The 144,179-nt window shown below is 36.9% G+C and overlaps 2 protein-coding genes and 2 non-coding genes across 22 annotated transcripts; 1 reads left to right on the forward strand and 3 right to left on the reverse strand.

Annotated features, from left to right (window-relative positions):
• Nucleotides 1-7,758: 7,758 nt before the first annotated feature.
• On the reverse strand, nt 7,759-7,830 carry TRNAG-UCC (transfer RNA glycine (anticodon UCC)). The gene has a single exon. It is a non-coding gene; the product is annotated as a tRNA-Gly (tRNA).
• Nucleotides 7,831-16,460: 8,630 nt separating this feature from the next.
• Nucleotides 16,461-49,129, reverse strand: LOC18425103 (uncharacterized). 11 transcript variants are annotated; one of them, XM_088865230.1, is made up of 13 exons: nt 48,824-49,129; nt 48,298-48,663; nt 44,953-48,009; nt 43,856-44,430; nt 43,479-43,552; nt 43,010-43,094; nt 31,943-32,029; nt 31,658-31,730; nt 25,037-25,080; nt 21,319-21,447; nt 21,125-21,223; nt 20,421-20,574; nt 16,461-16,765 (listed from the first exon to the last, which is right to left on the reverse strand). In XM_088865230.1, exons 3-12 carry the CDS (start codon nt 47,996-47,998, stop codon nt 20,518-20,520), a joined length of 4,269 nt encoding a protein of 1,422 aa, XP_088721356.1. In that variant the 5' UTR covers nt 47,999-48,009; nt 48,298-48,663; nt 48,824-49,129; the 3' UTR covers nt 16,461-16,765; nt 20,421-20,517. The 11 variants fall into 11 exon arrangements, with proteins under 11 accessions (XP_088721356.1, XP_088721355.1, XP_088721359.1 ...); XM_088865229.1 differs by having other exon boundaries at nt 48,298-48,699; nt 48,824-49,128; XM_088865233.1 differs by having other exon boundaries at nt 44,953-47,988; nt 48,824-49,031.
• On the reverse strand, nt 37,879-38,075 carry LOC148782447 (U2 spliceosomal RNA). Its single transcript, XR_016055179.1, has one exon. It is a non-coding gene; the product is annotated as a U2 spliceosomal RNA (small nuclear RNA).
• An 8,067-nt stretch (nt 49,130-57,196) lies between the features above and the next one.
• RAD54 (DNA repair/recombination protein) lies at nt 57,197-117,591 on the forward strand. 9 transcript variants are annotated; one of them, XR_016054483.1, is made up of 22 exons: nt 57,197-57,691; nt 58,007-58,384; nt 58,955-59,041; nt 59,186-59,426; nt 59,555-59,680; nt 59,787-59,843; nt 59,923-60,009; nt 60,247-60,342; nt 60,604-60,654; nt 77,097-77,171; nt 77,340-77,426; nt 88,006-88,097; nt 88,175-88,307; nt 89,192-89,311; nt 89,430-89,543; nt 89,627-89,710; nt 89,804-89,881; nt 89,967-90,025; nt 114,226-114,305; nt 114,388-114,486; nt 115,529-115,665; nt 117,085-117,591. XR_016054483.1 is itself a non-coding variant. In XM_020661886.2 (22 exons), the coding sequence occupies exons 1-22, from the start codon at nt 57,246-57,248 to the stop codon at nt 117,086-117,088; spliced, it is 2,856 nt and encodes a 951-aa protein (XP_020517545.2). In that variant the 5' UTR covers nt 57,197-57,245; the 3' UTR covers nt 117,089-117,591. The 9 variants fall into 9 exon arrangements, 7 of the variants coding, with proteins under 7 accessions (XP_020517545.2, XP_006829734.2, XP_088721367.1 ...); XM_020661886.2 differs by having other exon boundaries at nt 114,101-114,305; XR_016054482.1 differs by lacking the exon at nt 115,529-115,665.
• Nucleotides 117,592-144,179: the final 26,588 nt, after the last annotated feature.

The raw sequence follows: 144,179 nt of genomic DNA on the forward strand, positions 1-144,179 counted from the left end.
TATCTTCTCTAGAAAGGAGTCTGAAGAAGAACACATCTTTGTACCACTTATAATGGGATAGTATTGGGCATCTGAGATTAGAACAAAGGTCTTCTGATCTGGTATCGAGTAGTGTCGTACTTCCCACAAAGTGGAGAGTAATAGTATATATTAGAGTATTGACTGCATCACTCTCATTATTTATTATATTTTGCCTAAACTCATTTTTAATCGCCCACTGTTTGCTGGCAGTTAATATCTCATTTTTTGTATTTTCTTCTATATGGAAATCCCACCATCCCCTTAACCATCTTGTCTGACATAGTCTTATGCTTCATTCGATCCAGAATCTAATTTTCTGACATCCCATCAATATTCCAATTTACAATGGATGTTCCCGAATAAGATATAGAGCTCGTGATTAAATCTTCTTCAGACTGGAGATCTACAGGAGTAGGCCTAGGATAGTACATTCTTGTCGGATAAGTAAGCTTGAATTTTATCCCATAATCTATTTTATTTATTTCAAGGCTTTCTGTTTTGAAAGCTTGTTCTATTTCATTGAGCTCGTTATTGGAGAAGGATTCTTCTTGAAAAATCATAGCTCCTTGAGTAGAACTAGTCTTGAAAGTTACTCCCTTTTCTTTTATATTTAACTTTGCTAATTTTTTTACTAGCTCATCCACCAATTCTTTATTGTCATCTTTCTTCTTTATTCCTTGAAGACTAAACTGCTCTTCATTGATAGTTGGAGGAGGTTTGAACAGTAAAGATTTCTTTCCTTCAGAGTTATGATCCGTTTTTTTATCCTGAGGTTTATTCGTCATATTTTCAATCCTGGTAGTCTGTCTTCCAATAGTTTGTAAACAGAGATTAGTATAATTATTTTTTCAATTATATTCGGGACTGCATCTATTTTATGGGTATGATGATCATTGCTTTTTGGGGTAATTTTATAAAGTGAAGCTTTAGCCTCAGGTTTATCTTCTGATTTTCCTTTCATCTGAAAACTTTTTTCAAGGGGATGAATGGAGTTCAGTTCTTCCCCTTGCGTAGTATAAAAGGTTTGATACTGACTCTCAACAATATTGAAATCAAACTCTATCTGGTAGTGTATCCAGCCAACCAAATCAAATTATAGAGTTAGTCTCTAACCCTATAGAGCCCAAAAAATAGAGTACAAATTAATATATATATATATATATATATATATATATATATATATATATATATATATATATATATATATATATATATATATATATATATATATATATATATATATATAAGGTTAGGTATCTAGAAAATAAAGGCCAAGTTACTTGGTCATCAAGTTATCATACCATAATTATCTCCTCTACTTGTGTGAATGTCCTCTATATATAGAGGAACTTATTAATGTAAAACATTCATCTAAAATAGTAAATATGTAGCCAATTGGGCTTTGGATCTGTGGACGTAAGGCTTCGGCCTGAACCACATAAATATTGTGCTCTATCTTTTCTCTCTGTTCTCTATTCAATATTTGTGCATGTATGTTCTCACGAATTCTAACAAAAGCCGCCCAAACCGTATCAGTATTTAAATCACTCATAATTTAAAATAAGACAACAAACGCAATTTATTTGACTATTTTTTAACTATATTATTCAGAAATAATCATATGATTGGTTTTTCTTTTTGTTTTTATTATTCTTTGTTTTTCTATCTCTTTCTACCTTAAACTTATGTAAGTTCACTAATATAAAAGGGAAATGATCCAATACAATGGTTGTATAGTAGTATAATGTAACCACACATCTAAAAAACCATATTTTTGGCATTTGTATGACCCCAAATTTTGCACACACATTCTCTTCATCTTCATAATCAATCCTACGAAAAACAATTTCAATTTGCACCCTAGATATGGTCAAAATTAGTCTGCATCCAACAATGAATCTCTACCATCCATTTGGTGAATTTCAAGATCTAGGCCTTAACAAATTCAAAATCACTTTTTTATTTTTTAGCATTATTAATCTAATGATGATAACGCTATATAAATATTTTGGGAATAAAAAAATACTTCTGGGGCCTATATCTAACCATCTCAATAAAATGGACGGCTTATATTAATTGGGCTAGAATTAAAACTTGCTAGAGCATTTTTTCAGAATTTTCTTTTTTATGATTGTTCTTCAGAATAAAAAGAGAGTACATTTAAAAATTCGTATGAAATAAATGTCACTAATATAGTTTTTGAAGATGGTTGCATTATACTACTATACAACCCTTTGCACGAAATCATTCCCCCATATGTTCCCCCCTTTTATGGAAAGCTATACGAACCTCTTTACGACTAAGAAAATTGTGCGGCCACTTCCAAATAAGCATCAAGGAATCAAGTATGGCTTCTTGCAATGAAGATGGGGAATCAGGGGTGAAAATTAACCTGGTCAAGGCCAGTCCAGCTTTTGGCTGGCCTTGTCTCCATAGTGCTGCCCAGGCTCGGCCCGGCCCTACAATGCTAGGATTGGGCAGAATTGGGCTGGCACTCGCCGTAACTCGGCCGTCAGGCCACAATTTGTGGCCTTGGCCCCATTTTTAGGGCCGGGCCGCCCAGCCTATTGCCAGCCCTAATGTTCTCTCCCTCCAGAAAAACGTGTGTACATGGATATGCGATGGAGAAGCAGCATTTCTAGTTGCAGGTCCAAGAGAACAATGTGAGACCATATTCCAACACCTAACACTATTCAATGCAATTCATATCAGTGTTTGAAAAAACGACCGGGTTACTTGGGTTCGGGCAGGAGCCGAGTTCGAGTTGTCCCAAGTTGGGGTTCCAACTCGGGGATATTAAAAAAAAATAAAAAATCATTAGATTTATAAAAATTTCAATAAATAAGAAATATTTTTACAATATGGTTTTTTTATGTTTTCTATCATTTTGGTAAAGACCATAAAGTATTTTGGTCATGCTTATTTTTATATTTTTCCCATCATTTTTTAAATAAAAATTTGAAAATACCTCCAGTAACAAACTGAATTTTCAAATTCTATTTTACACTACTTTTTTAACCACATTTAGATGTATGTAGTTTAATTATACTTTAAATCTATTTTCCTATCTTTAAATTTCTATTTTTTTTATTTTTTTAACAACTTTTTGCTACAACAGTACTCAACCTTACTTGGACAGAGTACTTGGTGTGGGCATGGGCCGAGTACTCGGCCCGAGCTGTGGTTTTGTACATTAATTCATATCAAGTTTCTAAACAAGAATCACAACAAGCTAACCACGATCTCAAAGAAGTGGGTGTCTCATTCTATCTAAGCTTGCCATACACGCTCCTCTCTCTCCTTCTCTCTTTCTCTCTCTCTCTGAGTCCACTAGGCAGTAGTGGATGGTGATAATTATGCCAATCCAGAATCATGATAGAAATAAGCAACGATATAGGATTCTCTCTCTCTGAGTCCACTAGGCATTAGTGGATGGTGATAACTATGCCAATCTGCCTAATGGATGGTGATAACTATGCTAATCCAGAATCATGATAGAAATAAGCAATGGTATAGGATTCTCTCTCTCTCTGAGTCCACTAGGCGATGGTGATAACCATGCCAATCCAGAATCATGATAGAAATAAGCATGGTATAGGATCAGAATATATGATAAGGGCGTTAGAATTATTAAGGGTATGTCTTGATATGATTCTCGATAAGAATGAATAAATAAGTCAAAATCAAAACATTGTATGAATGAGATTGTATGTTATCATAACATTTATTTTTAATACATAGTCACAATCATTTTTAGCTATTGGATGTGAAATCTAATAGATGAAAATATAAAACAATATTCGAGAAACTTTCTTTTAGACTTTGTGCCTAAACAACGGCACATCCTCAACCACTCATCTCATAGCTGTCAATAATGATTGTGACGTCCTTGTATCAAAAGTAAATGGTCTTAGCATATACATTTCCCATACAAATATAACCCAGCCCAAGGAAAGTTGTACATACACCAGCGGCTCATTGTATGTAGTGTAACACCAAAACATGTCATGTCTTGTCCGTTTAGTTCTGATGTTCAATAGTGGAGATCAATCACAGTTCCTTACGACAAAAAGCCAATTAGGCATAATTGTATGTCATGATGACATTTGACTATAGATTAATCATGAGAGTAACATATGCACCATGCACCATTAGGGTACCACGTATTTCTCATCATCAATGGGATTTGAAGTGCAGTTTTACTTTTTGTCTCCACGCTTAGGCCTTGAGTAAACTTTTTTCGCACTATAAATCACATAATATTCAGAGCAATCTGTATTTTTGGGCAATATGTGCGTGTGTAAAGAGAAGGAGAGCCATGCCTAAGCCACTCCCACCGAACCCGCGCTATGACTTGAGGTCCAAAGAGGACTTCAAGTTATGGTTGAAGAAATATGACAGATGGAGATAATCGCATTAGCAGGGTGGAGTTGGTGGAGTTGGTGCGCACTCTGAGGTCATGGTTCCCTCTGTGGAGAGCCCACAAGGCCTTGGCAGTTGCTGACTCCAACGGGGATGGTGTCATAGACAAAAATGAGATGGATGAGCTCGTAAAAGCCCTTCAAAAATGGCTAGGAATAAATATCAGTATTTCCTTATTAATGGTTGTTAACACTGTCCTTGTTTTGTAAGCTTTTCTAAAGGAACCTATATAACGTGAGGCCCATGTATCCATGGTCTTTGGCATGTATTAACACATTAAGGACACATCAGTATTTAATAAACTTGGACACATCATAAACTTTTTCCTGTGAAATATCAGCATCGAAGTCCTTAAGTGTCTCCTAGCATCATGCCTCATTGCTTCTCTGAAAATTGCAGGGACGTATTGTGTTTACAAGTCCAATTCTAAGATCGATATTTCCAACATGTACATCCATGCTAGATACCGACAAAATCTATATCTTCGTATCGATAATCTTGACTTCAGCATTATGATTGTGAAAAAAAAAAAAAAGATTTCAAGCTCTAAAAATATTATATATTGTAAAAAATTATCTAGACCGTTAGTGTTCAGAGATCCGTAAGATCTATATCTTTTTTGAGTTTCGAATTTCATTATCAATGTTGGAAATTGATTTTAGAACTATCATGGAGAAATCTGTTACCAAAAGTACCTTCTAGATAAGGATTTGAGGTGAGGCTTTATTTTGTTTTCATAAAACGTAAGCTTTATAAAAACCTCATCCAATATAGAAAGGGACTCTTATTGAGGCAAATTCCATTAGAAGGATCTCGGTTGGAGCATTATTATTATGTAGGCTTGTGATGGGCAATGGAGATTATGGTAGGAGTAATTGCATGGCATTCGGACTATGGCAGAAGGTGCCGCAAAGGAGCAGTCATTGTTCCCTTACGATGACGGACCATGGATGCATAATGTACCAGTTTGAATTCTGTTTTCTCTATCTCTATTATCCGAATGAATAGGAAATGCCGCTTGGTATTGAGGTGTACCAACTTCACAGGTATACCAACATCACTATATTATGGCATAACTTTTAGTGAAAACCTAAATTCAAGTACAAGACATTCAGAAATTTATGTTAAAATCTCTCTTATTTTTCTAATTTGAAAATCTCGCATGTTCTACTTTACTTCTTCTTTTGCTTTTTTTTCTTTTTTTTGCATTTTTAATTTTAGAAGGAGAAACAAAAAAAAAATTTCTTTTCTTTTTTAATAAATAGGGGTTACCTAAAACAACTGGTAACAGAGAGATAAAATAAATGAAAAACTTGATAAAGAAAGGTGAGTACTATGCTCAACCAGCAACAGTCTTCCGAAATATCTTTTTTTTTTTTTGCATTTTTAATTTTGTACATTAATTATTGTTTAGATATTGAATGTCATTAATCTCAACTGAAAAAGCAGTTTGGGTATTGGAAGTCCAAACCATCTTTTCGCAAAAAATAATGAGAAGTGGCAGGAGTTCAGGTTTTGTGGCCTTGAAAAGCCATCAACACACTTGTTTTTGTACTATTAAAGTTCAATTTGTATTGCCCATTTTTACCACATTCCTAGTTTGAGTGGAGTGTTAGAGTCACATGGATGAAACATACCATTACAACTGGTTGGAGATGTAGTGAGCAGCATCACTCTTGCCTTGTGTATGACAAAGAAACATGGACATGGACTCACACCCTGGACTGGATTGGCTTAGTCCTTATGATGAACGGTTACCTTGTCAAGGTTGGTATTAGTTCATGGTGGCTGATGAAACATGTTCTCGTGTGCTCCAGGCCTTTCGATTTCCTTCATCTTCTTTTACTTCATGATGTGGTGCAATTGTCTTACTGTAGGGTTATAAAATAGTGGGATGTAATTTTTTCTATCTTGGATTATTGAAAACCGGTTCTTTGTCTCCGCAACCGATTTCTCTTGCCTTAAAGGAAAACTAGACACTCCGATTCGGTTCTTTGTCTGGGCTACTGAAAAACGTCTCATTGGGGCGGTATGTACATCGAATCTATTGATTCAGACAGTCAGATGGCCAATGACCCGGCGTGCGTTGTTGGGCTCCATCGATGCACCCTGCATTGTATTTGCTTAATTAAAGGATTTGCTGCCACTTTTGGATCTGTACTAACTTCGGTGCTCTGATTTTAAAATTTTTCTCTCGTTTCACACATAGGACCTGGTGATATTATCTTAAAATAGGTTATTTGAAATATTTGGGGAATATTCTAACGCTAACTATGGTTCAATGTGGACTCCAATTACTGTGTCCTATGATCTAGTATGCTAGTGCGCTTCAGGGTTTAGGGATTCTAGAATAAATCTAATTTTGGAAATGGTGTGTACACACCCTATGAAACCTAGTCATAGCTTCCCACATTAGTATCAAGGTTCCTTGTTTATTTTTTTTGAGAAATTATTAGATATATCCCTCAAAGATGCTTAAATTTCAAAGTTATCTTCATTTTATGTTTAATACATCTATATCCCCGTTTTAGCTTCTTTTTCTTCTTTTTTCATTCTAACCCCGTCATGGCTATGTCAAATCCATGGTGACCAAAACCGTCATAGCTCTACAAAAACCGTGGCGGTCATCATGGACTTGACATAGCCGTGGTGCTAGGCCAGGGTTTTCTCCCATGTTTTCGTCCCATTTTTTTTGCACCGAATGGACGTAGGGCATAGGGTTTTGGTGAAGAGATCGTCTGTGTGGGCATAGGGCTTCGGCTGGGCAGCAGAAAGGGAGAGGAAGAGGCGTAGGGGCTGGGCAACAGAAGGGAGATGGAGAGGAGTAGGGCTGGGGCAGCAGAAGGGAGAGGGAGAAACGAAATGGAGGCGGAGAGAACAAGATTGGGGCAAGTTTAAAAGGCATCACGGTTTTGGTCACCACGAACTCGACACAGTCATGACTATTTTGATCGCCACGGACTTGACATAGCCGTGACGGGGTTAAAATGGGAATAAACAAAAAGCTAAAACAAAGATATAGATGTATTAAACGTAAAATAAAAGTAATTTTGAAATTTAGAGATATTTGTTAATTTTTCACTTTTTTTACCAGTATTTTATTTTTTATTTTTTTTTGAACGGGAAAGGCTCTTAAAAATCGAGCTTAAAAAATTAAGCATGTAAATTAAGAATGGCCATAGAGAATATCGGCTTGTAAATTAAGAATGGCAACAGAGAATATCGTTCGAACCCGGGCCAATATTTTCAAAAGGAAACACAAAAGGGTGGCCCTTGCTCATCAATAAACAATAAGTGAGTGAGGGCTCAAAATAATGCGTCTGCCGGGAGTCGAACCCGGGTCTATTGCTTGGAAGGCAATTATCCTAACCGTTGGACTACAAACGCTTCATGCACCCTCCGTCTCGCCCAAATAATACTAGTTACTGTAAAGAACGGTGTTGACAAGCCAAGTGTGGTAAATGTGACCTTACTCCTCTGTCAGCGAACGTGAAACCCACGCCTTCCGTGCTTGCTCACATATACTTCAAAACTAGGCTTAATTCTTGAAATTGTATGAGGATTTTTTCGGTCCAAAATTTTGAGAACCACAAAAGTGGGGGTGGGAATGGTTCAGGTTGACTCCGACCTGACTAGTTATACGTTGGACAAGGACTCGAGTCAGATCAAGTCAATTGGAGTCAGACCCAACCCACCAGTAAGGGGTCAGGTCGGCTCTAAAAATAAAAATATGGTATTTGTTTTATATTATATATCTAATATCATTAATATGAATTTAATTATTTATACCAATTCGGTTTGACCCGAACCAACATGATCTAAGCTAGACTTGAGCTTGGACCTGACCGGGGTTGGATCATGGCAAATGGACTCAGATCGGATTTATCGGGCCTAAAATCTGGGTTCAAAGCCAGATTTAGTGGGCTCGACCCAACCTAAATCCCACTCCTACACCAAAGAATTACTAGATGATTATTTTCAAAAGAAAAAATTGAATTTTGAGTTTTTTGACACTTAAATCTTGCCCTTCAAAGATTAGATGGTCTCTATTCAATTTTGAGAAATTATTTTTTTCTAGTACATATAAAGTTGAATTTGAAAATATTTTTTAGTGAGGTTACTTCATGGGTTGAAGAGATTACATCCCAAAATTTGGAGTCCTATAATTACTCCTATTATGGGTTTTACCCCAAGGAGTAAATGGATAGTATACACTCCTAGGAGTATAAATTATTTTTTCCTTTATAACTGAAAAAAGTATTTTCGATGTTAAGCAGCCCTTGTAAAGAAGAAATAAGTATTTTCGATGTTAAGCAACCTTGTAAAGAAGACAAAACTACATGGTATAATGAAGCGCCTATACTCTTGAGTCGAGTGAGCAAGCAACGGTTCAGCATTAATCATGCCATACGTTATCCCTAGGGATTAAATTGTACATATGGACTCATATGCAACACGCATGGCTAGGGGGAGTTTTACGGCTTGAAGACCTTCATAATTAATTATTTTTTGACAATATTTCTTAATTTTATTGAGAATAAAGGATGATTATAAGAATATCAAGATAACACAGTTAAAAAAACTGCAAAGAAACACCTCACTAGGCTGAGTCATCCGCAACATAGCCTCTTTGTAAAAATGTCTAAAAGAAACCTCCGTACTATTGGAAATGTCCATGATTTGCATCCAAATCGATCTAAATCATCCAAGGTGGTATGAACTCTTTATTAAACTAATTAATTACATTAAGAGAATCCCTAACTACTAAACAAAATCATCCAATATGTCTATCCAATAAAACCTCAAGTCCTTGTAGCCGAGCACTAAGCTCCGCTCAATTTGGTGTAGCCCAACTACAAGGACCAACAAAACAAAAGATTTCGACACCTTCAGAGTTTCAAACTTTTCCACCAATTCCAGCAAAGTCTCAGGTTCCCAAAGAGCTTCCATCAAAATTTAGGTTCATACCTCTTTTGTTAGGGGTTCCGACCTCCCTTTTAGTCACACCTTTGTTGGGTTTGGTGATAGCTAAATCACTACACCTATATTTTCTTCTAAGGATTAAAGGTATTATGGGAAATAGAAAATAGACTTTCTTGATAAACAAGAAAGTGATATCTTTATAAGAGTGTGAAGGAGAACAGATATCTTTATAAAAGAGTGCAGGAGGACATAATACCCATCCTTTTGGAGGTCACCCTTTTGGGGGTTATACGAATGGATCTCCAATATGGAGATGGGTCTCCAAGAGAGAGAGACATGGCCTCCGAGAGAGAGACGGAATTCCCATGAGTTTGATTTGGTTAACTTCCACTTCTAAAGAGAAAAAATCTCTATATTGCTCTATTTCAGGTAGCAGCATTGTGGTAGAAAAGAGCTTGAACGACGGTATTGCTCGGTCAGGAGAGCGGGTTTAGAAAGAAAGATCGGTGATGGGTTTTTACCAATGTTTAGAGATGAATATTATCTCTTGTAACTCAAAGCTATAATCTTCATTGTGATCGTGGATTTTTAGTTGTCGAGGCCTGAGTTTTGATTTGGTTAACTTCCACTTCTAAAGAGAAAAAATCTCTATATTGCTCTCTTTCCGGTAGCGGCATTGTGGTGGAAAAGAGCTTCATCGACGGTGTTGCTCGGTCAGGAGAGCGGGTTTAGAAAGGAAGATCGGTGATGGGTTTTTACCAATGTTTAGAGATAAGTATTATCTCTTGTAACTCAAAACTGTAATATTCATTGTAATAGTAGATTTCTAGTTGTCGAGGCCGTGGATGTAGCCCTACGGGGTGAGCCCCGTAAATCGTTTGTTGTTGTGGTGTGTTTTTTATGTTTGCTTTATTTCTCGCACTCGATTTATAGTTGTATTCATCTACTTCGCATTTAGTCAATCATGTATACGATCTTGGGCAGAATCTCGATGTTTGGGATCCTTGGTTTCGTAAGCTAGGGGTTCCCGAGAACCCTACAACCTTAACATAACTTTGATTAATCAAATCAACCAAATTTAGAGCTACATCTGCCTTAGACACCCCCATGCTTCCTTAGTAGCTGAAAACCAGCTCCAAAGAGTATGTAAAATCTTGTTTTTTATATTAAATACAAACCCCTTTAAATGTTCTCCTATCCTTTCATATTTGCCACAAAATTGCTGTCCGAAATATATTCCCAATCATTTTCCCAACCTTTCGGTAAACCATAAAGATTCAACTACTTCAAAATCTCCTTATGACTTCATGGTAACAACATCAATATTCCCATGTTTTGAAATGCCCAACTCCAAATACGGTAGGTAAATGAGTAGTGTAGAAACAAATGATCAACATTTTCTTCATTCCTCTTTACATAATAAACAAATAACCATAATTGTGCCCCTCTTCTTAAGATTTTCCTTGTTACAATCTTATCTTGTATAAGAACCCACATGAAAGCTGGCACCTTATGGGGAATTGGCCGCTTCCGACTTTTATTCAACAATGGTTGTGTCCACCTTTGTCGTTCATGAAATAGAAGCCAATAGGCTAAGTTAACTGAAAAATTGTCATCACTTTCAATCTCCCGTCATCACTTTCAATCTCCCTGACCACCTCGTCTTCAGTATTATGCAGTGTTGGAAAGTCAACTCGGGCCGAATACTCCGCCCATGCCCCCAACCGAGTACTCACCCGAGTCCGAGTAACTTGCCCAAATAAGGCCAAGTACTATAGAACCTGAATATTTATTAAAAAATTAAATATTGTACAAAACAAATCCCAAAAAATAGAAAAAACATATTCAAAGTAAAATTCAACAAAACACAATCAAATGTTTACCGTTATATTGTGATTCATAAATAGTTATTAAAATTAAAAAATCAATACTGAGCTAGACTATAAAAGAATAACTCCACATTGGAGAGTTATTGTAGCTCGTAGAGGATTGTTTAAGGAATGTGAGATCTTTTGTATAAAAGTGGATTGGGATAGGCCGTCAAAGTAAGAGAAAATTACAAAAAATCTCAAGACTACACTTTCTATGCAAAATACATTTTTATGCAAATACCTCCCAACTTAATTTTTTTTCTTACTTTTTTCCCCAAAATACATTTTTTATGCAAATACCTCCCAACCAAATAAAAAATAAAAAATGCCTAAATAATCCTCTCTTACTTTTTTACCTTACTTGCGCCTCTTTCTCCTCTATCCCACCAAAATAAGAGCTTCGGTACTGTGTAAGTGTGGTCCGGCAGTAGGGCTCCAGCACGGTGTAAAGTGCAGTCCGGCGGTAGGGCTCCGGTACTGTGTAAAGTGCGGTCCGGCAGTTGCAAAGGGTGCGGTCCGGCAGTTGCAAAGGGTGGTCTGGTAGTAGATGTTACTGGATTCCAGGGCTCCGACATTATGTAAAGGGTGGTCCGGCATACTCAATTTTGGTCTGATAGTTGCCTTAGGGCGGTGTGACACTTGTGCGCTCCGACAATGTGCTACTGGGGTCCAAAAGTCAACATCAAATCTGGCCAAGATGAATTTTGTGTATAATGCAGGTATTTCTGTCTAAAAAAATAAACTTTTTCCCTTGGGGGATATTTGCATAGAAAGTTTGTTTTGAAGAAACGATTCAGTTGGGGGTAAGTTCAATAGAAAGTGCGATCTTGGGAAATTTTTTGTAATTTTTCCTTAAAATTACTTGGACCTCACCTTTTCAAAAGGTGGGCTCAAACAACCTCTGCTAGTCAAATTTTTTAGGTGGGCTCTAATTTGATTGTTTAGAGCCTCGCTCTATATAAATTTTTTCGTTTCCAGAAACTAGTTTCAAAGAATGCTAAAGTAGCAGACGTGGCAGAAGGCACAGGAAACATAATAAAGTAGAGGATCAATTGCAGGCACAATAGACAACTTCAAGTAGTACTAAATGAATATATGGAGTCTAAAGCAGCTGGAAACCCATTACCCTTGCCCGAGCAATATGAGACTTTGAAGCCAATGGGAAATTTAGTTTAAAATCAATATATGTTGAGGTGTAATGACAAAATGAGAGTGATGAAAGTCTCTCAAGGGCATGGAAACTTCCTGTGCCATTTAAAATGCAATGCTTCATATTGATTTTGATTTTAGGAGGATTATTAACAATAGATATCCTACAAGACATGGTAAAAGACCTACCAATATATGTAGCTTGTGCAAAAATGATGGGAAAACAGGGGATCACATACTCTACAGTGTGAATACAGTAGAAAAGTATGGGAGTGGATGTTGCAGGAAATGGATCTCCAAATGCGTTTGTGCACACACTATTATGCAAATGAGAGTGGGTAATGCATCCAAGATAGCTTGTATTTTGTGGATGATAATGAAGCAGTGTTTCTAGAATCGGTCGAGGTGACTCGGACTTGGCCGAGTTACTCCGCCTCGGCCTAAGGGCTTCTGTACGTAAAGAATTTTGGGGGGTTTAGAGATATCAGTTGATGTATAATATTAAAGACATTTTGAGTATGAAGGGAACTAAAAAAGATACAAGTGGGAATATGGGAACCACCAAGAGAAGGGCTCAACGAACTAAATTTTGATGGGAGCTCTTTTGAGAATAAAGGAAGGGATCAACAAATTAAATTTTGATGGGAGCTCTTTCGAGAACACAGGTAGAGCAAGGGTGGAAGGCATTATACGATATCACAGAGGAAAATTTTTGATGAAATTTTGTAGACATACTAGAATACTAATTGCCAATGAATCATAATTGAGAGATTTGAGGCAAGTATTGAAGATTGCTAGAGCCGAAGATCATTGCGGAAGGAGACTCGATGAATGATAATATCGAGTAAAAGAGAGGTAGAGGTACCATGGGCTCTCGAGTTGATATGAAGAGAAATTCAAGATATGGGTAGGGATTCAAGATAATTTTCAAGCATGTATATAGGGAATAAGGAGGCAGATCTTTTGGCAAAAAGAGGAGTGCACAGCATGAATGTAATTAGTGAGTGAAATTTTGTGTGTGATATGTTTTGAGTGTATGTATTTGTAAATTTGAAATGAGATATTATTTTGTAGGAAGATATGAACCAGTGGGGCTATATTTTTTAGGACTCACAAATTCTCCAACACATCATTGTAGATTCATGTTGGGATCATTTAATAATTCTACAAAAAAAATATTAAAGCTTGAGCTGTTAAAATTGTAGACTCCAACAAATTGATTGTATTTGGGCTTCTGTCAATGCCATAGAGAAGGACAGAGTTTGGACCTTTATCTAGAGCTCGAGTTTATGCAATGTCTATGAGAGAGAGCCCTGTGTGGTACACAATTTAAATATAAGGTGCCGTGTTCTTGTCTTTCTTATTTATGGCGGGTGCAGCCTCCGTCTAATCACCGGCATGTAGACCAGATGAGGCTCTGGGATGCCTTTGTTTTGCTATTTCTTTTGGAATAGTTATGCAGTAGGATTCGAACTTCGGAATAATTGCAACATGGGTAATGGTAGTGTGTTCTGGCGGAGCCAACAGAACTGGTGGTCCGCCAAACGGGAAAACCAGATTTGGGGAGTGGTGGAGAACAAATATTTTCAGAAAACTTTCTCCGACCAAAACATATTCATGAAAAGAAATGGATTTCGAGCCCCATGAATGCCTCTCTACAATGACTCTAATATCAGATATTGACCATCCATTTCAGCGGACTATAGATCAAGTTGAATTGAATGTTATTGGAGCACCAAAGTAAGTCAAAGTTAAACAGGGACATTTGATAAGTTTTTTGAAGCCTCTGTTCAAAAATGTGATTTTCCTTAATAAATACGACTGTTTTTTTTTCCTCTGATTTATCAAGAATCTCTTTCCTAAAAATTCTCTCTTAATTGGTATACCTAATTATAATTGTTATATCTAATTATAAGTTTTCTTTAAAAAAACTCATATGTACTACCACTTTGGAAAATTCTCTTATTTGTTATTTAAATTTATTCTAACAAACTAAATAACTAAAAATAAATAGGAAAATAAATCTACAAATAAGTAAATTCTAGAAGGAAGATTTTATATTTTATCCAATTAAATAAGCTCCACCAAGACTATCAAGGTCAAATAGGAAACCCAATCATAGGTATCCCTATCAAAAGCGTTACCTTAGAATTTGCACAAAATATAGTGTCGATTTCAACATTCATTTAAAAAAGTGTGAAACAGTTGGAATCTAAACCGTAAAGTTAAGTGTAAGAAATTGAAGAAAATTAGATGAAAATTCAATAGTTATAAAAGAAATGTTGAATTGCTCAAAAAATAAATAAATAAGTAATATATAAATAAAAAAATTATATTTGTTGTCATCAAAATATAGAAAAAATTATAGCCATCAGCTAGTCTATAGATTTGAGTACTACTTCTAGAAAACTATACGAAAATCAGTCATACTATCTCATATGTATCAAAAACGGCCCTACCCATCAATTACACCAAAGTCGGCAAATTATATCGTATCAATTAAAAGGTCAAATTACCTTACAAAATCATCAAAGGTATTAAAAAAGAGTGCCAAAATCTTTAAAAGTGTCAAAACATCGTAGTTAACATTAAGAGTATTATTTAACATTAGGAGTGTTGCTTTTTAAGTTTCATTTCATTCAAATTAACTCTTAAAGTACCGTACAAAATAATCAAATTGCCCATGTTCAATATTGTAACCTAAACAAGCTGAGACATTTTAATAATTTAGTCCAACTTAAGTGGCACAAGCCAGAAGATAAAAATACCCGTTTGTCCCAGTTAGCAACAAGAATCTCCAAAGTAACAAAACTACCCTTAAATTGTTTAAGGTCAGCGACAAAGTCACTTCTTTTCATCGATTTGCTAACCCAAAACAAATAGGGATATTTTTGTCATTTCTTGGGTGGGCAATTTGATTCTTTTTTACTATATATATTTAAGGAGTTCATGTGTGAAAGCAACCCTCCTGATGATAAATTTGCCACCTTTAAGAATTTCATAACATGGTTTGATCCTTTAATTGATATTTTCCCTTTATGCAAAGGTTCTGCACATATCAAACAATTATGTATAGAAAGTTAGCACCATGTCAGGGTCCTCACAAATTATGGGCATCAGCTATTACACTTGTCCAAGCCATTGGATTTTCAACCTGAATTTTACAGCTGCATGAGAAGATCTTGGATTAAAACTACCAGAAATTCCATCCAGCATTCACGTATATCAAACCCTTCACAACTTTATTTTGAAGTTATAAACCTTCTAAAGATGTTTCTTACTCCAATTTAATGAATGCCAAAAAAAATTTGTTGTATTTCTACAGAAACCAACTTAAAACTGATGGAAAAGATGCTTTCATGGACGAAGTGGTCAATGTTACTTTTTAGACCTCAAATCCTGATTCATCCTGAAAGAAATGAATTTGTGCTCCGAATACACTAGATCTTATCATCCAACAAACGATGAGCTAAAGTCAAGATTAGAGCAGTAATTGATCTGAAGCAGTTTCTAAGCTCCAAGTCAATTTTTTTTAGACTAATCTCAGAGATGAATAAACATTGTTTTGAGAGTTTTGGGGCCATTCTAATCCCCTAACATGGTTTTTCTAGGGAAAAGTTTGAGGGTGAGGGCCTAAACAATCAAATTAAGACGCACCTCAAAAATTCACCAAAAGAGATTATTTTGATGCACAAAAATCCTCAAACCAATCATCTGAACCTCAAGATATATGGACATGATAAAAAAGGATTTCAAGTCTTGGAGATAGTGCATCTTGTACTGCATTTTTTGAACCATCAATTTTTAAGACTTTCAAATGTTCATAGATCTACTCGATCTATATACTAATTTTGAAACTTTAAATTTAATAATTAGAGATAAAATTGAATTTTAAGGACGTCACTAAAGATTTCCAGTACTGAAACAATATCTTTCGATATTTGAAGGTGCTTTGATTGTTTAGGGCCTCAGCCTTATAAAAACCACACCCTTATAGAGTGGTGAATGTGCACAGTATTGACCACATGGTCCACAAGAAGATTTCCCTCATTTTAGAGTAGAGCAGGCAAACAATACTCACAAGGACGACTGATTTTTTATTCAAAATATAGAAATATTTTCAAAATACATGGAAAAATACAACAGTGCCCATGACTTTTTGAGCATACTATACAAATCATAGATAATATATAAATTACCAAACGTTCATCTGTACAGAGGCTCACCTCATCATCTCATTGCCTTATCCAAACTATTTGGGGTTGGTGTACAAAGGCTCTCGTGCTTCCACGAAATAACGCACTGAAGAGCAGGAAAGTCCCACCAAATGGTGTGGGAAACAATAGTTATATCTTTGTATCCCCTTCATGCAGGGTTATCTGTGGAATCAATCAGAAAAAAATTCAGTGCCACTGGGAATATTCCACATAAAGCAGGCAGTTTTGCAATATCTTTTGATAGATACTCAGACAAATGTGATACAAAGGTTCGAGCACTGCCCAGGAACGGTATGCAGAAAGGCTAAATTTTTCTGTTTTCAAAATGGGTCTGCCAAATCTTGGATGTTGAACCAGAAGAGCAGTAAAAAATTGGATGTTTATGTGTACTCAAATTTCAATAGGGGCGCATCACGTGAAAGATAATAACAGTGAAAAAAGTTTTGTTCCCAATTACTTGTCAATATTGGCTGGAATTAAGATCGAGTTTCCAGCCATGTCAGTTAAACCCAAGGTCTTGCAAACATCTATTGATGCCAACTACTGTCAGCCAAAACTGAAACTATGACTTTTGTAACTAAGGTCCCATCGAACAATTCCAACATAGGAGTTATTCATAAATTGGGGAACATGTTAGTTTTTCTTTTGTAGTGTCATGGACATCTAGGCGCTGCTCTTTTGACAAGCAGGGTCATAGTTACCACGATTAGGATCTAATCAGATCCAGGATAGCGATTGGGATTGCAAGATCATGACAAGCCGGAACCGTCCTATGGGGTAAGGATTGTGACCTGCACACCCTAGAGATCTCCATCCCAATATGTGGGGGAGCTCGATCCAAGCTTATTCGGGATCGGATGATAATTATACATGATCAAGCTCCTTCTAGTTAAAAATCGAGGCCAAAGAGAGCACTTAACTAGTATTAGCTATGTACCGCTATACTATGCCACATAAGACACCGCTATACTCTCTCTCTGTCTTTCTCTCTCTCTCTCTCTCTCTCTCTCTCTCTCTCTCTCTCTATATATATATATATATATATATGGAAGATACTACAAAATGACTATAGGCGAAAATGAACAATGATTTCGCCTACCTTCATCACCATCCAAACTTCATCACACGGTCACAGTTGTCTGGTAGTATTTCAATTTTCTTTTTCTTTTTTTTACTAATCGAAATGATCTGAAATTTAAAACGTGTGTACATCTTAGTAAGGCGCACCTAATAAAAATATGAAAAAAATAATTCACAAAATATAAATTGACCCAAATACCCCCGTAAATTTTTGAGAGTATTTTGGTCATTTTATATTTTACGAATTATGTTTTTCACATTTTTATTATGTGCGCCTCACTAAGATGTACATATACTCCAAATTTCAAATAATTTGGATTTGTAGAAAAATAATGAAAATTGAAACACTACAGGACAACTGTGCTCGTACGATGAAGTTTGGATGGTAATGAGGATAGGAGAAATCACTGTTCATTTTCGCCTATAAGCATTGGGAAGAGTTTTCCTATATATATATATATATATATATATAGGAAGATACTATAAATCACCAATAGGTAAAAATGAACAGTGATTTCACCTACCCTCATCACTATCCAAACTTCATCGTACAGTCACCGTTGTGCGGTAGTGTTTCGATTTTCATTTTTTTTTTTTACTATTCCGAATGATCTGAAATTTGGAGCATGTGTACATCTTAGTGAAGTGCACCTAATAAAAATATGAAAAAATAATTTACAAAATATAAATTGACCAAAATACCCTCATAAATTTTGAAGTATTTTGGTCAATTTATATTTTGTGAATTATGTTTTTCGTATTTTTATTAGGTGCACCTCACTAAAATATACACACGCTCCAAATTTCAAGTAATTTGAATTTGTAGAAAAAAAATGAAAATTGAAACACTATCGGACTACCGTGACCGTGCGATGAAGTTTGGATGGTGATGAGGGTAGGAGAAATCATTGTTCAATTTTCTCCTATAGGCATTGGGAAGAGTTTTCCATGTGGGAAACTACTACGCAACACATATGGGCGAAAATGAACAATGTTTTCGCCCAAAGGCTCGATGCCATCCAATTTTTTTAAACGGCATGGATTAAAAGACCACAACAGACATAATAAGTCCATTGCGGTCAAAAAATACATGGAAACCGCCACGGACCACGCGCCATCCGTTGCGGCTCCGCTCAATAAACCGCCACGGACATAGCTTGTCCATAGCGAGGCGAAATCCTATTCAAAATCGCCTATAGGCATTTTTAAGAGTTTATATATATATATATATATATATATATATATATATATATATATATATATAGAGAGAGAGAGAGAGAGAGAGTTTGTCTAGAGTTAACAACCCCTCAAAATACAAAGGTTCAAGTTAGAAGGGGTTGTGATGGGTCTATTTATCAAAACAATGATTACTTTTTTATTAAAAAATTATTTAAATAGGTAACTTTACCATTAAACAATGGCAAATTTGAAGTTTTCACAAAAATGTAATGGCATTTTGGAAGCTAGTGTCCTGAAATTTTATTCGTAGAGTGCCCTTGTCCTTTAGTTAAAATTTCAACGTTACCCCTTATGGAGATGACAAAAATACCCTTTGTAGTAATATTTACATAATCGCCCCACAAAAGTAACTTTTTTAAAAAAATAGACTACAAAATTAATAAATCCACCCTTCACAACTCTCTCTAACTTGAACTTTTGTAATTTGAAGTGTTGTGAAGTTTAGATCATCTCATATATATATATATATATATATATATATATATATATATATAACGAAGGCAGTTTCTATAAAGCCTAGGCCTTATGGAAAAAAAAAAGTAAAGCCTCACCTCGAAATCCTGTCCGAAAAATATTCCGGGCACAGGAAATCCCAAAGATGGCTCTAAAATTTGTTTCCACTAGTGATTATGAAATTTGTAGCTCAAAAAATGATACAGATCTTATGGATCTGTGAACACTTGAAAATGAACGGTCTAGATAACGTGTTATAATATGTGATATTTTTAGGCTTGAAATCCTTTTTTTTTCACAACCATGATGATCAAGTTGAGAAGATTGATTTGACAGTTTTCTCAATGTAGGAACTATAATTTTCGATGAGTTTTGAGGTGAGGCTTCACTTTTGCCCATAAAGCCTTGGCCTAATATCCAATGAATTTTGAGGAGAGGATGCTGCTAAACTTTACAGCTATACTATAATACAATGATAAGGAATTTGGATCTCCTATAACTCAAAATCTCGATCTCTAGTAACGAGGATCGAGATTCCAAAGTTCAAAAACTGTGGAAGAGCAAGATTTCCTTCCCTGGACCGTAGGAGTGAGATTCCGCTCGGAGCATAATCAACCCCTTAATTGGAAGATCCCAGTAACTATGAGCAGGGTTATAAGGATCCATGACATTGAATATAGGGAGCAGACCAAGAAGGGTTATTTTTTACTACGAAATGGATGGGGGAAAGAAAATGGCCCTGTTCCCAAAAATTACTATGTCCAAATCGAAGCATAATTTTTTTTTGTAAATTTTGACAGCAACAAAAACAAAAGTATAGATGATGACCATTACCACTATTTTGATCACCATGAATAGTTGAAACGGTATCCAATGGAAATGATGATACATGGCATCTAATCATGAGTCCATATGAAAAATGAGGCACTTCGTTTATCTTCCAAATACAACCTCGGGGAAAAAGGACAACTTTCTTTTCATCAATGTTACTAATCAGGGATATCACAAAGAAAATGCATGAGAGACAGGACTTAAGAAAGCAAACCTCAAGAATAGCAGAAAGCAAGTGTGCTTTTATCCTTCTGCCTCCTGTTGCAATGGATTTGTCATACACTTTCGAGGAATTAATTACAAGGTTGACCTTAAATATCGATATCAGGAAGAGGCATTTTCCAGTAGTTCCACGAATTAAAATCCTCCTGAAGCAGGGCATCCAATGGAAATATGAAACACAGTACCAAATTTATACAATATTAATGAATTCAATCATAACCTAAAGGTAAAAGATTCTATAATCCAGTGAACATGAACAACTTAACCAATTGGGGTCATCATTACGAAATGAACTGATGGAAGATGGTGGAGAGGGAGTGGATCCACCATACGGTCATGTCATGATACGGTGGGTAGGGCTGGCAATGGGCTGGGCCAGCCTAGCCCGACCTCGAGTCTAACCCTATTCCCCTGAAGGCCGGCCCAAGCCCAATCGGGGCCAAGCCAGGTAAAATTAAAGGAAAACAAAGCAAAAGGGATGAAAACATAAATGCCGGGCCTATCTTGGCCTGGCCCAGCCCTAGTTTTTTAGGGCCAGGCTGGCCAGGCCAGGCCATTGCCACCCCTAATGGCGGGTCCCACTCTCTCCCCATCTCCATCCATTTCCATGACAAAGATGATCCTAGAGCTATGGTTTTCCATAGTCCATTGGATTATAGTTCACTTTTTCAATTAGAATAGGCAGTAGAGGAATACCTGTTCAACTGATGACATGGCCGGAAACATGCCATTGACAAGTGAATGAAGTGATGTGTAGGATTTGTTATCCACACGTCGGTTCACTGCCACCTCACCCTGTTTGCACAAGCAACAAATAGGAAATGAATCAAAATGATTTATAGCAAATATCCACCCCCTTGTTAAGAAACATTAGGGACATTTTACAATACCTTGGGATTAATGATGAAGATTTTACTCTTTGGAATCCCAACCTTTAGATAACTAATCTCATCAGTGTCTCTGTTGCCAAAGCCCGCATAGAAGGGGTTTGTATCAGGAGGGAATAATGCTCTGATATCCTGTTAATCAGCAGAAAATAGGTTCGTATTACCTCCATTATGACTACATGAGAAATGCATGGACATGGACAGTGGACATGGACATGGTCTGTTTCTTCATTCTTTTTTTTGGGTTGAAAGTCAACTGTAAAAAGGAAAAAAGAAAAGGCCTCTTTCAGGTTCACACACATGCACATGCACACAAATATCCATGGAAGTCTACAACACATGTATACAGTTTACATACCATACAATATACAGTGTACACTGTCTATTCTCAGTGACAGACAGTGAAGATGAACCTTTGCTCTGCCTTTGCCCGTTATCATGGAGGCACAGTTCATAACCACCAACCATCATGCACGTGGAAAGTAGTGATTATGTGTCATACAAATGGTTTACTACATGTAAAATGGTTTGCAGGACCACACACACACAAACACGTACTGATGGGTATTTGTCAATGTTGACTTGTGCCTCATTGCACCTCTGATATGTAATTTCCAAGGGTAACAGGTATACTAGTTATTGGTGAATGGAGCCCTATGTCCACTTACTCCATCCTAATCCCAATTTCTCTCTTTCGTCTTTCCCTTCTCAGGGCCTACTTTATGCATTTCCCTAATTCTTAACCCGAAATCAAAGAAAGATTGTTTTCATGTCTGGACCCTTCTCCTATAAAGAGAAGACTTTGAAACCTACAGACCTAATCGCCTTCCATCCTTTTTTTTTTGAGAGAAATCGGAGAAATCAAACCTCCTTTGGATCTTAGAGCTAGGACAACATATAAGAGATCAAAAGATATTATTTTGAAAATATCAAAAGGTATGCATTTATTGCTTTCAGCTGCTCCACAAATGTCAAAGAATGCTAGCAAGGGAGCACAGGCCAAAACTAATGCCTCATTAAGTTCGGCCTCAAATGTTTCCTGGGTATGGAGATACCTAGGGCAGCCAACCTGGAAGGCCGGTACACAGACTTCCAGGCAGGGCCTGCTTTCGGGATGTCATTTTAGGTTCATGAGCAATCTTGAGCCAGCTAGGCAGTACAAATTTGGGTAATAGGCCAGGCTATACAAATTTTGGGCCAGGCCCAGACCAAACTTGGCCATGCCTGAACGTGGTCAATGGCAGCCCTCTGTAAAGGAGCCAATCAGGCCAAGTAAGCCTGCAGGCTATTGAGCCAGCCTGGTTGTGGACAGGGCTAAGGCTACCATTTTTGGCTTGAGGGCTGGGCTTGAGGCAGGACCTAACTATATAACTTTCAGGCCTGGGCCTGGGCCTGGCCAGGAAAATTTATGCTGGGTCTGGGCTAATCCCAGCCAACAGCACTAACAGAAACATCCAGCTCTCTTTTGGTTGAGCTTAAGCCCTATTTTCTCAAATTTTTGTGCGAGACCATATACATCTTAGAGCATATTGGACCTGATTCAACAGCATCTAAATTCGTTCCTGGACAAAGTTTGAAGCAAACTCAATAAAATGTTGAAGAAATCTGGCTTTTCTTCCTAGATGTAGTGCATCCTAAATCAAATGGAACTTCAGGTTTACAACTAACAACAATTAATTGTGTGAGGTAACTACCTACATAGGCCCATTTTGCAACTACATCCTCTAAAGGAAAATACAAATTTGAAATAATGTTGAATAAAAAATTGAGCAACCAGATCTAACAGACCCAAAAATATTCAGAGTGGTCTGCAAACATCTCCATGTTGTGGTTGCTAAACTCAATGAAGTAAGATGTATGTAATGGGCCACTTTTCTTCTCAAGGACAGTGATTTGGAATATGGTAGACGGGCAATATAAAAGGAAGACAATATCGCACTGCATCTTTGAACTACTCTTAGATATTATAAATTTACAAGGGAATAATATTTGGTAAGCACTGTGGTACATTAAGAGGGACTCAGAACAAAATTAGCCAACAGTGTTGGCCTACTAAAACTCCACCTCAGAGAACACAAAAAAAAAAAAAATGGTTATTGAACCCCAGAATCAGAACCCGTACTTCTTCCAGAGAGTCTCCTAATTGTTCCAAGCAACTAGAAAGAGATTCTTTAAGCAGAAAGAACTCAATTCAGGTGGAGGATAACCATCTAGAAGTTTTCACAACTCCATCATGTATGATGGAATCATCAAAGATTTAATCTTTTCGAAATCTGTATGTAACGCACTAGAGACTTGAGAAACAAAGAAAAGATGTGTACGAACGAGATATCTAGTAACAAGAAGAAGGAAAGGGCAAATAAAAAAACTCTCGAGCATTTGGTGATCTCAGATGTGTCCATATCAATCGATTGGGTAACTCATTATTTCGATGAATCGTTTCTTCGGGCACAAGAATATTCTGCAAACATTTACACAAATGCCCAGAACATTATGCCTTTCATGCGGGTCGGAACTTACCTGATACGGATTTTTATTTTTCTTTGCGAAAAAGGTTAAGGAATTTCGCTACCTTAGGACCATTATAGTTACAGCCATCGTTCAGCAGAGCTTCGGTTGTTGGCTCCCCCATCATCAGGTCACCAACTTCCTTGAGCTTCCCGCATTGGGCTGGTGTCAGCGCTCACACATGGTCTCACAACTTTGCAGAGAGACCTGTGTTTTAGGTAAACAGTCACCTGAGCCTGGTCAATGCGATCCCCTTTGTGAGAAGGCACCCCTTCTCCGGAAGTTACATGGCTATTTTGCCAAGTTCCTTAGAGAGAGTTGTCTCATGCCCCTTGGTATTCTCTACCTACCCACCTTTGTTGGTTTAGGTATCGGTACTCTTTTGTTGAGGGTCGTTCCAGCTTTTCCTAAGAGTAGGGTATAAATTACTTCAGCACCGTAGAGCCTAGTACTTGAACATTGGCTCGAGGCATTTCCTCTACCCCTTCTTACTATTAAAAAAAAAAGCAAGGTCACCTTGCATCCATGAACTGATAACCACCTTTCAGCTAACACTCCTCCGTCCCATGGGACCAACAAGGGGTAGTACAGGAATACTACTACAAGCAAGTAAGAGGCAAGAAATGTCACATTTCTCCCATGAAAAGCTTCCCTTACTTGGCTCAGTAATGCATTACAGAAAGTGAGGAGAAATGAAGAGAGGTCATAAAACAAGTTTCTGAAATTCATGAGCATCCAGCCCTTGTAGCCCACATAAGAGGTCTTCCAGGAAATGGAAGAGGAATATACCATTGGAATGGATTTGGTAATTAAATACCATGTTGCTTCCATTGCATAAAATTCGGAATATAAAATACAAATGTGGGAGACAAAGCCAGGCCTCAAGTGTTCCATCTTTTGCTTATATTGTCATATCTCAACACACCATCTTCCCCTATAGACACTTAATGAGATTATAGTCATTAATTAGATGCTTGGAAATAGAAATGCTAGTATAGGTGTTCATGATCTCGGAATGCAGGCAACTCTTAGCTTCATCAACCAATGTATCTAATATTGGTCTTTCATTATTCATGATAGAAAATTTTCCCTTTTACCAAAACTTACAACAAGGAAACAGGCTTTATGTACCTTTTTCACATGTCCAAGTATAAAAAATGAAAGGTCCTGAAATTGTGCATGTAAACAAAGAAAGAAAAGTAATATACTGCACCTCTAAGCATGAAATCTTGAATTCATGAGGAGCCCTTCTAATCACTACAAAAAACATAAGAAAAAAAAAGTTAAATTCAATGGCACACAACATAGAACAAAGAAGTCACTAATCTTCCATGCTTTGAGTACTACTTCATAGAAATATCCAAGTTGACAAAAATCAAAAGTGGAGTTAGTCCTATGCCACGTATCAAGGAATTCCATCACCAAAGCATGAAACCAAATGGCTGGACACACTCATGAATGCCATGTATGAAACAAAAGGAAGAAAGACACATACCTAAAAGTCACCATTAATAGCTACATATAAATTGATGGTGGTGAAAACCCTAGATCTGGTTCGTGTTGATCAAAAACTGAGATCTAAAAAATTGATATGGTGCATCAAATCCTATGGTTACTTTCTATCTAGGCCAAGTGTGTGATGTTGAACTGAAAGCCCTAGAATTGGTTGGGATATTTTAGTGTTTCAAAATTGGTTGTTGGACTCCTATAATACGTCTTACACCTGATCATGAGTTATAAGGCTCATATATCTAGATCTCATTTATGGATGACCGGATCTCTGTGAGAAGTCAAGTAGAGTGACTAATTATGTGAATCAGTGTCGGTCAAGCGACTCTTTATGTTAAATTAGTGAGTGTTTTCTGGTGTGTATTGGCTATGAAGTAGCTGATATGTCCAATATTAGTGATTCTAAGCACTTTTCTACCACCCATACTTAGGGTGTAACTTCTCACATTGGTGTCCATGGAGACAACCCTAGACTACATATTACAGTTGTTAAACTTGATGGGTCAAATTATCTGGAATGATCATAGTCTACTCAAATAACTACGTCACTGTCGATCCCAAGTCGGGATGAGAAAGGAGGATTGTGTTAGGTTGGCAGCCAACAAAAAACTTTTGCCACATCCCTATCATGAATCTTGAAACTTTTGCCACATCCCTATCATGAATCTTGATTGGAATAGGATTCGTGTAGACAATCCCAAATTGTTGGGATAAGGCTCGGATGACGATTATCATGATGGCCACAATCTGCTAAAATGTTTTTTTTTTTTTTTTTGAAGAAGTATGCTAAAATGTTTATGGTGGAAGAAGGAAGTTGGAGCATATCAATGGAAATATTATTGAAACTGTAGAGACATATCCCTCACGTGAGAAGTGGGAGACTGAAAATTTGATTGTAATGCTTGATTGTTGCACTCAATGCTACCTTCAGTTAGTCAGGGTTTCTTGTTTCTACAGACTACATAAGAGATCTGGGATTCGATACACCAAATTTACCCCCAAAGCAAAAATGTGTCTCGGGTGTACCGACTGAGGCAATAGATATCACATCTTCGACAAGAATTGTGGTCTCTAGCAGCATATTTCTCTTTACCTGGCAACCTATGAGAGGAGTTGGATCACTATCAGATGTTCCTAGAAGCAAGATGGGAATAAATACAAGGAGTTTGTGCAACATAATCATATCTTTGAGTTTCTGACTAGATTGAATCCTGACTGTGAGTTAGCTAGAGTTCAAATCGTCAATCAATTTAATCTTCCATTTCAATCACAACGTGAGGAAAGTAGAGAAAGTGTCAAACTGCATGCACAACCAATGGATCATTTTGCCTTTGTCTCAACCTCATTACCTCCTAAGAACAATAAGGGGTGTGGATCTCAAAAATTTGGAAAAGGGAATCCCAATCCAGTAGATAAAGATAAGCTAAAGTGTGATCCTTGTGGGTAGGAATGGCCACATTAAAGATAATTGTTAGGATTTGGTTGGTCAACCTGCAAAATTCAATCAACTTGGACAATTCAATGCATACAATGCTTCATCCGCTAGTAGCTCAGCAACTATCAATACTTATCAAACACAACCTAATGCAGCTCTACCCTCCTCTTCTGCCCAAAAGGAGTTGATATCAGCTCCTAAGGAGAAAATTGAGAGCCTTCATCAATTGTTTGCACAGTTCAATAGCCCAACTACTACCTCTACATCATCCTTTGCCCACTCAGGTATTTATGCTTCAACGAATCATGTCTTCTTTATCCCTCTGGACAGTCCTGGGTCATTGACACTGGAGCTTCCAATCATATGAATCGTATGTCTCCCATGTTTTCTTCTTATTCTCTTTGTTCTAGTACAGACAAGGTTAGAATTGTTGATCAATCGTTTTATTCCACTGCCAAAAAAGGAACAGTAAATATTTCCCGTCGAATATTTCCCGTCGATTGTCTCCTTCATCAATTCTTCATATTATTAGCTTTGGTACAAACTTAATGTTTGTCAATAGCATTACCAAGAGAGTAAATTGTAGTATAACCTTCTTTCCTCCCATTGTATTTTTCAGGACGTGGATATGAGGGGAACGATTTGGTTATCGATATTTTTTATTGTTCAATCTGTTGTGGGGTCCATCCCCTGTTACTTCTATTTTTTGTTATTAATATTTGTTTCTTGTGGATGATTACTCTCATGGATCATCTTATGAAGACCAAAGATGAAGTTCCTAATATCTTCAAGATCTTTCACAAGATGATCTATACTCAGTTTGATACTAAAATTAAGGTCCTCAAGTCTGATCAAGATAGAGTACTGCAATGAAAAGTTGTCTTATCTTGAAGACAATAGCATAGAACATCAGATATCTTACTCATATACCCCGTAAGAAAATAGGGCAGCTGATGAAAGAATAAACACCTATTGTGAAGTTAGCCCTCTTGCATATGAATAGGATGTACTGGTTAGAAACAGTGATTATTGCATCCTATCTAATCAAACAAATGCCTTCTCATGTTCTGGGCTATAAATCTCCCCATAAACTTCTCCATCTTGATCATCCACATTTTAGTTTCTTTTTCTTTTTTGATAACTTATCCACATTTTAGTGTTCCTCCTAAACTATTTGGTTATGTTTGCTTTGCACATGTTCTTGGTGCAAAACATACAAAGTTGGACCCTAAATCCATGAAACATATTTTTCTTAGTCATCCATCCTCTCAAAAGGTTTACAAATGCTATGATTCAATGTCGGAGAAGAAATTTTGTTTCGATGGATGTAACATTCTCTGAATCCACTCATTTTTCCCCTACCTCTATTTAGGAGGAGCATAGTGTGTAAGGAAAGCCTCATGTTCCCCTTCCTCTTCCCACTTTTCTTGATTCTAGAGCTCAAGGCAACAATGGGCAGCATTCTTTTGATGTTGAAATTGGAAAAAAGTAATTAAAAGTCTATACTTGATGGAAACAAAAACAAGTGGAGACTACCGTAGCTGACATGCCTACAAGCCAGTTACAAACCTTTGATCAAGGTAATCCTAATTCTAATTCTATCACTTCTCAGCGAAATCAAATTGATTTGCCAATTGGTGTATAGAAAGGTAAGCGCAGTTGCAATACTCACCAAATTGGCAATTTTGTTTCTTTTGAGTCCTTGTCTCCTTCCAATGTTATAAAGGCTTTAGCTCATCCCAGGTGGAAGGAGGCTATCAGGGCATTATTTAAGAATGGTGCTTAGGAACTGGTAGACCCTTCTAAAGGGAAGAAGTTGGTTGGTTGCAAATGGGTCTACAATGTGAAAAGCACAAGGCTGATGGAACTATTGACATATACAAGGTAAGGTTACTGGGCAAGGGCTTTACTCGGACCTATTAAATAGACTACTAGGAAACATTTGCCCCTATGGCAAGATGAATTCATGGGGATACTTCTATCTCTGGCAGCTTACTTGGAGTGGACCTTGCATCAATTGGATATCAAGAATGCATTCCTTCATGGAGAATTATAGGAGGAATTGTACATGGTACCTCCACCTAGATTTCGCGCCCCTGGATGTGAACGAAAAAATTGTAGACTAAGAAAGGCAATCTATGGACCAAAGTAGTCTCCTCGAGACGTTTAATGGTGTTGTTCAAAGAATGAGGTATACTCGAATTCCTGTTGACCATACTTTATCACCAAAGATACCACGACCAGCAGTATTGTCCTAATTGTACATGTGGATGAGATTGTTGTTATAGGTAATTGTCCTAAGGAAATTCAACAACTTAAAAATTTTCTAGAGAGATAATTTGAAATCAAAGATCTAGGCCTATTGAATTTCTATTTTGAATAGAAGTGGCTAGGTTAAAAGGAGGAATTTTCATTTCTCAAAGGGAATATGTATTGGATCTCCTTAAGAAAACAGGAAAAGCTTAAGGCTAATCCAATTGACACACCTATAAAACAAAACCACAAGCTTCATGACCAAAGGGTGAAGCTCTCAACACAGTGGGTCAACTTATGTACCTTTCACTTACATGCGCAGACATTGCATATGTTGTGACTGTGATTAGTCAGTTTATGCATTCTCCATGAACCATCCACTTGAGGCTACTGTCGGAGTTCTCAGGTATCTAAAATTATCACAATAAAGGGGACTGTTGTTTGCTAATCATGGGTACTTACGACTTGAGGCCTATACAGAAGCAAACTGGGTTGGTCCTATTGTGGATCGAAGATTGACATCAAGGTACTGTACTTTTGTTGGAGGGAACCTTTTAACTCAGGAGTAAAAAGTAATCAAAGATCAAATACAGAATCTGAGTGTAGATCCCTGGGTCATGATACATCATGCATGTGAATTACTCTCGCTAAAAATCCTTTTACGAGAATTTGGTTTTTCAACGAAAAGGTCAATGTCCTTGTGCTGTGACAACAAGGCAGTAATTAGTATAGCTCACAATCCGCTCCAACATCATGGAACAAAGCATATAGAAGACCAGCTATCAAACATTCTTATCAAGGCTGTTGGGAAGCCTCAACTACAAATTATTTTAAGCAAGCTTATCATGACAGATATCTACACACTAACATAAGGGCGAGTGTTGCGAATAACTAAGTTTAAATTTATTTCTTTTTATATTTATGTCCCTAAGGACTTAATTGTCTTTTCCCCTAGACACTTTTAACATTTTAGTGTTAACATAAAGGAATTTAAGTGAAGAATGGGGGTCTAGGAAACAATATGGTGACCCCTCTCTCCTGCTTCCTCCTCACATGACTCTCTCTCACTCACGTCTCTCTCTCTCTCTCTCTCTCTCTCTCTCTCGATCTCTCGATCTGAGTTTCTCCTATACTCTTTCAAGATTTACATATTAGTTTGTAATAAAACTAAGTTCACCACTAGTGTCTATCATGAAAGATACATAAACAGTACCGTGTATGTTATATATATCATATGTGTTAAGTGTATGCATTTTCTGACTACGCAGTGATGTACAGTTGAAAATGATAAGCATTTGGGGCTTGGATGATTAAAATTTCTTGAGAAGTACATATCATCACCATTATCATCATAGCCTTTTCCCAATTAATTGGAGTCGGCTACACGAATCCTGATCCGTCATTCTGGGTCATACCCTCAGTGAGGCTATAAGTCCCTATATCTTTTCTCACTACTTCCAACCATGTCCTTTTGGGCCTACTCCTTGTCCTTTTTTAGCCTTCCACTTGAACTAACTTGCACCTCCTGATAGGTATTGTACTGGGTCTACGCCACACGTGGCTAGCCCACCTAAGTCTACTCACTCTCATCTTATCACCTATTGGTGCCACAACTAAATTTTTCCGAATGGATTCATTTCGAATTCTATCCCTTCTTGTGTTGCCACTCATCCATCTCAACATCCTCATCTCCACTATACTCATTCTATGGGTATATTGTTTCTAACCACCCAACATTCCGCCCCCATAGAGCAAAGCTCGTCTCATAGTTGTCGTATAGAATTTTCCCTTCAGCTTCATTGGTATGTGGTGATCACATAAAATTCCGGTTGCACATCTCCACTTCACCCACCCAGCTCTAATTTTGTATGAAACATCTTCGTCAATCTCTCCATTTTCTAGGATTATCGATCCAATATATCGAAAGTGTGGTCTTTTGGTATTTCATGGCCGTCAATCTTAACTACTTCCTCGCCTCTCCATATAGCTTGAAGCTAAATCCCTCTAAACCCACTATTGTAAAGAGTGACATGCAACTGATTGAATAACAAAGAACTTAAGAAAGATGAAGGACAACATGGCCAAATTTGTGATTAAGATTGCAATCTAGATTCTAAGGGAATAATAGATATGGCAGGTTATGTTAACTATAAAATGAAGGTGAACTAAACAATACCCTTCATGGGGGCAGATGTAAGAAACATGGATGTTGTCATAATTTAACATTCCTTATGGAGAGGCAGCTCACAGACACAGACCTTGTCATAATCTCAGTTAGAAGCCCCAGCAATGAGGAAGGGGCTGCATAAATATATTACTCACATATCATCCAAGTATTCATTACATGTCATTCAATTTCAATATTATGTTAAAGTATAAACTCGAAGTTCATGTCTCACCAGATCAAGCTGGTTGAGTTAGTTTAGAGTTGTTGACAGCTATCTACTTGTTCAAGTGAGAGATGAAAGTGACATAAAGGTGAATGTAAAGTCAACAAGACTGATTCATAAGTTCATAACCATCTTCTTTACAGAATAAGTTTTACTTTTTAACAAAATTCCAAGTTGAATACACATGCCCAAAGGGAAAGAAGAAACCACGCCAGCAAGTGAAGAATTATGAGAGAATAATAAACACCTTCTCGATATAGTGAAGGAAATAAACCATCTGGTGAAATAACAACCGGTCCATCAGGTAGTGCCTTCCCATCCTACAGATAAAGCACAAATGTTCATTTAAAAAAAATGACCGAATTATAAACTATAAAAAAAAAAAGAATCATTTTTAGATTCGGTCATCCTCAGGAAGTGAAATGAATAACAATCCATTTATAAACAAGTTATAGATTCCCAAGATCTTTTCATTTTAAAATGACAAACATATTTTTCCTTTTGATGGCAACATAGAAACTCTATGCAAAACCTGCTTAAGGTTGAGAAGGAATCTCCTTGTAAGGTAGGCCTGAGAAATTGCACGTGCACTAAGAAATAGCAATTGGTAACCATTTTCCTGCAAGCACAGTGGAGTTGTAATATTACATACAAGATATCTCATAACCCATATATCATCACACATATACACATAAGATTACAACACAAACGGAGAAAAAAAAAAACTTCTAAATTTTCAGTAAACCCTATAGACCATAAATTTTAGTGAATTCCTAACAATGCCAATTCAGAGTGGAAGCACAGAAACCATAAATTAGATATGAGAATTCCTATTTACTTATATCAAATTATTTGTCATTTTGCTTTTTATGAAATGCTCTCTAGAGATGAGAGCTTTAGCAAACATATACTTAGATACATGTAAGTTTAAAACATACAACCATAAGCATGTTTAGCAAGGCCCAAGAAACACCAAAAAAGTCATAGATCTTAATTTAACATCGAAACTAAATTTTCTTCTCAAGAGCAGCAATGTTTTAGCAAAATCCAGAAATTGAAGTACAATCCATATAAAGAAGAAGATGAGCAAGATCCATATAAGAGATGATCTGTGAATTATACAGGAATTTCAACTAACAGAAGTTCTTTCAATAATTTGTTGGACCAAAAATTTTCTAACTAGGCTGCCAAATGTTTATTTGAGACCAAGAAATTTTTGAACTTGACACCAAAGTTTAAAATCAGTAGGTGATTGACTAAGCAAAGAATGCATATCTTATTCTAATGGAATATTTGACACCTAAGTTTAAAATCAGGAGGTGATTGTGTCAGCAAAGAATACATATCTTATTCTAATGGAATATTTCCTTGAGGACCAGAATTGTTCAGATATGGAGGCAGATTTTGATAAAATTTTGTGGACTTAAAATTCCCTATCTATAAATAGTAGAAAATCAAGTGACTCATACTAACCCAAATATTGATAATAAAAGTTATCTTTTATGGAGCAAATAGTTGCAAAAGCTAGAATTTGTAAAAAGAACCATCAAAGTTGTGAGGGAAAGTGCAAATCCAACTAAACTGAAAAACTTATTTATCAACTCAATTTAAAAAGTAGAAGCCAGGTCTAGAATTCAACTCAGTTTAAAAAGTAGATGCCAGGTCTAGAATGAGTTACTAAATGCTAGTCATACTAGGTCAGGGGTATACTGGTAATTTCATAAACTGTTGTAACTTATGCTTGTATATGTAGTTCATGTTCATTGTACAGGATAAATATGTAATTTCTGGACTTATTATTATTATCTAACCATTAATTAATTGAGTTTAGGAAAATATAACGACATCTTGGAGTGCATCCCCTCATGAATGAATGAATCAGAGATCACGTCACTCTTCCTTGGCTTCCTCTTCATCCATCTCTACCTGTACCACAACTTCTTGTTCTCTCTCTAGTATTCAAGGCGATATTTTAACATGGTATAAGAGCAAGGTTCAACCATTAATGTCATCCCACTGATCAGAGGCATCAAAATCTCCGTTTATCTCTTTTCTTTGTCAGTCATTATTCAGATTGATCATTGTCAATATTGACGGGAAACCCTAGATCAGTCATCTTAACTTCGATTTTTGGACCTCTAAACCCGGATTCTCTTCTTCTCTCTAAATCTCTTCTTTGCCCTAAATCTCATCTCCTTTGAAGTGAACAATAAATTCGAGTACTGTTCATGTGAATACTAATATCTAGTTACCATTTACATGAACAGTAAACCCTAGTTACTATTTATGTGTACGCTAAAACCTAGTTGCTCTTCACATTTGAACAGTAAATTCCTTTTCTTTCAAAAAAAAAAAGAACTTATTTTGATTATCTTCTACTCATTTCATCCAATGGAAACTTCGAGTTTCCCCAATATTCCTTTTCCCAAAGTTACCATCAAATTTTCTTCTTTCAACTTAATTGTGTGGAAAGGAGTTACAATTCCTCTCATCAGAAGCCCACGATTGATGGGTCACATGATGCGACGTGCAAGGTACCACCACAGTTATCACCAAAGAGGAAATGAGTACAAAAGGAAAGAGATGATTGGCTAGTCAAGGACAAAGGATTAATTAGGCAGATTAATTCTATATTGTCAGAAGATACATTGGCACAAGCGGTTGATATAAATATGCTTAAGAATTGTGGAAGGAATTATAAAACTCATATCCCAGAAGTCTCAGGCTAGTCTAATGCACTTGATACAAGAACTTTTGAGTTGTAAAAAGCAAAATAAATCCATATCTAAGTACTTGGCCAAAATCAAAGGAATATGTGATTGGCTTGCTATGATTCAGCATCCTATTAACTTACTGACAAAGTGGACATTCCATGAAGGGTCTTGGAGATGAATATGCGACTTTTGTTACTAGTGGTACCTCTAGACCAACATATCGCACTTTTGTAGAATTACATTCTCTAATTCTTCAGTATGAAACTATATTCCCCAATAAAAGGATGGCACAGCAACCAAGTGTGATTTCTTATGATGTTTTGTTTGCCTACAATGATTACTCATCTCCTTGGAATGGCTTCCTTAGAGGTTGAAGCAAAGAAAGAAATGATAGAGAATGTGGCGGTCATGGTAGATGTGGGATTTATAGAAATACTGTTGGGCGTGCCATCCTACCTCCACCTAACAATAATAATAATGGGAATTCCAGTCCTGGGAATAATGGTATAATATGTTAGATCTATGGAAGGCATAACCACTCGGCCGCTAACTATTATAACAATATGCCTTCTCAAAAAATATGATGGACATCCATGACCACGATATGAAAGCGACCAGCATGTTGTTGATAAGGTCATCAGTAATGAAAGTGGAGTTCATAATGTTGGAAGACAGCCAACCGCATTGAATATATCGATGGAGAATCTAGCCATTACATCACCATCCTAAGCTGCATGAATTTTTTATTGTGGGGAAGCCAACAATTTGATAGGAAATTCAGGTATGGTCTCTTCCCTTGTCCCTTACTCACACAGTGGGTCTATTATAACTAGAGATGGATCCTCTCATCATAATATAAATGTCAGGGATGTCAAAATTCAGTCTTCTAAAGGTCCTATACATCTAAAAATGTTGTCCTTGTCCTTAATTTCAAAAGCAATCTTATTTCTGTCACAATTGGCTTGACAAATCATGTCTTCTTGTTATTTACTCCCCATTGTATTTTATTGAAGGACCTACATCAAGAACCATGTTCACTTCAAGACGTGAAGAGTTGTACATAGTTTATGAGGAAAAGAAGTTCCAAACTCTGGCCATGTCTTGTCGTGTTTATAAGGATGCCAATTTTTGGCATCATAGATTGGGTCATTGTGTATGGAGCCTTTAAATAAGTTGAGTAGAGGACTTGTTTCCTCCAATATTGGTCTTCCTTCCTAGCGAGTTTATTTGTCATGGTTATCAACTGGGAAAACATGTCTAGTTGTCATTTGTTTCTAAAAATAAAAGACCTTCTTCTCCATTTGAGTGTATCCTAATGTATGGGGTTCAGCACCAACCGCATCTCCTTCCAATTCCCTTTATTATGTGATCCTTTTTTATGACTTCTCTAGATTTACATGGATTTTCTTTCTTAATAACAAACTTCATGTATTTGAAACGTTTGGTCATTTCAAGTTGTTTGTTGAAAAAACTTCCATAAGCAGATTTTGAACTTCTGTAATGACGGACAGAGGGAGAACTCAACTTATATGTATAAAAATTACCTAGGGGGCAATGGGATGGAGCAACAAATTTCTTGTCCTTATACTCCACAACAAAATGGAGTGGCGGAAAGGAAACATAAACATAAAAATGAAGTAGGATTTATTCTTATATTTTCAAGTGGAGTTTCAAAGTTTTTACGAACCGAAGCTTTTCATACAGCTACCGTCTTGATAAATAGACTTCCAGGTGGTATTGGATGGAAATATCTATACCTACACTGCTTGGAAGAACTCCTGACTATTCTATCTTGAGGTGTTTTGGATGTTGGTATTATGTCCATATTTTAGTTGTTGGGATCAGAAGTAGGATCGGGCTTGAGTGTGCGGGATCGTGAAATGCTAGAAAATCGCTTTGGTTGAGAGCATCGTCCGCACACTGCATACTTTACGGATCTAGATCCCAAATGTTAGATACTGAGATCCCAACCTTTTGGGGATCTTGATCCCAGCCTTTTAGGATCTTGACCCTAACATTTTGTGGCTCACAACCTTAAAGAGTATGTAATCTTGGACAATTTATACTCCCTCTAAAGTAGGGATCTCTTTAATGCATGGCCAGCAAGCAATGCAAATCGCTAGCTGGTTATAAATTACAAAAATTATCAATTTGGTTGCTATCTTGGTTTTTAATGTTGGGATAGAGATCCCCAACAATAGGAATCAGGGTCCCTACCAATGGGATCAAGATCCTTAAATTTAAAAACCCCCTAAGATCCCTTTCCCTGGAGTGCTGGAGCGAGATTCCGCGGTGGAATCACCACCTATGTTGGGAGATCCTGGCAACTATGGTCCATGGTGTACAAGTAAACTTGATCCTAAGGCAGAAACATGTATTTTTGTGGGATACTCATATGATCATAAAGGCTATAGATGTTCTTATCCCCAGAGGATAGGAATTTTTGTTTCTAGACATGTAACATTAAACGAGTCGAACATGTTTACTCCTCCAGAGTATGATACTATAGGTGAAAGTCTGTATTCAAATGAAAGAAACAAACATAAGAATGATAGTGAACTATTCTTCATAAGTCGACATCAAATGGAAAATTTTGTTGAATGTAATATTGAGAAACGTGGCGATGATGAAGATATTGTTCCTTGTAATCGAGGAGACGACTTATGCCATTCTACAAGGATGACCTGCAAATACGCCAAAGTAGGGGCTCAACACAAAATGCTCCACATGAAGTCCTTAAGTACAAAAGACGAGCTAAGATGGGGCAGCAAGCGAAAACATTATAAAGACCAGCAAAGGAATACACAAACCAGCCCATAGAGCATCTGAACCAGACCATATGTTAGACACTCCAGTTGACGCAGATGTTGAGACCAATTCATTGAGGAGGTAAACTCACATTAAACGTTATATTCAAAGATGGGTAAGCTATGAGCCTTCACCCATGAATATCAAGTATTCTTGAGTGAGACTCTTAAGATTAGAGAGTCATAAACATACTTAGAGCCAACAAAGGATAAGAGCTGGATTGAAGTTATACAAGAAGAAATCAAGGCCATGCATGTCAATAATACAAGGGAGATTCTTAAAAGACTAGAAGATAAAAATGCAGTAGGTTGCAAGGGTATATACGGTGAAATATAAATCAGATGGAAATATATAGAGATTCAACGCAAGGCTGTTACTTGAAGGATTTAATCAACAACATGGACTCGATTATGAAGAAACCTTCAGTGTAGTCGTTAAGATTGAGACACTACGCATTAGTTTATTATAAGCCTTGGCTTATGATTGGCCACTGTATCTTTTCAGTTGTTCATTCAGACATTTGGGGTCCTTCTAAAGTTCTTAATCTATGTGGTTACAAATATTTTTTGGTTTTCATGGAGATGTTTTTTCTCGGATGACGTAGTTATATTAAATGAAAGACAGGTCTGATACCTTATTTATTGTCGAATGTTTCACAAAGAAAAGCAAACTCAATTTGGGAGGAATATTTATGTCTTGCGTTTAAATAATGCCAAAGAATACGTCTCGAGATTTTCAGAATTATTTAGCAACATATGGCATTCTGTACCACACATCACATGCGAATACTCCCCAACAGAACGGGGCAGTTGAGAGAAAATATGTTATATAATAGAGGTAACTCGTGCTTTATTGTTAAATATGTATATGCCCAAAAATGTTTTGAGGATATATTGTTTTGAATATTTTGGCATCTTTTTTTTTTGAGAGCATTTTTTTCTTTTTATAAGGTTGCACCAGGCCCATACAGTAGTGCAACGCATGGGCAACGCTTGAGGAGCCCACTAGCAAGCTAGTGCGGTGGCCCCTCCCCCCCTGAAAAATTAATTTAATATCATGTGACCCAATGGGCCACGTATCAAATATTAAACTGATAAGAACAAATACTACACTTGATCTTAGCCAAAAGGCCAAGAAAGGTATTCTTTTGACATCTTGTTACTTGATAAATCGTATTCCTTCCTCTATTTTGGATGGAAAATCACAGCTTTTTCCCAGTAAACCCTTGTTTATTGTGCCCCTTTTTTTAGGTGTGTTTGCTTTATTAAGGTCTTAGGTCCTAGAACAGACAAATTAGATCCCCGAGCTATTAAGTCAGTATTTTTAGGATATTCTCTATACGCAAAAGGCTATTGGTGGTATCATCCTGGTTTCAAAACGAATGGTGTGTACTGATGTTACTTGTTTAAAAAATATTCCATACTTTTCTGATGAGCATAAAATGCTAAAAATAAATTCAGGACAGCCCACACAAGGGGAATTCACAACCCACTACTTCTTCTACTCATGTTTCCATTCCTATTCCTTCCTCTATTGATAATTCATTACCAAGTGTCTCCTTCTATAGAGTTTGTCTCTCCTCCTATTACTATGTTCTACAGGAGCAACCTCTCAAAGTGTATACGAGAAGAAAAAGAAAAGAAGGGCCATCATCACCAACTCAAGCAGTCGACTAATCTTCATCTTTGTCTGCAGATCCTCATCCTATTCCTAAATCTACTCCAGAAATTAAAAGTATTGCTCTTCCAATAGCACTTTGTAAAGGTCAGCTATCATGTACTAAACATCCTATTGCTCATTTTGTTACATTTGAAAATCTATGTCCCTGTTATAAGAATTTTTCTTTAGCACTTTCTTCCATTTCTGTACCTAAATTCTATCAGGAAGCTCTTTTGTATGCTGGACAGAAGAAAGCTATGGATGCGGAGATGGCTGCACTTGAATCAATTTGTACTTGGGAGCCCACTAATTTGCCAGCAGGAAAGAGACCAATTGGATGTCAATGTGTATATACCATTAAGTGCCAGCCAAATGGGTTCATAGAGAGATTAAAGGCTAGACTGTTAGCAACGGGATACACAAACATTTCATATTGGTTATACTGCAACATTTATTCTTGTGGCCAAACTTAATTTAGTTATATCTGTGGCAGCAAATAAGGGGTGGTTATTATGGCAACTTGATGTTAAAAATGCCTTCTTTGATGGGGATTTACAAGAAGAAGTCTACATGGAGCAACCACTGGGTTTTGTTGCTTCGGGGGAGTCAAACAAGGTATGCAGGTTAAAGAAAGCAATTATGGTCTAAACCAGTCACCACGCACATGGTTTGAGAAATTTAGTGAACTTGTTATGGCATATGGGTTTCAGTGGAGTCTGTAGATCATCCAGTATTTATTCAAAAACAAGCCTATGGAACTATTATCTTCGTTATTTATGTTGATGATATTGTTATTATAGGTAGTGATCAAGAAGAAATTAAGAAGTTGAATAATTATCTACAACAGTATGTTCAGATAAAAGACTTGGGCCAACTGAGGTATTCTCTTAGGATTGAAGTAGCTCGGTCACAATAAGGTATTAGTCTATCCCAAAGGAAATATGTAACTGATTTACTAACAGAAACAGGGATGTTAGGGGCTAAACCAGTTCATCCAAGTTCTAAACTTTCAGTGAATCAAGGAGACTTGGTAGAAGATCATGGAAGATAAAGAAGATTTGTAGGTAGACTACCTACCTAACAATGAGACAATCACTAAACCAAATTTAGCCTTTGCTTTAAGTATAGTAAGTCAGTTTATGCATTCTTCCAGAACAACACATTGGGAAGCAGCAACAAGAATTTTGAGATTTCTGAAGGAGCCGACTACACATCTACAATCACTTCAACATTGAGAATTATTATGATGCCGATTGGGCAGCACCACCATTAGATAGAAGATCTACTACGATCTACTGCACCTTTGTTGGAGGAAACTTGATGAATTGGAAAAGCAAGAAACAAAATGTGGTGGCCAGATCTAGCGCAGAGACTGATACTACATATGAGTTAACGTGGTTGAAAACCTGCAAGAAATGGGGTTTTCAATTACTGAACCAATGAAGAAATTTCGTGACAATCAAACAGCCATTCATGTTGCAGGCAATCCAGTTTTTCATGAAAGACCAAAATATATTGAAGTCGATTGTGACTTCATTCGTGAGAAAGTGACTAGTAAGCAAATAACAACCTCATGTATGAAGTCATCATATCAATTGGTCGATATATTCGCCAAGGCACTTAATCGTAACCAAACTCAGCAAATTTGTTCCAAGTTGGGTATGGGTGACATCTATGCTCCAGTTTGAGGGGGAGTGTTAAAGAATAACTTGTTTTGTGTATTGGGGTATTACTGTCATTTTTATATATTTTAAGATACTTATGTTCATTAAGGATATTTTTGTCCTTATAAGCCTTAAACAAACATTATAAATAAAGATATTACTGGGGTATGGGGTGATTGAATCTCATGTCACTCTCTCCTCTCTTCACTTTCATCTTTTCTCTCCTCTTTCATCTTATCTCTCTTCTCAGGGCACTGTTCATGGTACTGTTCACTAGTATTGTTCACAGATCTAAAAGTAGATATTCCTGATTTTGAAGAAAAGTCACAGCCCAACGACTGTATAGATTGTTTAAACACAGTAGAGAGAGTCTTTGATTACAACGATGTGCCAGAGAATAAAAAGGTTAATATTCTTTCCATTAAATTGAAGAAAAGTGCTTCGGTATGGTGGGAACAGTTGAGAGCAAGGCGAGAAATAATAGGAAAGCCTAAAATTGTGTCATGGGAAAAGATGAAGGAAAACTATCTCCTAGAAAATTATTTACAGTCTCCATATCAAAAGATATGAGTAGTGTCTAGGAGATAGGTCAGTGAATGAACATACAGCTGAGTTTCACCTTTTGACTGCCCATAGTGATGTGATGGGGAAGGAGGAGCAGTCTGTGCCAATCAATTCAAGATGTGGTAGTTTTGCAGCGGGATTGGAGTATAGGACCCTTGATGAGGCCTATAACCTTGCAAAGAGGGTTGCAACCCAGCAAAAACAACCCTTGAACAAGTGGGCTGCAAGTGCGAGTGATGGGGGCAATAGGGCAACAGGCTGTGGTGGTGATTTTGGAAGAAAAGGCAGCATAATGGATGCTGGTTTGACATCGTGCACTGTTGGAATGACCAACTAGCAAGGTGCCATGGACTAAAAAGGGGTTGTTTCGAGAGTCAAGCGACCCAAAAGGGGTGCAGGTAGCAACATCAAGTGCTACAAGTGCTCGGGGATTGGGCATTTCTGATCACAGTGCCCAAATCGCAATTTCATTAACCTTTCTGAGGAGTGTTATGATGAGGACATCAAGCATTCTTTTGAGTGATCCCATCTATGATGAGCCAATTGATGAAGAGGTCTGGGAAGTGACCTATATTGATCATGGGAAGGCTATAGTGATCCAAAGCAGCATGATTACACCTTGAGTAGCAGACACGAGGCGGATTGGTTAAACATGAATAATTTCTCATCAATTTGCTTCCAAAATCAGCACATAATTGATCAGGACTCTCCATTGATCTTTGATTCACTTCAAATGAAGAAGGTAGTGGTCTGATTTTTTATCAAGGACCAGGTGAAAATATGAAAGGTGACAATGATCAAGATGAGGATGAAGAAGATTTGGAAAAGGAAGTTGTTGATTTGGTTAATGAACTAGGGGTTGGAGATGATCATCTCAAAGATGCTCCCTTGGTCTATTCTAGGGCTACACCAACGCAATTTCAGTAGGGTTTAATGCTTGTGCTAATGCAATTTCACCAATTCAATGTGACTGAACCGAGTGTACATACTACATAGCATGGTTGTTCCATCGACATATAATAACCCTTGCCTCGAAGGATTCTCAAAAGTGTTTATGGATGTATCAACTGATTGCAAAGACTCAGTTTTAGTGCACAACCGTTGTGTTTTGATTACTCTAATAACTCACAAGTCCCAGAATCATAGTTTCAGTATTTGGGTTGAAAGAGGTTGCAGGACTAATGCAAAATTCACCTAAGCTTATTTCAAAACTCGAAGACGCGTTTTCTACAACCTACAAAGAATAATGCAAGACAATATGCGACTTATTTTTTAATTTTTCCTATTAAATTTAAGTATGCATTTTTTAAATTTCTAGGGTTATTTTTTTAGGGGTTTTGAGTTTTTTTAGGGATTCTAGGATTATATTTTTCAGGATTTTAGGAGATGCTTAGAAAGTGGTTAAACTACATATGAAATTACTTGTTTTATTAGGGGTAAAAGTGTCATTACGAATTCCCTTTTAAGTGAAGGAACTTACGAGGTATTTCTATAATGTTTTAACTTAAGTGGGGGTAGTTTTAGTCTTTTTTATTATAATGCAATAAAAGGGCTTGGGATTTTAGGGTTTCTAACACTTTTGGGGCGTAAAAAGTAAAAACATGCTGTGAATAACAACAGCAAGCGCTAGTTAGGGTTTTGGGTCTCTTTTTTAACTAAGGAAAGCCAGATCCACTCAAATCTGTCATGTTTTGACTTTATTTTATGTTTTTAGTAGATCAGTGAGTATTACAGGCTCCTACCCATTTTGGAAAGAGTCAATTTTTTGAAAGTGTTAGGAAGAATGGATGCCATGGCCTTTAACTGGGGCTCATGTGGTACTACTACCATGATCCGGGCCCCCTTTTCAAAAAAAGGGTAAGTCGGTGGGGATTTGCGCCCTTACCCTTTGGTGAGAATGGAGTATGGGACTTCATCATGGGGATTGGCGGTACTACGGCCAAGGCCCGAAGACTTTGATCGTTTATTGAACTGTTTTGTCTATTTTCTCTATTTTCCTGCATCAATTGGGACCTTTACTATGTCTAGTATAAGTATGCTATTGTTCTTGAAGATGAACTACTCTATATCTTCTACAGCATCGTGAATTTACAGGCTATCAATGCTCTCTCCATTATAAAATGTAAGAACAAAATTATTATGCAGAGTGAATCCATCATGACATGAGACCAATAATAAGATAAAGCAAACCTTAATGGCTGAAAACAAATGGGCGACCCCGGACTGTGACCAGTCTCTCCCAACTAAAGGCATAAATTGCCCAAGAACGTCTGATCTGCAACGGGTATGAAACCGTGATGATAAGAATAAGAGAAGAAGTCCAAATCCAAATGCATTGCCAGAAAGGAATAGATAAAAGAATGCGAGAATAGGAAACCTATTTCAAGTTATCAAATTGTTCCCAGAAAGAATAGTAATATAAAAAGCATAATGTTGTTTCGCTTCTACAAAATTATGCTAATGATCTTAAAAACCAGAGTACCCAAAATTTTATAAAAGGACTATGGAATAGTCATACTCAGTTGAACAACTTTATCTACGGATCCAGATCAATATACTAATAGAAGTGCACAAAGAATCGAAGTAACAATCATAAATGGTGTGCAAACAATCAGAGTTGAAGTTGAACACAATCTAATGAACTTTTGTAATGACATACTTTGTAATAGTTCCATCAACATCTGAAACAACTATGCGGGTGTTCCATTTCCAAAGATAAATTCTAGCATCCACCTGTGCCAAATCAAATACTAGCAGCACCCCATAAGAAACACGCAAAACTATACCAACACTAAGGAAAAACCATAGTTTATTAGATCATCGCCATCCCTTTAAATGATGGAAAAAGCGGGACCTACCATTGGGTCACAACATGTCTTGGCAGGACCTACACTATGTCCACCAATTCACCATCCATCATGTCAATGGAACATGATGACTCTAGGGACTATGATTTTTCATATCAGTTGGATTATATTATACACCACACACCCAAATGGACAGGCCATAACTTCACAGCAAAGTACAAGTTATAACCTGCTGCCTCCCAAGCATAGCAGTCGAGAAGGTGAAGGTGATCATATTCTGCCCTTCCTTTAGATTCAAGGAGGCCAACTGCTCAGATGTTGGAACAATTGAACGAACCTTCTTTTTTGTATCCCTTTTGGTATTCATACTTTTTTCCCTTCTTCTAAGAGAAGACTTCCCAGAAGAACTGTCACTGAAAACCCTCTTGTTGCCATTTGGCAACGAGCGCACATTCACAGTATTTGACCTTTTAAAGCTAAAGGGCCAAAGTCCCCAGCTCCCACCCGAGGGAACAATTGCTGATGATGCATACTTATCATTCTCAACTCTCTCCACAGGAATCATTCCTTTTAGCTCCTCAAGGGAACTCTCGAGACCAAAAGAAACCATCCCAAGAATTATAGGAGCAGCTGCATCCCAAGGGAGATATTGACCACCAATTTTCACTACTAGCTTATCATTTTTGACAATCGCACAACCTAGTGATTGGAATTTCTCAAGAGACACGCGTTCACCATCGAATGCCTTCGAAGCAGCATCAGCACCCATCCCTTCAAATAACAGGTGTTTACAAAGGGAGATCTCTGCATGTAAACATACCCCACATAAACAAAAATGCAGAAAAAAGCACTACTTTTCCCTTGCATGACAAGGAAAGATATAATCTTGAGCATAAATAGAAGAAATTAATTCTGCAACTGTCATATGAACGGACTCAAGGCATAGGTGGTCAGGGTGGCGGGAGCCACAACAAGACGTCTTGAGTTCTGTTCTACCACGGGTAGGGGACCATTTGATCTACCAAAAAAAAAGACTGCACTGTCATGTAAATAAACATACAGTAATATCAATATAACCCAATGGAATATAAAACTTATAGTCCATTTGGGACATCACCATGCAATAAAATGATGAAATGTGATGGAAAGAGTGTGGAACCCATCAATGGGGTCATTCCTCCACTCACTCTCTCTCTTACCATCCCCAATGGACAATGAGTATACCATAGGGCATTGAGCTATAATATACTTTCCCATGGAAAAATGTCTACAACTATTTAAATAATATTTTAAGATTAGTCACAACAAATGCAAACTTCATCTTACCAACAGCAGGAATTGATTTCATGCTTGTTGGGCATGTAACATTAGCCACCAGATCCTCAGCCATAGCCTTCTCTGACTCTAAATTTATTTGAGGAGCATCTTCTACTTTTGGTGAGCTTGGAAAATCTTTATCACCCAGGACCCATTTCAATTGCCGAGAACTACTTGAATCGAGAGAATGACGGAATGGGGTAAGATCATCTGAATTTTCAAGATCATCGATGCTGGATCTAATGTTGGGTAAAGAACCCATGAAGTGCTCAGAATCCCCCAATTCCTCAAAACTCTTTTGGATGCTTATTGGTCGGGTTTGGTTTCCAACCTCATTCAACATGCTGTCAAAGGCATTCTTTCTTGAATCTTCGATGAATTTAGAAGAATATGGAGAAGAGAGAGGGTGATCCAAACACTCATGGTTCTTTTCATTCGACTCACACTTCTCCTCAATACTGTCAATTGAAAGCACAGTATCATCCTCTTCCTGTGCTTCATCATCAGAAAGTGAGGCTTCAAGGTGACCTTGGCTGATTGAAACATCATTGACATCAGTGAAGAGAATTTGATCTTCATCAAAATTCTCATCAGATTGGATCTCATCAGCATTAGTTGGTTTGACAGCTGCAAGCCCACCACTTTGCTCATCCTTTGAGTCATCCAATTCTGGACTTCGGTGATTTGAACCACTAGAATGAGAAAAAAAGCAACTACTTCCTAAATACAATTTTTTTACAGATCCAGACTTTTGTGCAACAGATGGTACACAAGAATCAGAGGCCACTTTGAATTCTGGAGTAGAAAGTTGTGCGTGCACCACCTCACCGTTGGAAAAGTTAGAAGAGGAAGAAATTTGTAGAATTTCATCCTTCTTTGCAGAACTCTCTGTTAATTCTGATTGACGAATCTCTTCCTGCTGATAGACCTCAGTCACCAAATTGCTCTTGAGCATTTCCATATTGGAATCTTCTTCTGGGAAAAACTGCTCCACTGCTTCAGTATCAGGAAATCTCTCAATTTCCAATGAGTCACAACTCTCCAAAACCAACAACTCCGAATGTTCTTTATGAGTAGAAATATGAGTGTCTGCACCCCTTATTTCACAACTCTCTATTGCTTCTGATTGAGAAGCCACTTCCTGAGCAGAGACCCCTCTTTCTGAATCCTTCTTGAGCTTTTTCGTGTTTGACTCTTCTTCCATGCAGGAAAGCTCCACTGCTTTCGTCTGAAAAGGTTTTTCAATAACCAATGAATCACAACTCTCCAACACCAAGAGCTCAGGAATTTCTTCATGGTTAGAAACATACGTAGTTCCATCATTCGTTTCGAAGCTTTCTATAAATTTAGACTGATAAGCAACTTCCGGAGTATAGCACATTTTTTCTGAATCCTTCATTAGCACTTCCTTGTTAAAATCTTCTTCTTGGTATAACAGTTCCACTACTTTAGTCTTAAAAGATTTTTCAGGGGTTTCCAGAGCATTGCCACTCTCCAACACCAGTAGCTCAGATATTTCTTCATGGCCAGAAACATTTGCAGTTTCATCAGAACTTCTGAAACCCTCTATTACTTCAGTGTGACAAGCTGCTTCCTGGGAACACAACTCTGTTCCCAAATCCTTCTTGAGCTTTTCCTTGTAGGAATCTTCACCTGAGTAGAATAGTTCCGCCGCTTCGGTCTTAGAATGCTTTTCAGCGGCTTCTTGTGAATCGCCACTCTCCAACAATACTATCTCATATATTTCGTCACAGGTAGAACCATTTGCAATTTCATCCTTTATTCTGGAACTCTCTCCCTCTTCTGATTGAGTCCCTTCCTGATTATAGAAGTTCTCTGTCATCAAATCCTTCTTGGGCCTTTCCTCATCAGAACCTTCCTTAGGGAAGAATAATTCCACTGCTTCAGGCTCAGAAGTTCTTTCAATAGTTTCCATTGAATTGCTACTCTCCAACACCAATAGCTCAGACATTTCTTCCTGATTACCTGTATCAGTAGGGAAATATCCTAATCGTAAAATTTCTTGGGTCACCGTGTAAGCTTCTTGACTGGAATTCTCAGACTTTAGGGTACCATTGGATAGATCCCCATCTGACTTTTCTTGATTGCCTGCAAGGGAAATGACTGATTCATCTGAGTAATCTGAACATATAATTCTAGTCCCCGAATTTTCATCAGTTGTTTCTATGATATCTACATGAGAAATGGCAGATTCCTCTAATTTGATTACACCCAGGTTCAGGCCTTGTGTATTAGAAGCCACTGGAGACAAAGAGAGAGAACTCATAGAAACTGAGCCTTCTACATCCTTGCTTTGCTCATCTCTCTCAGAAACAGAATTCTTCCATCGAGACCCACCATTTGAATTTACATTATCAGCTCGGAGATTGGTCGACCATTTCATTTCCAATAGGTCAGCAGCTATCTCCGCCCTCTCTAATGAGTCTCTCCTTTGAACACTACCATCCTCAATGCTTTTATTATTGTCATCCTTAACCAATCTTCGTCCAAAAACCAGTCCAAAAATCCTAGATCTTCGTGAAGTAGTTCTAGTAACAATCTCCCCATTACTTTCATTGATGGAAATAGAATTTCCATCCATATTACCCTTCTCATGTTCAGTATCTTGTTCTTTCTCGACAAGTACATTAGAGAGAGAAGATAATTCACCAGAATTTGTTTCACTCTCTCGCCTGCTTGCACTATGAGAGAGCTCTTCCATTTCCTCGCCTGATGATGGTGCACTAGAGGGAGATAAACCTGCCTCCTCCTCATCCTCATCATCCTCTTTTAGAAAGTAGGCTTCTCCCTTATGATCCAAGTACATATGGAACCCAGCATCAACTCCATTTACGCATATAGTAACCACTTTCTCATTTCTCTTCAGCACTCCTTGAAACTTGCCAAACTTCACATACCAAGGTGAGGTCTTGAAACTCCCATCTTGTTGCTCAACAACGATAATATCTACTGCACCACCAAATGGATGGAAAGGGCCTGCGACTGTGTAAACTCCTCTTGAAATATAACTGCCCAACCGCCCGACTGCATACATCGTTCAAAAACCTAAAAATCAGAAAAGCAACGGAATTACAAGAAAACCAGCACCATTGTTACCTCAATCACTCAGAGACCATAAACCGAATCCAAAACACTCAATTTCCAACCATCCAAAACTCCAAATTTGAAAAAGGAAAACCCCAAATCAAGAAACCCACATGATTACAATCGGAACCAGAATAATTGCCACCAGAAATCCCTCCAATCAAAAACCCATATTTTAAATCATCAATTCCCCATCCCCCACAACTCCGAATGGAAAAATTAAGACAGAAACCCAGATAAGGAACTTACTGCATTATAGTCGAACAAGCACCATTGCCGTCTTGAATCACTCCAACCCCACCTTCAAAATCCTCGAAATCCGGCCACCCACAATACCAAATCAAGAATCCAAAAATTGAATGACAAACAAGGACCAATTTCAAGATCCTTATCTACACAAGCTCACAAACCACCCGAGTGTCCAAATAACTCAAAATCCCATCAAATTCTTATCGAATTGTACAGCTTCTTCAGCAAAATTGACCTCCCAAATGCATTAACCAAATCAGATGCTTGACAGAATATATAGAAGAGGCAAAAACCCATCATCTCCAGCTCTCAAACGATCCAGAAATTTCACAAGGATCGTGCAACTGTATCGATCTCCTCCAACTTCTGATCAAATTGCCAAGATAGACAAAAAAAACCAACCTTTTCACCAAAACCGGGTACAATACAACAAATAGGAAACGAGGAATATTCCAAAATATCCATCAATACCATGTCCCATATGTTGATTTAATAGTCAAAAGCTAAGAGAGTGATTGCGACTAACCTCGAGGGCAGAGGTGGTCCAAGCTGAATGGGTCATGGCTTAGAAAGCTCCAGTCCGAGGTTCGATGGCGCTGGATTTTCTCGCGGATCATAGAAACTGCCATGAATTTGGAATTTGGAGTTTGTAGGTGAAAGATTTGAGACGTCAGCGTCAAATCAAAATGGGGATTTTTTAGGCTATTGATTGAAGCTGAGCATCATCATCCCACTCAAATTCTAGAGAGAGAGCGTTTTCGATTGTTAACCCTGGAAGAAGTTATGATTGGCTGGAATTTTGGTAATAATAAGAAATGGCCTTTTGCTTTTGAAAAAAAATTATATAAGGTATCAATCTTATACTATCGTACCTCAATAATTCAAATGATAAGATTGTTTTGATGCTTAAAAATCATCTAATTAATCATGTTGACCTCTAATCTAGATATATGGATGCGGCGAGAAAATAAAAAAGAAAAAAGATCCTAAATCTTGAAGGTAGTGCATCTTGCAGCCCCATCTAGAGTCATCTATTTTTAAGGTTTTCAAGAGTTCATACGTCTATTTGATCTACTTTATTTTCAAAGGTCTAAATTTCATATGGTCACAAGGATTTTTGGCACTATCATATTTTGATGCCATTAGAAGTACGTCTTATTTTGATTGTTTAATGCTGCAACCACAACTTTTATTTTATGAGTATTAATAAGATGGCTTTTTCTTGCATCATGTACAAGTTGTCTTAAGAGTTGCTTGTGATTAGGGACGTTTTTGGGAGACTAGGAAGTCCATAATGTCTCATCTCATTGCATTACAACACAAGCACACCGCACACATCAATAAAAAAATTTATTTCTTATTCACCTCGCAACAAATGCACCTATTAGCATACAAATATTTTTTGTAACCTAGTATTTTTTGGAGCGGTAGAGAAGTCCCATGAAGTGGATGTTCATATGGTTCACAAGCATCCCACCAATTCATGTGAGAAGTGAATGAAATGGCCAGTCGCTGTCATCTTCATCTAAATTTAACTTAAATTATTTGGGATCGGCTATATGAATCATACATCTTTATTATTTTCTATCAAGGTCGTATCTTCAGTAAGACTAAAAGTCACTATATCTTTTCTCATTACTTTATCTATGTCCTTTTAGGCTTTTCTTGTGCCCTTTTAGAAGATTCCACTTGAATCAAATCACACCTTATATATTTTGGAGATAGCATACTTAATCTTGAGATGAACCTCAAAGGGAAAAAAGAAATGATTGGTATGCACTTCATATCAGCTTGAAAAAATATAACTTACTAAGTTAACGTTTGGAGGCTTTTGAAAAATAAAATATACGAAACGGACATCCATCGAAGAGCCTGTGACTTTGTTTTTGTGGAATTTCTATAAAAATATCTTTTATCTTTTGTACAAAGAGGTCACAATCATTCTTGTCCCTTAAATTTCAAAATGAGAGGTTGTAAGAGTGTCGTTGGATAGACTCAAAATTCAAAAAATAAAAAAACAAAATCTCGAACTTATGACTCACCCCATTCCATCAATTTAACATCTAATGAATGGGAATAGTTATGTCCTCCTTTGTACAAAAGATAAATGATGCGGTTTGTATAAAGTGGAGACTTTAAACAATCAAAATAAAACACACCTTCAAATAGTATCGAGAAATGTGGTTTCAATGTTGGAAGTCCTTGTGATAGCCTTAAAATATATTTTCATCTTTAATTATAAAATTTAAAGCTTAAAAAATAGTGTATATCGAGCATATGTATGAAAACTTAAAAAATATTGAAAATTGACGGACAAATAATATGTTACAAGATGCACTATTTTCAAAAATTTGAAATCCATTTTTTTCTAATGTTTATGCATCTTGATGTCGAGATGATCAATTTGATGATATTTGGGCATCAAAACAACATCTTCTAATTAAAGTTTTGAGGTAGGATCTAATTTGATTTTTGAGAGCCTCGACTCTATATGAACTTTTTCCGAAGAGTAAATAATCTCTTTGTAGAATGAGGGCTCCACGAGCACGTGTAAACGACATTCGAGAGGTGTGGCCAGTCAAATGCTCGGCTGGTTACATGGAATTCATGGACGGTGGATGCTAGTGTGTCCATTCACTTTTGTTAACTACAACCGTCCGATTGTAGTCGGTCCGATTATTGGTGGTACGTAAGATTGGTAGGTCGAAACGCACGTGCTCAGAGACGCCGGCGTTGACGCAAGAGGCTTCTAGCAATGCAACTTGGACAAAAATTGCCCTGGCGCGGACAAATAAACATTTGAAGGCTTGACAATGAGAGGAAATAATAAATAAGCAGCATTGGTTATATTTAATATTTTAATTTTAGTTTTTCGATAAATTGGTGTTATCAAAATTTTGGGCCTCTATAGGTAAATGGGAAATTTATCAAGTTACCCAAAAGAAAGGAAAAATTCAAAATTTTATTTATATTTTTTAAAAAATTTTGAAAAAGCAATAATATACGATTTTCAGTTATAATAGTAACAATTAGATAGAATGCTAGATAATTCATCTCCCATGAGCATTTTAACGAACTTTTCAAAACAAATTGACCCCCTAAAAGTTAAAGGCACTTTAGCCGATTTTATGTTTTTTTGTGCTAAAAGTAAATGATTTGGTGTACAACTTTCTTTTGGAAAAGACACTTTTTAAATGCCCTTTTAAAAAACTTGGAGTATTTTTTAAAAAAAAAATTTAAAAAATTGAGGTTTTCACAATGATTTTGCTTGCTATGCTAAAGTTGCCAACTATGCTCAAGATGGTGTGATTGATGACCTAATTTAACCAGTTTTGGGAAAACAATTGGTAGTATTCGGTGTGAGAATTAAACCATGCTCGAGATGGTGTGATTGGTGACCTAAATTAAACGACAACAATCTCTCTCTCTCTAATGAGGTTGGAGCCTCAACTCAAAAGAGTGAGAACAATAAATAGGAAATAAATAGATTAGGTAGCAACAACATATTAGGTCATGTACAACGAGCCAGAGTCGTGGTTCTTAAATAATAGTATTCTAGCAAACTGGTGCATTCACTTAGGACCACATTGTACACTTGCTCCCAAAGGCAAAACACCTAGGAGGAACATTCCAAAGTATGTTATTGTGGTAGAAAAACTTACGTTTACTTAGAAAAACTTACATTTACTTAGGAAAGGGGCTGGTCATGGCGGTAGCATCCCCACATCCAGTTATCATATTGTGGTATCCATTCCTATTGTTGATATTCTCAATTAATAGCTTCAAAATCTAACTACCTAATCTATTGGAAAAAATGGGTAGGGGCCTATCTTTCCCACTGAATTACTCAAAAAAAAAAAAAACCCTTTACATTAATTCCCTTGGTCAAGTGACCTATTCTAAGATTCAACCATCTGAAAATTTTATGGTCCACGTGCAATCGTTGGGTGCGATTTTCCCAATCAATTCAAGGCCGCACATTAGGGGAGGCAATAGGTCGTGTCCAGCCGGACCTGGACCCAACCCATTCTGTACTTGTCAGGTCCTGGGTCTGGTCGTGTACATAGCCATCTTATGACTATGAGCTTCATATATTTTTTTTTCCTTTTTTTTTTTTACCATCATATACCTATATTATTGGCAACAAAGTCACAATCACCTACTATTAGATTTCAAGCCATCGGATTTGTTGTTTAATAGCTAAAGATAACTACGAGTTCTTATGGTATATGATCCTTAATACACCCAAACGAATAGGGTTTTACTTAAAGTACTTTATCTCCAACGATTTGCAGGTACAGGTCCGGTCCAGGACCCGAATAGTGTTCGGGTCAATTTTTGGACCCGGACCCAACTCGTCGGCTCCATAAATTGGACCCATACCTAGACTCGAGGTCAGGTCTATGCGTCGGGTCTAAGGTCTAGTCGGGTCCATTGCCACCCCTATCACACATTGATTTTTTTCTTAGTTATTGTTTTTTATGTTGGTTCCTAGGTTGAATAGGTCATATTCTTAAAAGACACCATGTGATGTGACTATCGCTACATTCTCATGAACTTTGATACAAAATAATAATAATAAAAAATAGAATAAATATACTGTGAAAGGCAGACTATGTGATAAAGCACAGTGTATATGTATTTAAATTTTTTATTTTTTTACACCAACAAGATCACTTACAATGCCCAATTATAAATAAATCACTCTTTAAATAAACAAACAAATAAAAATGGCTCTCACTTGCTACCATTTTTATTTAATAAACAAAAACTTGACACATTGCTTTATGGGAATAGAAGAGCACAATAAAAAAATAAGATAAAACAAGTAAAATTACTGGATATTACCTCAACCGGGCTTAGTACCTATGTCGAGTTTATTCCTTCTAATGGTGCTCGAAATCAATGATCAGTCTCTTGACTCTACTATATATGGTAAAACCCTCTCAAGGACATATAGATATCGATCTAGAACCAACTTGTTAAGGCCTCAATACCCTCAGTCTTCCTCAAGCCCACTTGGCTTGATCTTATAGAGATATACTAAACAAGAGAGAAAAAGAGATCTAGCCTTGGAGCGTGCCCCATTTGCAACCCACCAAGAGAGCGAAAGATTTCTTACTTGAGCGTGGTCCCTAAAGAGAGAAAGGGTGAGCTGTTTGAGAGAGAAGAGATAAGAGAAAAGAGGTGTAGAGAATTATGAGGGGAAGAGCATCTGTTTATAAATTTTATAGGCCTTGAGGTTTGCTATCTTTAGTTATATCAAATCTAGATCAATGATCTAGAGAGACTTGTAGGATGAGAGATGTGAACTATTAATTCCTTAGATCCACCATCAAAATTCAAATGAAGACACTGACTCGAGCAAGAAACAAAGAACAAGTGCCCCAATTCACAAATTACAAGAGCGTCAGATCTCCACAAGAAGCGTGGCTCAGTAATAGGCCATATTATAAAGGAATGACTTACAAAATAAATACACTTGTGAGGATGAAACTATTTTGCCATATTTCATAAACTCAGAGAAGAGGGACTTCTTCTACGCCCTAAATATCAGTAGCTCACAAACGGGAGTGAAGTAGATAAATTAAGGATGGAAAAGACACTGTATCAACTAACCCAATATTCCCCGCCACAATGAGTTGGGGGCGAATTTTGAAAATACCCATCCTTAAATCAATTGAGGGATGTGGGCATCTAGAACCCCATCAATCACGTACTGCTCTCCTAATGTACACCCTTTGAGTAGACAGCTTTCATTACAATAGCTGCATGTTGCACATGGCACTCTGTTGTTCTTTAGAACAGTCGCACATTGCACCCTTTGATTATGCACTCTGTAGTAAATGAATACATCATGGTCATAAATGGACAAACAACACAGTCTCGGTCACAAACTCACCCAAATGCTACATCCTATGAGGCGCCCACTATTGCTCTTCAACTGAGATAGGATCTGAAGTAGAATTTGCCTCTTTTGATGAACCCCGAGTCATGTTTGTAACTAGAAAGAATATGCATATGTTAAAGGAATCTACTGCATGGGTTATGATCGAGGCCGATGTGGACCCGACAAATTACAGAAGACAAACTCCTACATTATAAGCACTAGTTACCTCATGGACGAAGAGGGACTGCTATAATCCTCCTATTGAGGTTGTGGATATTCCATTACACCTTAAAAGCTAGGGGATGGGGAACATGCCAAGGTCCATGCGTTGATTGAGATCAGCTTAGGTTATGAATCTGACTCAAACCCAGTCCAGATCCGCAGGACCCTGTTCTCAGGAAGGGTATGCGCTTCTATCCAAAGGCCAGTCTCCATATTTGTCTCCTCCAGTATCTCAATAACATTTTTTTTAAGGGATTGTCTACCGTTTATCTTTTGTAATGATGGTCACAATCACTCCGACTAATTAAATGTCAAATTGGATAGCTTGGGATGAGTCACGAAGCCTGAGAATTTTTTTTTGGAACTTTAGATCCATTCAATGACACTCTAACAACCACCCATTTTGAAATTTAAAGGACAAGTATAATTATGACCTCCATGTACAAAAAATAAATGAGCTTTTTGTAAACAATTCCTAATGTTATTTTACCCTCTCACAATCTAAAATTTTAAAATACATTACTATCTCATTATCTAAATTCAAACTAACAAAATCAATAGTTCGGGAATAACATACTCCATTCAATGCTAATGAACAATATTATCTCACACTACTGTTATTGTTCTTTAATGCATTTAAAGTAGGGTGTGGTTTCTATAAGGTTGCAACCTGAAACAATCCAATTAAGGCGTACATCCAATTTTTATCATAACATGTAATTTTGGTGTAAAATTTTATTAGGATCATCTCAAAATCTATTTTCATATCTAAATATAAAATTTTAAACTCAAAAAATAGTTAAAATAAAGTAGATATATAAATATATGAAAATCTTGAAAATAGACGGTCTAGATAATGTGTTGAAGATGCACTATTTCTGGAACTCAAAATCTTTTTTTTTTTTTAATATTCATACATATCGATGTCGAGATGATCAATTAGAGGGTTGACAAACATTAAAACAACCTTTTCCAATGAAATTTTTAGGTGCATATGTGATTCTACATTTTAAGGTTGCAACCTTATATAAACTTTTTCCTTTAAGATTTTAAAAAATAAATAAAATCGTCCTATCCATTCCACACATGCATGGCTTTATTGAGTCCTTAGTTCTAGCACAACTCTTCAATATAATTTTTTTAATGCAACTATAGTGTGGATAATTTTAAGTATAATTTATTTATAACGAATGAGTATACTAAATGTTTAATATAATATCTAAAATATTTGAAAATAATTATGTTGTCTTGACTACAAAAAACGGTTTGTACCATAATATAATTATTTATTGTTATGGTTATGATATATGATAGTGTTATTATAATAATCAAGAGTATTAATAAAATATGATAATTATTTCCTTATAATATATTTATTTAGTATGGTCATTTTAGGCGTACTTAACAATCATACCAACAACTAACAATAGTAGCAGTTGTAAAACAAATCACGGTATCTTCATTAAAAAAATTATATAACCAATTTTAAAATTGTCTTTAAATTCTGAATTTCAAAATGGATAATTAATTCAACAAATAGTAACTAATAAAATTAGTAGTAATTAATTAAATGAAAAATCAATGATCAATAATTAAACTAAAACTATAATTTAAATTTATTAAATGAATAATCAATGATAAATAATTAAACTAAAACTATAAATTTAATTTATTAAATGAATAATAAATAATTAAACTAAAACTATAATTTAAATTATTAAATAAAATTAACTATTTTAAATACTTACTCCTTTAAAAATTAATACTTACTTAACATACAAATTAACTAATAATAAATTATTATTTTTCTATTATAAATATGAAGTAAACAATATGAAAGTGGGTATCTCCTTATTTATGTAAAATAAAGAAATGTAAAATTAACGAATAATAGTTCTGTCAAATTTTATGGCCATAACAATATAAAATGATCTTAAAACTAAACGAGAGAATTGTACATTGATATTGAGAAATACAAAATGAAAAATTTTACTAGAAGAGGTTGTTTTGGTGCCCAAATATCCTTAGATTGATCATATTGATATCAAGATGCACAGACACGAGAAAAAATAAATCTCAAATTTTGGAAATAGTGCATCTTGCAACGTATTTTTTGACCATCAATTTTCAAGATTTTAAAGTTTTCATATATCTACTTGATTTACACTGTTTTTGAAGCTTTAAATTTTATAATTAAATATAAAAATATGTTTTAAGGCTATCACCAAGATTTATAGTAATGAAACCATATTTCTCGACACTATTTGAAAGTGCGCTTTACTTTGATTGGTTGGAGCCTCAGCGTTGTACATACCACATGCTTACTTAATACAAGGAGGCCACAATCACTCTTATTCATCGGATTTCAAATCGGGTGGTTGTAAGTGTCATTGACTAAATTCAAAGTAACATAAAAAATTTATCTCAACAAATATAAATGCTACTTCTAATGGCTAGTGGCAATTATGACATCCTTGTAACAAATATAAATATTCTCTTGATATGCCATCTCAATTCTTATCACATATTTGTGTCTATATAAGTGATTTAAGAAATGTCAGGTTGGCACAGAATCACCCAGTATGACCTAGAGGTTCCGCACAATAAAACAACGATTCTCTACTGTAAAACGATTATCCAGACCTGTGATTCACCAATCCGAACCTATTTTTGTCTAGTTCACTATTTTCTCAAGTTTTTTTTGTCTATTCACTATTTTTTTTTACACACTAAAATGGTGATTCGAACCGCTTATTTATCGATAGAGACCGGTTATTGGCGTGCCTAATTGGTCACCCATCCGTTTTATAAATCACGGATCCGGATCACGTTGCACATGCTCGATGGTGTACCTTTCCGAATTTCAACTCGCCTGCAAGGCGCGGGAACACCAATCTCATACCATTTAAGACGGGAAGCAACAAGCAAAAGAAGGGAGAAAATGGTGAAAACTGGCGAAGAGGAGTCGCGCGTCAAATGCATTCACTGCAAGTCCGAGAGCCTAAGGTTTTCTCCCGAGGCCAATGATGGCCATGGTGCGTACATTTGCCCTACCGCAGGCAACTTTGAACCTGGCCATGGCTGTGCTAGACTTGTTTCGATTGAGGAATTTGGTGCTCTGGATGCCGAGGACGATACGGCCTCTGCGTCTGCTTCCGGAGAAGATGGCGATGAAGATGGAGATTGTGATGAAGACTATGCGGAAGATGATGAAGGACTATCTTCTGAGTCTCCCATGTCTGACGAGGATAGGAAGATGCAGAATATTGATGCCCTTTTGAGGTATGTCTTCATTATTAGACTTAGATGCCTTTTGAGATATTTCTTCTTTGTTAGGCCTAGATAGTGACCTAGTATGCAAACAGCAGTGTTTCTTGTTCTACCTGAATTTTGAATGATATTCGTGCATGAAGCTCCTATTCTTAAACGTTGGTATTAGGAACTGTTTTTGTACCCCTTAGCATTAATAATATGCAGAAGTTGATTTCATGGGTTATTTATCTCTAAACTGTCACAAACTGTTTCTTTGCAATTATTGTTTCTGTATGGATTATTGAGACTTGCAAATGAGTAATATTTATCATTTTGGATTTCTAGGGGAAACCTTATTGTGAGGAGACAGTCTCTACTTCCCAGTCTTTCGATATCAGATGGTGCAGCCACAGCTAGAAAACCATTTAAACCTCCCTCTAAAAATGGTTATAGAGATCAAAATGAAGATCTTTTTCGTCGCCTTTGGGCTAGGAAGAGGTTTGTTCCTTGGGGTTCTTCTAGACCAGCTTTGGTTGCAATTAGTAGCTTTCTTAAGATCCCAAATGAAGTTAACCAAGACACGGTGGAGGAGATTCAGTCTCTTCCACCTGGGATTGAGCCTTTGGTATTGTGGCAACCTGGAGAATCAGAAATGGATCGAGATAATTTGACACCAATAGTTGTAGATCCATTACTTGTTCGTTTTCTTCGACCTCATCAGAGGTATGTTGTTTGATATCTTGTTATAGGTGACAGTTCGAGAGCTTAAGCAATTGCAGTTTCTTTAAATTAGATACTCCATATGAATTTATGAATTCATTACAAATCCTTTCACAATTATTGAAGTTGCATAAACTTGTGTTTTAAAGAGTAATCCCTGGACAGCAAATTCCGAAGGGGGAAAATATATGATACTCCAATGATTTATGGGAAAATCAGCCCATCCGGTCATCATTGCCTATTGAAATGATGGATGGTAATGCACAGAGTTTGGGACCCACCTACATGAATCCAGTAGGCTCATCACTGTCCATTGTTTCATTGAATGTTAACATGTGATGTTTTTTCCACAGTTCATTGGAGCAAGGTGTACTTTCCAAACCTTGCAAGCTAGTATATCTTATAACTGTATTCAACGTGTGATCTGTATGCCTACTATTCTTTTTAGTACAGAAGAAATTTATGCATGCTTAGATATTGCAGTGTACTTCATGCTTAGATATTGCAGTGACTTTTATCTGCTTGGACCACATTATGTCTTCACTGGCCGAAAGGTATCATTTTTAAATGCAGAGAAGGTGTACAGTTTATGTTCGAGTGTGTTTTGGGTCTATCGAAAGCAGCTGGTATTTCTGGATGTATCCTAGCTGACGATATGGGGTAAATACCTCATCCCTATGTATACTGCATTGATGGATCACGAAATCTGAAGCTGCGGCTTTCCAGTTTATGGTCATTTAGTTTCTTTTATCTAGCTTGGATTCTGACTTGCACTTAATACTGATATCAGCACAATTTGTGCAGTTTAGGGAAGACCTTACAATCAATCACCTTGCTATATACTCTTCTTCGTCAGGGATTTGATGGAAAGGCAATCGCCAAGAGGGCAATGATAGTGACCCCTACAAGCCTCGTGAGCAATTGGGAATCTGAAATTGTGAAATGGCTTGAAGGAAGGGTACCACTTATTGCTCTATGTGAAACTGCTAGAGCTGATGTTGTTTCAGGGATTGACAGTTTCCTTTCCCCTCATAGCCCTTCTCAGGTACTTATTATGTACAATGTAACTTATTATGTACAATTTACTGTGGGCAAGTTATTCTGGGTCTAATAATTTATATGCATGTTGTGAATTGGGGTGATCAATTGAGCCTTGAAGCTCTTCATTTCTAGGTGCTGATTATTTCATATGAGACATTTCGTATGCATTCATCAAAATTTTGCAAGACTGGTTGTTGTGATCTTCTCATATGTGACGAGGCTCATCGGCTCAAAAATGAGAATACCTTGACAAACCGCGTAAGAGACTTGATTTATTGGGAATTTACTTATTATCATTGAATGCTCCATTATCTTGTGACTTGTGTGCAATATGGGCTTACCAAGTTTGTTGGATATGGATTAGGCATTGGCTTCTCTACCATGTAGCAGGCGCATTTTGTTATCCGGAACACCTATGCAGGTCTCGTAATCTTCTTGAGGTTTCATGCCTTTATAACATAATTCCTGTCCTTAACTTCGTGTTGCCTTCTTGTTTTTAGAATGATCTTGAGGAGTTCTTTTCCATGGTTAACTTTACTAATCCTGGGATTCTTGGAGATGCAACTACTTTTCGTCGTTACTATGAGGTGAGCTGTTCGGCTATCTCTTTCTCCTTCTTGGTCAGAGAGCTTTCTTTTTATCATTTTTATGAGTTCAACTAATCGGCTTTCAGGAATATTATAAATCTTAGTTTTAATTACTCAGGCACTTTTGTCTAGCTTACCCTGAAAGTAAAGACTTGAAAGTGTCTATGTTTTCTACTTCTTTATATAGGATTTTAATTTGATGTTGCAGAATCTTTTTTTTTTTTAATGTCTTCCTAGGCACCAATTGTTTGTGGAAGAGAGCCAAATGCAACTGATGAAGAGAGAAAGTTAGGGTTTGAGCGATCAAGTGAGTTAAGTGCAAAAGTAAATCAGGTATTACTTAACCAAAATGGCCTGCTCAACTTATTTTAACATGTATGTTTTCTTGCATTGCCCAAATAGTTGGGAAAAGGCTCTGATAATGATGATGATGATGTTTTTTTGCATTGAGTGCACTTGTCATGTATTATTGTTTCAATTCCGAGAAATGTGACTGGCTGCCTCATTTTGTTGTATTCTTGTGATATTTTTGGTATTGACCCTCCATTGTTATATTATACTTTTCATGGTCCGTGATGTATTTTTTTTTTTCAGTTCATTCTTAGGAGGACAAATACTTTGTTATCAAATCACCTACCCCCTAAGGTATGTTGGTTATTTGTTGGGTGCTGTTTGTTGTTCTCTATAGTTTTTGGTTGTTATATGTACTAGATTTCTATTGGTTGTTAAGATTTTTTGTTCAGTTTTGATTGGTTCTATTTTTTCATTGCAAAGTTATCCTTTACCTGGTGTTTTGTAATTTCATTCAGTTTAGTTTAGTGCTATGTTAAGTGATCTTGACATACCAAATGATCCTATAGGAAAGTATGTTGAGAAATTAATTTAAAAAATCTTTCTTGATCTGATGGGACCAGGTTGTGTTAGTTTCTTTTTCATGTAGTTCTTGGAAGTGTTAGCGAGTGGGGGAGCGCGGGAATGTGGGTAGGAAGAAGCTCCCTACTTTAGGAGCGTTACGTGAGTGCTCTTATAATATATATACAAAAACTATGAAAATTTAAAAATAAATGTACACACAATTTTGTGAAAATATTTAAATACAGAATATACATATTAGGATTATATCTATTTTACTTAGAATGTGTTTTCTCAAGAAAATTTTCATACTCATATTTAGTTACTCAAGTCATATCATATGACAGTCTTGCATAATAATATATTGAAGTCATTTATTTGATAATTATGTTGTGAATTTTAACTAAAGATATTAATAAATTTAGCTCAAAATAGGTTCTTCCATTTCTTCCCCTGCCCCTTCATTATAAATTAACAAAATAAAGCATAGATTGAAAAAGAATAAATATAAAGAGAGGTAAGATAGATGAATTTAAACCATTGCACTTAGGACTATCTTTTTCTTTCGTTGATCAGGATATAAGCATCTTTTCCTCACAAAAAAAAAAAGAAAAGAAAAAAAAAAGTACTAGGATTTTCATCAGTAATTCCTTCTTTTTTGGTAGATATGCATTAAAGACTTTCTTTGTTTAATAGATATGGATTAAAGTATCTCTTTTATCTTTGGAAAATATATAGAACATGAATCTTCCAGCAATTATTTTTTTGATTGATATGCATTTCAGACTTGTTTCATTATAAAAGATCCATCTAAATAGGTTATGACTTATATTGACTGATTCCCTAAGGGATTGTGATCCACCCAAGATCCCGCTTCGGGAGAATGGGGTGTCTGGGATTGCCACCAAGTTGGGAGATCCTTGTAACTGATGCTTGTCAGTTGATGTATTGTTAGACCTGATACGTGTTTCCAATTTTCTTGAAAATTATATGATTAGAACCTAAATGTACCTCATGTATAGAATGAATTTTGAGCATGTAACTTTGTTTTCTTATATTCTACTTAACAATTTGCAAGATTCACTTGTCTACATAATCTGATATACGTGAATAATAGTCAACAAAAATTTCAAAGCATTCGGCCATTTTAATAATTAATTATTTGTTTAATAAAAAGACATTTAACTTAGTGAAAGTTTTAGTTAAATTTCTACGGAAAAGATTTTAAATATTTTGGGTTCAAAGGTTAATTTTCTAACCCTTATACATACAATGTTTTATTTTACATCCTAGTGATTCAACTTTGTTGAAAGATATATGATGTATGTATATTCTAAACACCCACTAATTGAAGGAGGAACAAGAATGGAGATATAGAATAACGAGGGGGAGATAGATGCATGAGAGAGAGGGAGAGAATAGAGAGTTACGTGAGAATGAGAGAGAAAAAATGATGTGATTCTTTCCTGTGATCAGTCATATAATTTGTTATTATTGATGAGCAAAATTTCAAAAAATATCCTTGTATGGGTTTATAACCCACATTAACCCTTTAGACCTTTCTTTGCACAGGAGCTTACTTTTTGAAAGCTTTTTGTATATCAGTGTAAAAGGGCTGTTCTATAAGCCCTTCTTTTTGGTTTAATTTGAATTCACTGCTAAACTAAGCAACCCTGTATTTTTGTAATATCTCTGTATAAACCTGACCTCTCGATTTTTTACCGAGTCCCCGCCTGTGGGTGACTGCGGAACTGTGTACTTGTAATTCCATACTTTTTTAATACAAGTTAGCCTTCTCTCAAAAAAAAAAACCCTGTAGACTCAACTATTATTATTGTGCTTTCAACATTCCCTTGCAAGCTGGAGCTAGATTTCAATCATGCCCAACTTGACAACTATATCTTGCAGTCTATTACGGGGCATAGGTAATTAAACTTTAACTCCTAGGTCAGCCAATAGTTTTCACCCACATAACTTCACCTGCCCCATGTACCATAGCCATGTATTCTGCTTCAACACACATTTTGTTTTTTAACTCTTCCATGAACAAAGGTACAATAACCTGCAGTTGACCATCGATTGGTTTGTGAACCGGCCCAATCTGCATCACTGTAAATTGCAACACCCTTATGATCCCGATTAGTAAACAGCAATCCTTTACCAGGATATGGCTTGAGATACTTTAGGATATGGTAGAGAACATCTAAATGAGGTTTTTGTGGGGCGTGCATGAACTGACTAATTATATTAACAACATGAGGAGTATCTAGTTGTGTAATTGTAAGATATATAAGCTTGCTCACAAGCCTCTGATACTGACTAGGATCCTTAAGTAACTCTCTCATCTGTTTATGAAGTATATTATTGATTACCATTGGTAATAGGTTTATCCATCAGTTTGGTCCCCAACATTCCAATTTTTTTTGACAAAATCCAATACTTCTTATGAGGGATAGCAATTTGTTCTTTGATCTTGCCACTTTAATATCTGCTAATCTATGCCTTGTTATTACTATATTATCAACGTACACTATTACTGTTGTAATCCCTACACCTTTTTCCCTCACAAATAGTGTATGATCAGCTTGACTTCTTTTAAACCCAATTTTTAGCAAGTCTTCACTATATTTCTCAAACTACGCTCTTAGTGATTGTTTAAGTCCATATATCACCTTTTTCAATTTGCACACGCTTCCTGTGTCCCCTTGAAACTGAAATCTTCGAGGCTCCGCCATATACACTTCCTCATGAAGATCTCCGTGCAAAAAAACGTTTTTCTCATCTAGCTGATGGTAAGGCCAAAATTTATTTACCACTAAAGATAATGACTTTAATAGTTTCCAACTTCTCTATTGGGGCAAAAGTCTCTTCATAATCTATACCTTATTTATTTACAACTTCTCTATTGCAACTTTGCCTTATATCCATCAATCATGCCATTTGTTTTGTAGTTCACTGTAAACATCCACTTGCGTCTTACCTTCCACTTCTTCCCTTTAGGAGTTTTAGTGAGCTCCCAAATTTTGTTCCTTTCAAGAGCTTGCATGTCCTTCCACATCGTAGCTTTCCACTGAGGTTGTGATACAACCTTTGTTGCACTAGATGGAATGCTAACAACAAACTCAAATGATAGGGAAGCAACACAAAAAGATGGCAATATTCTAAGAAACAAAGTTACTTATAGGATATTGCGTACATGAGTGCTTATTCCTGCATTATGTAATTGGTAAGTCAATATGTGACACTATGATTGGATTTGAAGGTGAAGAAATGGCAGGATGAGAAGGATCAATACATGGTTCCAGTTCGACACTTGAGTCATATTCATTTTAGACTTTGGGTTGTACCAATTTTTTTTTTCTAAAATATGCCTTCAACTTGTTTCACTGTTGCAATTGGAACATTCCCATCTTGGTTTTGAGGCATCTCAGAAACTTCAAAAATAAATGGAGCTGGAGGTGGAGTAGGTTAAGGTTGTGACACAAGATTGCTTTCCTCTTTTTTACTATTCTCCCCTTGAAGAGAGCATTGCTTTTGAGTAGGAAAGGGATATGGAATATGTTCAAACAAGGTGGTATCCATAAAGACATGGTGGACCTTATTAATGGATCATAATACTGGAACCCTTTTTGAGTTGCTAGATACCCTAAGAAGGCACTTTTAATGGCTTTGGGGTCTAGTTTATCTGCTTCTGGCCCCAAAACATGGACAAAACACATAATCTCAAAAAAAAAAAAACACGGACAAAACACACATTACTAAAGACTTTGGGAGGTATGGGAAATAAAGGAATATCAAGAAGACGTATTGGGATAGGGGATTTGCCTTGAAGAACTCTTGATGGTATAGGTTTTTTAATAATGTTGTAGTAAGAACAACCTCATACCATAAGGTTTTTAGAACGTTCATTCCAAACAATAAAGATTAAGTGACTTCCAGTAAGTGTCAGTTATTTCTCAGCAACTTCATTTTGTTGAGGAGTATAAGGGCATATTTCTGGAACTCTATACCTTTATCCCTCAAGTAATCTTTGAGACCCTTGGAGGCATGTTCACCCTCATTGTCAGAATTTAGAACTTTAATTTTGGAGTTGTGACCTTTTATGGCCTTGACCCCAATATTTTTATAGTTCTTGATCACGATGGGAGTGAGCGAGGCATGTTACTCTAGGATCTTGGTACACTGGGATCAAGAGTCACAAACCCCGTGTCATGAGGCTTGAGTGTGAGAGACACCAAGAGCGTTGATGGTTACCTGTACAGTCAAATTGTTTTATGCCTCATGACGATGTGTTGTCCAGGACAACGAGGACCATATAGTTGATAAGAGCTCGAGTAGTTATGAGAGTCTTGAGCAACATATTGGATAGACTTTGATAAGCCTTGCATGGGTCCCTGCCACAGATTGTGGGCCATAAGCTTGTTGAGTCATTCCAAGAAAGTAATTTTGGATTTTGAATCGGAATTCCAGGCTCTAAAGGTAGGTATTCTCTTAGTTAATCAGATGGGCTGCTTCCCGATACAAATAGAAAGTGATTCATCTCTTCTAGTAGGTGTTATTCAGAATCGTTGCAGTGCCCCATGGAAATTGCAGACGTTAGTTGATAACTGCTGTTCAAGACTCTCACCCCATATGTGGTCTATTGCTCATGCCTTTTACAATGCGAACATGGTAGCTGATGCTCTCGTTAAGAGAGCATCGGCTTATGTAGGCGCAACAATTTGCTGTTGTCAACCACCAGACTTTCTTTCTCTTTCATTATTACATGACCTGGTGCTACTACCCTATTTTAGGGTTGTTAAATAATGTGTTCTTCACTTTCTATTAATGGAAAATTTGGGTAGGGGACCTTGTCCCCGATTGACTTACTCAAAAAAAAAAAGTGGAGTGCTTTGTTCTCAATTCAATTCTATAGGTTCCTAGTTTCCCTTATTAATATTTTTTACATGATGCCAAATTGAGTAAACGGATATAGAATGATTTGGTGAATTTTTGGAAAATTTTGAGAATTTTTCTAATTTTTTTGAGGAAAATGGCATTTTGAGAATTTATTTTACAAAATGACAAACAAGGACAGACCCTCCGGGCCCTCCATGTGACACTTAAGTGGCCAATGGATGCCACGTGGAGGCTAGCTAGGGTCCACCTCACAACCGTGTGGAGATGACATGGGGTTGATGTCAACCCCCTATTTGGCCTCATTTGTCTTTTGTGCAAAATTTTTGAAAATAGAATTTTATTTTAATTTGTACAGAATTTTGAAAATTAGAAATTGATTTAGAGCACGTGTTTCATATGGGAACATGGTTGGTTGTGTGTTCATGGGGTGACCTTCTAAAACGGGTGCATGTTTTGAAATTATGATTGAACCAAGTCCTTATGGAATTTGTCTCATAATCAACTATCATATGTGACATCATGTTTTTCGTTGCCTATGCACTCCAAGATGACATGAAATTGGAGGGAAAATGAAATTTAAATAGCTTTTAAGAACTTGTGCACAATTACATGACAGGCATGCCCCTACCTAGGCTATTTCATTTTATTTAGTTGAAGTAGCATGGATAAATTGTATAAGCAAGTTGAATTTCATGTGAATGTGTATTTAATTTTAAATGTGGGAAATTTTGAGTGAATTTAGGGCTAATCAAGAGGATAATGGTGCTAAATCTCATCACTCATCAAGGTGGATTGGTCGGCGCCTGATTTTCCTGGCAAGAGAAAACCCTCTCTCAAACAATCGGGAGGGGTGCGCGCGCGGGGACATACTTTAGGCGTATGCATGCGCTCCTCTTTATGTGGATAGGAATCAACAACAAGGGAGATTTTTTGACGAGAATGTGTTTTAGGCGCTTTCCTCGTCGTTTGCGGATTTGTGGATACACCCGGGCAGACACCCTCTTAGAACAATCATGAAGCCCTCCGATTGTCTGCCAGCGTGGTTTGGACAGAACTCTCCTCAAACTTTAATGCGTCATCTCGTCTCTTTTTCTTACTCCCGGACTTGCAATATGCACTCGAAAATACCCCTCTGTATTGGTTCGCTTGAACAAGGATTGGCTGGCAAAGGAAAGAATGTGGGGAGAAAAGTAAAGACATGTGTCTCTCTATCCGTACAAATGCTACGGGCTTCAGTAATCGGAGCAGCTAAAGAATTAGAACTCTCTTGATTACCGACTCAGGAAGACTCCACCCGAGTGAGCGAGGGGGAGAGCTTATGTATCTCTCACGGTTCAGCTCGACTGTATGGAGAGAAAGTTAGAGTGGTGGTCTGAGAGTTGGAATTCTTAAGATAGCTCTGAAAGATATTGAATCGAGCGTATAACAAATATCAGAATGAAAGGAGAAAGATGTAGAGACAGAGAGATGGGACCGCAGGTCTGCTGCGATTTTGAGTTACTAGGTGAAGTAAAGAGAGAGAGACGAGGAACAGAGACGGGGTCGCAGGTGTTGCGGCTCAGAAACCTATCATGCGATGAAGACGAGAAAGGCATAGAGAGAGAGTGACGGGACCGCAGGTCTGCTGTGGTTCCGAGTTACTACGCAAGGCGGAAGAGAGAAAGGTCCAGAAAGAGAGATGGGGTCGCAGGTGCTGCGGCTCCGAAACTTCTCACGCAACGAAAAGAGAGAAAGGATGTAGAGAGAAGGACGTGACAGCAGGTTTGCTGCAGGTCATAGTTGGTGCGCGTTAGCTGCAGGGTAGGCTAAGGTGCCTGTGTTAAGGGTAACTTCTCTCTCTCTAAAATTTTTCTCTCACCTCTTCATTGGATCCAAGAATTAGAAGCAAAGTCGAGCTAATGCCTCAATCTCATTAACGAATAATCCAGCCCTCTTACATTTGACCTAAGCTTGTTTATCTAGAGGACCTATGAAACAGGGGTGGATGCTCAAAACTAAGCCAAATTATAATAAAAAGAAATTACAATAAAATCTCGAATTTAGGAACAGTGACAAAACCATATCTCTCTGAGGGGCCTCTTGCCATTGCCAGATTTTGGGATTTTTTTCAGGTACTTGTGGCAATGATATTGACGATCCATCATCGTAGACTTGATGCTTGCTTGATTATGAACATTTTGATGTCTTTTGATCGTCTTGAGCCGAACCTTCCCTGAAGGGTAAAAATCCGGCTAGGTTGTGATCTTTGGCCATCAATGCAATGCGATTCATGGTGTTCCGAGTCTTCATTTTGATTGCAAATTAAAGAGGAGACCGTCACAGTCGCTGTGCACCAAGTTTTGTTTGATTTGGTTGTTGCTTGAAGTATTTCTGAATTCAGGAGGTCACCGGAAAAAGGGATTCCGGTGACCGGGAAAGTCATGCCATCTTCACCCTTGGAATTTGCGCTATCCGACCTTCAATTGACTGCAAAAGTTTGTACTAGTTTGTAGCCCTTCATGACATGGTCGCATAAGACCCAATTTTGCGATGGTCCGATACACGTACCTCAAGTTATCGCTTCACAAAGCTTGGGATGTCTTTCTTTGAAAACTCTAATTTTCGTGCTTTCGGGCTCATCTTCACTCTAGAAAAGTTTTGGTTTTGGGTCATGTCATGACGCGTGCCATATGTCAAAATGACCTGGTCGTTGAGACCTAGCTTGTGTCTGAATTTGAGCTTGTTCCGATTCCAAACGAGCGACCTGTGGGTGCTTGAAGATCATCCCGAGATGTGAAAATACAATCCCAAGATTGGAAACAGGTTTGGTGAGGCCGTACCGTAATAGTGTAAAACCTACCCTTTTGTGGGAATTTGGACCCAGAACTTTCCTGGGAGGTCTGATTGAGCCCAAATTTGGTCCTTGAGGATTTTTCGACGTTCTAAATGCAACTGCAGTGGTCTGGTATTGTTTTAAAGCCCCTAGCATGGGGCTGTAGTTATAAGGTTTCTTTTCAGCATGATAAAAACTAGTCTTGAGAATCGAATTTCGTTTTGATCATGTCAAAACTTATCGGAATGTGACGAAACGTTGCGAGTGTCCTTCGGGCATCCCCAACTACCCTTTTCATGCCTTTCAAAGCCGTTCTAGCTCTTTTTCCAAAGGTTGCCCAGTTTTAGGCTTTATTTTGCAATGTGTCCATGGTCTGGTGGTGTCTTGGGTACTGGCAGGATCAGGTTGTTACTGGTTCTCTCCTTATGCGATTCGGAAATACTAGTATGTCAAAAATGACGTATAACAGGCATGATGAGTGGCTAGGATCAAGCCCTTTCTCATGCTATGGATGACTGGTATCAATGCTCAAGATTCACTCATCTAGAAGCATCTTCTACATTTGCCTATTAATACCCCTCTCGATTGTCCGTTTTGATCACTCCATCTTGTCTAGTGTGGCACGCCGCCCATAGGGCTCTTTCTCTCTTCATTATAGTGAGTTTCTTAGTGTGAGAAATTAAGTTTAGAGTGTGAGGTCAAAGTGAGAGAAAGTGATCAAGACACTCCATTAAAAACTTCTTCTTCAAGCTTGGAGTTGAAGTCTTAGCCCTTTGGAGATTCAATTATTGGATAATTCATTCCAAGCCATCCAACATGTTTCTCGTGGCTGTAAATCTTCGTTTATAGCACTACACTATGATTCTTACCCTCTTGTTTTATGATATTTTGAGCTCAAATCAAGCTTAGAATATAAACCTTTGATTCAACTTCGGAGAGAATTTGATTGAGTTTTCTAGAGATTTTATTGACTGATTTTTCTGCAACTGTCGAGTTCAAAATCAGTCAATTGAATCACCTTGTTGATGATCTAGTTTCATGAGATTTTAAGGGGAAACTATGCCAAAATTTTCTCTCACCCATACTTTTATGCTAGATCACCAAATTGTGAGTGTTTTGAGTTTGAATTTTGCCACAAATCCCGCCCACGTTTTTCTCACAATTTCCTTGATCATTTCAGTTGATTAAAAGTGCCACAAAGTGTAGATAATTTGATGCTTAATTGCTTCCCAAATTCCCAAAAGATGATGTAAAATCGGTTATCTTGGTGCCATCTGAGTAGTCATTCCATGGTATGCAATTAAGTCCTTGGCTGTAAACTGGGCACAAAGAACTCGACCCTTGGCTTTCCATGATCAGGATTTCTTAAGCATTTGAGTATCATTGAGTTCGTAATTGCAGATAGAGCTTTTATGGAGTTTGTGTAATTTTCAAATGATGTATAAAGCATTGTTTTTGTATAGTTCTGATTTTTAAGCACTTGAGTTTTATGTGGTGTATGCTCAATCTCCTTGTGTACTTTTTTTTAGACTTTGTAAAGGGACCCAAATAGAGTTGTAATACTTGGATTTAAAGTGTATTAATGTATTTTATGTGGCTGTAATTGTCGCCAACATGAGTGTATGTCTTGTAATTGAGTTGTATTTTGAGTTTGTGTTGTCCATTGTGAAAGATTCATTGAAGTCTTGTACCTTGTACTTGGCTTCTTACACCATCATTTAATACTTACATTATATTATATTCTGACTATTTTGTGATACACTTGAAAAATATTTGCAACTTTGTCCTTATGTTTCATCAAATAAAGTGTGGTTAGTTTGGTGCAAACGTCCACCAAAGTAAGAAAAATACGAAAACCAAAGAGTTACAGCTTGGGAATGCCCCCACACATCAAAATGTATAGTGGATAATAGAGTTACTCCTTTTATTACTGATAGGAAAAGATGTTCTACAACGTTCCGTTAATTGACAAACCTCACATTGTAATTTAACTTGACTAATAAAGGAAAACTTTTGGGAAATAAGAAATGAAAAACAGATAGAGGAGCATGATTAAGACGTGTGTCATAAATACACTCGTTCTTTGTTAGTAATTCTTGACAAGGTAGTGGTTCGTGTAGCTCTATGGGCATGTTTTGATATGTCTAGAAGGTACAACCCTCTATCTGCACGCCATGCCCAAATATGATCCCTGTCACCAAATCCTGAAAGACACCTTAGGCTGGAAAATGGTTACACAAGAATTCTATGTTTTTGTAGGAGTACTAACAGGTAGGAGACTATCAGATAACTTATGACAATGCAAAGTGGACAACCAATCTATGGAGGAAGTTTCTGGGACATTCCCTTTCTCATTAATGGGTACAAAGGATCCATCAACAATCTCTACATTCATGGTTTGAACAGGTGGCATATGTAGAAAAGAGATTTGACATATTAGTCAAATGTTCAGTAGCTCCTGAATCAGTAACCAAGGAACCTGAGGAGTCATGGGAACATGGTGTCTAGATGCGAATATATCTAGTTGGGCAGGATGGGACTTGAAGGAAGAAGGAAAGGGCTCCATATCAATAATGGAGGGACATTGCTTGAGATTATGAAGCTTTTGCTTGAAAATGGTCACAAAATCATCTCAGGTAAAGAAAGAATATAGTCACGAGGTAAATAACTAACAACATCTTGTTGTCTAGGCATGACAGTCTCCTCATTATTCACACCAGCATAAGCCCTAGATGTATTCCACTTAGGGCATCTAATAGGATTCCTAGATGTTTCCTTGGTGTGCCAATATTTCCCACAATAAGTGCATTTTAACTTATCCTTCTGTTCACCCATGAACCCCCTGGGGCCACCACTTGCCTTGACTTTCACTATGGTCACCACCAAGGTTGTTGAAAGAGTTGGAGGTTAGAGCTGATATTTCAAATTCACCAATGTATACAACCATAACTTTTCAGTGAGCTTCTTCATGTTGAAGGGAAAAAAATTATTCCAAGTGATGCAAAGTTTTGCCACTCAAATTATTGGATCTGATATTTTTGTATTCAGGATTAAGGTTCCCCTAAAAGATCAAATATCTCCCTTTTTCCCACCATTACCTTATGCTCTTTTGCTCAATGAGAGCAGTTTATGGGTTGATAGTGTTTCAGCTCATCCCAAAACCCCTGTAATGCAGCAAAATAGCTGTCAACTGATAAATCTTTTTGTTTGAAATTGTTTATTTGTTGTTCCAACTCATATTTTTGCTACATTATTCTTTTGTGAATAGGCCTCAGCTATTGCATCTCATAACTCATTGGAAATATTATAATTTGTAAATTTGCGACTCAAATTTGGTTGCATAGAGTTTAAATTCCAGTTCATAATTATCATCTCACCAGCGTCTTAATTAGAATTAGAGGGCTCCTTTACATCTGGTCTCACCATACGACCATCAATATAATCCACATTTTTCTTGCCTTTAGGAAATCACCTTACAGATTTGGCCCATTCTAGAACTTTATGCCATAAAATTTGATTGTAGTGATTTGGAGTCAAGAGTATCCCATGCTTGATGTTTGTTGTGACATTGTTTCCTTTCAAGGCACAAGAAAAACCAGTGTTTAATTTTTCAAAAAAAAAAAAAGAAAAAAAAACCTAGTGTTTCAAAAATAGCTGGGCAATGCCTAGGCGGCTGGGGGAGGGGGGGTCTAGGTCGCTCAACGCCAAGGCGGGTGCCCAGAACCTGGGCAGCCCATTGGAAAAAAAAAAATCGTGGTGTTTTTCTCTCTCTAAAATAGGCTCTAATGGGTTTTAGGTTTCAAATGAACCTAAAACCCACAATTTTCCCCTTTAGTACTAAAAAATGCCCTCAACGAGGGGCATTTCTGCCCCTGGGCGGCCGTCTAGGAGGGTTCCTGGCGCTTAGACAGGCGCCTAGGGATATTCGCCTAATTTGGCTGCCTAGGCCTGAGCAATGTGCTCAGGTCTTTTGAATTGCCTATGGTAGTGGCTCAGTCGCTAGGCGGTCCACTTTTTAAATCACTGAGAAAAACAAATCAAAGTGTTGCTAAAATTTGGATACACCTATAGAGTTATTTTAAACACCTTCATAAACACCAAAAGCACCATGTAGTGCATTGGCCAATTGTTATAGACCTATTTGATCCACATTAAACAGCTATAGCTTGTATCCAAAAAATAAAATCTCGACAAATATGTTCCAAGTTTGATGGAGGGCAAAACTATTCTTATTTTGTGTTTTTATTCAATTTCAATGATGTATGTTATAGTTTTAGTTTTAGGATTTATTTTAGGGTTTTTAGGATTTTTAGGGTTTTTATTTTTTATTTACTATTCACAAGTACTATTTATGGTACTGTTCATAGTTACTGTTAACATGTTACCATTCACATGTTACTGTTCACGTGTTAGTATTCACATGTTACTGTTCACAAGGACATTTTTGGAATTTTGATATTGTTTTAGTGGTATTTTAGAGTATTAAATATTTACCTGAATCTCAAGTTAAATTAGGGTTTCGTAGGCTTTAAAAGGTTGGATGTCATAGTTTGAGGGCATTTTGTTATTGGAATAAATTTTATTTTATGAAAGAAGAAAGTTCTTCTCTTGACTTGATTTACAGCTATTTTCTTTCTCTCTTCTTGCTGATTTTACTTGTTTAAGGTTCAGGAGAATCGTGGATTCAATTTCTTACGTTTGCTCCTTGCATCAACTGGTATCAGAGCAAAAGTCTTGTTATTTTGTATTTTTATTCAATTTCATTGATGTATATTGTAGTTTTAGTTTTAGGATTTATTTTAAGGTTTTTAGGATTTGTAGGGTTTTTATTTTTTATTTACTATTTATAAGTACTATTCATGGTATTGTTCATACGTTCACAGGGGCTTTTTTGGAATTTTGATATTGTTTTAGGGGTATTTTAGAGCATTAAATATTTATTTGAATCTCAAGTTAAATTAGGGTTTCACAAGCTTATAACAGGTTAGATGTCATAGTTTGAGGGCATTATGTTATTGGAATAAATTTTATTTATAAAAGAAGAAAGTTTTTCTTCTCTTGGCATGATTTACAACCATGTCCTTTCTCTCTTCTTGTTGATTTACTTGTTTAAGCTTCAGGAGAACGGTGGATTCAATTCCCTACCTATTTCTCCTTTTCATCAAGTGGTTTTAGAGCAAAAGTCTTCTGATTTTGTATTTTTATTCAATTTCAATGATGTATATTGTAGTTTTAGTTTTAGGACTTATTTTAGGGTTTCTAGGGTTTTTATTTATTTTTATTTACTATTCACAAGTACTATTTATAGTATTGTTCATAGTTACTGTTCACATGTTACTGCTTGTTATTGCACACTTGTTACTGTTTATAGGGACATTTTTGGAATTTTGATATTATTTTAGGGGTATTTTAGAGTATTAAATATTTACTTGAATCTCAAGTTAAATTAGGGATGTCATAATTTGATGGCATTAATTTATTGGAATAAATTTTATTTTATGAAAGAAAAAGTTATTCTCTTGGCTTGGCTTGATTTGCAGCCATGTTCTTTCGTTCTTCTTGCTGATTTTACTTGTTTAAGGTTCAGGAGAATGGTGGATTCAATTCCCTATCTTTTCTCTTTGCATCAATCAAGTGGTATTAGAGTATAGTTCAAGGACGAGTGGAGATTGTGATGGCTTGTCGTGGAGGTCTTAGCTGTTAGGATGCCCATTTGATCCGACTGCGCAAGGAAATTAACAACTTGACGGAGAACGTTACAGAGCAATAGCCTGCCCTAAACGAAGACCAATCTACATGGATATATCCAAATCGTGAGGATTTTTATGGAGAATGACACTAATTAGAGTTCGACTCAGAGTTGGATCGGAATGATGAAGTTGCGTTCAACCATTTGTTCTATGCATGTGCTCCGTGTTGGGAGCCTCATGTTCAGGAGAATAAATCATGGGATTTAGTTGATCTACATGATGTGAAGCAGAATGAGGTTGATCTTGGTGTAGGTCGTATCGAAAGTCAAAAGGTTGTAGATTGGGATCTGCCATCAATTTTTGATATTTACTTAGAAGATATATATGATTTTGAAAGAGATATAATCTCTAATGGTGATCAAGATTTTGTAGGTAAACCGATCTTTGACGAAGAAAAAGATGAAGATCTGGAACATTTAGGAGATTTAGGGCACATGAATCAGAGTAGTGCAGTGGAAGTGTGGTCGACTCAGACTTTGCGAATGGTGGCCCTGATTTCAGGAAGTGATCAACTAGATGTTAAGAAAACCTCCAAAGGCCAGAAAATTGAGTTTGGAGTATCGTACATGATTTCCAATGGGAGTTCACGAATAACTGAATCTGATAAATTTGCATGGATTCCTCATTATCCATATCAGGACCGATTTCTTGAGGAATTTTTCTTACCTCGAATAATATTTGAGCTGATAAATAAAAAGAACGTCAAAGAAGGTGGTTTTGATGTTGAGTTCTTCTTAGCACACTTTAAAACTCGAGGATGAGTTTTCTCCAACAAGGGGAGAATGATGGAAGGAAAAAGTCTTCTTATTTTGTTTTTTTATTCAATTTCAATGATGTATATCGTAGTTTTAGTTTTAGGATTTATTTGAGGGTTTTTAGAATTTGTAGGGTTTTTATTTTTTTATTAGCTATTCACAAGTACTATGAATTCATAGTACTATTCATAGTTAATGTTCATGTGTCACTATTCACGTATTACTGTTCACAGGGGCATATTTGGAATTTTGATATTGTTTTGGGGGTATTTTAGAGTATTAAATATTTTCTTGAATCTTAAGTTAAATTATGATTTTATGGGTTTATACAAGGTTGGATGTCATAGTTTGAGGGCATTATGTTCTTGGCATAAATTTTATTTTATGAAAGAAGAAAGTTCTTTTTCTCTTGGTTTGATTTACAAAAAGTTCTTCTCATGGTTTGATTTACAGCCATGTTCTTTATCTCTTCTTGCTAATTTTACTTGTTTAAAGTTTAGGAGAACGGTGGATTCAATTCCCTACCTTTTTTCTCTGCATCAAAGTTTTTCATGGGAAAGAACCCTGCTCTGATACCATTCTTTTAATCAATGGGTCACAAAAACCCTAATCCCCCCGTCACCTGAAAAAAATACAGGAAATAAAAAATATTTTTCTATGTGGGGACAACAAACGCCAAAAAATATATACCTTCTGTAGAAAATATCCAATTTGAGAACAAAGCTTTGAAATAACACTTAATTTCGTTAAAAACTGTATAGAAACATGATCTCCAAAGTAGATTTTTTAGGGTTTCTTCTTTGTTGGACTTTTCTTCCATTTTTTGGCGGTTTGGCCATAGTGCTAAAACCAATGGTTATATGGCCAGTATTTCACCACCTAACTCTCACTTCTTCAAATCTGCACTTTGATCTGATACCAAGTTGAAGCGTATATGATGTATGTCTACTCTAAACAATGACTAATTGAAGGAGGAAGAGAAATGGAGAGATTGAATAAAGAGAGGGAAGAAAGATTGTGTATGTGTGTGTGTGTGAGAGAGAGAGAGAGAGAGAGAGAGAGAGAGAGAGAGAGCTGATCCTTTCATGTGATCAGTCATATAATTTATATATAAATATTACTGATGAGCAAAATCACAAAAAAAACCTTGTGTGAGTTTATAACCCACACTTAACTCTGTGGACTCAAATAAAGTACAATATACCTCAATAAGTTGTGATGTGGCTGTAATGCATGGAAAACATGTGTACTCTTGATGCAACCAACCAATTGTCGTCGTGCCATGTATGTCCCCAATGTAGTTTTAGCGATGGTGATTGAATGAGAGTGGAGAAGCCACACTCCCAAAGAAAAGCTAAAATGGGCCACTAATTTACTGGTACATGGGGGATAAATAGTGTCCCTCTTGCCCTCATCTTTTATTTGTATTCTCAAATATCATGGCCCAACTGTGAACCCAGCCCTGCATTAGGCATCAGTGTGCATGATGGGGCTCATATATCAGCTATGATTCCATCACTGTGGTAAGAACCACAACTAGGCCACTGTCCCATCATAGGTGGGAGCTGTGACTCACTTGTGACCTCACGTGATAGTAGGAGCCATGGCAGACGTATCTCTCCCATCCTGTGGGGAGAACGAAGATGGTGGCTCTGTGTAATCCATCTCTCTCTCTCTATCTCTCTCTTAAAACCTGGCCTGGGCAAGTGACCCTATGGTTTTCAGAACACTTGGGAAGACCAAAGCCTGTCCTAAGTACTTTGTGCACCATTCTGAGGATCCAAAGTTTTTTGTGTTGGCATGAGCTCAGGTTTCTTGTTGCTGATCCTTAGGAAGACACATGTAAGAAAGGGGTCTCTCGAATCACTGTCCAACTGCTGTCCTTCTCTACTCTAAAATCACTAACTCAGATGGAGATCTTGAGGATTATGTGATCTAATATTTTTATATTCCTTTGAAGAATTGGATACTTCAAGGTTTTTGAACAATGCATTGTCCTTCCCTTACCTTTCTGTGCAGATGGTGGAAGTTGTCTGTTGCAAGTTGACACCTCTTCAAACTGATTTGTATCGCCATTTCATACAATCAAAAAATGTAGGTTGCCTTTGGCATTTTCCTATTTTAATTCATAGATGTTTAAAACTGGATGTCATATTTAACATAATTAGTAGCAAAGCATTTTTTCTCCTCTCATACCTAAGTAGTTACTATTTCCAACAAGGTTAGTTATCTCTTATCTTTTAATTGCTTCCTCCATGCTAGGTCAAGCAAGCAATTGCAGAAGAGATGAAGCAATCCAAAATTTTGGCGTACATTACGGCGCTTAAAAAGTTATGCAATCACCCAAAGGTAACGAACTCAACTATTTAATATGTATCGAACTTATGTTCAATCAATATTACATTCTCACTATATAGATGGTGTATCAGCTGCAAGAATGGTTTCAAGTCTTCTGTTAAGCACCATAAACCTATGTTTTTATGAATAACTTATCGTGAATAATTTGATTGATGCTTAGCACTTTAATGGAACAGGTTATATTGGTATCTTGATATTTGTATCATCGTATGAATTTGGCTGAAAGTTGTTGGTATATCTCAGTCATTCATATTTCATTCAAATTCTGCAAGTGTTTTTGGATTGCTTTGCTACTTAGCATTGTTTAAGAACTTTAAATGCTTCCTTTTTGTTTGCCAAGGGCAAACGCATTATTAGAAAACCATTGTTGAAGAAAGTGTGATGCTGCACCTAGGCACAAAAGAGGTTTCTGTGTGTGTGTGTGTGTGATTTGCTAAAGTACTTTACAAGACTCCCCCATCGTGATCTTGGCTGTAAAGTCATTGATACTATATTAGTCATTTATATTTCATTCAAATTCTGCAAGTGTTTTTGGATTCATTGTTGTGCTATTCAGCATTCTTTAAGAACTTTAAATGCTTCCTTTTCTTTGTTTGCCAAGTGAAATGTTGAACGCTTTGTAGAAAACCAATGTTGAAGAAAGTGTATGCTGCGCTTGGCACAAAAGAGGGTTTTCTTATTTTTGGTGGCAACAAAAGAGGGTTTTCTTATTTTTGGTGGGGGTATTGTTTCTTTTTTTTGGGGAGAGGGGGGAGGGGGAGGGGGAGGGGGAGGGGGAGGGGGGGGGTGGGGGAGTAGTGGCGTGGCGATGCTGGTTGGCTTGGCTTGATTTGGGTGCCTCCGTTTTGAGGTGCCCCACACACATTTACATATATATATGCGTTCCAGACATCATCATCATCATCATCATCATGAGAGTCTTTTCCCAACTACTTGACATCGACTACCTGAATCCTGGTCCGCTATTCTGCTCTATCAAGTGCTATACCCTCAGTGAGGCCATAGGTTTCCATGTAATTTCTAACTACTTCCAACCATGTCCTTTTGGGCATACCCCTTCCCTTTTTTGAGCCTCTTATTTGAACAAATTTGCTCCTCCTAATTGGTGCTGTATTGCGTCTGCGCAGCACATGGCCAGCCCTTTTAAGTCTTTTCTCTCTCATCTAATCACCTATTGGAGCTACACCTAAGTTCTCCTAAATGCATTCATTTCGACTTCTATCCATTCTTGTCTTGCCACTTATCAGTCTCAACACCCTCATCTCAGCTACACTTATCTTATAGATATGTTGTTTTTTGACCATTCAACATTCCGCCCTATAAAGCAAAGCTGGTCTCACAGCTGTCTTATAGAATTTCTCCTTCAGCTTCATTGTATTGTAGCAATCACATAACACTTTGGTTGCACATCTCCACCTCGCCCACCCAAGCTGTAATTCTACGTGCTCATCTTCCTCAGTCTCTCCATTTTTCTAGATGCATTCCAGACATATATCTATATTATATGCATGTTTAAGGTATCCCAAACACACATTGTTGCACGAGCAAATGTCTTGTGTATACCAATTTTTCCTATTAAAATTCAAGCATGTATTTTTTGGGGGGTTTCTTGTTTTATTGTCGTAGTTTTTAAGTTTTTACTATGGATTTTAGGTTTTTTCATTTTTAGTTTTTAGGAGCTGTTTGGAAAAGTAGCCAAGGTACTTACGAAGTTATTTATTTTATAAGGGTAAAAATATCATTATCAATTTTGTTTTTAATTAGGACTTTTATTTTTTTCTAGAGTTAAGATTTCTTGGGGTTTAAGTAGGATCTTTATTATAAATAGGGACTGAAAGAGGGTTGTAAAGATATTTGACGTGATTTTGAAATAAAGAAGAGCACTTTGCTTTGGATCCCTGGTTAGGGTTTTGTGAAGAAGAAACTGTTGAGTGTATCAGTGTTCCAAAAAAACTCGGTGGCACTTAGGCGCCCCCAAGAGGTGGCAGCCACCAAGAACCTTGGTGGCTTAGGTTCAAAAGGGGGCATGGGGTGTCCAATAATTCTGTTTTAGGTCCATATTATGTATAAAACATGCATAATCATGCATTTTTTATAATCCAAACAAAAAAACACAAAAAATGTTGGGGTCATGTGGCCATTTAAAGTCGTTATCGAGCATGTAAAACTATGACTATAGCGTTGTAATAGCTCCAGTGGGAGCGTAGTCTGGATGGATTGTGTGGCATGGTTCAGGATGGATAGTGAGGCGTCGTTGATGTCATGAATCACTTGAGTTTTTACAAGCTATGGCTCAGGTTGATGTCTGAAAAACTCGTAGCTTTGGGCATTTTGACACAACCGATAAGGGTTTCAATGTAGGGTCATCATTTGATGAGGTCAGAGTTCTGCCCATGGTAGTTGGCGAGGGGATTGGGTGTGACCCCTGCGTGTAGTGGTTGGTCAGAGAGGACAATGGCCAAATCTTCATTATTACCATCGCACGACATATACACTAGATAGCTGTTCAGGAAACAGGCCACTTGATGAGGGTGTGTCATGTACATGTGCCGAAGAGATGTCTCCTTGCAACATCGAACTATGTTGGAAGGACCCATGAGGTATTGTGTTAGAATGGGGCTTGGACTCATCTTCAGGGAGGAACCTGTATCCATGGGCTAGGATCTTCTCTTTCATTTGTTGGCTGACTTTGATAGTCCAAGAATGAACCTTTGTGAAGGGCGGTGGGTCTTGGGAACTATTGGGTCAGTTTGAGAGGATGACAGTGAGATGCCATTTAATTCCTAGCAAATCTTTTTAAATATGTTTACTTTTATTTTGACTATATTTTTGATTATTAAAATAAAAATTTAAATCTCTTTTGATATTTTATTTCATTGAAAAAGGATTTTTAAGTTAGCAAAAATAAATTTCTTGGATTTATTTAATTCTGAGAGAAAGAAAAATATTTATTGGTTTTCTAAATTTTTTTTATTACTCTAAAATTCCATTTAAGGTGTGGGGGCCGATTAGAACTTTGGGTCCACCTCATATGACCCCTTTTGGTGAGGGTGTGGGGCTCACATTGCCCACCATGTGTGGGACGCCCAACATATTTCCTCTTTCTTTTTGAGTGTGGCCTGTGATGGAAGCCATCTAGTTGATTTAAATTAAAAAGAGGGTTTTATAAAATGAGGATTGATTGTTTTGAAATTGCAAGGTATATAGATTGATTAAAATTAAATACCTAAATACATAGTATTTTTTGTACACAAATATTTGATAGTAATAGAGTTATAGAAACTGTGGATGATAGTTCTAGCTTATTCCTTTAGTCATGATGATTGATCTAAGGAATGAAGAACTAGGATCTCTTCACCTTACAAGTCTCCAAGATGTACGGTCAAGATTAAGTCCCATCATCTTCATAGCCTTTTCTCAATTAATTGGGTTGGCTACACGAATCTTGGTTTGCCAGTTTGCTCTATTAACCTCCATACCCTCTGTGAGGCCAAAATCCTCATATTTTTGGACTGCTTCCAACCATGTACTTTTGGGTCTACCCCTTGCCCTTTTCGATCCTTCCACTTGAACTAACTCACACCTTCTAACAGGTGCTGTATTGGGTCTGTGCCACACATGAGCAGCCCACCTAAGGCTACTCTCTCTCATCTTATCTCCTATTGGTGCCAGACCTTCATTTTTATGAATAGATTCATTTCGAATTCTATTCCTTCTTGTCTTGCCTGTCATCCATCTTAACATCCTCATCTCCACTATACTCATTCTATGCGTATTTTTTTTGTGTGCCCAACATTCTACCCTATAAAGCAAAGCTGGTCTCACAGTTATTCTATAGAACTTGCCCTTTGGGTTCATTGCTATGCGGCGATCACATAAAATTCCAGTTGCACATCTCCACCACCTCCACCCAGCTCTAATTCTGTGTACGACATTTTTCTCAATCTCTCTATTTTTCTGGATTATCCATCCAAAATTAAGTCTCATAATGATGATAAAACCCTAGACCCAAAGTCCTAGTCCTCTCTATAAGTATTCTTTATGGGGTGCATTCTCTACGCACTTGTGGACAAAGTTGGTCTCTCTTTCTCTCTCTCTCTCTCTCTCTCTCTTTCCCCCATGGCAGGTATGCCCACTCTCACTCTCTCTAATTTCTCTCTAGTTAGGGTTTTGACTAAGTTTTGAGCCTTGAGTAAACCCCATGGGGGCCCTAGTCTCTATGAGCGCCCTAAGCTTAGAGATTGAGCATATGATTGTTTGTGCTTTAGGTTTCTTCCATCCCATGTCATGCTCGCAAGAGGTTTTGCTTAGGCTTATCGAATTATGAGACAAGGTTAAGACCAAAATCCCATTTGCCATTGGTGGAGGAGACCCTGTGTGGGGTGTATGAAGTCCTTTGGGTAACTTGAGGCAAGGTATTTGGTATTCTAACTGTTCCATATTTCTTGATTCTTCATGCATTGTGTTTTGTACGTTTATCAAGAATTGTATTAGGGTTTATTTTTATGAATCCTCGTTGGTATGAATAAAAGTAAGGAAGAAATTTTTTAACTATATATGCTTGGCTAGGTCACATTGTCCACCTTTCAAAAAATACTCCACCTGATGGGTATTTTTTGCCCCTAGGCAGGTGCAGTCCTCTGGGCAGCTGCTTAGGCGGGGTACTAGGCAGGCGCCCAGGGACAACCCGCCTAGTTGGTCTGCCCCGGCTTGGGTGATGCACTCAGGCCAATGTACCTAATTGGTCTGCTCCAGCTTGGGGGATGCGCCCATGTCTTCTTAGCTCGCCTAGGCGCTGGGTGGACCTTTTTTAAATCAATGGAGTGTATAAATCCAAGTCCAAGGATACAACATTTAAAATTTTCATTACTTGAATACAATAAACTTGAAATACAATGGCCTTGGACAAGAATTACATCGATATAATCAAATTTCCGCACATAATAGGGATTTCATACACTCAACTAACATGCACATGACCTCACTTTTGTCCCAAAACAACCCCCATCCCAAAACAACCCCCACTCAAGATTTACACAATGGATATTGAGAAACTTACAACACAATGTCACTTAAGTACAAATTCATCACTATTTAATTTTCTCTTGAATAAATTCAAACACTTGGAACATTTTAAATCAAATTAGATCTCCATTTTTCACATACATAATTAGATGTGTCCACATTAATCATAGGTCATGGGGAGCTAAATATCAAGCATGAAATGACCGGTTTATCACCAAGGACTAATATACACCCCATAGGATATCCTCTACGGATAGCGCAAGAATAGCGGTCCAATATGATCTCAACATTTGGAACCAATCACTAAGTATCATGTTATCGTAGTCATACTCAAATGCTCAACAAAGGGGGACTGATCCAAATATGGAGAAAGACATGTATCTGGGAATCATAGAGCATTAAATTCAGGCAAATATTGTGAGAGATGGGCATATGGGAGAGAAAAATTTTGGCATGGTAATGGCTTGTAAAATCAAGGTTTTAGTTCATCAAAGTGATCAAGAACTTTGTTGATTTTGCTCAGAAAAATACCGCAAATATTCAGCAAGCAAATGGTAGGTAAAATATGATAGTGTCACAAAATGGAGCAATCACACTACCTATCAAATAGTGATATCATGCTTCAAGTAACTAAGGAATCATACTTCAAGTAACTAAGGACCAACCAACAAATCTAATGAAACAGGAGCAATTACCTTGCTGATTTATCCCAAAAATCAGCCAAGAAGAAAGGGTGATGGTAGCATGGAAGCTCCTTTAGCATCAATGGAGGTTGGTCACTTGAAGGCTCTTGGCTTGGCCTTCATGGCCATCACCCTCATGATCTCTATGCTATGGGCATGGGTCTCTCTCCTTCTCTAACTCTCTCTCTTAGCTCCATGTGGGAAACAAAAGGAAACCTTGCAATCATCTAAGAATGAAGGGAGTTAAGGGCTTTTATGTGTTGAGAGGAGAGGGAGAGTGAGAGATACTTTATAAGGTCAAATTTAGACCATTGATTTTTGGGGTTCCATGAGGTGAGAGAGAAGCTTAGATCCTAGCCATACAACTCACACAATGGCTATCATATGTGCGGTTGTGATTTAACACCATTACCCCCTTTAACCATAATTCATTTTCCAATTCCCCTCATTATATGTGAATTTGAATTTTCAATTTTAAAATCCAAAAAATGATTGTAAATCTCTATCATTGTTTCCATCATCTTTGGCTAGGATATAACCATAGAGATAAAAACCTAGGTGGGGCGTCCCACCCTCTCAATATTTAACTATTCATCTCTCTCTTACTTTATGAGATTTAAATTTCAAATCATATACTTTATGGCATTGTCCACACATGTGGTGTCATAAGACACATTTGTGTATCATAGGCGTACACATTTGTGCAATCAAGTTTCCACACATAAATAGTGATTAAAGAGCTTTGTTTTTTGTTGGATCAAGCTTCATAAAATGTGGAAACGATCTTGGTCCTACATGGCACTCACTTGTGGATTTAAATTTTAGATTGTATACTTTATGGCCTTGTCCACACATATGGTGTCATAAGACACATTTGTGCATCATAGGCGCTTACAGATTTGTGCAATCAAGTTTCCACACAAAGAGTGATTAACAAGCTTACATTTCAAAAAAAAAAAGAGTGATTAACAAGCTTTGTTTTTGATTGGATCAAGCTCCATAAAATGTGGAAACGATATTGGTCCTACATGGCACTCATGTGCAAAATCTCTACACATGCAGCACACAAAAGAATACTTATCACTTATATATGTACCAATCAAACATGTCCCACTGGCGCACCACCCAATGTGTGATGTCAGCCCTAGGTGTCCATGTGGATGCCACATGGGTGGTTTATGTATGTCCATTGGTCATTTGGAAACCACATGTTTGGCTAGTCCTTGGGTGGAATTTGGTCAATCAAATTTTTATAAACCCCATTTTGCCTCCAGGAAAATTATGAAAAAAATCTCCAAAATCATTTTTCAGTGTTTTCCATCAATTCAACTCAGTTTGTCATATAGGAAAAATTATGTACAGGGAAATTAGAATCCTTTAGGAAGTAGAATTAGGTTGTTGGGCACTCCACATGGCTGTTCCTAGAATCCTACGTCACTTTCTCAAATTAACCCAACAAGACCCATGTCCCACTGACTTTGGTAAGGGCCCATGCTTAACTCATCAAAGTTAGTCCAATAGGTGGCCGGACTCTGAGATTATAGTGGATTATTGGTGCACTTCCAAGGACATGCACTCTTGTTGTTGCGTGGGTTCTCTCTAGCACATATGCATGTTTCTCCTCAGTGGATCTACCTGAGCAAGTAGGGCTTCCAATTTTGCTATTGTCATATGCATATGCTGTGGGATGGCTGTCGGTCAAGGATTTGTTATGTCTTCTCAAAGCCTAGCCTTCTCACGTAGTGCCAACACAATGGGAAAAGTATGGAGGAAATTCTACATCATGGACTACACATATGGGGGTTCAAATTGAGGGCTTAGGACATTGATAGTATGGGGCAACAAGGCATCTTAAAGCTTGCTGTTCATGGATTGAGACATGGCTAAAAAAAATGGTTATGGGAGATGTGGTGGCCAAGAGGTTTAGGCAAGAGAGTGGCACCTTGTGAAGGAAGCTTGTGAACGGATATTTCTGAGCCTTGGAGCTTCAATGGCCAAGCTCCAATGGCCAAGGGGGTGAGGAGGCTTGCTAGACACACAAGACTATGGTCCAAACTGCCAACGTGCAGGAGATGTTGGAGTTATGGCCATTCAAGGCTTTGGAATCCCGACATAATAACTCTTGATCATAGTAGGAATGTATGAGAGTGACGTGATTCTAGGATCGTAGCGAATTGAGTCACATAAACCTGAGAGCCATGAGGCCGATGTGTATATATGTGAGGCACCGAGAGGGTTGAGGGTTACCTCTATTCAGGTTCGGTTTTGATTTATGCCTTATGACTCTGTGGTGGCCAGGATATTGTGTATATAATTGATAGAGGTAAGGTCGATTTTGATTTATGCCTTATGATTCTGTGATGGTTAAGATATTGTGTATATAATTGATTGATGATAATATGAGCTCGAGTATTTTATGAGATTTAGCCATGTATGAAAAGGTTAAGGCTTATAGAGGATATAAGCCTAAATTCTTGATATTGCAAACCATTAACCTTCTCATTTGTGCATGTATAGTGGCAAATGGTGGAAGCTGCTCTACGATGTTGATCCACTTGGGAGAGATATGCACATGTGCCAAGAGAGGATATCTGCATCTAGTTTAGTCCATGTCCTTGGGGGTGCACTTGTAATCCAACACAACCTGAGCATAGTTACTTGGAACGAGAGCAACAAAAGATCAGAAGTGCAGAGCGAAGTTAGCACAAAATTCCATGGTAGGGGAAACGAGGTCTATGCATGGTAGAGGGACCGAGATCCCTGGCTTTTAGGGAGCATGTTGCATATCAATTATAAAAGGGCTGTATTATTTGTTAATGAAATTGAGGCATTAGCTTGCATTTATGTGGCTTTGCTTCTAATTCTTGGATCTAGTGGCGAGGAGAGATAACTTTTAGAGAGATAAATTACCCTTAGCCCATACACCCTAGCCTACCCTGTGGTCCACACGCACCAACCTTGACTTGCGACTAATTGTTCTCTCTCTCGTGTGCAAACAAAGAGGCTAAAGCGGCGTGTTCAGGCTAGGTCATGTCTCAATTCCACCCTCTCTCCTCTCTTTTTCTTCTTTCCTCTTTCTTCCTCTCTCTACATCGTCTTGCTTGGCGCAGTAACTCAGAACCGCTGCAAACTTGTGGTCCTGTCTTTCTCTCTGTGCCTTTCTCTCTTTTGCCACGTGATAAGTTTCAGAGCCGCAGCACCTGCGACCCCGTCTCTTTCTCCGCGCCTTTTTCTCTTCTGTGTCGCGCAGTAACTCGGAACTGCAGCAAACCTGCGGCCCTGTCTTTTTCTCTGCGCGTTTCTCTCTTTCGCCTCGTGATAAGGTTTGGAGCCGTAGCACCTGCGACCTCGTCTTTCTCTGTGCCTTTCTCTCTTTTGCCTCGCGGCAAACCTGCGGTCTTGTCTTTCTCTCTGTGCCTTTCTCTCTTTCGCCGCGTGATAAGTTTCGGAGTCGCAGCACCTGCAACCTCGTCTCTCTCTCTCTGCGCCTTTCTCTCTTTTGCCTTGCATAGTAACTCGGAATCGGAACAAACCTGCGGCTCCCTCTTTCTCTCTGTGCCTTTCCTGCTGTTGCGTGATAAGTCTTGGAGCAGCAGCACTTGCCACCCTGTCTCTCTTTCTAAACCCTTCTCCCTTCACTGTGTGACTAGTTTCGGAGCCGCAGCACCTACGACTTCATCTGTCGTTTGTTCTTCTTCTCTTCCTAGCAACTCGGAATCGCAACAAATTTGCAGTCCCGTCATTCTCTCCTCTTTTCCTCTTCTGATCCTTACTTTGAGTGTGACAATAGCAGATTTGTGGTCTCACTCCTTCTCTCTGATATCGCTCATTGTTTCATATAGAGCCACGACAATGTCCAACCCCAGCTTCCCATAACTTCTTTATGTCCTTCATTTTTCTTCATTTCTTCTTCTATAATGATAGCCTCCTGCTATCTGCAGTACGCTCAATTTGATACCTCCTAGAGTAGTCTCAAGAGTCTTAACATTCGGACCACCACTCTAACTTCCTCTCTGTATAGTGGAGTTAAGTTGTGGGAGATATACACGCTCTTGCCCTCTCTCACTCGGGTGGAGTCATCCTGATTTGGTAGTCAAGAGAGTTTTGACTCTTTAATCGCTCTGATTGCCAAGTTTCGCAGAGTTTGCACGGATAGAAGGACCTCTGTCATCCCTTCCCCTTCATCCTTCATTTGCCAGCCAGTCTATAGTGGAGTACTTTCAATTTCACATTGCAAGCGATGGAGTAAAAGAACGAGACGACGTGTCAAAGTTTGAGGAGAGTTCATGTCCAAACCGTGATGGTAGACCGTCGGAGGGCTTCGTAATTGTTCTAAGAGGGCGACTCCTCGGGCGTATCCCTGAACCCGCAAACGACGAGTTAAGCACCTAAACGCATCCTTGTTGAAAAATCTCTCTCGTTGTTAGTTCCTATCTGCATAAAGAAGAGTGCACGCACACGCTTGAAATGCGTACGCACCCTCGCGGTTGTTTGAGTGAGGGTTTTATCTCACCAAGAAAACCAGGCCCTGACCACTTTTTTGCACTAATTGTTAGTGTTTCGGAAAGAGATATACTCCTGATAGTTCCGTTAGCAATCTTTTCTTATGTTATTCCCCTTGACTGAATGTTCTTGATTCCTTTATGGCTTAGTTACTTCAAGGTTTTCATATATTATTGTTTGTTGTTCTGCCTTCCTTTTAATGGGGTCTTGCTTTTAACAGGAAGAAACCTAGCCTTTGCTTTGTCTTCATAGTTATTGTTCGGTTCATCTGTTCAATGGATCCTAATTATTGCTATTGTTGAACTGAACTTTATGTTGACTTATGTTGTTTTCTTGGGTGGCATTATCTTTTATTTCAGTTGATCTATGATACCATCAGGAGTGGGAATTCGTGGACATCAGGTTTTGAGAATTGCCTCCAGTTTTTCCCATCAGAATTGTTTTCCTCTAGGTAATGAACTCTTTTGAGAGTCTTAATATAGCTGGGCAAGTGCTTCCGATTGCATATAAGTGTTTATGTTTTGACAGATCTGGTTCATGGACTGGTGGTGATGGGATATGGGTAGAATTGTCTGGAAAAATGCATGTCTTGGCAAGATTACTTGCTCATCTGAGGAAGTTAACGGATGATCGAATTGTTCTGGTTTCAAATTATACTCAGGTAAGTCAAAAAAATGCCACTTGAGCTTGAAGATATAGTTTCTGTCTTCCACATTTTTCATATAGTATATCAATATTTATCAGGATTGTTTAAAAAATAAGCATCATGCCCAATTCTGATATGCACGCCTCAGATTATTTATGATTACAAGCTACTTGAGCATTGGCTATAATGGTAAACGTTTCTATTGTTTTCTTTGTAATTATCGACATTTGTTTTCACTTGGTAATGTTGCTTCATCCTTCTCTCCTGGAAATTGTGCTTGATCTTTTAGATAAACTTGTACTTCAATATGATTGATGTTTTTATGGAAGTTAAGGCTTTGCTGCAATTCTGAAATGCATGCTGCTGGAAAACCTTATTGTTAGCGAAGGACATTGTCCAAAATTCTGCTGTTATGGATGATTCGGAAACAGTGTCTTGTTTCCTACACTTTTGAAAAACTTGAGGTGTTCTTGTAATGGATATTCCAGTAGGAGGGCAACCAGCCCAATCTTTTTCTTCATGATTTGTATGATTGGATTATTTTTATGCTATTGTTCTGTTATGTTTTTTACATAGGGATGTGTCTGATATTTTCTTGTATAGAACTTTTAGTGGCTTTGGAAATTCTTTGCCTTCCTTCTGGAAGTTTGGGGTTATGTTGGAAAGGTGCATTATTGACTGAATTGGCCCTCTAGTGCTTATAACTAGTCATAATCAGTGATGGTGTGTCTAGAAACAATATATTTATCTGATCTTCTGATGAATTCGCCTGTTTCCTTCTATGGAAGTGCTCCCCATGTGTGCATGGATAACAAATTATCTGTGTTTGTATCTGCTCTTTCTGTAAACTTCGTATCTTTGAACTTCCTTTGGTTTAATAGTGTATTTCTGTTTATCAGACTCTTGACCTTTTTGCTCAATTATGTCGGGAAAGAAAGTACCCTTTCTTGAGGTTGGATGGAACCACTTCTGTTAGTAAACGGCAGAAGTTGGTGAACAAATTCAATGATTCCTCTCAGGTTGTTTCGTTGTTCCCATTTTCTTCGGCCACAAAATGTGAGCCTGATTTCTTAATAAATTCTTGAATTTATATATTTTTTTATGTTATACTTTTTGAATGTTAATTATTTTCTGCAGGATGAGTTTGTATTTCTTTTGAGCAGCAAGGCTGGGGGTTGTGGTCTGAATCTAATTGGGGGAAATCGGCTGGTCTTATTTGATCCTGATTGGAACCCTGCAAATGACAAGCAGGTAATAATATAGTAGTATGTTGCCTCTGCATGTGTTTCCTTTACTGTTTTTAACATTCTTGTCGTTTTTTTGTGATTTTATAGGCAGCTGCTAGAGTTTGGAGGGATGGCCAGAAGAAGAGAGTATTCATTTACAGGTTTTTAACCACTGGGACAATTGAAGAAAAGGTATGCATTATGAGCTATGAACCTAAATTGCGATCATTATTGGGCCGCACATTCTGTATGCTTGATTCATTTGTATCTCTGTATTATGTGTAGGTATATCAGCGTCAGATGTCAAAAGAAGGGCTTCAGAAAGTGATTCAACAAGATCAGAATGACAATGTGAAAGCAGAGGTTTTGTTAGCCTATTCCATTGTTGTAAATTTGATATTCGACTTACTTTTCTGAAACGTAAGGGGCGGAGATATTCCCACTGCAGGTGAACTTCCTTTCAATGGAAGATTTGCGGGATCTTTTCACATTGCATGATGATGTAAGGTAAGGTTTATTTGTTCTTTTTCTATTTAAATTTTTTTTTATGACTTTATAGTCCTAACCTTTTTCCTGCTACTTGCACTAGTTAGAAAACATTACTACAATACAAAGGTGTCCATGTAGAAACAGGGGAATGTAATGCTTCACTTTCTTTATCTAGTCAATGAAAAAAATGGTTTTGATTAAGCTTTTGACAAAACTGATTCTGGGCTTGTAATCTTAAACTTTCTAGCTAGATGGTCAATGATATCTACGTGTTTAACTTTCCTTGCTTGAAAATGCTCATTCCTCTCATGGGTATAAAGGTTTTTATTTAGGAAAGAAAAAAATTATGGAGGAGAAAATTACATCAAATTCCTTGTTACCCTGTCTTCTAGTTAAAACTTAGCATTTATGCATTCAATATATTTTGTATTTATTTTTATTTTTGTGAATATATGAGTTACCAACTTGATGTGTAGAGTCATGCTGTAAATTACCATTAGACTACTAGCAATCCCCTACTTCTAGTCTATAGAGTTTAGAGAAAGCTTGATTTTTGCTTAAAATTATTGGAACATAGTTGTTAAGTATAAAGTTATCATAACAATTATAAATAACTTCAGGGTTTTGTTAGGGTACTCCTACAAATGGAGTATTTCATTAATGTATTCAATAGTTTTGGACACTCACCTTTACCCTACATTGTACTAACCTTCTGTCTAAGAGTATTCTAGGTAATTATTCAAGGGTAAAATAGAAATTCGTGATGAAAGAAAAACATTTACTATCGTGGAGAATGGTATCATCTATATGAGGTATGAGATCACTCACATGGAGCATTAATTGCTTTTTAACTACTAATACAATGCGCTAGTTTCTTAAAGGAATATCTATTATGCTCCTGCTAATTACGAGAAAATCCCGAATTACGAGAAAATACCATTGCTCGAAAAATTTTGAATTAAAAAGCAAGGATAAAAAGTGTTAAAAATTATTGAGCACATTAAGAAAATACTCTATGTATAGGAGTACCTTAACAAAACCCATAATTTAAAGGGTAATTTATCAAATTACCTATGAGAGTTTAATCGAAAAATAGAAAAGGGTCCAAATTTTATTGAACTATAAATTAAGGTACGGGAAGAGTTCCAGATGCCTAAAAGGTCACTTGTTTCTTTTACATCTAAGTTCTGTTAAGTGAACAAAGACCACCGTTTGATCAACTAGCTTGAACTACAAAGATGATGTATTTGGATGGTGCAGTTCAGCCTATGAGGACCCTTCTTGGAACATATGGTATGGAAGAGTAAGCTTTAACTGCAGCCAGTCAAGAATGTGATTTTCACTCTTCCACTTGCCACAACTGCATGCTTATCACAAAAATGTAAGATCTAAGAGTGATTGTCTCCCCTCTCCTACTGTCTTGAGTCATTTATATAGACTTTTCAGGCGGGAAGATTTGTTGTGATCTGATCTTTTTTCCAGCCTTGAGTCAATGATGATCTCCTTTTTATCATGTCACAGTTGAAAGTCAAATTTGAGCTTGACTCTCCTCTTCTTATTTTTTGCAGTATTATCTTTTTCTTGTTTATTAGCTTTTTATCTTCTGGGATCATGTTGTTTGAGTTTGTTTCTTCTGATATTTATCCTCTTATCCCGAGTTCATTTCGAAATAGAATATCTCTTTTTAATTGTCCTCACTGGGAACCATTTCTCTTACGAGGATTTTCCCTGCTGGTAGCCTTGTCATCACCCCATTCCCTTTGCGTGCCTTTGGTGTTATTTCTCCCGGTTATATTTTTGTTGGGGTTTTGTGGCCATTTAAAGGGCTTATGATAGCATGTACTAAAAATATATAATAAATTATTGACTCCAGTGCGAGTACAGTCCAGCTTGGATTGTAGGGCGTTAATAATGCCTTAGACTCACGAGTTTTGACTGGCTATGACTCAATGTGAAGTCTAAAAATCCATAGTCTTGGGCATTGTGTAAGCACAACTGATAAGGGTTTTAATGTGGGGTTATCCCTAGATGAGGTCAGAGATGTGCCCATGATAGTTGGCCAAGGGACATGGATTTGACCCCTATGTGTGATGGGTGGCCTATGAGGACAAGGGCCTAAATCCTCATCATTACCATCATACAACATGTACACTAGATAGCCATCTAGGAAGCGACCCTTTGGATAAAGGTATGTGATGTGTACATGTGCAGAAGAGATGACTCCCTGCAACACTGGACTGTGTTCAAAGTACCCATTGCGCATATTGTTGAAATGGGCCCTGGACTTGTCCTCAAGGAGGGACTTGTAATTCATGGTCTAGGATTGTATCTTTTCCACTTATTGGCTGACTTTGATGGTCAAATCATGAACCCCTACAATGGGTTATGGCTCATGGGATTGGTTGGGTCAGTTTGAGAAGGTGTAGTGAGTTGTTGTTTCTTTAGTTTTTTTGCTATAATCCTAACTCTATGGATCCAATTCCCATAAAACTTTCTTAGATATGTTTTAATTATTTTTTGGATAATTAAAATTAATTTTTAGACCTCTCTAGGCATTTTATTTTATTGAAATATGATTTTTAAATAAAAAATCAATTTCCTAGATTTATTATTTTTGGAGGTTTTATAAAAATCATTTTATTATCTGAAAATTATGTTTAGGGTATTGGGGGCCCATTGGGCTCATTGGGCCCACAATATTGTGGGTGTATGAGGTCCACATGGCCATCCACCTTCTCCATACTTTCCTAAAATAAAAGATGGCAGTTATGCCATATGTTGACTTGATATTTGAGGAAACCTTTTTATGTAGAGATTTTGATTGATTTCAAAATAGGTGTAAGAAATTAATTGTGATTGATTTCAAAGTAGGATGGTGTAAGAAATTGATTGTGACTGATTTCAAATTAGGAATGTGTAAGAAATGGACTGATTACTTTCTCTACACAAAACATTTGATGTGAATGGAGCTATGGAAACTGAGGGATAAGGTTCCACATCATTCCTTTAATCATGATGTTTGATTTAGGGAATGAATGCTTGAGATCTCTTCACCTTATAGATCTCCAATATCAAAGGTCAATATTAAACCTCATGATGATGGCAAAACCCTAACTCTAGAAACCCTAACCCTTGTTTATAAACACTAGCTGGGGGTTCTATCTCTCTCTCTATCTCTCTCTCTCTAAGCAACCAAGGGGGGCCAGCCCCACTCAAGCCTTCTCTCTCTTTTTCTCTCATTCGAATTAGGGTTTAGGAAAGAGTTAACCCTAAGGGGTAGCATGCCCAAGCCACACAAGCCCTAGCCCTAGGTTCTTGCCTCATGCTCATGTGTTGAGCCTTGGTCAAGGAAATCCCATGTAATGCTCTCTAAGGGTTTTGCCTAGTCTTCCCTAATTGTGAGGTGTATTTTTGAACCAAGATCTCATGCGCCATTGGTAGAGGAGATCTGGTTTGGGGTGTATGAAGTCCTTGGAGGTAACCTGAGGCAAGGTACGCGTTGTGTCATATTCAATGCTTCTGTTGCTTTCATTTCTTTCTTATGTAATTTTTAATTTACAAGATGAATGTAGCTTTCCCTTTAATGGCATGCAAGTGAGAGGTTTTTACTATTCCATTAAGTCAAATTGTATTTTTGGACACTTGTAAGTGATCCAGGTGGCAATACGTATAAAAGAGTAAAAGATTTTAATCGATATTGACTTGCCCAGTCACCTAGTCGACTTAACAATTTTATCGTAACAAAATACACCCAAATAACATTTTAACACTCTACCCATATCTTTTAATTTATTTTCAAAATACTTAGAAAATAATACATGGTCTTGAGTTGGAATAGTACCAAAAAGGTAAATTGTTAAATAGTTTATCTCTTATGGGTATTTTTAATAACTTCCCCTAAATCAAATAATGTAAGCTGAGTTTGGATTGCATTGTTATTGCTTTAGAATGGAATAGTGTAAGGTTCTATACTGGTCAATGGGAAGCTTTTTCCTAATTGTTTACGAATACCACTCACATGTAATGGCTCTTTAAACCCTTTTTCGGTTATAAAATAGAGATGGGCAGACCCTTAAGGTTTTCTCTTTCTTGGGCAGACCACTCACATGGAACGGCTCTTTCAATATTCTATTTGGATTGATCATTCTCTTCTATACTAAGATGTTCATTTAGATCATCAAGGTGTGGATGGTACCATTGTGGCACAACTTCTTCTTAAGGTCTTTCTTTGAATTAGGAAGGCTTTCTATAATTTCATTATTTGATGACACTCAGATATGAGTTCTCCATAACCAGTAAGTTGGTTTACTATTATAATCATGTCATCAAATCCACCACCAATTGGTTTTCTTTCATTTTCTTTTGGTTATACCTTTCATATGGCTCACGCTTTGCTATGGAATTATCTTCGGTGTACTTTTTCTCCACAGCCTCCACCATATTTTTAACATTAATGTAGGTTTTAATGACCTTATGCAATCAATCATTCAGACAATTCAATATAACACCCCTATGTTGGGTTTTTGTCCTTTAAAGGTCTAGAGAAGTTGTAAAAAAAAAAAAATATAGTGGAATATGCACTTCAGTGGGAGTGTATGTTGACTGACCAAGGGTTGGACGGATCCTAGCCCTGGTCATGTTTAAAACGTTTGGCCCTAGGCATGTGGCAGAGAGGTGGGTTATCCCTTGTTGAGGTCAGAGAGTGCCCAAGGATCATGTTTGTCGGCCAAGAGAACTATGTAGTCTCCTGTGTGAGGTTGTAGGTCTGTGATAGCAAAGGCCAAATGCTCAATAGACTTCCGCACAATATGTACATATGACAGCCGCATGAGAAGCAACATTTTTTACAGGGACACGTGTACATGTACATTGAGAGAGCTCCTTTTGCACTGTAGTGACAAATGCTAGACTTGCTCTTAAAGGGGATAACTTCCAGAATCATAGTCCCACTGTTTTATTATCCAATTTTGACAAGCCAATCATGAGCCTCTGCATAGAGATTGTGGGTAATGAGACTTTTGTTGGGTTGGATAAGCGAACATTTGTGGATCATGGCTTCTTGGGCGAGTTGAGCGACACTAATGGGACTTTTGTTGGGTTGGATAAGCGAACATTTGTGGATCATAGTTTCTCGGGCGAGTGGAGCGCCCTTAGTATCGCTTATTTTGACCCAATAGTACCAGTCCACTCATAGTATATTTTATTTTAGTATTATAAATGTTTCTTTGATTTTTAAATATTTTTTTTCAGAATATTGAAATATTATTTTTGCTGTAAATTTCCACGCCCCTATTTTATTGCTGAAGGGGGGTGTCACACCACTTTTATTTAACAAAACAAGGGGCCACGTTTTTTTATGAGAGAAAAGGCGGGCACGCCGCTTTTTGTGGGACAATCTCCCATGCTTTTTTTTTAGGAAGAAAGGGGCACACCTCCCTTATTTTAAAATCAAATTTAAATTTGATAAATCCAAAGATTTGAGATCTAATGAGATATGGTTTCCAAATATTGTGGAAAATCTAAATTAGATTTATCTAGAAAATATTTTAAGTTTGATTTCAAATTTAAAAGGATAAAGTTTAAATATGATTGGTTTGATTTAAAGGGTGGATTTGGTCAAATGGGATAAGGTTCCTAATTTTTCTACCCAAAATCATAATGACTGATTTTTGGGATGGATGGCTCTGATTAAATCTCTTGCCCTACGGAGTTCCTATTTATTCGAATATGGTGTATCTGGAAATTAGATAAGCAAATCCTATTCAAACTAGAAGATATTCAAACTAGAAGATAAGTTTTCTTTAGATCTCCTTCTATTTAAAGATGAACCTATTTGAGATCCAATGACAAGATTTTCTATTCCTCCCAAGAGATCTCTCTCCCTCACGTAGCAATTATTGGGATCTCTCTCTCTTCCTCACGCACCAAATTTGGGGGAGACCTCTCTCTTCCTTCCTCAAATTTGGGGATCTCTCTCTTCTCTCCATGCCAATAAAAAGTTCATCTCTCTCTCTCTCTTTTATTTTACCATGCAATCTCTCTCTCTCTTCTATATTTTTTTCTTGAAAGAAAAATTAGAGGTGGCCTATTTTAGAAAAAATTAGAGGTGGCCTATTTGAGGAGAAACCCTAAACTAGGGTTTGCTGTATTTTTCAAAGGACGACGAGCGAAGCTTAATTTACAAAGATATCAACTCCGAGATCAGCCCTATTTTGTTCCCATAACGTTTACACAAACCCTAGGTTATTTTTGAGCTTTCTATAACCCTAGAGAAAGAAGGATAGCCTACAAAGCTTCCCTATCTAAGAATTTTCAACAACACCTTAAGGGGGAAAAGTGCGCCATTGGTTTGGGAATCGGGTGTGGGGTGTAATAAGTCTTGGTTGGCTTCCCATTAGTTTTTATTTATTTTCAGTTTTATTTTTTATTTTTTTGTAATATTTCAGGAACTTATATTATGTTAAAAATTGTTGTAAAAGCTAGTTTAAATTTCCTGGATGGTTTTTAAAGAATTGTTGTAAAAACTAGTTTAAAGTTCCTGATGGTTTCTATTTGTCTTGGCAGTAAAATAAAGATCCTAGGTTGTATTTAGGGCATTGTTTTTATTTTCCAGCAATATATTGTGGCACATGTAAGTGGAATTCGGGTATTGGGAGTAAAGGAAAAAGAAAATTTTGAATTTAATACCTTGAGTTCCATATAGTCACAACTTACACCCTACATGTGAAATTATCATTTTTCCATGTAGTGTCTCTTAGCCTTTTTCCAATTATAGAAGCATCTTTAGATTCAAGTGAGGTTTCTTCTTTAATAACATACAATAAATGGATAGAATGCATCAAATAAGATACTTTAGTCATCCAGAGTATCTTTAGATTCAAGTGAGGTTTCTTCTTTAATAACATACAATAAATGGATAGAATGCATCAAATAAGATACTTTAGTCATCCAAAGTGAGAAATTATAACCATCATGTTTATCAAGTAGCAACTTTTACCAAATCAGCCATTAAAGCTCTAGGATTAGCTGGTTTTATAAAAAAATTATAACCTCTACGATCTGATACCAAGTGTTGGCCTAATTATAGTTGGGTCTTTTGGTTTTCAAAAAACGAATCAAGCTATATTAGCATGTAAACTGATATTCCTACTAAACCAGGAAAGTCATCAAATAGTTGTCATGCAAGCTTTCGCCTTTAATCCTTCATGTCACAGCAAAATCAATTACTATAGTTTGCTGGAAATCTCATTAACACTTTAAAAATCATGCATTAAGATCACAATTTTATGCTCAAAAGAATCAAAACCCAAAGTAGAGTATGGTTGTTGTAAACCTTATCCCAGAGTTCTAATCGACTGAATGGAAATTTCTAGCAAGCAATTTAAACTAAATTAAAACTCCATTGAAATAATTCAAATAAACTGGGAATAATGCCTTATAGTTTTCTTCTCTTTCATGAAACTTTCTCCAGCTTCATCTAGTACTTTAAATACAAAAAGGAACAAAATCATAGAACAAACTCATTTTGCAGAAACTTGTAGGCTTTGTTTTGTTCCTTCCCTAATGAGTGAAACTCATCTAGGATGAGCTTGCCACAAATAGAGTGCATGAGAGAGAAAAGAAGCCTACTGCAAACCCGAGTTAGGAGATAATCTAAAGAGAGCAATAGTGTATGAGAGGAGTACAAGGGAAATATGGTGCTGTAATTATCCTGATCGCTGTAAGATTCCCATGGAGCTGAGAGGCATGTCCTTATACTCAGCTGACTAGGAAGCATAAGAGAGAGAAAGAGGTTTTAGAGTGAGAGATAGAGCTCGTGCTAGTTGCCTTGACCCCTTCAAAACCCTTCCAATATATAGCCACTTCAAGAGGAGAAAGGAGTCTCTTGGGGAGAGTGGCCATGTGTTGGCTTACAATGGACGCATGTCTCATGTAGTTCAATGGCCCTTCCTTTGACCTTCTTATTTTCTTTTTAATCACTTTGAAGTGGGCCCGTTAATTTTGTAACATTTGTTTTCTTCCACATATTTGTGGTACAAACCATCATAGAGCCATAGTGCATGTTCCTATGGTTCATTTGTACATAATGTGCACCCTTTGAGCTGAGATGTCATCCACAGTCTACGTGTCACTGGTCTTCACATCCATTTTAGCTTGTGGAGCCATCCCTTTTGCATGAAGAGCTTTGGGTACAACATATGTCCGCAGGCCAATTTACCTAATAATCCGCAATTGTCAATCACACGAAGTGCCTATCTATCCAAACCTACTTGATGTAGGTGTAGTGTGCTGCAAATTTTAGAGTGAGAGTTTAGGTCTTTAGAGAAGATTTTCGGCCAAATTCCCTCAACAAAAGGGTAACAATAGTTATTCTTATGCAGGATATAATAGCTATAACGTCTAGAAGTTGTAGTGTGAATTTTGGGGTCAAATTGCCTCTTTTCAGGGGTGGAGTTGTCTTTATTTATTCAAGGAGCAAGGTTATTACTTCATGAGTCGTCTTTAATTAGGTTATGAGGTCTGTAAATAGGCCAGGAAAGAAGGGGGTGAGTAGTTCTTCAGATATTATTGCTTTGGGTTCTCTAGTTTAACCTGAAGTTTGCTAAGAAGCTTGACCTGTAAGCTTTTCCCTTTAATTTTTTAATAGAATTGCATATTTCCTTGGTTAATTATTCGCCATTGTTAGTACGATTTTGCATCAACCTTAAGCCCTTTATCTTCTATCTTCTTTCATCGGTTCAATGCATCAACTATTCTTTGGAATTGGTATCAAATGAAAATACCTTATTACCCTCGTATACTCAACACCTTTTCTCTCAGATTGGCCCCAGTGTTTGTTTAGAATTTGCTAGCCTAGAAGTCATCAATGTGTCAAATCATTAGATTACCATGTGGGTTGTATGGAAAACCAATGGCCACATTAGCCTCACTTTCAGAATTTAGTCAATTTGCCATATGTATATTAGCCTCACTTTCGGAATTTAGTCAATTTGCCAATTCAAGTGGATAACAAGGTGTCCTCTCATTTCTGTGCTAAAATGCTAGTATAAATAATAATTAGGTAAAAAGATTCATGGTTTCAAATAATAGTGTATTAACTAATGCTTGCAACATTACTATAACACCCTTGATTTCATAATGAATAGCATTTTATTCAAAGGCAAAACATGGAATTCAGCAGTCCAAGTGAATAATAGGTGGGCTCTTTTCATGTTCGATGCTAATCTAACTAAAATATTAGATACAAAATTTTTCTTTTATGAAACATTTAATTACTAACACATATAACATTACTTTAATACCCTTTCTTTTATAGCGATTCACATGCCATTGCAAAAGGCAAAACGTGGAATCCAACATTCCAAGTGGATAATAACTAGGGTTCCTTTCCGGTTCTATGTTGCAAGACACATTTTAAAAAAGAACTGTATATATTAGACAATAGTAAAGTTGCTGTTTTTTGAAATTGAAATAATGAATTTAATGGTTGCACACTAAATTACTATGTTACCTTTCCCATTGGGTAATTCACATTTTTTGTTGAGGGCAAAACACATATTTTGGCATTCCAAGAATAAGGTGGCATTTGGACCGCCATGCAGTTTGCCACTTTTAAAGTGATTTAGCCAAAAAATAACAAAATATTAATGTTTTTATTAAAAACTAGAACAACACTGGTTAGGAAGGGTGATTTTTGAATAGAAGGCTTTGAAGGGGCAAGGGGAAAGCCGACAAGGACATGGATGGAAGTAGTACAAAGAGATATAGGTACAAAGAGATATAGTGACTTATAATGTGACTCAGGGTATGGCCCTTTTATAGAGTAGAAGGGTGGAACAAGATTCATATAGCCGACCCCAAATAGTTGGGATAAGGCTCGGATGATGATAATAATGATTATAATTAATAAGTGCTTGCACATCACCATGATTGCTCTATCAAACCCACATTGGCCTAATTGCCATTTTCTGGAGATTTCTAATCTCCCATATCAATAATACACGATCTAGGGCTATGATAGTAAAAATAAGGGAGCAAAAAGAAGAAAAACGAAACTTGTGATATTTTCTCCTACTTTGCTCAGGCATTCGGGTATCCTCCAAAAGCGTGAAACAAAATATTTATTTCAACAGATCAAATGTAAGATTTCATAGCCCAACTAACCCGAAGTTCTTGGAGTAAGTTCCGAGGTCATGTATGGGTTCAAGGTTAAAAAGTGATGTTACAACAATCCTTACATGCCACTGTCTATAGAAGTTTTTAGTACGCTAATGGGCAAGTATACAAGGATGAAGGATCAAAGCTTGTGGATACATGAATGCTTGCACATTAGTGCCTGACCTACTGACCTAGTGATGCGTAAGTGCACGGTGCACAGAGCACACTGCAGTATTCTAATGGACAATGGCACTTGGTAACTGCAAGATACAAGGATCAAAGCTTGTGGATGCATGAATGCATGCACATCAATGCTTGCCTTACCGACCTAGTGATGCCTAGCTCCACAGTGCACTGAGTCTGTAATATGTCTTGATCGAGATTCAAGAAAAATGGGCCATGAGACATTCTCACTTCCATGAGTGCAAATGCTTGAAGCAAATTTTGTGCATTACATTTCTAACTGCTTTGTGTCGAAGGCTAATGGCAAACCTGGAGTAGCATTCTCATAGGAGCCCAGCCATGGTGGAAATCCAATTATCAGAGTAGATACATTTTTTCCTTCTATAGTCAACCATGATCTACACTTCCTACTTATGTGTTGGATTTGGTGCTATCCAAAATCACCACATAAAGAAATTCCATATTATGTGGGATTGAGATATTCCTATATTTTATGGGATTGAGATTGATATTGATAAGTTTCGTAAGGGAAATAGAAATCCAAAAAGGATTAGGACTCTTGGATATATCTCTTGGTCTTTTGAGATATATGTAAATCTATAGGAAGTTTCCTTTTTAGTATGGATTCCTAATTTTATATATATGGGATGAAAGTGCAGAGAATTAGTGTGCCCTATTTGGGTCACCATATGGGAATGGTGGTTCCTTTAGAGAGAGAGGGAGATAGGGCCTTCTGTGTATAAGATGCAATTTCCTCTTAGAGAGAAGAGAGCTTCCTATGAAGAAAAACATTCATGATATAATGCGTGGAAGCTCTAAACCTGACGGTTAATTTTTGACAAATAAAGTATATGAAATAAAGTATGAAACATATATCATAAGAATACAAGGATTTATGTGGTTCACCCCAGAAGGGATACATCCACGGGTACAACAAACTGAAATCCACTATACCAATAAAAGTTACTTCAAATATTTAGGAACAAACCTCGACAAAAACATGGTTGAGCAAACCCTTTTAAACCTGCTCTCTCAAACGGCACCATGTCGATTTGTCATCTCGATTCCATAACTAGATCACTGTCTAGGAAGAGAACAACTTTGAGAGCAAACGAGACTTTATCTCATTAAAAGGAGAAACAACCCAAAATCTCCATGGGAACCGTTTCTCTACAAGAAACCAACTTCTCACTCTACAGGAGTCTTTAAGAGGCATCATCTATTGTGTGCGGAAGCTTTAAACTCGATGGGTTAATATTTGACAAATAAAGTACGAGAAACAAAGCATGAAACACATACAACTAGAACACAAAGATGTACGTGGTTCATCCCAAAAGGGCTACATCCACGGGCACGGCAAATAGAAATCCACTATATCAATAAAAGTTACATCAAAGATTTTGGAACAAATCTCGACAAAAACCAGAGTCGAGCAAACCCCTTTTAAACCACTCTCCATTCCTTCTCTTTACTTCTGGCAATCATTATTGACAACACCAGATAGAGACGCGAGAGCAATGAGAAACTGACTTTCTCTCTAACTAAAAGGGAAACAACTCAAAATCTCCATGGGAACCGTTTCTTTACAAGAAACCAACCTTTCACTTTGTAGGAGTCTTCAAGAGGCACTATTAATATTTCTCTTCATAGGAAGCTCTCTTCTCTAAGAGGAAATTGCATCTTATGCACAGGAGGCTCTGCCTCCCTCTCTGTTTAGAGGAACCACCATTCCCATATAGTGACCCAAATAGGGCACACCAATTCTCTGTACTTTCATCCCATATATATAAGATTAGGTATTCATACTAAATAGGAAACTTCTTATAGATCTTACATATATCTCAAAAGATCAAGAGATATATCCAAGAGTCCTAATCCTTTTTGGATTTCTATTTCCCTTACGAAACTTATCAATATCAATTTCAATCCCACAAAATATGGGAATATCTCAATCCCACATAATATGAAATTTCTTTATGTGGTGATTTTGGATAGCACCAAATCCAACATTATGCACTTGTCATCTTCATTTTCGTTCTTTCCGTACTACTTGACAACATCAATTTTTAGACCCATAAGGGTATCATGAGACAGATAGGGAGAGAAGTAAAGGGGGAGGGAAGAACCTACACTATCACCCTTTACTTGCTCATATTAGGATACTTACAGAGCCGGTTCTCCCATGATCAGTGCAGCAATGGGTACCACGTGCATCACTTGCTGTCAAACCCTACTGTCATCCAAAGGTTTTGAACCCTTATCAAAACAAGGGATCTATTCCTTTTATGAAATAGGCTGATCTCCCATCTTCAATTCTATGTCACCTCCTCATTCTCTTGATAAGGAGCAAAGACCTTCATACCATCCTGCATTCGAGTCAACCTCTATGTCACCTTCCTACCTTCCCATATCCGAATTACATCCAAGTCACATACCTATAATTCGCTTTCCTGGTCCTGTGAATCACCTTTCTACCATCTTGATCCTGGGCCATCCTCTACTTTTTCCTTTGTTACGGCCATGGACATGTGCAAGCTGTTGGAAGTCTTATAGATGCTAGAGTCTGCCAACCAAGAATTGTTGATTTTCAGGTAGAGGCACATGACCTACTCCTAAGAACTACCTAAGGAGAATCCAATGGCTCAAGAGCAGCCATGATCGACAAGAATTCTAGAGCATAGTGTGAGTATTGCGAAATGTTGTGTTCACTGTTTTCTGCTTTTATATATTAATAGTCATTCCTTTTGACTTTGCTTTCGAGAGCCATGAAAGGTTTATGGGGTTGGCTGTGGGCAAGTGGGTTATATTAAACTTATATGGCCTTTTCTAATTTGATTATCATATCTTGCTTGTTGTATTTATGTTATGCCTGTGTTTTTCTTTAACTTTAGGCTATAGATGACTTCTTGTATTTATCTTATACTTGTGTTTTTCTTTTACTTTAGGCTATAGATGATTGTATCATAAAAGTCTATTGTATCTCATTTTCCTCACTTACATATATCTGCTACCAGTCAATCATTAACTTCAAATATTGATTAATATGTTTAAAAATTCATTTGCATGGAAACATAAGCAACCCAGTCTGGCCCCGGCCCCCAAACCGCATGGGCCTAGGTAGGCCCCTAAGCAGATATGTGCCTTGGAACTTGCCTAAGCGCAAGATTATCCTTCTTGGTGGCCAATTGTCCTCTAATTGAGATAAGTGATATCATCAGAACATTCGAGTGCCTCTGATCCTCTTCCTAATAATCTCTAGGATCAAGGCCTATAGTCAAAAGGAGAAGGCTATTTTTCTTTTTAACCCTTCCGCTAGAAGTGACTTAACAAGGAGGAAAGTAGATATCTTCAGAATGCTTCTCACAACCCCCCCTCCTCTCGGTGTAATGATTGAGTCCCTTTAACTTTGTGTCAAAGTTGTCGAAGTGATTGATGTCCTTAAAGGATTATATTTGTTTGTCTGGAATATGCAATATAGCTCTAGTCCTCATGATACCTATTTTGGTAAACGTGAGTTTACGATATATAATTGGGTAGCTGGCAAAATATAAAGTATGGACAAACATGAAGAGTGTTTGGTCCACCAAAGTGCATTGAGAATTATGCTGAGGTAGATACACTGAGGGTGTGTTTTATAACAGGAAGTTAGGGGGAGGAGGAAGGAACTTCCCTTTTACTTTATAAGTTATGTGATTTATACGCCGAACTTATACAGTAAAAGAGTCCCCCTAGAACTTCCTTACTCCCTTGTGCTTTAAGAAAAAAAGTTCCATCTAAAATGATGGAAAGTAAAATAGGAACTTGGCCCTCGAAGAGGGCTTCTTCTTCAAGCCCTATTCTGCCTCGCTAACTTATATTTATATTTATTTTGTTAGTTTATATTTATATTATATTATATCATATTATATATATATCTTATATTATATTATTTATATATATTTATATTATATTATATATTATAATAAATAATGTATTATATATTATATAATACAAATGTACATTAATAAAATAAATTTATATTACATAAGTATGTATGTTACATAGAATACAATTATATATTAATAGTTTAATATATATTTGTATTCTATAATATATAATATATTTTATTATATAAGATATTTTATTATAAAGTAGAAAGCACTGTTGGCGTGTAGGTAACCTTTTTCACTGAACTTACTTGAGAGTTTTGAGATCCTCTGAGATGAAGGGAAAGCGTCGCCATTACTACCCTTCGTCGTTCTGGGCTGGTATCTATGACTTGTACCCTAAGACTCATCTTCTCCAACCTTCTTCCAGCAATCTCCCTTCTCGTCATCACTCAAAGCTTCCTCTGTCGCAAGTCGGTATTCGCCTCGCTTCCTTAGCCCAAGTTGTAGCTGCCTCCAAATCAGCCAACCCTAACCCTCCTAACCCTTCTCACCTTTCAGCTCCTTTCTCTGCCCCTTCGCCTGCTCTCTGTTTCTTGGACCCTCTTGGCTCATCTCCTTACCTCCTGTTCTATGTTCCTTCTTCCCCAACGGAGTCAGAGGCTTACAGATCCAAACTAAACGCCTCCCTTATTGGAAGTTTCAAACCTAGATGGGATGACATTAGAGGTATTGAGAAATGGGCAAGGGGATGCTGGACGGAGCCTAACCTCATTTGTAGTCGCCTATCGAGTGGAGAATTCTTGTTCTCTTTCCCACAGGAGCTCAGCTTGCCTTACAGGAATTTGCTGGCCTTTCTTAAAGGAGCCTCATATTCACTTCGGGCCTAGTCTCTGGATGAAGGATCCTTCAAGAACAACGGATCTGGCTCACCCTTTCTCACATTCCCCTTCATGTGTGGTCATTAGAAACTTTCTGTAGAATAGCTGCTGCCTGTGGCTCTCTTATTTCCATCCACTGGATCTCCATGGAATTCCTTTCTCTTGGAGCCATTCGTCTTCTTTTGGAGGTCCTTGATCCCTTTCGAATCCCTCAAGCTGTCTGGCTTGAAGCTGAAGGACTGTTTACCTCGTCTCTACTTCCTGGGCTTGAGCCTTGCCCTCCTCCTTTAGATTCTTGAGACAGGAACGACTTTTTCCAGTGTCGAAAAACCCAGCATCCTGAACAGTGGTGGAAAGGAAAAAGGGATCAAGTGATAGGCCTCCAAGACGTTCCCCAGACCCGGGCCCGATTAAGTCGCGCTGCCAGAGTCAAAACCTGTCCATCCGGAGAAAGCCCCTAAAAGCTGCTACTTGGGTCCCAGTTTCGGGCCCTGACTTGATAGACTAGAGCAAGGGTACTCTAGCCATGACCTTCTCTCAAGCGAGGCCCACTTCCTTTCATCGACCTTGGAAAGAAGTTTTGGAGGACTCCTCCCCCCCTCCTTTTCCCCCCCGACTTGAGGACCGACCCGGCCCTTCAAGCTCTAGGAACTCTCTAAAACCTGACCCTTGAACCCGACCCGCAAGACGAGGAACGTCGACCCCATCAGCTCGACTCTCTCGGTCTCCTCACCTCTCCGTCGCCTTCCATGTGTCCATGCCTTTCACCTACCCCTGACCACCTGTGAGTCGATAAGATTGCCCCCCCTCATCTTCTGCCAGAACCGTCTTCAGTTGTACAGCTGTCCCCATTTGAGAACAGCAGGCAGCCCCCGTCGACGCTCCCCTTGCCGCCCTCACACCACGAGGCAGTGCCCCCATCTCCTCCAGGCCACGTGCCCGCGTATCCGTCGAGAAGCATGCACCCTCCGCAGTCCATCCCTGCAGTTTCATTTCCCTCTTTCCCTCCTCCTTCTTCCTTTCCTCCTGCACCTCCAGAAGCTGCTTTAGATGCCAGCCCCCTTCACTTGAGTTCACCCCCCCCTGCCTCAAGTTAGGTTGCTTGGACCTCTTCCCACCTCCCAAGCCCCTCCCTTCCTACGCCCTTTCTCCCTCTCCTTTTGCCCCTTTTCCTTTGACCTATTGTTCCTCGGCCAGAAGCTTTCGGACCCCCTGTCCTCCAGAGTTTTGGTTCCTTTAGGCATTGTAGCAGCCCTTTCGATGGACCCCTCTCCTCCTGACTCGACGTTCCTCTTCGACCTGTTGTCTCCCCACATCACCTTTGTCCCTCACCTGGTTCACATTCGGCACGTTCAAACCATCCAGGTAGTCTGGCCCCCATCCTTTCCCTACGCCGTCTCCACTTATTCCTCCTACTAGTCCCACCTCTTTCTAGCCTGCATCCCTTATGGCCAGTTTTCATTCTCTACTCAGGGACTTTTTGCCCCCTCAGTTTACTCGCCTACTCCCTCACTTGTTGATATCCCTCCTGTTCCCCTTAGCTCTCTACCAGATTCCCCTCCTGGTTCCCCTACAACCTTCCAACACCCTCTCTCTTAGGGATTCACCTAAGCCTGTTACTCCGCCTCTCCGTTCTCTTTCCTCTGACCTATACCCTTCGAACCCTTCCTCTCCTTCTCCCGACCAAGCAATCTTGGAACTTGCTAACTTCCTCGTGCATTTGGAAAAGCAAGAAGGTACCTCGGAGATGGCACTGGACTCCTTGGAACCGGAGGACCTAGCACAGGGTACTGCTCTCAGCTTGGTTTCAGAGGCCTCAAAGGTCCTTACCCCTTTAGCATCGACCTCTGACTCGATCGATCCTTTAGAATATGATGGCCCTACCCACAGGCTTATGACAATCGATGTTCAGACTAGGTTGCTGGTGAGACTCAGAGGACAAAGGGAACTTTGCAATCTTTTCACCTCCTTACCATTCGCCGGACAGCCGTAGACCTCACTTTGCCCTTAGCATCAGAGAACCGCCCGAGGAGGTCTCTAAGATTAGCCTCCTCCCACCTCCATATTCCCAAAAAATGAAGGTTCTAATCTAGAATGTGAGAGGCTTAGGACAGGCCTCTAGGAAGTCTGTGGTCAGAGCTTTCACCTCCAAACTATCCCCCACTATCCTAGCCTTGTTAGAAACAAAACCATTTGACCTTAACCTTCAGCTGATCTGTCGAGTGTGGGGCAGAAGGCCATGCCAATTGATCTCGTTACTAGTCGATGGGGTTTCAGATGGGATTTGGGTGGTTTGGGACCCCTTTGATCTGACTCTAGTCAACCACTTCATCGGGAACTTCTCAATCACCCTCCTACTCTCCAACATCTCAGACGGGGTGCAATGGAAATTTTCGGCGGTTTATGGGCCAAACTCTTGCTCTCTCAGGCAAAGGCTTTGGGCAGAATTGGACCACATTTCCTCCCTACCACATCCCATTTGGTGTATGGGAGGAGACTTCAACGTCACTCGCTGGTCCTACGAGAGAAATACTTCAACCTCGATCTCTCAAGAGATGAGAAATTTCTCAGACTTCATAAGCCGTAATGAACTGTTAGACATCCCTCTTCAGGGCTGTCAATACACGTGGTCCAGTCATTCTACCAACCCTACTCTCTTCAAACTAGACAGATTTCTCATCTCTGTTGAGTGGGAGGAGAAATTCCCAAGAACTTTGTCTCAGGCACTCCCCAAACCAGCGTCAGATCACTGCCCTATCCTTTTGGATACCAAAGCAATCAATAGGGGCCCCAGACCCTTCTGTTTTGAGCTTCATTGGCTGCAAGAGGCCAATATCCACTCTCTTGCCCAAACCTAGTGGAACTCCTTCGCATCTCAAGCGTCAGGTAGAGCAGGTACATCCTTCAGACCAAGCTCCAACTTCTAAAGTTAGCCCTGAAAACTTGGAGCAAATCCTTCCTTGTGAACTTCTCGCTTATCAAAACCAACTTGTTAGAAACCATCAAAAACTTGGATATCCTAGAGGAAACCCGACCTCTGGATACATCAGAGCTGGAACTTAGAACCAAATCAAAACTAGACTATCTCTTAACCCTTAAACAAGGAGAGACATACTGGTTCGAGAGATCTCGCAGCGTCTGGTTGAAAGAGGGGGACCACAATGCAACCTATTTCTATCGCATAGCCAACTGTCGAAGGAGAGACAACATTATATCAATGATTAAATCCAACAATAATTACCTTACCCAACCAGGAGAAATCGAGCAGGAAATTCTATTGTTTTTTTAGTCCCTTTACTCTGCCCCCCCAAGGTCGAGACCTAGGATGACCTTCCTTGACTTCTTAACTCTCTCTGAAGACCAAGCCTTGTGGTTAGAGAGACCCTTTACTGAAGAAGAAATCATTCAAGCTATCAGTGCTCTACCTAAATACAAGGCTCCAGGTCCAGACGGATTCCAGATAGCCCCTCTAAGGCTTTATGGGAATTCCTCCATTCGGACGTCCTTCTCTTCTTCCAAGAGTTCTTCAACAGAGGCACTCTCCACAAAGCCTTGAACGCCAACTTCTTGGCGTTGGTCCCTAAGGTAGAAGGAGCCGAGGAAATTAAAGAGTATCGGCCAATTAGTCTCCTCAACTCTTCATACAAGCTCCTGGCCAGAACATTAGCTACAAGACTACAACATGTATTGCCAACTGTTTTCTCCTCCTCTCAATTTGCGTTCCTCAGGAGCAGACAAATTCTGGATGGGGCATTAGTGGCCCATGAATGCATCCATTCTAGATAGCTTTCCAAGCAACCATGTCTCATTTTCAAAATTGACAAGGAGAAGGCCTATGAAAATGTGGACTGGCCGATTTTGGATGAGACCATGGGCAGTATGGGTTTCGGGGAGAAATGGAGAAAGTGGATGAGAGGCTGCTACTCCCATCCACATTTTTCAATCCTTATTAATTGGTCACCTAGAGGCTTCTTTCCTTCTTCGAGGGGACTCAGCCAAGGCGATCCCCTCTCTCCCTTCCTCTTTACAATAGCGACTGAAGTTTTTAGTCGCTCTATTTCTAGAATCTTCTAGGCGGGATTGCTCACAGGCTTCAAGACCAGCCGACTAGGTCCCATGGTGTCGCATGTACAGTATGCGGATGACACCCTTGTTTTCTTGGAGGCCTCCTCCAGAGAAGTGGACAACCTTAAATTGTTTCTCCATTGCTTTCAAAAGGCAACGGGGTTCAAAGTAAATATGCTCAAGTCCAGAATGTTGGGAGTTGGTTTGACCACATCACAAGTCCGTGACCTTGTGCCTGGTTGGGGATGCCAGGTGGAGGACCTCCCAACCACCTACCTTGGCTTACCTCTGGGGCTTGGTAAACCTAAGAAAAGACACTGGTCGACAGTTATAGACAAGGTAGATAGGTGCCTGGCAGGGTGGCAGGGCAGATTCCTTTCAATGGTAGGGAGATCGACTTTGATCAAAGCCACTCTTGCGAACTCGCCAATCTACCTCATGTCAATCTTCCATATGCTTGCTCTAGTGGCCAACCGACTTAACCAGCTCATGAAGAACTTCAGGCAGAAAAGAAGAAATACAACCCTGTGTCCTGGGACATTGTGTGCTGTCCTAGAACCTAGGGGGGCCTAGGCATCAAAAACCTCCGTATGCACAATGTGGCCCTTCTCGGGAAATGGTGGTGGCGTCTAGCTAACCAGCCGAGTGCTCTATGGGCCAAGGCCCTCAAGCACAAATACCACATCTCTGAGTATGCCTGGCTGCCTGATAGAATCCAGAAACACAAAGTTTCGGGTGCTTGGAAATCCCTCTCCACTGCTTTTACTCTTTTCAAAAGGTCAATCAGATTCCTCTCAAGAGACGGAACAAGAGTCGATTTTTGGATTGATTTGTGGCTTGGATCCTCTCCCTTGAGGGAGGCTTTCCCCTCACTCCTCTCTAACACGAAATGCCTGCTCTACAATCGTGGAGGAAGTGGTCCCCTCCCGAGATCGAAGAGTCTGGAGCCCTTTTTTCCGAAGGAGCCTAACTGAAGATGAAACCAATCAGTTCCAGGTTCTCTCATCAATCTTACACTCTGTTTTTCCAGTCTCAAGGCAATGACAGAATTGTTTGGACTCTCACAGCTTCAGGAAATTTTTTTGTCGCCTCTTTCTATAAAAGTTTAACCCTACAATCCATGCACTCGGGTCTTTTGAGCTTGGTGCATAATAGAGTATGGGCAACCATAGCCCCACCTAAAGTACAAACATTCAATTGGCTTGCCTCCTCTCACAAAGCTCTAACGGTGGACAAACTCTAGAAAAGAGGGGTCCAACTTCCTAACAGGTGCGCTCTGTGTGAAAGTGAAGAGGAGACCAACCTCCATCTCTTCATCCTCTGTGATTTCTCCTTCGAACTATGGGGCACAGTTCTGCAACTGTTTCGCATCAGATGGGTTACTCCCCCATCGGTCAAGGACCTAATCTCTTTTGAACCACATTCCTGCTGGTTCAAAGCAGGGAGAATCCTTTGGAGGGCTATGGTAGCAGCTATTATCTGGTCCATTTGGCTTGAAAGAAACTGTAGAATCTTTCGTGGATGCAAACTCCAACCTTCAGCTATATTTCACAAAGCTATTTCTTTGGTCACATTTTGGGCTTCAAACCATAAGACTTTTAAAGGCATACCAGGGAGTTTCTTCTTTCCCTAATGGTTCAACCTCCTTCATCTTTGACCTCAATCTATTACAAGGCCTAATAACTGGCAGCCTCCGTCAAGGAATGATCAAGCTTAATTTTGATGGGTGCTCCTTAGGCAACCCTGGGCCAGCAGGGGTTGGAGGAGTTTATAGAGACCACGAAGGCACCGTCCTCCTAGCTCTTTTAGAGTACATAGGCCTTAAGGACTCCACCCATGCTGAAAGTTTGGCCCTTTTGCATGCTCTGAAAAACTACAATCCGGTGTGGGGCCCACACCTCATTGTGGAAGGGGACTTTAAGAATGTCCTCTCTTGGGCTAGTAATTCTAGCCCTCCACCGTGGCACCTTATTCCTATATTTGATGAGATACATCACATGTGCAGGGCTATGGATGTCTCCTGGCTGCATACTTGGAGGACGTCCAACGACACCGCAGATCGGCTAGCGAAAGAGGGAGTTAGAAGATAGGGACAAGAAGTGCAACACGGGTCCCCTTGTTTTACGCAGGACTAGGGGCATACAACCTCCACATCTCAGCCTGATTTTTTGCACAGCAGTCTAATTTTTGCACAGGAGTTTTTTTTGAAAGCTTTTTGTATATGTTTGTACAAGGGCGACTCTATAAGCCCTCTTTCTTGTTTCTTTAAACTACATTGTAAAACCAAGCAACTTGGCATTGTTATAAGCCACTGTACAAATTTGGTCATATGATTTTTTACCGAGTCCCCAGCTGTGGGTGACTTCAGAACTCTAATTTTGTAATCTCTTACAATTTTAATACAAGTTAACTATTCCTCAAAAAGAAGATATTTTATTATAAAGTTTATCTTTGTATTATATGTAATATATATATCTATATCTATATATATTTTTATTTATTTATTTATTTATTTATGTAATAATCCAACAGGTTGTCAAACACAGGTACCTAGAACTTCTTTAACATTCCAGCAGGTTATCAAACACAGACACATAGAACTTCCTCTGAGATCTTTCTCCCTAGCCAATGTTTCAATAAGTGCTAGGTGGCCGGGGGGTTCTAGGCCGCCTAGTGCTAAGGCGGGCGTCCAAAATCTGGGCGGCTCAGTAGAAAGAAAAATATCTCTATAGTCTACGGGTATAAGTATAATTGTATAGCACATAAGAATCAGGGATTTAGGGTATATCAACTGTATAATACACAAGTCCACATAGCACGCACTCCTCCATACTCCATAACAATTTTTATCCAACGGATTCGGGTACTAGCCTTATTTCCAATCCGGATCACCACTTCGATTAGATCCCGAATAAGACATATCAAAATAATACAAGCAATAAAAAAAATTTCAAAACTTTGATTGCTCGATCTCCTAACTTTCATCTCTACGATATTTCTAAGGATTCAAAATCTTCTAAAAATCTCTAATAGATTTATAAAACATCCTAAACTAAATCTAATATCAATGGATGATGCTTAGATCAATTTCTTGTAACTTTGAGAAACTCTTCAGTCTTATGGAAATCACCAAAAACTAGTTTTTTGGGGTTTCTCTTTCTCTCAAATAGGCTCTAATGGGTTTTAGATTTCAAATAAACCTAAAACCCACAATTTTGCTCATTTCATATTAAAAAAATGACCAAAAAGTACCCTCAACGAGGGGCATTTCCACCCCTAGGCGGGGCGTAGGTCCTGGGCGCCCACCTAGGCAGGTTCTCGGGAGCCTAGGCAGGCACCCAGAGATATCTCTTAATTTGACTGCCTAGGCGAGCCCAGGCGTTGGGCGGTCCGTTTTTTAAATCACTGTCCCTAGTAAAGAAGACCTTCCAATTTCTAGGGAACATTTACCCTCCAGTTATCAAGCAAGTCTTGGAGTGTATCCAAAAAGAAAAGTGTGTATATCAAGGTGGGTGCACCGGAATGTACCCAGGGTGTATTGAAAGAAATGATTACTAGTGATGAAGGCTACTGGGGCGCAAATTTTACATAAGACCCCTGGGCAGTAAACTCCCCTTAGCATCAAACCAGTTATAAGCCCAATATTTAGTCTAAATCTTGCTCAAATGTGCATGGTTGATCATATAGGATTGGTTAAGGTAAGGTTAGCCCTTCTTCAAAAGTGAACTAATGTAGAGTTTGGGAGGCATAAAAAATCCACCTAAACAGAGAGATGGAGTATTAAAGGCGAAAAATGAGAGGACAATGAGTGTATGGGCATCATTCTCCTACATTAAATGTGTGTGCGAGGGGAGGAGTGAGAAACATGCGTTAAATGTGAGGAGAGAAAAATGTGGGTATTAAGGAAGCATATGACCTGATGGTGGTGAGATAATGCACTAAATGAGAGAGAAAGAGAGAGATGGGGTATTAATAGAGAAGAAAATGAGAGGAAGGTGAATGTAAAGGTGCCGATCTCTCTTTAACTATGAGGAGAGAAATGGTATTTTTTTTGAAGCCTAAAATTCCCATGTGTATCGAAGAAAAGGATATATTTTCAACAAAGTCTCTCTTCTTCTTGCCGTCCTCTTATTCTGCCCCCACTCCCATGTTGCACCTTTGGGCGGCCTAGGAAACTAGGCCCTCTCCCAGCCACTTAGGTGGCCAAAATTGATTTTTCAACATTGTTAATATGCTATTGTTCATAATATGGGTAGTGATACTGTATATAGTGGAGATTGTAATCATGGTTATTTGGGCACCTGTCCCACTTATAATAAGATCTGGTTACTATTGTGCTAGGACTACTGCCACTGAAAATCTGGATCCCAAACGGCCGTATTGAGGGGTATGATCTGAATGAATGCAGGGCACATCCCGTTGTTTTAAGGAATCACAGACCCCAGTGGACCAGCTTCGGAATTGTGGGGTGGAGATTACGGAGTTGGTCTAGGTAGTTCAATGATCCCTATACATAGTTTGCAGATATCAAGCCATATCAGTTTCTTGGGCTAATTTACCGAACGCCTAATATATCTATGGGATGCTGGCACTTGTGTTAATATCTATGTGACACTGGTCACATGAGCAAAACATCCTTAGGGGTAGTATTAAGAATTTGTAGACTGTAGTGATGTGATGGTTAAACTATCCTATCGACATGTCCATTATAATAGATACGTCTGCCCAGTTTTATGCATTTAAGCTTTGTGCAAGATACTAAATACATTGACTCAAGCATACAAGTATATCCATATCATTCTCTTTCAAGTGCATGGGTGCAGGTGATTTTCTTCCTGAAAGTGAGGTTTTCTGATCTATCTCGTATGAAATTGTAGATAAATTGTTTTTCTCCCTTGATCGCTGGTAATGATAGCTTACTGTTGTATTTGTCATCATAGGTCTGAAATTCATGAAAGAATGAACTGTAATCGATGTAAAGACAATACTCTGGAGTTAGATAACTGCCATGGAAAAATAGAAGAGGTTGATAATAACCTTGACTCGTTGGATGATGTGCATCCAGATCATCAACAAGGTTCCGATATAGGTTGTTTTGCTGAAATAGCTGGATGCTTGCACAAGTTGAGGAGCTGGGAGAAACAGGTTTCACTTAACCATCATGTTTTTTAACCAGTTTTTTCTTCCATTTTTTACCCAGAACTTATACATGCTACTGTTTTCTCAGCTGGGTTCTCCCAATGAAGAGGACTTGTTAAGTTGGGGACATCATTGTCTGCCAACCACGGTACCTGATCCAATTCTTCAAGCTTCTGCCGGTGAAGAGGTTTGTACAAATCATGGTTTCTGGTGTTATGTGACAAATTTATGCAAAGAAGCATAGCATTATATCTTTCAATGCAATTATATTCCATCACAATTGATCTCATACACGTCCAACTCATGTTTGCTGATTGTTATCTTCTTTCAGTTTGCAATTTTGTAAGTGGATATATTATCAAACATTATTTACAAGAACCAGGAAGACTACATTATATTCACAAACTATACCTTCTAAACATATGGACTAGTAGCATCAACTTACATGACACATGAATACCCTTAACTCAAATGGAGGCCTTGGATAGAATCTTAACACATTAATTTGTTTCTCTTCATAAGAGGATTGCTTTGGAGTTTGTGATCTTTATATTATGGCTAAAAATGATGCTGGTAATGCTTCCTTCACCCTGAAAAAAATTTATCGCATGTTTTTTATTTTGATATAAAATGCTTTTGTTGTCTTAGAATTTGACTCACTTGTTCTTTTAACCTTGTTTTTGTACAGTCTCGTTAGGATCTCTATATACGGTCACTGTCATTTGCATTATATTGAATCCTTGCTTTTGTTGGATACATCAGTATGTCTAGTCCAACTTCTATTTTATTTAATCTTTCGTGTGTGTGTGTGTGTGTGTGTATGAGGTCCGCTTTGGATTCGTACTGTCACTGTCATTTGCATTACATTGAATCCTTGCTTTTGTTGGATCCATCAGTATGTCTAGTCCAACTTCTATTTTATTTAATCTTTCGTGTGTGTGTGTGTGTGTGTGTGTGTGTGGCTTTCCCATTCTTTTATGTGATATTATATGTATGTTTGCATGTGTAACTTAGAAGAAGGTATATGGATGCCTCGCTTCTCGAGCTCTCATCTAGGGTTAGGTTAGGCGATAGAGCCTCATCTCTTCAGAGGCGGTCACCTTTGATATCTATTGTATGCTTTGAATTAAGGAAGCAGTTCCTAACATTCCCATCATGCAAATAGAAACACTTGCATTATTTCATTAGAACGTTATTATAATTTTTAACTCGGGATGTCAAATGAACAGAGGTGCGCATATACCATGCTGCGGATCAGCATGGAGTTGCCAATGCATCTGGAGTGGACGATCGTGTGGCACGCTGCACATATTGTCATCCTTCTTAAATGCAATTTCACCTTGAATGGACTGATGGGCCTTAGCTGGTAACATTATATATCATGTGCCCATTCTAATGCATTTGCATGTTGAATGGATGGTAAAGATGCAATATAATTTGTGAAATGCCTGGTGCTTGTGGTATAGAACCTCATGAAGAAAAGAGTGCCTATTAAATATTAAATGTGGGCCCTTCACAATTGTGAATCATGTCTTGTTAACCCATTTTTAACAAACCAAGACATGTCATTGTCTGGCATTTGGTGGATTGCCACATAGCAATCTAAGTGCAAAAATAAATCATTCATAAGACGTAAATATCTCATATATGTGATGTTATTTATAAAAATTATATTCATTTGGGCAAGTAAATATGCACACATACATATGCATGCTAATTTAAAAGTACAAATTTATTGTAACAATATTATTTTGTTAAATTTTTTATAACGTTATATATATATGAAGGTATGCGTGCATGCGTTATGTATTTATGTTGGTATATATATTTGTGTTTATGCAATGCTGACACTAATGTATTTACAGTTCATTGTTTTATAAAATATTTTTAAATTTTTAGTGATTTTTATACAAATATGGAATATAGATACTACAAGGTCCTGTGAAAATTTATAACGTTGAGGAAAAGTTCTAAAAGATTATCATAAAGATTATTAGCTAAGAGTTATATCTAAGGGATTGTATAGTATGTGAGACCATTTATCTTTCACACGATATGGTCATAATTAATCTTGGTCATTAGATGTCAAATTGGATAGCTTAAGGTGTGCCACAAAGTTCAAGAAATTTTTTTGGAGCTGAGTCTAGTCAATAACATGCTTACAACCACTTGATTTGAAATCTGAAGGGCAAGAGTAATTGGGACCTCCTTGTTCTAAAAGTAAATGGTCAAATGTATACTTTTTGTATATCTAATACCAACAAGTCTGTTGAGGTTCCAGAAATTTCGAAGTGTCAAACATGTTTGACACTGAAATAGCGAACAAAAAGCGATTAGTGTTTAAGTGATCACCCTCATTTTGCCAGCTTTCTTTTCAAACCTATACAATATTTACTTGGCTTCTGGTTTTGTTTTCCAGCTCCCAACCTATTTTGTTTGAAATTTATGGCACATCTGTATGCTGTCCCAATACATGTTTTAGTGCCATTGGGGAGGCATTGTAGTTCAATTGGTTTATTTGGGTGCCAATTTAGAAGCCAAGTAGGTGTTAGTGCACACACAACATCTTATTTTCTGGAGTCATACCAGTTTTATCCCACTCGTAGAACGCGATTTATTGTTGGTGTGGCTTGTTACTGCTTGACCAAAATGCTTGTTGGTCTCAAATCTAAGGGCTGGTCAATCTATCGAAAGGATGTTTTAAATCATGCAAAAGGAAAATTCATAGGCCTTTAATTGTTGTGTTTTACTGTGCCTTGCATTCTCATAACCCTGTATTTTGCAGGTGACATTTGTTTTCACTAACCAGGTTAATGGAAAACTTGTACCTGTCGAGTCTACTCCACGAGATAGACAGACCAAAGGAGTTGGAACAGGTGAGAGAACACATGTTCCAACCGAGAGACTACATCACCAAAGGCCTATATTGCAACGACCAAATTTGCCCTCTACGTTGCCAAAAAATTTCCTTAGATCAAGTGATGGCTCACTAAAGTGTGCATCTATTTGTAGTGGAACACGTCCGATCAGTGATATTTGTAAAGCACGATTACTAAGAGTGACTGGTGTTTCTCCCAGAAATTTGTTGCCCATCAAAAGGATGGCTACTGATAGCGATAAGCAAGATGATGATTTTACCTAGCCCTTGTCACACTGTGTGAATGATAGGCATTCCATCTTACCTATTTTGATATTAATCATTTCAAAATGTATAATGTGGTATCCATGATGTGTAAAAATATGCATTGGCAACTGCTTATGTTGTGGCCTTAGTTTCACTCAGGTTTAACAAGTGTGAGGCAATTGTATCTGCTTGTGGGGAAATGTTTTTGCTTATGGTAGGCGCCCACTGCTTACAATGAGTACAACCTCCCAAATGTCCAAAATTTTGCAAGTCTATCATCTAGACCACCATAATCATAAATTTGAAAAGAAAAAGAAATTGGAGTTTTAAAAGTGGTTAATTTGGAGCTTCTTTTGAATTGTTTATTTTAATTATTTAAAGATCATCAGATTTGAATGTTTTTGGAGCTCCAAATTCATTAGAGGAATATAAATCCATAATTTGGGATGTCTTGGAATATAAATCACATGGAAAACTAAGGTAAATTCATGAGTCAATCTACTTAGTATTTTTCCTTCACTTAAGTTTACCAATTTCAAGTGGAAGGATTGAAAAGGGTAAGGGGTAGGTCTAAAAAGATGTGGTTGGAAGTAGTTCGAAAAGATATGGGGATTTATGACTTCATTAAGGATATGACTTTCAATAGATTAGAATAGTGGATTAAGATTTATGTGATTGACCCTTAATTAGAAAAAAAATTTAGCAATACTTTGCTAGTAGCTCGTTGTTGCGTGTCAACACTCTCCTACACGGAATAAGCACACCTGTATCAGAGGTCTAGATGAGAGGTAGGACTGAAGTATTAATACTCCTTGCATGAGTGTCTATGTCCTTGGACCTTTTGAATTGTAAGGTGCTCTTTGAGTTTTTCGTGAATAACTATCAATAAATTTGCCATATATAGTAGTTGAGAGCATGTGGCATTGTTGTGGACAAGTAACACACTACAAATTTATCAAAGAACCAAGCATAACAAAAGTTTTATGCGCAATTTCTTCTTATACAAATAGTACTAAATTTTTAAATATTTTTAACTATATCGACATTTATGTAATGGAAAGGTATACAAACCATTTACTTTTGGTACAAGGCGATCGCAATTAATCTTGTCCATTGGATGTGAAATTGGGTGGTTGTATTTATTCCATTGGCCAAGCTCAAAGTTCAAAATAATTTTTTTTGAATTTTGTGACACATCTAAGCTATCGAATTCAATATTGGATGATTATAAATAATTGTGACCTCTTGTACCAAAGATAAATGGTCTCATTGTATATAATCCTTTATGTAATAATCATCAAAATTCAAGGTAGTTTACCCCCACTAAGCTCTTTTTCTAGTCTCCTTTCTTTCTTTTCTTCTTCTTTCTCCGCTCTATCCACCTCTTCCTTATACATTTTTTTGCTCTCATACACTAGTCGTGTACAATTTACTTTACTTAATGAATTTATATTAGATCCAAAAAAGATGAAAAATAAGAACCCGGTTTCTATGTGGTAAAGCTTGCATATGTAGAAATGCAGACCTCTTAATAAATCTATTTTTGAGACATATTTGAAGTCCTAATTTTTAAGGACATCTAATCTCTAATATGGAGATCATGAATATCAATAAATAAATAAAATTTTAAAACTAAAAATAATAATTCTAGTAAAAAAGCATTTAGAAGGTTGGTTTCCATTGATTTTAGATGGAACTACTTGCATCCATATTTAAGATGGATTTATGACTGCACATGTAGAATTGCGGTCCAGCCCACATGAAGCAATTTTCCAAACGATAATGCAAGCAACACGCATATATTTATGTTAAACACGCGGAATTTTTCTTTTACTACTCTTTTCCCTATTCTTTCATTCTTAAAGTTGGATAAGCGTGCCGCGAATGATAACTTCGATACGATAATATACAGCACGAAGGACAATATGGATTAGAAAAAAGATTTTGATATGCATTATATTATATTGTTTGACAATTATGGTATGAAATCTTTCCCGTGTATATATTTGAGAAAAGATGATGTTAGCTTACTAGCTGATGGTTACAGTCTAACTCAACGATCCAGATTGAATATGGGCTAATCTGACGGTCACAATTTTATTTTGTAATATAATTTTTATAATTTTTTTTATAAATACAAATCACATGAATTTTAGGCATGTGTATGATCCCAAATTTATGGCATGTGTATGACCCAAAATTTTGTACACCCACTATCTTTATCTTAAAAATCATTGCTAGAAAAACTAAAATTCAGTTTGTATCCTAGATATGGTCAAAATGAGTCTCTTTCAAAAATGAATCTAGACTATCCATTTGGTGAATTTCATGATCCAGGTTTTATGAAATCAAAATCTTTTTTAATTTTTTTAACAATATTAATCTAATAATAATAAAGTTATCTAAAAATTTTCGAAAGAAAAAAGATATTGTTAAGTCCTAGATATAAGAATCACACTAAAATGAATGAACAATATGAATTGGGCTAAAAAATATTTTTAGGTTGTGTTTTCAAATTATTATTATTTTTTTATTAGTCTATATTTACATATTGGTGTCAAACAAATGGCCTTAACAAAGTTTTTAAAAATTGTTTTATTTATTTTGTAAAATTCACTTAAGATTGTGGGAGCCTAAAATTGATTAGGGGCTATCACATATGTGCCCATTAGTAGGGGCATGGAGCCCACATTGCCTAGTATGTGTGGGACGCCCCATTTATCTTCTATTTCCTTTTGTTGTGTGGCTTGCCAAGGAAGCCACCTAGTTGATTTGAAATTAAAAAGGAAATGTTTTATATAATGAGTTTGATTATTCTAAAGGGAAAGGTTTCTATGCTTCTTTTACAGCATAGAAGTTCTATCCTTCCCCTACCATCCATCCGTCCAATTTTGTTCAAGAGAGCCGCTCACCGCTCGATCTTATATTTGATGTCTCAAAGTATTTTTATTTTTAGTTTTTTTAAATACAAATTGTATGAATATAAAATTTAGTACGCGCCATCTTCTCATTGGGATGCACCTATAAAAAATATTAAAAATAAGTTTTCGATAAAATATAATGACCAAAATACCCCTTGAAATTTTTAGGGGTATTTTGGTCATTTTATTTTATTGAAAATATTTTTTTTATATTTTTTACTAGTGCAAGTTTAATAGAAGAATGGACGTCCAAAATTTGGTGTGAAAATAGTTTATAGAAAAAACAAATTAAAAAACAATAGTGTAGAGACATGACATTGTGATTGGGGCAATCTTAGCCCTCCATTCAGAATGGACGGTTAGATAAGGGGGATGATAGAACTTCTATGCTGTAGGAGAAGTATAGAAAGCTTGCCTTATTCTAAAATGGGAAGGTGTAGAGATTGATTGAAATTAAATAAGTACATAATATTTTTTCTCTATAAAAATATTTGATGAGATTAGGTTAATGAAGCTGATGAATAAGGTTTCTAGCACCTTCCTTTTGATCATAATGACTTATTTAAATAATGAATGACTAAGATCTCTCAGTACATAAGTTACCTATGATCTGCTGTCAAGGATGAATCTCTAATCCAAATTCCTAAAACACTAGCCTCTGAGTTATAACTAAATCTTATTGTGGGTCATTCTTGATACCCTAATTTGACTCTCTCTCTCTCTCTTCCTCCTGGGTAGCATGCCATCTTCTCTCTACTCTCATTTTTCTCTATCATTGAATCCAAAAAGATAAAAGAAAAAGAAAAAGGGGGGGTACGTCCCGAACTAGTTAGTAAGGAGAGACCTTATCCAACTATTTGTGCTCTAGTATTTTGAGTGTTTAGCCAAAACTTCCTACTTATTAGATTTAAATGAAGACCAATATCTCGTGCGTCAATGTTGGAGGAGAACTGATGCACGGTGTACCATGTCCTTTGTGTGGAAATTATAGAAACCTACACTTATTTGTTGATACAATATTTTTCTTTATCTTATATGTACCCATATCAAATGTTAATTTCTTTAGTAGTACACAGCTTTATAACCCTATAAATTGGGGTTCTTATTTAGATATTCAATAAGCTCTGAAATACATCTTCCATGGTAGCTTAAGGCGCAAATACATAGAAATACAGTTTATAACATGGTATCAGAGCATGGTTCTATTTCGATCATTGAGCAGAGTCACAATTTGGTATTTTGTATCTCAAGCATCAAGTATTGTTTCCAGTTTCTCCGATAAGTGAAGCCCTAAATGTGATTGCACCTCTCTGTTCATCTGGCATCGGAACCTAGGTCTGTCCTCCATTCTTGGGCTTCTCTAGTATGCGATTTAGTCCAAGAGGTACGAAAGTTTTGATCTATGACATCCTCTGATCTGAGAACGTCTTATGTGAACATCCCCTGGTTCTTATCTACTCTCTCATGTGGGTCTCTGTTTGGTGCGTAGGGTTTCTCTCTCTATCTTGATTTGTTATGTTGGAGTTGGTTCTTTCTCTTTCTCTCTCAATTTCTTTTTCTGAGTTTGTTGAGGCAGATTTATCTTGTTTTTTAGTTTTAAGTTTCAGGATTTGGGGTTATCTCGAGCTACTCTCCTCTTCAGACCAACTTTCTCTCGTTACCCCAACTACTCTCTCTCTTCCATTAACTTCCATTTTTCTCTCTAGGTGCCCCTTCTCTATCTGTTGCACCGTCAAAGTGGTTTCCTTGTTTTTGCATAAGCAAAAGTATTCTTTTTGTGAAAATATTTTTCTTTATTTATATAAACCTTGAAGGGCCATATTATTTTTCTTATACCACCTGAGCTGTATCAATCATTATTATATCATTTTGTCTATTATGGACAAAATTTGATCTTTGTGTTCTATAAGCCATCTGCTATTGCCCATTGCTTTAGGTAAACCATTGTTGTTATGCTCTCTGCTAATGCCAAACCTTTGGTGAGCCGGATCTGAAACATGTCTTTAAATCCACCTCTAAAAATGGCCTCTAAAAACGGTGGATCTGCACCATCTGCAAAACGGTCACTGAGTCGTGTTTCGACTCTCTGATCTGTCTCTCTGTGGAGTCGTGTTTTGATTCTTTGATTTGTTTTGAATCTTACTGTTCTCAACTCCGAAATCCAAGGTCCAACTGTACTTATTGAAACATGACTCCATAGAGAGTACCCATATTAAGAAGGCAGTCCACTACATATGTTACTTTCTTAGTAGTATACAACTTTGTAACCTTATAAATTGGGGCTCTTGTTCACATTTTCAATAAGCTCTGAAATACATCTTCCATGGGGGTTTAAGGTCCAAATATACAGAAATATAGTTTCTCATACATTTGAGGTAATCCTTTAGCATCTATCATGATATTTTTGTTATCTTGTGCTTTCTTGTTCTCAAATTCTATTCATATAATTTTGCTTGATGTAATCAAAGAAGTTTTGAAAGTGGCAACAAGTGAGAATCCTATTCTTGTTTTGGGGTTGTTTCTTCAATAAAATCATAATTCTTGGACATCTGTGAGTGATATAGTTGGTAGAATAAAAGAAGAATAAAGGAAAATTTAAACTATACATATTGTGCTAGATCACATTGTCAAGTGATGCACCTCCAGAAGATATATTGGTGTGATTCGAACACTGTGAAATACTCTGCAGATGAAGATTTTTGTGTTATTTTGGCACACTGATATGAGCTAGAGGATGAGGTGTTTTTCTTGGTCATACTCTATTTGTATCTTTTTTTTTTTGAGAATAATATCTCCCTACAAATTTTCAATGGGAGATCATGTGGCGATTAAGAGTTATGGAGTCATCATTGAGAGGTGCCAGTCCTGAGCCCACAGAATCCATAAATTGTGTTCTACGTTCCATGAGTATTTTCAACAAGTAAATATTTTTCTCTTTGGAGGGAATCTAATTGTAATTTACCCATTTTGGGTCTAATTTCAAACAAAAAATATTATATGAAGGAATCCCTAGTGGTTTGAAAGATATTGTTAATTTATTAAAGGGTGCTCAAAGTTGTTTTCTACAACAAATACTATTTTTGTGACTTAAATGTCATGGTCTTATATCTCTTCTTAAAAGAATTTTTTAAGTATCACACTAAGTTTTGATTCTACCATTTTGAGTCTAGTTTTAAACAAAAAAAATGTTATAAAGAAACTCTATGTGGATTGATAAAAAAGATTGTTTATTGGAGATGGATCGTCCTAAGTTTATGTAGTCTGATATGTGTTGTGACGTGAATGTCACAAATTTATTCCGTTGTTGAAAAATATTTTTTGGCGCTCATACCATAATTTTGTATTTTTATATTGAGTCAAGTTTTCAAAAAAAATATTGAGGGTTAAATCTCTATGGATTGAGGGAAAGACTGTTTTTTTAAGGGATGCTCATCTTTTTTTTTCTGTTGCATGAGCCGAAGTGTAATGTGGATATCTCCAATTCATACACCCACTAAATGGTGTGATTTGGGGTTAGCATTGATTTTTATTTTTATTATTGAGTCCATTTTTAGGCTCAAAATATTGGAGAGAGAAATTCTTTGTGAGTTGAGAGAAATTATGTTTTTATGAGGGGATGCTCACCTTCTTCTAGGCAATAAAGCCAAATGTGTAACATGTGAAGTCACTAATTGTATTTCCATTGATCGAAAATCTTTAAGGCTCATTCTAAGTTACTTGTTATGTGTCTACTTCATGATAATAAAATTTTATAGTGAGGTCATAACGGATTTAGGAATTATAAAACTATATGTGAGGGGTGCTCAGCTTGAAAACTACATAAAATTAAAGTGAAGATTTATATGAAATGCTTGTACAAGGCATAATGTTTTCTTTTTGTTTTTGGCAATGAAGGGATGTGTAGAGAGACTTGAAAGCAGCCTAAACTAAAAAAGACCAATAGCAAAAAGAAAAAAATGTTACCTTTGGAGTGATGGCAAGAAAAAAATATTTACTCATTGCTATGTGAGGGAGAATCCAATGGCCGAAGAATTGTATGCTTCTCTGACATATGCAAATGATGACCAAGTAATTCTCAATTAATTGTGTGCTATTCCAGGGCTATAAAAGTCAGCGTTCAAAAAGCAATGATTATGGGAGGCCATGTACCACATTATATGACTTGAGTGGCCGAAAGGTATGATGTCTATCTCACATATATAGTTAGGTCATATAGAGAAAGGGGATTCCATAATGTATATCCATATGCTTTTCTTTTATTATACCTTGGATTGCTCTATGTATATGTATGGACAGCAAGGGTATTAGTTGATAGGTGCTACAATTTTGAAAGAGCTGGTTTTGAATAACCTTTAATATATGTACCTCCTTGTACTTGTGTGAGACACTTAAGGTAGTCAACATAAGAGATATGGTTTTGGTGTTTTGATCAAGGTCTACGACGTAAGCATCAAGCATGAGATATGGGTATGGCTCATTCAAAATGTGTAGCACAAAAGAGTATTGTACCCATTTTACTATGCTCCGATAAAACCCATTTTTGTTGTTTGTCCTGCATGAGACGATGATCTCATCTTAAGCTCTCCAAATTGTCAAGAAAATGTATGTTTTTAGATATTTACGGTTTGATAGCCATCTTTTAGTCGTGCTTTTGTTTTGGATAAAATCATAGATAAGTTTTATGACTCTCTTTGTGGCTTAGACATGATTAAAGGTGAATGCCATAAAATGATATTCAAAGATTAAGTATGTGTTTTGAAAATTGAATTGGGCCATTTGTGTTGAAAAAGATAGGTCAATGGGTATGTTTTAAGAAAACCCCTTGGCCTTACAAGGTGCTCCAAGTTTTTTGTGAAAATCATACCAAACTGCCATGCTATTTCTAATTGTTGCTTGTAAAAATATATCAAGTAAACAATTTTGTTAAAAAAGGGAAAACAATGCGTATTGAAATATTTCAATAGAAGATGTGTCATTCATCATTGATCTTGTTTTGGTTACTCATAAGTTGACTCATGTTTTATGTGACTACTAATCAGTTAAGAATCCTCGATTACCTAGGACCAAGGACCATAGGGAGTGTTTTAGGATATCAATCTTGTTAAGCTTCCTTAACACATGTTATGTGGATAAGATCACTTGGTTTGTAAGGATTTACCAGTGATTTCAAAACCGGCGAGTCAACCCGGAATTGTTCGAGTCAACACGAGAATTGGCCATCCCGTGCTAATTCTCACGAAATACAAGAAATCGTGTTGTTCTAGAGCCAAAGCAGCATTTTTTGATCGAAAAAATGGCAACTCGCTACAGTAAAATGATGTTCTTCCCCTTTTCAGCAAAAAAGCTGTTGGAAACATAAAAATTCATCAAAATTCATTGTTTTTGGATGAATAATGTAGGAGAATCATATTTTAGGTCCATAAAACATTGATTGGGGTTGGATTGAACCCAAAAAAATACCAGATTGTGAATTTCTTGAATGAAATTTGGTGTTTTTTTTAACGGATTAGGGTTTTCCACCAATTCGAGATTTTGGTGGCCATTTTTTCATCAATTTGATCAATTCTTTTTGCTAAATGATCATGGTAATACGTGCTTTCATCAAAATTAGGTACTATGATTTTGTGGTTTGTATTTTAGTTTTAAGAAATTTTTTTTTGGAGCGAGATTCATGATTTTTTTTAGAGGGTTTGGTTTTCTGCAAAACTATGAATCATTGGGCCATTCATCATTGGACCATTCATCATTGATTTGATCCAAATTTTTTTCTGAAACATCGTGTTAAGACTAGATTGTACTGTTTGGGTAGTATTTAGATGTAACTACTGTTTGGCTATGTTTGGAAGAAATATGAGAAATGCATTATCATCCAAATATGAAAAATATGGCTATGTTTGGATAACATGATTAGACTTTGATTTCAACATGATGAGTCATTGAAATATTATGATTGGAATAACAGGAAACATGAGCATTAAAAAGATGAAACACGAGACATAATTTAGTGATTGAAAGGTAGAAGTAATCAAACTAATGAAAGGAGCAAAAATATACAGTAATAAGTTTATAAACAGTAAAATGGCATCACAGGCACTGTCCGTTATATATGAGACTTGCTATACTACCTCATGACACAGGCATGAGAATGCTGAGATAATATTTCTTATGTGTTGTGTTTGAGTGGGAGCTATTAACAATCCCATGATTATTTTTAACTGCTTGGATATTCAGATATAGAGGAGAATCAGGTAAACACAATTTGTTGTTTGTATTTTCCTTTTTTACGAATTTGTTTTTGGGGGTTCTCTGCACATGAACACTTATAAGGTTGATTGTAGGGTTTTTTTGTTTTTATATTCAAATTTCCCTTATAGATTGTCTGATATTATGAAATCTGGTTTTTCTTTGTTTGAATGATTGTTAGGTTTTCATATTTATTCTTATTTTATATTTTCATATATCTTGATGCGTATTGGGGGACCATTCCTTTTTTTTTTTTTTTTTTTTTTTTTCTGAGATGGAATTGTAGTCATCGTGAGTTGTTATTTTTACAGGGTTTTCTGCCAAATTTCCGATAGATTTGTTATGAGCTTCTCTGGGTTATAGAGATTTCAAATATCAATTTCTAACTCTAAAAGTGATTGTAATGTTGCTTGTCTTTTAAAGTTCTAAATAAGTAAAGTTATTCTTTCAGAATGGGTTTCATTATCTATTTCCCTTTTGCTTTCTTTTTGTTTTTCAGTTTGGGGTTCTTGGACTGATCATGTAGCATTGCGAAGTTGCAACATTTATTTTGTTAGTAGCTTTTGTGGTATCCCTTGGATTCCCAATTAACTTTCCTATATTGATTGGGCAATACTTTCATCTTCAAAAGAAAGAAGGGGCCTACATTTTCTATTATTACAATATTTCATTTTTGGCTATGACATTTGAAGTATTTATTTTCTCTAGAAACAATTTGCTGTTCAATATTGCTCTTTTGGCTTCCTCACATATTGTTTGTTTGAAGGATGGTTGCATGTCTTCTTATTTTAGCTTTAAAATTGTTGCATGCTACTTATATTATTGAATATCACAATACTTTTTATAAATCAAATTATCTTCATCTTTCTCTGATGTGCTTGTAGTAGCATTGGGTACCAATATTATATCCATTTGAACATGTTTCTGATGGCCAAAACGTTTTGAGGGCTGCGAGTATCTTATTGACAATTGAACATCGATCCCTTTACTTGTCCAAAAAAAATCAAACTATGAGATAGGTTTTTCTTTTAATACGTCCGAATAAGTTGTGTATCCAGCAACAAGAGGTCAGAGGCGAGCATGACAGTGTAGATGAGCATGAAGGATAGATAAGCTTCAAGGATTTCAAACTAGGAGCGTAATAAAATACTAACACTCAGAGATATTTAGGTGACCACTAATTTGGATGATTCGTTCCTAGATGAAGTCAATGAATTGTCATGCGAATTCAATGAATAGGAACAACATGACTGAATTAAAGAACAACATTGCATTTCATTTTGGTTTTAGGTTATATTTTACAAATTGCATTATTTATTGTAGTCTATGTATGATTATATACTTCATCCATAATAATTATATGATTCTTCTTTTGTGTGATGTAAATTTAATTGTCCACAAAAGTTCATACAATAAAATAACATCTCAATATTCGCATATTGACCCAAAAAAATGTAAGTTATTAACGTAGTACCCCCATTTCTTATTGGATTCCTAAAAAGCAATATTTATAATTATTTTTAATAATTTTTTTGGATTTTTTTTAATACAGAATCCATCTGATTCGGCCAATTTTCGATCCTAACCGTTGATTCACCGATTCCGATGGGTTTTTATGGTGCCCAATCTCTTTTTAAACCACTAGGATTTACAACCAAGAAACTGGTGTGGTTGAGCCTTCGTAGTTCGAAAAAGGATTGCATATTACAAAAGACCACGAGCACTGAGTTATTTCCGCATGAGACTTGCTAAACTACCTCTTGGCATAAGCATGAGGATGTTGAGATAGTATGTGTTACATTATTTTTTGTTTGCGTAGGAGTTGTTGTAGTCCCACAGCTATTTTAGGATGCTCGGATATTCAGATATACATGTATTCGGTTATCAACTGCTAAAGGGATCCAGATAACTTAACATTCTAGTTGGAGCACCTACTTATGCTTGGTGGAGTAGCTAGAACAACATACTATAATGTTGTCTACCTTGGAATTTAGATATGTGGTACTGGTTGTTTGGCTACAAAAAGAAGCAGCATGATTGAAGAACTTCATTGAATTGTTGAGGTACGACCCCATGCGATAAGGGTGTGTGAAGATCTTCTGCGATAACGAGTCCATGATTTGTAATGCTAAGACTGATGACATAAAGATGGACTATGGCCACATTCAAGACGAGATTCGGGCAGCAAAGAGAGAGGCTTCATGACTCCCACAGAGGCTACATCCATGAATCCTTAATGAAAGGTTTAATGGCAAGGAGTTCGCCAGGTTATATAATGAGCATAAGAAAGAATAAGTGAGAAATGCTTGAAGGAGAAATTTTAAAGTGGGGATGAGAATGCGAGGGACAGATTGTAAGGTCTTCAAAAGCTAAGTAGGAGATGTTGAAGTTATGTGGCCATTTAAAGGCTTTATGAGAGCATGTAAAACTATGACTATAGTGGTATGATAATTTCAGTAAGAGTACGGTCTAGAGAAACCAAAGATGACAATATTGATGCTGGAACTCAAGCTAGGCTTAACGAGTTAAGCTAGATTGAGTTTAAAATTCTTTATCTCTTGGCATGAAGCACAACTATGGAGGGTTTAGGGTTTGCCCTTGATGACGTCGAAGAGATGTCCAGAGTGGTTCGCTGAGGGACTCTATGACCTTTGTGTACGATTAGAGGGCTTGCAGGGATAAGAGCTAAATTATCATCATGACCATCACACCACATGTACATATGATAGCCATATTAAGAAACACACACCATTGAGGATGTGACACATACATGTGCGAGAGATAGCTCTCAAGCACCAATTGCAATAAGAATGCAACGGTCTGTGTGACTTAGGCTTGCTCTTAGAGGGAATCTGCAATCTATGGGTTATGGTTATGTTTTCATAACTTATTGGTTGGTTTTGATAGTCTAATCATGAAACCTTACGATGGATTATGGGTCATTAGAACTATTTAATTAATTTTGAGAAAGTGAGCGTCAGACATGGTCACTATGAAAGATGAAGCGTCTTAATATTCTCATTTTCATTAACATAGTTGGATCCAATTCCCATCAAAATAATTTTAAAATTATCAATCAATATGTTAAATAATTTTTAAAATGTTAATATTAATTTTTAGATAGCTCTGGATATTTTATTTTATCTGGTAGTTCGATGAGGTCTCATGTTTTATTTTTCGTAGTCCATCTCTTGTTCAATAAATGCTCTTCATTGACTGGTTTCATCGACTTCACATGCCTCACGAAAAGAAATTGGCGCACCCTCTTCTGTTAGGCAAGCATATGATGAGACATAGTCATTAAGCCTCACAGGAGCCTTTTAGGTCTATCAGATCTTCTAAATTCAAGATCACTTAACTATTCTTCAAGCTCTTGGATAATTTCAGGTTCTTTATCCTGATTGCCATCTCGCTGGTTCTCATGTGTGCATTTCACCTCAACAGTTTTTTCATCTAGCTCATCTTTCTTTTTCTGCATGGAATTTTTATTGAAAATAACATATTGGCTAACTATAACCTTATGGTCATTAGGATCCCATAATATGTATCATTTTGTACCATCAGCATAGCTAATAAAAACACACTTGGATTTTTCATCCAACTTAGTTCTTTTCTCCTTTGGAGGCGAAGAATATGCATCACAACAAAAAACACGAAGGAAAGAATAATCAACGTATTTATCTGTCCAAACCTCTTATAGTGTCTTGTAGTAAATGGCAGAACTAGGAGACATATTGGCTAGGAAACAAGCTGTACGAATAGCTTCTGCCCAGAAACATTGCTCTAATCTGACAGCATTCAACATACACCTGGCACGCTCCATAATGGTGCGATTCATTCTCTCAGCAACACCATTTTGCTGAGGTGCTCCAAGAACTATCAACTGCCTATCAATACCATGCTCACTACAAAAATGATTAAATTCATCAGAACAAAATTCTCCCCCATTATAAGTTCTTAGACACTTGATGCTCTTGCCTTTCTGATTTTCTACCAAGGCCTTAAATTTTTGGAAACAATTGAAGGCATCTAATTTCTTGTTCAGCATATACACCCACACTTTTTTTGAAAAATCATCAATAAAAGTGACAAAATATACAACACCCCCTATAGAAACACCATGTGATTCCCATGTGTCCGAATGAATCAATTCCAAAAAATCCGTACTTTTAACGGTGGATAAAGCAAATCCCAATTTGTTCTGCTTTCCAAATAAGCATATGACTCACAAAAATATAAATTAAAAGATTTTAAACCAGGGAGAAGGTTTTTATCGAGAAGTACCTTGAGTCCGCGCTCACTCAAATGATCCAAATATGCGTGCCACGTCATGACAGAGTACACCTCCGCAGTATCGGCCTCTCCCAAAAATATTTCACCAACAAGTCTGTACATATGCTTGCTAACTCTCCTTTTGCAATCACTCGAAAGTTTCAGACATTCTATTTCACCTATAAACTTGAAATCTTGCTCATCAAAATTTCTCAAGGACAAGTGACTCCTTCTGAGACCCGAAACATGCCTAACACCTGAGATGGTGCATATGCCTCCATTGAACATCTTGATTCTTACATTTCCAATTCCCACTATTTTACATGAGTTATTATTTCCCATGTAAACAATACTTCCATCACATGGTTGGTACCTATAGAACCAATCCTTTTATGGAGTCATGTGAAACGACACGCTTGAATCAAGTAGCCAATATTGCAAAACTTCATCTCTATCCACGGACAAAACTTTCCCATCTTCAGAAAACTCAATTTCTTCTACTAGATTTACTTGAAAATGACTTGAACTAGGCTTCTCATTAGAACCAGATTTAGGGGCTTCATGGTTCCATTTTTGTGCCTTACAATCTTTCTTCATATGACCTAACTTTCTACGGATCCAACACTTTACTTATGCATTCTTGATTTGGATCTTGATTGATCTCTACCTGTAGTTCTTTCCATTGATCTTTCCTGTGCTACGAACACAATCTCAAAGGAAACCTTACTAGACTCTTGTCTAGACTCCTCTTTCAGAAGTGTTGAAATAACAAAATCAATTTCAAGAGATTTTGCACTACTGAGATTCATAATTACCTCACCCCAAGATTCCGACATAGAACAAAGTAAAATAGGTGCTTTATCTTCTTCATCAATCTTTACATCTAGTAACATCAACTTGCTAATCAAGGCATTAAACTCATTTAAGTACCCTTGCAAAGATGCACCATCACTCATCTTGATATTGTAAAGTTTCTAATGAAGAAAAATTTAATTAGGTAGAGACTTATCTTCATAAGTATTTTTCATTCTGTCCCATAAATCTCTCGCGATGGTTTCTGAGGAGACATTGAATAGATTCATCAAGCGCCAAAAAAATATCCGCCATAGCCAATTCATCATTCTCATCAAATTCCTCATCACTCCTATTTTGCAGTTTATTTTCTCTGCCTTTTAAAGCCACTAAAAAACCATCTTTTACCAACACGGCATGCATATTTAATTTGCGGGTTGAGAAATCCGATTTGTCAAGTTTTAAAATTTCATATCTGGTTGAACTTCCTCTAGTCATCTTCAAAGATCTGCGATCTACCACAAACCTTATGTCCAACCAGGATCTTAAAGAACCATAAAGCTCCGATACCAATTATGGAGGATAAAACCAATGTTTGGCAAAATAAGGGAAAGAAAAATGGAGCCAAAAAAAAAAAAAAACAAAAATACAAAGATTTACGTGGTTTGATAATTTGCCTACGTCCACGGGGCAGCAAAGTTCTCTTCCACTAATTAGAAAAACACCATGCTAGCATAGAGAATACAAGAGATTACAATCTCTCTCTCAAGCCTTAAATTAGGATCTTTCTCTCTCAAAAGAACCCAGCCAAGGACTAAAGAGGTAACCCTTTCGTCTTTGTATTTCGTGGATAATATTCTGTCTCTCCAAAGCTCATTCTTTTCCCCAATCCTAATCTATAGATTTCCCACATCTATTAGGATTTAGTTTCCTACAAGATAGGATTTTTATTTGGCATCGAGAATAAATCACGTGAAGGGCCTCGCGTCAAGAATAGATCACGTGAAGGGCTTGTTAAGATTATCTCCCCTACAAAATAAGGGATAATACTTGGGAGATAACACTATCTCTTATAAGATTTACGTGATCTTCAATTTGAAGAGATTTACCTTTCCTATATTATATCATAGGATATCAAACCTAATAAATAGGAGACCCTCTTCAAAACAATATCATGTAAATTATATTCCTAAAAACATGGCTTCACGACCAACACATGGGAAGGGAACTATATATCATGGGAAGAATGTGAACCTCGAGTTACTCTCTTTAGTGCACCTGTGTTTCAGTCTTTCATACCAAAGAGGCGAAGAGCAAAGCTTTAGAGCTTACCAAAAACAAAATGGATTGCTACCAACTCGAATGGACAATATGAGTCCAATGACTGTTGAAGAAAAAGATAATCTGAGTCGAATGAATCTAACATGGTTCTAATTTTTATAATAATAACCTTGCGTGTATTTTTATTCTATATCAAGTAAAACAGTTGTGGTATCAAATTGAGTCTATCTCAATTTTCAGATGACTTATTTTTATATTTTGGTTTACTATCGCGCTGGTGTTTTTGTCTATTTATGTGTAGCCCTAATCCTTATGTTATACTGGAGTAGATGACTAAATTGTATGTAATGTGCAATTGCTTTGATATGTTTAAAATCACTCTCATCTGGAAGATGTGCAAAATTCGGACACCATGACCATCGTACAATATTCATAGTTTGAATCAATGCCCTTGGACTACCTTCCTAATACAAAATAAGAATTAAATATCTAAATTTTATTATTTTTAAATAAATAGAAAGGTTTGGACCATTATGATGTGGTATGGTACAAAAAATGTGGATTTCAAATCAAACAAATTACATATAATTTAAGAAAAAATTAACCTTTTTAGTTTGCCATGATCTGAACTGCACATTTTGTTTGACATATGGCGGATGATGATTGATTTTAAACTTTCTGTCACTTTGAATAAATCACATGATGAAATCTTTAATAAACGGTTATAACAAGCTCATTTCCAAGTCTCCCTATTTCCAAATTTCTAGGTTCATTCAAACACAGGTTCCCAAACTTCTTAGAATTCCGTGCAGGGTAACAAACACAATATTTATTGATTTCAAGCATCAAAATATCTAACATCAGGAGTGCAAAAAATCCCAATTTCCAAAGAACTTCTAGTTTCTATTTAGCAAAGCAAATTAAGCTTTAGCTAAACCCGTAACTTCTAGTTTTCAATTTAACATGGAAGTTGTAGAGAGGTAGAGGTGAACACTTAAAGAGTAGTGTTAAAAAATTGGGTTGGTGGGGTAGATTGTACACACGTGATTCCGACGCGGCGCGGCTAGATTAGTATCCAAATCAGCTATATCCAAATCGTTCCGGTCGCCGATCTAGTAATTTTTAAAGAAAAATAGAATGAAAATATTAACATTAGGAAGCATCTAGAAAATGTCTATAAGTGAAGTTCTACAGTATTTCACCTATACCTCATCACCGTCCAAAGTTCATCACACGGTCACAATTTTTGGGAGTATTTGAATTTTTATAATTTTTGTACTTATCATATTTGTCTAAAATTTAGCGCATGTGTACATATGACCAAGTCACACCAAAAAAAAATATTAAAAAAATAATAGTCATAAAATAAAATGATAAAATTACCCCTGAAACTTTATAGGGGTATTTTATACAATTTTTATCATTCAAATTATTTGTTTTATATTTTATTCATGTGCATCTCACTAAGGCGCACACACCTACAAAATTTCAAATCATTATGATTTAAAAAAAATTATTAAAATTTAAACATTATTAGACATTTGTGACATTGTGATAAACGTTGAATGATGATAAAGCCATAGGTGAAGTACTGTAGAACTTTACCTATAGGCATTTTATAGTATTTTCCTTACCATTATATACTAGCACTTAGTATTTATAGCCGTTTTGCGAGCCTTTTGTGACCGGTACCCAAGATCCAGCATTCAAGTCCCATAGGTGAATGTTTTTTGAACCTAGTGACAATTTTTTTTCTTTGAAGGTTAAATTTCGAACTTCTTAACAAATGAGTTTTTATCAAAAAAAAATATTTAAAAAATGAGTTTTATCAAAAACAAAGGAGGGATAGGATAGCTTCCAACCACGGATGTCCTACTAAATATCCTTTACCACTGCCACTGTAGCCTCTGAAATTTTCCTCTCTCTAAGAACATCTTGGAGCCATTCCCATCTGTGTCTCTCTCTATCTCATATTTTAAGTAACAAAGTTTCTTCCATTGCCACTTTCATTCTCTCTCTTCATGGGCTCTCTGTTTTCTTCTCCCACTTTATCTTACTATTCCCTGAAAACCCTAGAATTCTCCTGTCCAGAGGCAATCACAATGTTAGTTTTATTGCCAAAAAAATGCACTACTCTCCATACTCTCTCTAGTCTGGAAAGGAATCCATCAAGTTAGACCACTATTTATGGCCTATTCTAGAATTTTTATAGGGAAAGGAGCTCTAACCAGATTTTGGCATGTTAAATGGTTGGATGAATGCTCTGTTAAACTCATTTATCCTGATCTTTATAACAGATCTACTCAGAAACAGGAGGTATGAATTTGGTTTATGTTTCTGTTGATCATCTGGTTTGGGGTTTTAGGATAAGTACCTGGAGGGTTGATGCTTCAATCGAAGAATAGTTTCAGTCGTTACTAGCATCGTTGTATGCTTTATGTTACTATCTTAAGAAACCTGACATGATAATCTAGTCGCTAGAACCTAACGATCAGTTCTCGGCTTCCTCCTAGTACCATAAGATCCTTAGAGACCGTTATATTGAAGACATGCCTTCCCTTGCCAAGCTTTGAAATTGCAAAGCTTCCCATCGGGTTAAGACCTTTCTATGGCTTCTCGGGTATAAAAGGCCGCCCAATATTGATCGGCTAAGGAGACTGGGATTCATCCTCACTAATGTCTGTTTGCTTTGCAAAAAAGATGAAGTGTCTATTGACCATCTCTTCATTCACTGTGCTTTTACTACAACTTTATGGCATTGCTTACTGAGCTCGACAACCTAGATAGGTCCCAGACATACCGAGACACATGCATGGTTACAACAATTGTGGTCCCCTCCCTTCTCCTCTGTGGGACTTCAGCTATGGAGATCTCTGTTGTTGTTTTCACCTAGATCCTTCGGAGAGAGCAGAACAAGAGAACCTTCGAAGGGTGCAGCAGAGAGCTGCCCAATTTTATTGAAGTTGTTACGTGGTCGATCACCCTTTGGGTGTATACCTTTGTCACACCCCAAGAATTTATAGTACTGTTATTCCTGAGATGTGACAGACACAACATATATACATCTATTGATAGGACAAATTTACAGTGGCGAGGTCTTACAAAGTAAATAAAGAAAGCTAGCACAAGAGCAGTATCTTCCAAGGTTGATCTTGACTAGCACTCAAAATGAAACCGCAATTATCCTGAAAAATGTTTATCATAGTTTGATGAGTTTGGCTACTCAGTAAGTGATCATCATAATCCTAAAAATAATCAAGATTGAAAGATATCAATATTTTCCAAAATGAGATCTATTAACAGAAATGCATCAACAATTTCACTTTCAATAAATGCATAATTAAGTATAATCCGAATAATTGAAATGCATATAACACTTTAACGGTAGTGCATAATTCAAAGGATTTCACAAAATACCCTACTGGCGTCCCAAGTAGGTCACCTATATACCCCATCAGCGTCCATATGGATCCACTTAATCCCTATCGACGTCCCAGATAGGTCCATTTAATCCCTGCAGGTCCACTTATACCTCAATGGCGTACCGGATGAGTCCACTTAATCCCTACCGGCGTCCCAGATAGGTCCACTTATACCTCACCAGCGAACCGGATGAGTCCACTTGCATACTTAAATTATTTCTAAATCTCTTTAAACATTCGAAAGCAGCAATATCATGTACTCAACATATCACTGAAATCACTAATATGAATTTTACTTAAACCATTAATAACAGACACTCTCTATAACATTTCAAAAATAACCAATCAAATATTTTGGGCTCAAATTTAGAAAGGTAGTAGTTTGTAAAGGCATTCTAGCATAATTGTCAATTTAATATGTATAGAAAAACTCTTATAAAAATTCAAGAATACTGAATTATCACAATTTATGGGATATCAATCCACAAATAAACATTTCACAACAATACTATAATCAATTACAAAAATGTCAATTTTTTTAAATAATAAGGCAGTCATTTGCACATGAATTTTACAAAGTCTAAATATTCAAAACAGTAGAAAGAAATATCACATTTATTTCTAACAATAAACAAGAAAAATAAATAAATTTATTTTTCTAATTTACAGCATTCAAAATTTCTAACATAGATAAAATATCATAATTTTTATTAAAAAGATTATTTTTCAAGATAATGAGGTCGTGTGCGCATAAAATTTATCGCACCTAAAATTCATGATAATAAGCAGAAATAATTATTTCATTTTAATTTTAAAAAGAATGGATTATTTTTCGAGACAATGAGGTCACTTACACACAAAACTTATAAAATAAAGATCCTGGACGGAAATATCACTATTTATTAAAAATAGACTATTTTTCAAAAAGACGATGTCACTTACCCAAAAATATTTGAGAGGGAACTTCGATAAAATTCGGCTAGAGAGAGGAGTTCACTGTGTTTCGACCAGAGAGAAAAATCTCATAAGTTTTCTAAGGTAGGAGTCCTCATCTCTCTGAATTTAAATTCTACTAATATATTATTTTGTTCTTTTATTACGTTACAGGTGTGAGCGTTAGGTTACACTTTAAACGACTAAAGCCCACGTCCTTTAGTGGACGTGGCAAGCGCAAAGAAGCAACAAAGCTTTTAAACGAAAAGCTTTGAAAAGTAGAGATGGTCCCTAAGGACCATCATGTTCAAACGAATCATCATGTATTAAAAGTTTATTTTCTTCTTCTTTTTTTTTTTTTTTTTTTTTTCAAAAGTTTAGGATTGTTACATTCTTCCTCCCTTAAAGAAATTTAGTCCTCTAAATTTTTGTACTTGATTATTGAAAAATATTTTTAAATTTCCTAAAAATCTTAAACCTATTGCTCTGATACCATAATTGTCACACCCCAAGAATTTACAGTACTGTTATTCCTGAGATGTGACAGACACAACATATATACATCTATTGATAGGACAACTTTACAGTGGCGAGGTCTTACAAAGTAAATAAAGAAAGCTAGCACAACAACAGTATCTTCCAAGGTTGATATTGACTAGCACTCAAAATGAAACCGCAATTATCCTTAAAAATGTTTTTCATAGTTTGATGAGTTTGGCTACTCAGTAAGTGATCATCATAATCCTAAAAATAATCATGATTGAAATATATCAATATTTTCCAAAATGAGATCTATTAACAGAAATGCATCAACAGTTTCACTTTCAATAAATGCATAATTTAAGTATAATCCGAGTAATTGAAATGCTTATAACACTTTTAACGGCAGTACATAATTCAAAGGATTTCACAAAATACCCTACTGGCGTCCCAAGTAGGTCACCTATATACCCCATCAGCGTCCTGATGGGTCCACTTAATCCCTATCGGCGTCCCAGATAGGTCCACTTAATCCCTGCAGGTCCACTTGTACCTCACCGGCGTACCGGATGAGTCCACTTAATCCCTACCGGCGTCCCAGATAGGTCCACTTATACCTCACCGGCGAACCGGATGAGTCCACTTGCATACTTAAATTATTTCTAAATCTCTTTAAACATTCGAAAGCAGCAATATCATGTACTCAACATATCACTGAAATCATTAATATGAATTTTACTTAAACCATTAATAATAGTCACTCTCTATAACATTTCAAAAATAACCAATCAAATATTTTGGGCTCAAATTTAGAAAGGTAGCAGTTTGTAAAGGCACTCTAACATAATTGCCAATTTAATATGTATAGAAAAACTTTTATAAAAAGTCAAGAATACAGAATTATCATAATTTATGGGATATCAATCTACAAATAAACATTTCACAACAATACTATAATCAATTACAAAAATGTCAATTTTTTTTTAATAATAAGGCAGTCATTTGCATATGAATTTTACAAAGTCTAAATATTCAAAACAGTAGAAAGAAATATCACAATTTTACTAAAAGCAGAAATATCACATTTATTTCTAAAAAATAAACAAGAAAAAAAAATAAATTTATTTTTCTAATTTGCAGCATTCAAAATTTCTAACATAGATAAAATATCACAATTTTTATTAAAAGATTATTTTTCAAGATAATGAGGTCGTGTGCGCATAAAATTTATCGCACCTAAAATTCATGATAATAAGCAGAAATAATTATTTCATTTTATTTTTAAAAAAAATGGATTATTTTTCGAGACAATGAGGTCACTTACACACAAAACTTATAAAATAAAGATCCTGGACGGAAATATCACTATTTATTAAAAATATACTATTTTTCAGAAAGACGATGTCACTTACCCACAAATATTTGAGAGGGAACTTCGATAAAATTCGGCTAGGGGGAGGAGTTCACTGTGTTTCGACCAGAGAGAAAAATCTCATAAGTTTTCTAAGGTAGGAGTCCTCATCTCTCTGAATTTAAATTCTACTAATATATTATTTTATTCATTTATTACGTTACAGGTGTGAGCGTTAGGTTACACTTTAAACGACTAAAGCCCGTGTCCTTTAGTGGACGTGGCAAGCGCAAAGAAGCAACAAAGCTTTTAAACGAAAAGCTTTGAAAAGTAGAGATGGTCCCTAAGGACCATCATGTTCAAACGAATCATCATGTATTAAAAGTTTATTTTCTTCTTCTTTTTTTTTTTTTTTTTTTTTTTCAAAAGTTTAGGATTGTTACATTCTTCCCCCCTTAAAGAAATTTAGTCCTCTAAATTTTTGTACCTGATTATTGAAAAGCATTTTTAATTTCCTAAAAATCTTAAACCTATTGCTCTGATACCATAATTGTCACACCCCAAGAATTTACAGTACTGTTATACTTGAGATGTGACAGACACAACATATATACATCTATTGATAGGACAAATTTACAGTGGCGAGGTCTTACAAAGTAAATAAAGAAAGCTAGCACAACAACAATATCTTCCAAGGTTGATCTTGACTAGCACTCAAAATGAATCCGTAGTTATCCTAAAAAAAATGTTTACCATAGTTTGATGAGTTTGGCTACTCAGTAAGTGATCATCATAATCCTAAAAATAATCATGATTGAAAGATATCAATATTTTCCAAAATGAGATATATTAACAGAAATGCATCAACAGTTTCACTTTCAATAAATGCATAATTTAAGTATAATCCGAATAATTGAAATGCTTATAACACTTTTAACGGCAGTACATAATTCAAAGGATTTCACAAAATACCCTACAGGCGTCCCAAGTAGGTGACCTATATACCCCATCAGCGTCCTGATGGGTCCACTTAATCCCTATCGGCGTCCCAGATAGGTCCACTGAATCCCTGCAGGTCCACTTATACCTCACCGGCGTACCGGATGAGTCCACTTAATCCCTACCGGCGTCCCAGATAGGTCCACTTATACCTCACCGGCGAACCGGATGAGTCCACTTGCATACTTAAATTATTTCTAAATCTCTTTAAACATTCGAAAGCAGCAATATCATGTACTCAACATATCACTGAAATCATTAGTATGAATTTTACTTAAACCATTAATAACAGACACTCTCTATAACATTTCAAAAATAACCAATCAAATATTTTGGGCTCAAATTTAGAAAGGTAGCAGTTTGTAAAAGCATTCTAGCATAATTGCCAATTTAATATGTATAGAAAAACTCTTATAAAAATTCAAGAATACGGAATTATTACAATTTATGGGATATCAATCCACAAATAAACATTTCACAACAATACTATAATCAATTACAAAAATGTCAATTTCTTTAAATAATAAGGCAGTCATTTGCACATGAATTTTACAAAGTCTAAATATTCAAAACAGTAGAAAGAAATATCACAATTTTACTAAAAGCAGAAATATCACATTTATTTCTAACAATAAACAAGAAAAATAAATAAATTTATTTTTCTAATTTGCAGCATTCAAAATTTCTAACATAGATAAAATATCACAATTTTTATTAAAAGATTATTTTTCAAGATAATGAGGTCGTGTGCGCATAAAATTTATCGCACCTAAAGTTCATGATAATAAGCAGAAATAATTATTTCATTTTATTTTTAAAAAGAATGGATTATTTTTAGAGACAATGAGGTCACTTACACATAAAACTTATAAAATAAAGATCCTGGACGGAAATATCACTATTTATTAAAAATATACTATTTTTCAGAAAGACGATGTCACTTACCCACAAATATTTGAGAGGGAACTTCGATAAAATTCGGCTAGAGGGAGGAGTTCACTGTGTTTCGACCAGAGAGAAAAATCTCATAAGTTTTCTAAGGTAGGAGTCCTCATCTCTCTGAATTTAAATTCTACTAATATATTATTTTATTCTTTTATTACGTTACAGGTTTGAGCGTTAGGTTACGCTTTAAACGACTAAAGCCCACGTCCTTTGGTGGGCGTGGCAAGCGCAAAGAAGCAACAAAGCTTTTAAACGAAAAGCTTTGAAAAGTAGAGATGGTCCCTAAGGACCATCATGTTCAAACGAATCATCATGTATTAAAAGTTTATTTTCTTCTTCTTTTTTTTTTTTTTCAAAAGTTTAGGATTGTTACATTCTTCCCCCCTTAAAGAAATTTAGTCCTCTAAATTTTTGTACCTGATTATCGAAAAGTATTTTTAAATTTCCTAAAAATCTTAAACCTATTGCTTTGATACCATAATTGTCACACCCCAAGAATTTACAGTACTGTTATTCTTGAGATGTGACAGACACAACATATATACATCTATTGATAGGACAAATTTACAGTGGCGAGGTCTTACAAAGTAAATAAAGAAAGCTAGCACAACAACAATATCTTCCAAGGTTGATCTTGACTAGCACTCAAAATGAATCCGTAGATATCCTGAAAAAAATGTTTACCATAGTTTGATGAGTTTGGCTACTCAGTAAGTGATCATCATAATCCTAAAAATAATCATGATTGAAAGATATCAATATTTTCCAAAATGAGATATATTAACAGAAATGCATCAACAGTTTCACTTTCAATAAATGCATAATTTAAGTATAATCCGAATAATTGAAATGCTTATAACACTTTTAACGGCAGTACATAATTCAAAGGATTTCACAAAATACCCTACTGGCATCCCAAGTAGGTGACCTATATACCCCATCAGCGTCCTGATGGGTCCACTTAATCCCTATCGGCGTCCCAGATAGGTCCACTGAATCCCTGCAGGTCCACTTATACCTCACCGGCGTACCGGATGAGTCCACTTAATCCCTACCGGCGTCCCAGATAGGTCCACTTATACCTCACCGGCGAACCGGATGAGTCCACTTGCAAACTTAAATTATTTCTAAATCTCTTTAAACATTCGAAAGCTGCAATATCATGTACTCAACATATCACTGAAATCATCAGTATGAATTTTACTTAAACCATTAATAACAGACACTCTCTATAACATTTCAAAAATAACCAATCAAATATTTTGGGCTCAAATTTAGAAATGTAGCAGTTTGTAAAAGCATTCTAGCATAATTGCCAATTTAATAGGTATAGAAAAACTCTTATAAAAATTCAAGAAAACGGAATTATCACAATTTATGGGATATCAATCCACAAATAAACGTTTCACAACAATACTATAATCAATTACAAAAATGTCAATTTCTTTAAATAATAAGGCAGTCATTTGCACATGAATTTTACAAAGGCTAAATATTCAAAACAGTAGAAAGAAATATCACAATTTTACTAAAAGCAGAAATATCACATTTACTTCTAACAATAAACAAGAAAAATAAATAAATTTATTTTTCTAATTTACAACATTCAAAATTTCTAACATAGATAAAATATCACAATTTTTATTAAAAGATTATTTTTCAAGATAATGAGGTCGTGTGCGCATAAAATTTATCGCACCTAAAATTCATGATAATAAGCAGAAATAATTATTTCATTTTATTTTTAAAAAGAATGGATTATTTTTCGAGACAATGAGGTCACTTACACATAAAACTTATAAAATAAAGATCCTGGACCGAAATATCACTATTTATTAAAAATATACTATTTTTCAGAAAGACGATGTCACTTACCCACAAATATTTGAGAGGGAACTTCGATAAAATTCGGCTAGAGGGAGGAGTTCACTGTGTTTCGACCAGAGAGAAAAATCTCATAAGTTTTCTAAGGTAGGAGTCCTCATCTCTCTGAATTTAAATTCTACGAATATATTATTTTATTCTTTTATTACGTTACAGGTTTGAGCGTTAGGTTACGCTTTAAACGACTAAAGCCCACGTCCTTTGGTGGGCGTGGCAAGCGCAAAGAAGCAACAAAGCTTTTAAACGAAAAGCTTTGAAAAGTAGAGATGGTCCCTAAGGACCATCATGTTCAAACGAATCATCATGTATTAAAAGTTTATTTTCTTATTCTTTTTTTTTTTTTTTTTTTTTTTCAAAAGTTTAGGATTGTTACATTCTTCCCCCCTTAAAGAAATTTAGTCCTCTAAATTTTTGTACTTGATTATCGAAAAGTATTTTTAAATTTCCTAAAAATCTTAAACCTATTGCTTTGATACCATAATTGTCACACCCCAAGAATTTACAGTACTGTTATTCTTGAGATGTGACAGACACAACATATATACATCTATTGATAGGACAAATTTACAGTGGCGAGGTCTTACAAAGTAAATAAAGAAAGCTAGCACAACAACAATATCTTCCAAGGTTGATCTTGACTAGCACTCAAAATGAATCCGTAGATATCCTGAAAAAAATGTTTACCATAGTTTGATGAGTTTGGCTACTCAGTAAGTGATCATCATAATCCTAAAAATAATCATGATTGAAAGATATCAATATTTTCCAAAATGAGATATATTAACAGAAATGCATCAACAGTTTCACTTTCAATAAATGCATAATTTAAGTATAATCCGAATAATTGAAATGCTTATAACACTTTTAACGGCAGTACATAATTCAAAGGATTTTACAAAATACCCTACTGGCATCCCAAGTAGGTGACCTATATACCCCATCAGCGTCCTGATGGGTCCACTTAATCCCTATCGGCGTCCCAGATAGGTCCACTGAATCCCTGCAGGTCCACTTATACCTCACCGGCGTACCGGATGAGTCCACTTAATCCCTACCGGTGTCCCAGATAGGTCCACTTTTACCTCACCGGCGAACCGGATGAGTCCACTTGCATACTTAAATTATTTCTAAATCTCTTTAAACATTCGAAAGCAGCAATATCATGTACTCAACATATCACTGAAATCATTAGTATGAATTTTACTTAAACCATTAATAACAGACACTCTCTAT

The sequence above is a fragment of the Amborella trichopoda genome, chromosome 4 (genome assembly GCF_054954075.1).
Source record: "Amborella trichopoda isolate Santa Cruz 75 chromosome 4, AtrichopodaSantaCruz75HAP2 v2.0, whole genome shotgun sequence".
Classification (NCBI taxonomy): domain Eukaryota; kingdom Viridiplantae; phylum Streptophyta; class Magnoliopsida; order Amborellales; family Amborellaceae; genus Amborella; species Amborella trichopoda.

Coding starts and splice junctions, on each gene's coding strand:
- LOC18425103 (XM_088865230.1), bottom strand. CDS start 47,998: ATGTATGCAGTCGGGCGGTTGGGCAGTTATATTTCAAGAGGAGTTTAC. Junction 43,553..43,855: donor CTATGCTTGGGAGGCAGCAG/GTTATAACTTGT, acceptor GATTTGGCACAG/GTGGATGCTAGAATTTATCT. Junction 31,731..31,942: donor TCCTTCTCAACCTTAAGCAG/GTTTTGCATAGA, acceptor CTTTATCTGTAG/GATGGGAAGGCACTACCTGA.
- RAD54 (XM_006829671.4), top strand. CDS start 57,246: ATGCTCGATGGTGTACCTTTCCGAATTTCAACTCGCCTGCAAGGCGCG. Junction 59,844..59,922: donor TATCCGGAACACCTATGCAG/GTCTCGTAATCT, acceptor TCTTGTTTTTAG/AATGATCTTGAGGAGTTCTT. Junction 60,343..60,603: donor TAAGTGCAAAAGTAAATCAG/GTATTACTTAAC, acceptor TTTTTTTTTCAG/TTCATTCTTAGGAGGACAAA.